This window comes from Aquila chrysaetos, chromosome 1 (assembly GCF_900496995.4).
Source record: "Aquila chrysaetos chrysaetos chromosome 1, bAquChr1.4, whole genome shotgun sequence".
NCBI classification, from domain to species: Eukaryota; Metazoa; Chordata; class Aves; order Accipitriformes; family Accipitridae; genus Aquila; species Aquila chrysaetos.
The window spans coordinates 57,118,506-57,221,170 of record NC_044004.1 but is presented as its reverse complement, the minus strand read 5'-3'; the positions used below and the strand labels follow the sequence as shown (position 1 = coordinate 57,221,170).

Below are 102,665 nucleotides of genomic sequence, written 5' to 3'. Positions count from 1 at the left end.
GAGACCAGAATCTGGCCTTGTACATGAAATAGCTCATAAATTACCCGAGGCTTTTTAGCATGGCATAGCGGCAATGCTGCCTGGTGTTAAGAGCTCTAAACAATGTTTTGTAGGGCGTTCACAAGGAAACCTGAAACTTGCCAGAACACCTTTTGGAGGAAAGCTTATATTTCCTCAGGAAAAAAAATAATCTGACCTGGTTCGGAAGTAAATCCCTTTTTCTTCCTAGAAGGTTATTACTGCTGTGTGTCTATGCTAGATTTTTTGCGGCACTTCCGTATGTTTTTGTGTTTGATTATACGGCTGTGTTTGATTTACTGCGTCACGCTCCATCCCACCGTCGTTACGATTTCGAGTCCCCGTCTGATAAACTTTTTCTTTCTGCGCATGAAGACGTTACACTTCGGAGACCTGCCGTGGGGCCCTGTGTATACAGGGAGGGCATGGAGGGAGTTGCCTTTGGAGGGACGTTCCTGGTGCGCAGGCGAGGTGTCTCCAGACAGCTCTGTGACCCAGAAAGCACCTTCGAGAGGCAGCTAAAACCTAAACAGGCCCCCAAGCCTGCAGGCGTTGCTCGCTTGCTTTTGCAGATCATTAAGCAGATCAAGAGAGGGCAGAGGTGACGCGGAACTACCGTAGTTTATCTCCGAGGTCTCCGTAGCCTGCTTGAAAGACGGTCTCTACGCAGGTTTGCCAGCTGGCCGCAGAACGCTTTGCGCTGGGGCAGAGCTGTGTAGGTGTGGGTGAGAGGTTTTGCAGGCCCAGCTATTGCTCCAGCGGGGACGTGTAGGCATGGCAGCTCGTATCTGCCCTCCTTTTTGGAGGGTACATACAGCTTGTAGCTGGAGTAGAGAATGTTGCTGCACAAGCTGTTTTAGCTTAGCAGTCACTGCTCCTTCTACCTTTTTTTTTTTTTTTTTTTTGTACTTTAATGTCCTAAATCATATTCTCTGTGTTGCTTAATACCACATCTGGCATTCTTCCCTTCCTTGCCAGTTTATGTACACATTAAATTAGAAAGCAGTCCTGTACCAGATCAAGCTTTGCTTCCTCCGCTTAATGTAATCCACTCTGAGGTCTAGATAATTAAACTTTCCCACTATCGCTGCCATGGTCTTTTACATGTTTTGTTTCATATATGCTATACTTCATATCTCCTTCCTGGCCAAGCTGCACACAACACATTCCTTTTAGTACATCTGCAGTGTAGATATAATCCATATCACTCTGCTACAACCTAGTTTATTCCAGGCTTCATTTTTCAAGATGGGCCAGATTCTCTTTTGGAAACATGACTAAGACTCTGCAGCTGTGTTCCTGCCTGCTTCTCTTAAGCAACCATTTAGATATGGGGCTTAACCTAGGGGAGAGCCTGGGTTGGATTTGGTAAAGATCAAGACAGTATGCAGAGAGTGGCTGATGGAGCTTGTCCTCTTACCCTCCTTTTCTTCCACTTCCCAGCTTCACTTCTGATCCCAAAAGAGCCTGCAGTTAGGATGTTTTAAAACGAGAGGCCTCAGTTTGAGCTCAACCTTACACTCAGACTGAAAGCCAGCCCTTTTTTTTTAAGTAAGCATTTGATTGTCAGGTAAAAGGCTCTGAAGTAAAGCAGTACTCCCTCGTTTGGCACGGGCTACCAAACCACAGTGGCGAGGCAAGCCAGTGAGGCTTGAGCAGAACCCTTCTGCAGCCATGCTCCTTAGTGCAGCTCTGCCTAGGACACCCCGTGCCACGCACCTGAGCAACATCAGCATCAAAGCAGAATGGAATAGATGGACAGAGAGTCGTCCATGCTCTTGCAAAACAGCTGTCTCTTTTAAATAGCATCCATAAAGAAAATTTTGAAAACTGCGGAGTCAGGCTCTAGACATTCACCTGTGTAGAGCTGTCCTTTCGTCTGTTTTGAGTCCTGCTAAATGGTAGTCTCATAGTATGTCCTAAAGACGTTTAGCACAATTTGTTAGGATGGGCACGCTCTATTAGAGGGCTCTAGAAGTGAAGAAGGAAGGAAGGGAAAACCAGAAATATATCGCTGATTCATTTTGCACAAAGCATGCTTAGCTCTAGCCAAGTCTGTCTCAATTTAAATTCAATATTGTTCCAATTTTATTTCAAAATAGAAATAAGGTGTTGTACTACTGTACACAGTTGTTTTCCCAGCTAAGCTTTTTCATTCAGCAAAAGCATAAATAATGTAAAATGTGATGTCACTTGAGGAAGAAAAAAAAGCTGATGCTCTTTGTCATGTTCTGCGGTGGAAATACCACTAAACAGCATTAGAGATTTAAATACATTGGTGTATCTCACGACATGACTTGCTTCCAACTTGTTCTGAAAAAGAAATACAGAAATTTTGATTTCAGTTGTTTTTAATTTTGCTGTCTGTGAATAAGTCTTTCTGTCACCCAGTGTTGGTGGTTTTTAGTGCCTACAGGGTACTAAATATTGGTATTTATGTTAAAGTGCAAGCATTACATGGTTGTACTTTCACGCAGCACTTGCTGTTTCTTTCCCACATGGGAAGACATGCTGCTTCGTTGGTAGTTTGGTTTTATGAAGGTGGCTAGGGGCCTGTGTAAGCAATAGCAGCATTTTGCCTCAAGAACTGATACTATTTAGAGGCCAAAATAACAAGTAAAATTCCCTGAGATTTGAGCGTATTGTGTTTGGTCAGGATTCCCGAGGAAGGATGTACTTTGAATGTTGTTTGTGTAGAAATTACATTGCAGGTCTTCTCTGTGCAGCTGACTCACACTGGAACCCTAGGTAGACAAGGTATCCACACCACTGCCTGCCCGTTCTCCTGCCCCAGCCTGCAACCACTGGAGCCAGAAAGACTCGTGAGGGTCCTGGTTGCCTTCTACCACTCAGCTCAACACTTGGTTAGAAAGTTGGGCTTTTTTTCCCGGCTAAAGGGCCTTCTCAAGGAGTCCCCTGTGTCCTTCTTCCCCAGCAGCAGCCAGCCCATCAAATTGTGGGCTGCGTCCTTCCACCCCTGTTTGGTTGCAGGAGGAAGCCAGCTGCCTCGATACCTTTTTCTCACCAAGCAGGTAAGTGACTGTTGCTGTTACACTTCCCAGCCCCCCTGGGAGGCTGACGAATGAAGCTGTGCTCCTGAGACCTGAACATATAATTTGCAACACGCAATTTGTGTCGCATCATACCTAGCTGAAGCTCTAGTTCCTGGAGTCCCCAAAATATATCTACAAATAGATCATGTCATGTCAAAAATGAAATGGAAGGTGATAGTAATTGTGGACTATATAATTAGAAAGCAAGAATCAGAATGTCTAACTAATGGCAACACCTGGAATACCTGCAGAAAAAGCTAACCAAAAGTCACCTTGAAATCCAGGGAAGCCTATGTTTCTGCCCCTTTAAAAAACTGCTCAGAATATTGCAAATTAGTCTTTGATCACACTTCTGCTGGTGTAAACCACACGGAAATCAAGCATAAGACAATAATCTGACTTTTCAAGAAGGTCACATCCACTTAAATGTACAAAGTTGCACACAGTAGGTTTTTCTAAATGTAGACACCTGCGTATAAAATCATGGTGAATCCAAGTCTAATAAAGTTTGCTTGATGTTACGGAGCCTAAAAGTCTGTCAGAAGTACAGGGGAGGAGGAGGAGGAGGGAGAAGCAGCTTTAGGGCCATGTAAAAACAAAGCCTTTCTTCTCTCCTTTTAAATATTTCTGCTGAGCCCTGATTGAACATAGGATGAAAAGCCACTGTCTTGAGATTTGAGGAAAACAAAGGATTTCTGTTTCCACTATTACATTGAAAAGTTCTTTACTGCATGAAAGGTCGTCTCTTCTAAACTTCCTCAGACTTGTGGCTTAGGTTTTGGGGGAACACAGCTGCTGGTACCACGGAATAGGATGTGGTATCTCTGAGTAATCCATGTGGTCAGGAACATTAGCTCTCCATTCTTTATATCAATTTTACCTTGTATCTTGGGTGAAATACTTAGAGAATGAGGTTTCAGCTTTTAAAGTTACCGTGATGGCATAGAAGGGTGGTATGTTTTGACCCAAACTCTCTGTTATTGCATGGTAAGAATGGCAGAGTAATGATCGGAGGTGGTATACTGCAGCTGGCAGTCACCGTGTCAATATGAGCAATGGGCTCTTCCAGAATTGGGCCCTAAGATTTGATGTTGCTTTTGTGCTGATGTTTCTCTCTATTATCTGGGCTGTTAAAAACACCCCTAGCATCCATTAGAGCTTGTCATGACAATTGTTTGAAAAAAAAACTTCTAGAAAACATTCTTCTGTCAAAATACAGCATTTTACAAAAATACAAAATGTTTCATGGAATTGTGTTGGTTTCAATGAAAATTTCTCAGGGAAAATTTCTCAGGGAAAATTTCTCAGGGCTAGGCTGGAGTTTTTAGGAAAAAAAGAGAAGTGAGAAGAAATGACTACCTGGGAAATAGTGTGACCACCTGGGGCACTGGTGACCCCATATACTGTCCAGCCTGGGTGCAGAGATGACTTAAACTGCACATCTGCCTATAAACCTGCCTCTCCACTTTCTCTCAGCCTTGTCAGAGGTATTTTGTTGCGTGAACAGTTCACCATTCTCCAGTCCAAAGAGTTACTCTGCAGGCCAGTGGTTAGACTCCTGGTATCCACTGCAGGGGACAGAGGCCAAAGTCCCAGTAGGGATAAAAGCAGGACAATGAATTTAAACTCAGCTTTTCCACTTGTAAGCAGGGAAGTTGGCCACCTGGCTATTAGCAGTCATGTGGTGGATATGTCCAAATGTCCCTCTTAACTTTTTCAGTTTGAAAAACACTTCCATTGGACACTGGAATGAAAGTCAGCTCTGAAACTGGGCTTTCCTTCCTGTCTCTGAAACAAAATCGTTATATTCCTGACATTACTTCTCAAGTACATTGTGCATCAGTTAAAACCAAAATGAAACAGGCTATAGTCCAGTAGGTGCTAGATCCCATCATGCACGGTTTATATGCAGACCTTATGGGCGGTTAGGGTGAAGGTTTTATGTGTTTGGGCGAGCAGAGGGGGAAATCATGCCTACCAAGGAGTATCTTCATTTGTGCCCATATACTCTTCTCCACAGTTTGACGATGGTGCAGGTTCTTCTATGAGGAGTACCTGCTGTTGTGATGTCTGTAGTAAAAGTCAAAAGTTAGTTTCATTTTGAAGACAGAAAAGAGAGGGTTGAAGTCAATGCCAGGTTCTGGCTGCTGCTGTGTTTGAGTTGCGCAGTATGCTAACGAAAATAATGTTATAATTAACAATGCATACTTGTGCTTTCACTGACGTTTTCAGGCCAGGAACACCCTCATGTACTCTCACTCCATTATGTAACAAAGTGGAGGAGAGCAGGACTGTGATCTACCTCCTCCTTGCCTCATTTCATACTCTTTGCTCTTTAAAACAGGTGGGAGAAGATGAGCAGGCTTTTGTTGGGCCCTGGGGTTGTAAGAGGCTGCTCCGTGGACAGTTCATACAGGAGCTGTGATCTCTGCTTTTTCCTCTCCTTCCGCCCTTAGGACCCTTCAGGGCCAACCACAGGCTATCCTGCAGGAAATATTTCCAAGAGAGTCAGGTATCACTGACACCTTCATGATAAACCCCTTAAACACAGAATCAAAGACTCACCTTTAGACGTTTCCATTGAAGTTGTTTTCAAGGAAAAATATGAAGAGGCAAACTCTGCTCTCCCTGACAATTGTATAAATCTGGTGCAACTCTACTGAAGTCAAGAGCTAAAACCAAATAAGGCCTGGAAATTTTATCTTCTGGCTCAGAAAACAAGAGTCAACAAAGGGCCTGATTCATCATCGAGGAAAGCCAAGTCAACACCAGAGGTACATATTAATTTGCTAATTTGATTTAGGACTTGACTAGTGAGGCAAGGTGACCTCCTAAAGCATTGACTTCAGTCAACTTGAGCTATTCTTAAGATGATGTAAAATATTATTGAAGCCAGTCATTGCTCTACCTGCAGAATGGAGCAGCTTTGGAATGTATTATTACTGTGGTGACTGGGCAGCCTAGTCCCAGACTGTGATATAAGTATGATGCATGCTGAAAAAGACAGAGAATTAGGACAAGTTTTGTCCCAGATACTTTTCCATGTGTGGGGGAGCCATATAATATTCAAGTATTAGTTCACAATTACAGTACTTGTAGAAGATCTTTATTCTGTGTCCAGATGTCCAAGCCTAGCAACGTGCAGACCTTCCAAGTGTCTAGGCTTGGAGAGCTCAACATCAAAGAAAGGCACGTTTCCAAATGTCTCACTGTGAATGACAGCCTGGCCCCAAAACCTGTTCACTCAACCCAGGCGCCGAAGTGGATGGAACGATTTGCACAGGCAAGTTGCTTGAATGGCTTTGGAATGGAAATGAAAAAATGCTCCCTTGTATGTTGGGTGGTTGAAACTATGCATGATCTAATATGCCAGATTTCCTGGTTTCCACATAGCTGATATGACCCAGTTTGGGGGGGATAATATAGGAGAGATTTTTTTTTTTTATTTACAAATTATTTTTTTGTAGCAGCTGTATGAATTTGAACACAATGATAAAACATTTTTATTTATTTGAAATAAGGAAAATAGGATCTATAGGATTAATGTGTTCCAACTAAAAATCTCCAATAATCTATTATTATATAATTAAAATATTTTAAACTAAATTGGTTATAATATTTTTATGAAAGTCTAGTTTGTGAAGGCAGTAGTTTCCTACCACATGCAATAAAAAACATTTCACATGCATGAAAAACTAGTGTACCGAATTTCAGGCTATAAATAAGGGAATTGTAAAATGTAAATGCTTAGAAACACTAGCAAAATTCAGCCAACAAAGCAGGGATCAGAAATTTATACCCTCGTTACTGGTAATTACAGTCACATTCTTTACTGAACTGTATTCCCAGCCAACACATAAAAGTGTCCTGATGCATTACCTGCTTAGAACTAAGTCACCCCTAACACACATGTGCTAGAAAGCGAATCTGCAGCTATGTGGCCATGTTAGCACATGGAGCTCTGCATGCGCTGCTGTAAATGTATCTGTCTACCTTTTAAGCAAAGTAGCTGAAAGCCCCTGAGGGTGTTCTTACGAAATGTAAATTCACTGACTTGGAGACCTCAGCAGAAAATCGCTGCTTTTAGTGGATGGCAGTTTAACACTCTCCTTTCCATAGGAAAGTGAGGAAAAAGAAATGCAGTCCATGGTTGCTTTTACATACATTCAGCATTTGTCTTTTTTCTTCTTTGACAAAATAAAAGCAGTTTAGGCATCTATAAAAGTAGCATTTTTTTTCCCCCACAGAAATAAGCAATAAATTCTTAATGCCCATGTGACAGATCAATCTCAACCTGTCAATAATTCATAGTTGATACTTCCTCTATTTTAAAGTTAAGAAGGGATTGTGAGGAAAGGTGAACCTTCTTTTGGGTTCAGATTGACACCTCCTGCCAAGACTGTTAATTTGCCTGAGAAAAAAAAAAGGCACACACATGGGAGCTTAAGTTCATTAGCGGTCTTCTTGCAAGTATTTTGACAATACTGCATGAATCACATGCTTTTTCTTTGAATGGTGCACACACACACTTGATTAGTGTGTCTTAAAATGTCCAACCAACTAGGTTCAGACACATAAAAATACCCATCCGGAGTCGCAAGCACTCACATATTTGACTTCAGTGGAACTGTTGCAGTTCCTTCATATCTGAAAAGCAGGCCCTTTTCAATGTAGAGTGGGGTGCCAAGTGCTATCTGGCCAGTTCAAAGGCCACTAGGCTGTAGCCATGAAGGAAGACCAAAACACAGGTGCCCTCAGGAAGAGAGCTTGTTGCCTGGAAGACTGCTGTGACTTGAGCACCTTCTTCAAGAGTCAGTCTTTCAAGTCTTAAATTATTTTTGTAGTAAGGTTTTGTTCTTAATGGGACAGCAAGCCCACAACATGTTACAGAAGACAGTTAGGAAGAAGATACTACCTACCCCAGAGCAGTCAGATGAGCTGAAGTCCTCACTACTGCTAGCCAAATTCTGGATGCTCTCAATTTGGAAAATAGGGTATCATAAGACAAATCACAGAAGTTGGGACCCAAAAGTTTTGCTCATGATCTTTCTAAGCACTTTAAGGCTTAAAAAGTAATCATTAAGAATATTTAGTGCATTTCAAGATCTCTGCATGCCTTTCTGGAGTGAATAGACCCACTGTCCTAGCAGTGTTTTTCAACTTTTGCCAGTTTGAACATACCTAAACATTCTCCAGTGGATGGGCAGGCACCCTGGGTAGCAGGTGTAAGTTTCCTTACAAAAGGCTCCATTTTCTCAGTTACTTTTTTCATCTTATTGGAAGTAGTTAATGGAAAACCACCAGTCTTAATGCATTTCAGTAAGCTGGTTCTCTCTGGGATCTTTAAAGGGCAATGCTAAAACAACCTTGAGTTTTAAAGCATAGTGACACTCTATGTGAAAATGTTCTCTGGGTTTCTTGTATATGTTGCTAGTGATGTAAACAGTCAGCTTTCTTCCATTTAGAAGTTAAAATGCTACTTTTCCTTGTCCAGTTCTCCAAATTTGGGTGAGCTCTGATGGTCACGTCTCTGCTCTTTTTATGTTTCATCACCATCTTTTTTTTTTTTTTTTTTTAAGATGAAGTAAACTATTTCATAGACTTGCCAATTAACATTGGTTGCCTCCTGTCCTAAGTGCTGTACAAACATAGTGGAAGAAACAGTCCATTCCCTGAAGGTCTTCCCTGATGATCTAAACCCAGAAGGAGCTGATGGAGATGTACTAAAACAGGTCTTGCAGGTCAGTGATGTTGTCAGTAGATTTTGGCTGGTCAGGCTAATTGAACAAGCTAGCAGAAAATTTCATTGATAAATCACAAATTGAAAAAGTTTATTCAGCGCCAGATCAGAGATGTGTACAGAAGCCGGGGAGACCTTCCTCATCATATGCTAATGGAACAGGTTGCATTCGTCTTGTTATCAGGGCTGTGTATGAACTGTTTCACAAAGCTTAAAGGGTATATCATAAGGCTAGAGAAAGGGTGCAGTCCTGCTTACCCCCCGGGGAATAAGAGGAAAGCCACCTGAGCCCTCCAGTTGCATCATGCATTCTTCCTGATGTGCAGTAAAGTCTCAGTTTCTAACGGCCAGTGTGGTTCTGCAGCTGTCTTCCCTGAATTAATCACAGCTGGTTTCTCAACCCAAGCAAACTCTTAAGGAAACTTGCTTCTCTCTCCTGTGAATGCATGCAAGAAAGAAAGTGCTATTTTTTATACATAGTCACATTTCAGATTAGAACTGGATGATATAAGCACAAGACACATCATTAACTAGGGGAATCTGTTAATACCCATAATCAATAAATGAGTACAGGACTGTTTCTTGTATTACAGTCACAAAACAATGCATAGTGTTTGCTAACTGCTGTTCACTTCTAAATACTGCATGTTACTCACTCATTAATTACTGCCACAGTTTGCAGGAATTATTCCATAATTAATTGGCCTCTAAAACACTCTGCTGTATCTCTTTCACATTTGGGAAGTGCTACTCAACATCCTATTTTTCATACAAGTTTTTCGTACAAGCTTTGCCAAAGCTCTTTGAACATGTCATCTTGGCAGATAAAAACATGACTTGGGAATGGCTACAAGAAATGAGATAGTGTGAAAAGTTTTAGAAGCAATGAAGTATCACTATTAAATGTAAAATTAATGTGGCGTTCCTGCATCATGAAATCCTTCCTACCAAACTATAAACCAGGCAGTACTGTAAAAAGTTGGAATGCAGATTACTTAATAATTTATGTAGTAATTCAGGAATTGGTTCAAGTCTTAGAAAGACTAATTTATTTGAATCCATTTGAACAATACGACTGACATAATGGCATAAATAATAACCTGTACAAACTCAGCATCCTTCACTAGCATAGATCCCAAAGTAAAGCATCAGTTGTGGAAATGGAGCCACCACTTCAGGCACCCGTGCCAGCTATATTATAGATCCAGTCTTCCCCACTGCCTCTGGTGAGCCATTTATGAACCGTAGGGATTCAGCATCACAGATGAGTGAGCCAGTCTCTGTTAGGAAAGAAGTATCTTCTTTACAGAGAGTTGCAGAGAGAGGGGCAGGCAGAGATGTAATTATTTATGTGGCACATAGCTCTTTATGATCTCTAATGACTGAAAATACTGGGAATGATTTTAAGTCTCATTTGAAAAAGCATCACAAACAGTAAAGAGCACAATCCCCACTTCACAGGGCTCAGTTTTCAAGAGCCAATCTCATAGTGCCAGTCCACACAGCACTCAACATGCAGGGGAAAATCTTGACATTTATTTAGGTGCTTACATGGGAGCAGAAATCTTCTGAAAATCTAGTCCCAGCTGCAGGGGGTGCAAGGCCTTTGGGAAATTCCAACCAGTAGCTGGATTGTAAAGCAAAGGATCACACAACAGCCTTGGAGTAAATCAGTATTATGCACTGATAATCCACACCCACTATCCAGCCAAAATAAATAAAATAAAAGCTCTTAGTGCATTACACTAATGCAAAGCCCAAGATAATACAGGGGAAGGTCTCCCATGAGCCAGAATGCCTGTTTGGCTGAGGTTGTGAGCGCTCATCATCAGGGCATGACCGAGCACACTGAGGAAGAACTGTCAGGGCTGGAAAGGGAGGCAGAATAGGAAAAGTTTCCTACAGGCCACAGGACGGTGTCACCCCATCTGTCAGAACCACACGTGCCACCAACTAATAACTGCTGCCTGCTCTGGGCTGGTAGTGACATCCATGATGCCCCGCCTATTGCCTGCTCTGGCAAATACCATCTCGCCCAATCAAAACAACTAAATGATGTTTCATTTTCCTGTGCCTTTCTCCCTAAAAATCCTCTGCCATGAAGCTTTTGAACTGCTCCTCTTTGGCTTTGGTTAGACCAAGTGGCAAATTAAGACCTTTGCTTTTCTACTAAACCCTTTTGGTTTTATCATCTCTGGTCCCTTATCGCAGTCTGTTTTGTCTATGCACTGAAGCTGTACTCGGAAGGCAAGCTCTTCAAGGAGGGCAAACTCTTCAAGGAGAAGAAAATCTTCCCAGGCACAAATCTCTACAGCGTATAGTGATGAGGGTTGCAAAGTGCTACCACGAAAATGAGCTCCTAAGTCATCCCTGCTATGTAATAGACACAGTCATGGCTTTTTATTAGAGAAAATGATTCTGATCTATAAATTAATTTAGAAAATAGATGGTGGTTGTGGAGATGGAGGAGATCAGTATTGTGGTGGCTCCATTTAGTAGTAACTGAAGATTGATACAATTTGATGTGGTTTGGGTCCCTTGATAAGAGTTGAAGATTAATAGATATGTACAAAATGAAATGAAATCGTGACCACAGCTAGCATGTCATCTGCTTTCTGGACTCAGGAGGACTAAATGGGTACTGGAACTGAAGGACAAACCTCTAAAGATGGCCTCCCAGAATAAAAAGTGATACACTTGACACCGTTAAATATGGTAGAAGATTGTATGGTTGCATGTTCAGCTCCTGTAAATACATTAATGTACTTTGATCTCCAGGGTTGCCAGGCCAGCTTCCACTTTTGTTAAATCAGATGCTTTTTTTGATGAATCTGCAGTGGATGTGGTGGATTGTTGAGCATTACACTGAGCTAAAACTACTGAGACAAGCAATTGTGGACCATCTAAGCTGAAGAGTATTAACAATTAAGCTTTGGTGGCAGTATTTGATAAAAGAAAGATACATTACCCTAACTTTGCTGAAAGGACGGCTAATGTTGTAGAGTATTGGACGTGACTCTGAGGAGAGTATGAATGTGAACTCGGATTAAATGAGTAAAATGTGAAGGAAGTTAGTATTGAATTAAATATGAAAGTGGTTGAACTGTAGGTTTAGCCTGGAAGTTAGAGATCTGAATTTTTTGCACAGTAACAGAAATTTTACCAGCTATTTGATGAATGTATCTTTGCATATGAACATGTTTGATTAGAAACCAGTGGCCAACAGTGACCCAGAGCACAAGAGGGAACATAGAAATGTACTGAGGAATGCAGAATCGACTGGCCCGTATTAATATTGTGACAGCAAATACAGCTAAGCTATCAAGATAGTAGAAAGGCTTTCTAGCTCTAATACAAATTCCCAAATTGTTTTGGCACTGAACTCGGAATTGCACAGGCAGACGCATAGGATGACTCTGAACATGATAGGAACGCAAATAGCTGCTTTTGCTGAAACACGGAAATGCTATCCTCAGTACTAAATGGAAAAAACATGATTTGGGGAGACATCAGTAAAACAGCCAAGTGTTGTCAGGTGAGAAAATGAGGTCAAAGTAAAAGAAATGTACTTTCTTCTAATGTTTAAGGAGGCAGAACCAAAGCTGAGTTTCAAACTGCCAGAAAAAATCGAGGGAGATAAAATGATGCAGGAATCTGACTGAGACTGCAGCTAAATCAAAGAGGTAGGAATTAATGATCTACCCTGAGGTATAATACACATGGCATAGTTTAGGTGGCCCAGCAGAAGCAGCAAATCAAGCTTAGTGAGAGGTTTGGAATCAGGAGAACTGAAAAGGAAGAAAAAAAAGGATCAATTTATTGCACAGGGAGAAAAGTTTATAATAAATGGGAAGAAAGGTATAATGCAAAGTGAATATGTGGGATTAGCTAGATGTATTGTTTTCTTCTTGAGCAATATGACTGAACACTAATATAGCTTGTATATATGGAAAAAGTAGCAGGGCTTTACAGTAAGAGCTTTAATGTCTTATCAAAATATGGTTCTCAACCTAGAACTTGAGGTAAAACACTGCAGTTGTCCCCCCCCCCCCCCCCCCCCCCATGAAAATGATACTGGGGAGACCAAGTTAGACCAGCTGATACACTGTAGTTTCCTACCAACACACACAAACATCTAAACCAAAAGCTTTACCTGTCTAATTATCTGCCATGGCTAGTCTAAATGGTACTCCGAACCATGCAATTGATGTTACTCGATCCTCTTTGTCCTTAGTCTGCCATACATGTATGGCACTTGAGGAAAAAAAAGAGTTTAGGTTGAATGGGGAGGTAATCCATTCTCTTCACTGATGTACGTTAACGCTGTTAGAACGTACACCATATTCTATTTCGTCTACCTGACTTCATCTCAAGTGTTTTAAAGGATGGTCATAGTCAGTCAGGAAAACATCAAACAAGAAGCTTTAACTGAGATGAGAATATGACTGAAGGGAAAATGCAGGTTAAAATTGTTGATGCTTTTTACAAATTATAGGAACCGAATCATCTATTCCCTTTCTTCCTACCGCCAAATCAAACAATGTACAACCAAGAGAACTGTCCTTTTGAGATAGAAACAGCATGTGATCATTAATATATAGCTTATGTTTTCTATGCTGTATCAAGCCATGTATCCACTTTTTCCTGGGTCATAACCAGCCGCAAGCAGGAGACAGATAGCTTCCTAATGAAATGGAAGCATTATGATATCTGACTTTTATCACTATTATTGAGCCAGCAGACTTCCCTGCTCACTAGGTCTATTTCAGAGCCTACGAGATAAATCCTTTTGGGTAAAAAGTACTGGAGGAATTAAGTGGTATTAGAGACATACGTGTATATGCAGATCCCCATGTATTCTAAGGCTCTTCCTAACAATTTAAAAAACCCTTTTAAAAGATATACCCAGTGTACAAAAATGGTCTCCAGAAATCCCTTGTTGGGCAGTCTTTAATAGTACCTCTTGCAGCAATTCCTCTTCCAAGACAGGGACTGCAAGAAGTGTTAGAAACTTTGTTGCCTTTGACTTAAATGTGTTAGACTTTCCAGCAATATAAGAGCTAACACTCTTTCCCTAGTACAACACACATACAGTACTAGGCACTTCTGTTCGGAGAGATCTGAATATATTATCCTTAACGAAGAGAGAAAAGGTGAGAGTTTCAGCCCTTTTGCTCCTTTACACCAGATAAAAAGGAAAGAATAAATTAAAGCCACCCTCAGTATCCTGTATCCGGCTGACAGAGATTGCTGGAAGCACGGCAGAGGCCAGCTGTGAGGGTCCTGTATTCCCTGTGGCAGGGTATTGGCAGGGACAGGGCTTGGAGTGGCAAGGAAAGGAAAAAGGCACAAGTCTGGGGAGGATAACCTTGGGATGTTTATGAAGACTGCAGGACTTTCTTAATTACATCGTTGAGTTCTCCAGCGCCCCAAATTGGTGTGACCTAAAGCTCTAGGACACCTTTTCACTCTGGAGTAACTTTGATTTTTGTCTTTTTAATTACACTATTGGCATAATGGATAATCAATTAGAATCACATAAAATAGGGAGGAAACATCCAGGAATTTAAGTTACTTAGAGGAAAGAGAGATTTCATAAATATAACAATAAATGTGAAATTTAAAATATAGTATTATTTTTTTAATTCAGTAAGTGGAAACATAGCAAGGAGAAACAAATGTTGGAAATGTAATCCTGAAAGCTCTTGACTTGTTGAATGATATGTTATTGAATTGTGAAAACTTAAAAACTACAGAGAAAATAAAAAGTGAACAGAGAAAATTCAATTGAACCAGAGGAAACTGTTAAAATAGGAAAAATAGTTCTTTGGGGTATTTTTCTGGGACCTGACTACTTTCTCTGACCAGCCTATGTTTCTGCCTGTTCCCTCTTTCATTCCCTTTCTCTCTCCTAAATGTTGTGAGGAACGCGTCAGGGTCAACGGAGAATGCACTGTGATTGTACATTAATGGGTTATGAAACTTACTGAAGAGCTGGTGTACAGGCTGGGCTAGAGTAATTGCAATCATTATACATTGCTATTAACATATTTATTCATCTTGGTGGCAGGATTTACTTTGAGGGAAATGTTATCAGGTGTTCGATGGAGGAAGAAAGACGAGCATACTAGAGATTCCTGGAGACAGGTAATATGGTCGATCGATCTTACAACTGGAGCAGACTCTTCCATAGTGACAGACAGAGTGATCTTACGTGTCCGCTAGACAGAAGGAAGACCAGTGAGTCAAATCATGTCCAGCTTTCCCTCCCATGGCAATACTAATTTTCTCTCCTTCCCTAAGGATCTCTAATCCATCCCAGCTGCCTCTGCCTTTTAAATCCCTCTTCAAAATCCACTTTTTACTGCAATGCTTGAAGAAAACACTCATCTCACCTGACTTTGCCTTTTAACATATAAATCTGATAAGAATCTCAGGCCTATCTGTGTGACCTGTACTCTAAAGCGGATTATGTTATTGACAGCTCAAATTTGGTCTCCCCCAGGACCACTGCACAAGCAAACAGCCATTATACGTACGTAAATGTACATATGTATACGCCTGTGTTCATTCTGAAGTCCACCCTGGGAAGCAAAAATCATTTGGAAACTTCCAGTGTTTTATTACGAAAAATGAACCGGTTTGTTGAGTGGAATCAAATGCAGAGAAAGGTCAGGTGAACTGATGGTGCTGAAGTGATTGCTGTGGGGTGCAGTGGCCGAGGAAGAATATTGGCCAAAGTGAACAGCAAACTCAATTCTGGAGGCTTAGCATGGATGTATTTAAGCATGGGGTGCATATACTATCTGTAGACTCATATATCACACTGGAATGAGCAGGATGCAGACAGATATTTGAAATACAGATTTGATAACTACAGTAATGAAAGATGAGTAACCCTAAAATCCCCAAATATAAAAGGACATTTATCATGGCTGCAGCAGGAAGTGAACCACAAGAATGCAGATAGAATTATGCACAGTGATGAATTTCATATGGTAGGAAAACGTGGGAGCTTAGTACCCCGTCAGTGTGTGAAAACATACATTCCTTAAAGGTCCATTTCTTCTATGTACTCTACAGGTCTGCTGCCACTCCATTGTTTTACAGTCACAGCATGGCACAAACGGGAAGCTCGCGTGTTCCTGTTTCATTGAACTTTCTCCTTTGTCCACAGTCTGCAGCAGATTTGGCAGTGGTGGGTTTTAGCAGCCAAGATTCTCCAGACAAGAGAAGGAATGACGGGGGGAGCAACAAAAAGCTAATTCTGGAGCTGACTTTAACAAAGAGAAAGGCTAAAAAGCTCCAATCATTAAAGTAAAAATATTTAGAAGCGTTTCCAAAGGATACATTTAATTTCTGATTCAGAACAAGACTAATGTGCCGTTTAACCTACAAGTTTATATGACACTTAAATGATACGCAGTAGGAACTCTCTCCAAGAGATACAAAGCTCTAAAACTTGCAGTGTGAATTGAATGGTACATGAAGACATGCATATTTTTGAGGTAAACATATTATTGGTGTTCTCAGTACCTTGCTTTTAAAGACGCAAAATCAATACCTATTTTAGGCAACTATTTAGTCACTCATACTAGTGCTTTTACAATAATGCAGATATTTAAAGAATCATAAGATAACACCTGCAATTTGTCTAGAAGTACTAAAAGAAAATAATGTATTGTTAAACAAAATGATCGGTGTCTGAGGTCTTTGACAACTGTAAAAACAGCACCCTTTCACAGGCAGCACTATTAAATAATTTTTAATTTGCAGTAATAGTGGGGTTCAGGTTCTCTAACGATCCTGTGAAAACTTCCACAAAAATATTGAGAGAACATTTATTTTGTGGCAATACTAATCCTAGGTGACAGACAGTGTTCTCAAGGCTTTTTTTGTTGACAAAGACAACAATAATACTTCCTCATAAATAGCTGTATAATGACTACAATCTGCAAAATCCAAAGTCATTAAAAAAATCTACATTCAGAGAACACAGTCCTCGCTCTTTCTGAAAGACAGTTTCCTTATTATGACTTTTTCCATTTTGATTGAGCCAGATGCCAACAAATTTCTTTTGGGGTCTGTTCTTTAAAAACTGAGAGCAAATTATTAGCAGAAGCCAGCAGCAATATAACAACAGAGTGCAGTTTGCTGTAACAAACTTGAGAAATAATTACCAGACCCCTTATGCATCTTTACTTTCTCCATGGTTTTGCTACTGAAGAGCAGGATCATCATTTCCATGCAGATGCCAGGGCACACAGCTCCTTACTCGTAACAGGACTTGGTTCAGCACAGCTGTGATGGGGAGCGTGGATTCACATCATCTTAATATGCCAACCGGCAATCCCTGGGACTGCAGAAGACTGGCACAGCCTCTGAATTAATCTCGAATAGCATCATTTTGCCCTCAGGACATCAAATACTGCTGACCTCTCATAAGTCTGACCCACGTCTTGTGATCAGGGCCAAGAAATAAACATCAGTCTCAAATTAGCATTCTTCAGTGTCACAACCCCATTAGAACTGGCGTAAACAAAAGCAAGAAGCAATACTTTCCCCTTCCCACCTCCTGGCTTCCTCCTAGGATGGCTGTGGCCATAAAACAAAGATCATTAAAGAGGACTTTTATATTAATGATTGAGTGTATGTTACAGTAATCAGATAATGGCTATATCAGCTTTCATTAGAAGTCTCAAGAAACCCATCTTTGCTATGCATGATAAACTAATTTCTTCTAAATACTTTGACAGCATTGTTGATTAAAGCCTTAATGTTCCCTTTATATAAGGGCAATTGTTTTTTGGTCAGTTTATTGCTTTGTGTAACAGCAAACTTGAATATTAAGTGGGCTTGAGAGGTGTTAAGGAAAACTCTGCATACTGCATGATGTCTATCCTAAAGTATTTGTATAGCTTTTTTTATATATATACTTACATACAGTCTAGGTATGAAAGAAACAACCCTGTTACTTGATCTCAATTATCACCTAAAATGTCTTGGGCCATGAAGTACCAAGAGTAATAAAATAATAACATTAATTAACAATGTGCATTTCTGTCATCCTGCTTAGGGTAACACTTTGCAACGTGGAATCAAGCGGATCCAGCAGAGCAGGGATAACAGACAGAATTTCAAGACCAAAGGTATATGGGTCCTTGTTCAATTGCTTGATAATATCTCCTGGTCTGCCTACAGCATGTTTTAACAAGATCTCTGTACTCAGGGCCTTGTTTCTTCCATTCTGCAGACGCAGTGTAAAGCAGGTGTGCGTCTGCTCAAGGGGGCTAAAGTTACACCCAGAAAGGGTTGAAGCACTAGCTGAAACATAACCGTCATTCAGAGCACATAGTAAGGTGTGCAGGGAGTTGGCTGGCACGCCAGCAAGTGAGTGAGAGGTGAGAGGGCTTTCTCTGGGGGCTCATCTAGGCTGTGCAGCACTGGCTGCCATAATAACAACTCTCTTGCTGGCATGAGAGAGCAGCTTAAAATATTTGTGTGATGGCACATTTGGATGGGGCTGCACACGCGTGAGAAAGGATAGCTGTCTTGTTGAAACAAGAAAGTTTGCTCATGTCCCTTGTGGTGCCTTCTGTGTTTTGTTCTGCCCTGATTTTCCTGTTAAATCCTCGCAATACAGTTTATCTGTATTTCTTCCACTGCTCTTACCAGGTTTTTTTTTTGTTTGCTTTCCAATGTGTTCATTATTGTCCTTCCCAAGTCCAGTAGCTCACATCTCGTTGCCGTTCTTGGGATGTAATGTATTTTTCTGACCACCCATTGGCATCTGGAGTATCATTTCCCTTTCCCAACATCCTCTTTCTTGAATGTCTGGGGCCACAGCTGTAAGTAGGTGAATACTGAAAAGCATTCAGGGAACTGGGGTGACTGTCATAAACTGATGGAAACTGGTATTGTCTAAACCTCAGCAGTTACCCTTTCTGTGAGACGATAGCTGCTGCTGAACGTCCCCCCTTACAAAGGAGGTGCGTAGTTGCAGTCATCTAGATGACGGACACTGTGCTGTCAGCATCCAGCTACTTGTAGCATCTTTTAAACCACCTGATGTGTGGAGCAGCCATCTGGCCTCCGCACCCCTATTCATCTGTGGATACCTCTGAAATCAGAGAAAGAAACAAGTTCTGGGGACATTGATAGAGGATCAACAGTACTTCTCTGGTATCATCCGTCAGTCCTACACTGCGCAGCATGTGGAGTCCCATTTCTGTGCCTTCTGACAGTAAAGCCGAGGGCTGATTAACATGACCTCAGGGGACAGTAAGGGAAATGACCATCCACTGCCAGCTGGTGCTTATTGCAAGTCAGAATGATGGCCTGTAGAAGGATACGAGTGCTCCTGGCACTGAGACCATCTTTGAGTCATGATTGATTGTCATTCTTCCCAATGAAGCCTTAACCATAAATAATAGTATTGTGTGAAATCAAGTATTTGAAAAACATAAGATTATTCCAGATGAGCCTGAATCTTGAACACCGAAAATGTGACAACAGATGAGGGGAGCAAAGCATTTACAAAACTGGATAGTAAAATACATATGTGCCTTTTGTCAGAGTGTGAGAACTGAGATGATAACAGAATCTCTGGCTATTTCAACGAGAAGGGGACCAAAGCTATGCAGCATCACAACTACAGAGAAGAGACTTTTCTCTAGAGAAAAATCTCACTCAAATTCCCTTCCTATAGAAATCACCTGAAGCAGATACTGGTTTTTCTTTTGTTGTTTTATGAGGTAGTAAAAAAGTTGGGTTTACTTACTACTTTGGTTTCAGATGCTTTTCCAGTCCAACAGAGCCTGGAATAGCTTGATGTGGCTATCCTGGGCATCCCAGGGCCAAAGTCAGGGCTCAGTCAATAGTGGCATGAGCTTGATTTTTCATTGGTATAAGTTACCAGAGGTGCTTGATCACAGTGCTATGCACATGATGTGAAATGAAAATCTGGCTCAAGGTGACTGTCATTCATCTGAAGCTGATGTTAAATTGACAAAACTCTGCTTTCTAATGAAATCCTTACTCTCCCTGATTCATTAAATGTGAAAATGGAACTCCCTCATCATAAACTTAAGTACAGAGGTAAAGCAAATCTGTCAGTGCCAAGACGAGTACCAAAACTCAGAAAGCAGCCAAGCCAAGGAGGTAGAAACCTCCAGAATCTTTGCAAAGGTCACAAACTGAGGTGCTCAAAAGCTAGGAGATGCCTGAGTTGAGTTTATCCATGCAAGCCTTACTTTACCAGCTTGATACATACACCTGATCAGGCTCTTAATTGCCTCATCGCATACTTGTCTTCCTGCAGGATTGTTTCCTCATTTAGTCTGTGGTGCCTTTTCAGCACCAGTCTTTTCTTCCTTCACAAAGTTGCCCCAACTCCACACATCTGTATTCCAGAATTTCTACAGGTTCTCTCTCTGGTACCTGTGTACTTCTCAAACGTCAACTAGTCTGTCTCCACACTCTGGAAGTGGGGTCATCCTTGTTTTGATAACTTGATAAAAGAGATCACTAAATTTGAATGCTCTGTGGCAGATGCTTACCTTTTGCTATTGTCAGATCACTTAGCATTTCCAGTTGCAGGGAATGTGTTTACAGAGGGAATCATTCTCAAAGGTCAGCCAAAAAGAGACACTTCAGAGAATTTTTCCCTGCTCCGCTTCTAACAATTCTCTTATGTATGAACTAAGATTTTTTTCTTATAGCTTAGAAATTTGTGCAATTTGGCCGAATGAGGTATGTTCATGATGACCAAATTTCAAACTTTTGCTTCTAAGTCCAAAGGCATTAGAGCTCCCTAGAAAAGTAGTTCTTAAATAGTTTTTCTTTTAGCACAGAAAATGTGTTTGTTACGAATGAAGTCTGGAAACCAGCTGAACAGTTTTAGAGATGGCATATATCTCAAACAGGGAACTTTTAGTCCAAAGAGGTGAAACTTGACAAATCAAGAAGTATCTGAAAATAGGGCCTGAAAGAAAAAAACCCAAACTGTCAGGCATCCTGAACTAGCAGCAGTGATACTAACCTTTCTTACAGTTTTTTGGGGCGACATGCAAGCCCCAAAAGAACAAATACACTTTCTGAGTAGGTGCCCCAGAGGAGTGTTTGTGCCGTGCTGTTTGACAAAAACAGAATACAACCCCCTTAGTACTGAGGAGCCCTAAAGCTGATTAGGTGAACAAGCCCACGCTTGCTGCGTACTGGCCAGGGAGTGCTTATTCTAAACCCCCTTGTTAGCTGCTGGCATGACATTTCTGGCATGTCATTTAGATTCAGACAGCATTCACATAGGGTAAAAGCCACTCCAGCCCCCCTCCAATAAAGGGCAGGTTTTTAAGAACCAGAAAGAAATGAAACTGTGGCAGCAACGCGTGGGCCATCATTCATGGAGGAGAGACATCTGGAGATACTGAGGTGGTCTAAAAAAACCCAGGTGTTTTTAGTAGCCAGCTCTTTGGACTCAGGTTTTGGAGCTCTCAGTCTGTGTGCCGTGAGAATCCCAACATCGAGGGTATGAGGATCGCTGTGGGTTTTCTTTTTCCTGGGCACTGCTGTTTCTCAACTGGCAGCGTCCCATCGAACGCAGCACTGCGTCATTGACTTGCATCAGTGACGGATCGAGCCCTCTGGGAGTCAGCATAATTGGAGATCAGCAACCTGGACTCCTGCCTAGGAAGCAGCAGGAAAGTGGCTGTACTTGAAGCAGAATCAAACCAGATTCAAAATAATGGGAATATTTAAGCTGTGACAACTTAAAAAAAAAATCACTCTGCTACATTATTTTAGTAAATATTTGTAGGTGTCTGTAATAGGGGGGTAATCACTGCATTTCCTTTCAAACAAGCAAGGAGAGCAGTTTTCAGTAATACTGGATGATAAGCAAGGCATTCTAATGGATGGTTTTAACCTTATTTTTGCTGGCAGATTATGCATTACAGCAGTTCTCAGGTGTCTTTTCTCACAGCACACAAAAACTAGTCATGCCTGGTCTTTTCCTGTACTGATGCAAGAACTCCACAGTAGCTGGCAAGCAGCGAGGCATCCCTCTTTGGCAGGGAGCTGGGAAGGGCTGCATGTGTGGAAAGCAGCGGGGGCAGGCATGAGGGAGGTGTTCAGGAGGTACCTGGCCACAGCCATCAAAAGGAGGAATGGTACATACGTGCCAGTGGCGAGGTGGGCATCTACAGAGGAAGGTAGAAGGAAGGTGCCTAGCACTGCTGGAAGTCGCAGATGAACCGCAGCTCAGAGGGGCTGGGCTCGGTATCAAGGCAGTGCGAACAGACAGCTTGGGGGTTAGATTGGAGCCCAGGTCCCAGAGAGTCCATGGAATAATTTGTAGCTCAGAGGATGTTAGAGAGTTATCAGGGATTCATGGCAACGGGGTGCAGGTGTGGCGTTATTGTTGTGGACGGTCTACAAGATACTTCCATACATTTCCACCTGTTTCTTGCACCAATGAAATAAAGCAGAAATTGGTTTGGGAACTTTGAGAAAGCTCGTGCATCTCTTCTTTACCTCCTGTTTACCTCCTGTCCCAGGAGGGGAGAACCGTACATTCAGAGTGCCTACAAGACTGGTGCTAGAAGAAAGGCTGTGGCAGACACATGTCTTGAGGGTGGAAAAACAGCTGAGCCACCATTTCCATTTTTGTCAAGGGGTGAGGCACAGAGCTGGGGGCAGGTAAAGGAATGCAGTCCTGAATGAAAACCCACCACTTCCAGCGCAAGGCGGAAGATGTCCCAATGAGAAAGCAAGGGGAGCAGAGGCAGGTGCTTTTCCAGCCCCCATCCGCAGCCTTTCTGTAGCAGAGCCTCATGCCCCAAGGTCAGCCTGCTCAGGACACGTGCCAGGAGCACCCAGGGGAGAGCCAGAGTCGCAGCACGTGCGGCCAGGGACATTTTAGACCCCCTGGCCTCAGTGGACGGGAACCCAAACACAGCAGCCGGGCGAGAGTCCAGCCCCGACGGTGGATCTGTGGGCTTTAGGAGCTCTAGGAAACCAGCACACAAAAGGAAAGAGTAAGAATACTAGAAAAAAAGACCCAGCTAGTAGTCTGTGATGAACTGCTGCATTCCCCAAGCGCTTGCCTCACCTTCTTTTTCTAATTCTAGTGCAATGCTTATAATACTGATGGATCAGGGTAGGTTGACAGCGGCCAGTTTGCAGATATGCACTACAGCCAGTCACAGCATGAACAAGAACAGAAAATGAATTTCAGTTTGTTTCCTTTATTTGCAACTTTGTTTCAGAACAACTCTAATATTTCAAAAGGCAGAGCAGCCCCCGTGTTCACAATGTTGCAACATACTGCTGTTGCTGCATTCCTGCTACAAATGAAATAAGAACGGTTTCTGGACGAAATACAGAGCCTGTGATTTTTAAACTTTCCTTCCCATCAAAGCACGGATTATAGTAAAAAGGACAATCTGGAATTGCTTTCTTAAGATGCATCATGAGAAAGTTGTAGCTGGAAGGTTGGCTACCTCACCGATAAACACCTGTATATTTTCCACTCTTCCAGTCCTTCTCGGCTCCCAGGCTCAGGGCAGGCTGCAGGGTAAATCTGAAGACAAAAAAACCTCTGCTGAGCAAAAGGTTTCAGAGAAAACCCATCTGAATTGGATTCCACACTTCTTCCCCAATACCAGAAAAGTGTACAAGTTTTCCAGGCTGGAGCAGAAAGGTTATATATAGCACTGCAATTTAATTCACAAGACAATTAAAAAATACATGAAACAGTCTTCCTTATGCATGAGAAAAGATTATCAGAGTTTTCCCCTTTTCCTCTTTTAGGTTATTAAAAATGTAACTCCTTCAAGAGTAATAAATTAACTCGGAAAGAATTGCTTAAGTGAGACCCGGGTTGTGATTAAAGGAAGTTTGGAGTTCACGAGAAGTCTGTGTTTGAAAAACGTCCTCAGTGTTTGGAGTATTGCGTATGGCTTTTGACAACTAATTTGGGAGAAAAGTGGTAGGGAATGAACCTCAACAGGAAAAGCGCTTGTTTTTTGTCACTTTGTGACATTAGCGAAACATTGTTTCTCCTCATTTGTATTTTTCCCCATAAGTTCATATTAAAATGTATCAAAACAGAAAAGACTTTGAAAAAGGCAGCAGAACTGTCATAAGGGATGATGCTAGCTAGTCGGGAGGTTATGCTTTATTATGTAAATACATGTTTGGGGGTATTTTAAAATGCACATCATGTGGTTAGAGGCGGATTATTAGTTTGATAAACTGTACTGGTACCGAATAAAGCGTACCCATCCATAACGTAAATGCCAGCGGTGTGACTTCTTGGACATCTGCAAGCTACCCGATCGACCATAAGTGTCCCTTTTCTGTACCAGTCCGTCTCACTTGTTGGAGTATTAACCACGAGGCTGCTGGTCCTCACCAAATCCCACTGCCGAAATCCACCTCTTCTTACTGCTCCTGGGAAAAAGTTCCTGCGGCACTTTCCCGCGGGTAATTCCCTAGCGTTGAGCACCCCAAGCTTGAATTCAGATCGGAGCGGAAGGAAATAAAACTTCAGTCTGTGGATAAAGCCTTCATTTACTTACATATAAAGCCAATGAAATGGTACGACTTTGCCTTCTTTTTCTGTAATTTACAAATGGCTAAAATGATTTCCCTGGCAGAGACATCCATTTCTTAACCGCTTAGTGCCCGTGCTGGCTGCACCAGGCTGCAGCCAGCGCTCGCTCTGGAGGTACCAAGAGGACCTGGATGAAAAACTTGCGACGCATAATTTATGCAGCGACTATAGGCCCTTTTTTGTGCTTGCAAGAACTCCGGGGAAGGCAGGTGGGTTTGGCTGGTTTTTTGTTTTGTTTTTTTTTTTAAACTTAGTTGTTGAAATTCTTTAAGGAACTGCTCTGTGTTTGCATGCAGTATCCGTATGTCAGTGGCTTGCGGAGATAGCAGTGGATTGCGAGTAGGAGGAGAGAGAGAGGCGTTCTGAGCGTTGGCAGCCCAGGTGCGGGGTGCGCGGGGCCTGCACGGACGGGTGCCACGCACCTCCCGCTCTCCGGCACAAGCGTCCTCGCAGGCGGAACGGCAAAGGTTGGGAAAGCGCTTCCAGCGATTGCCGAGACGCTTGCCTAACGTCCGCGATTCAGCTGGCCATTTCCCCTAAATGTGCCTGAAATCCGCAGCACCTCACGCGCCTGCAAAAATAATGGGGGTGTGGGGGGGTGCGTGTAGTCTTTGGGGACGCACAAACGCGCTCCAAACGCGAAATGTTGCGCGGCCGTGCGCTAACTTGCGCTCTGGCCTCCTGCTCCAGCCTGCCGCCGGGTAACGCCGCTGCCGGGCTGGGGCGAGGGGGGGGGCTCCCGCCAACTTCCCGGGGCACAAACTTTCCCGGCAGTTCCCCCCCTGCCCGCCCGCGGGGAGGGTGAAAGGGCGAAGCGGGCGGCGCGGCGGGGCGCGCCCTCGCCTCCTCTCCCCTCCCCTCTGCGGCGCGGCGCGGCCCCGCCCCCGCCGGCAGCCCCGCACCGGGCGGCCGCCGGCCGCAGCCCCGCCGGCGCGCGGGCAGAGCGCGGAAGGGGGGGGGAGGGGGAGGCGGGGGCGGCGGCGGCGGCGGCGGGGGGGCGGCGGCGGCGGCGGCCCCCAGCGTTGCGCTGCGCTGCGCCCCGGCGCGGCCCGTGCGCGCCTCTCGGCGGCGGAACCGGCGGCGGGTGTCCGCATCCCCGCGTACTCCCTCACCTCGGCGGCGATCGCCCCGCCGCCGCCGCCTCCCGCCGCCAGCCCCCGCCCTCCCCTCCCCCGCACCGCCACACACACACGCGCACACGCACACACACACACACACACACACACACACACACACAGAGACACACGCGCGCACTCCCGGCGCTGTGTGCGAGGGCGGGCGCCGGGAGACGGGCGGCGAGCAGCGCGGCGGCAGAGGAGACCACCGCGCACACGCACACGCGCGCACACACACACACACACACACACACTCCCTCTGTGCCTGCTCCTTCCTCGCCCCCCGCCGCCTCCCTGCTCTTCCCCCCCCTCCTCCTCCTCCTCCTCCTCCTCCTCCTTTCTCTGCAACGAGCGAGAGAGGGAGAGGGGGGAAAAAAGCCACTTACAGGTATTTGTTTAGTGGATCGGCGGCTTCATTTATCCCCCCCGCCCCCCCCACCCTCCCCACCGCCCCTCGCAGTTTGTTTACAAGTATCAAAGTTGTAATTGAGGAGCTGCCAAGGCACATCTGGATATTTTCCTTCTTCTTCTTCTTCTTCTTTGTGTTAGGGACTGATGTGCAACTAATTAAAGGCAGACAGGCTGGTAGCGTCTGCACGCTCAAGCCCCCCCAAATAAAGAGCCTGGTAAGTGACCGGTTTGCTTTTTTCCCCCTTCTCTTCCCCCCCCCCTTATCCGTCGTGGATTGTTGTTTGGGTTTGTTTGCGGTTTTTTTTGGGGGGGGGGGGTTCTTTTTTTTTAATTTTGTGGTTTTGTCGGGGCTTTTTTTTTTTTTTTTTTTTTTTGTTCTTGTCCTCTGGGATCGTAAAAGTAGATTAATGCTAGACGTGGGCAATAAAAGGCGCCGCTATATTAATTTATTAATTAATCTGCACCCGCCCCTCCTCCTGAATGTTAAATATGACCTTTGATCTCTCTGTCTTTGGCAGAGCAGACATGCAATATTGAACATGTACGGTCACATTCAGCTTAAGCAGGGACAGAATCGCGAAGCCCGGCCAGCAATTGCTCTTTATTTATTTCATTCGTGGAAATGAGGGCGATAGTTAAGGGGGGGTGGGGGGGCGGGTTGGGAGAAATCAATAACTGCGTCTCGGGTACCCTTTTCATGCTCCGGAGATGCATCGATTAAACAATAATGACCCGGTTGGTGGGCACCATCATTTTCTCGCTCCTGGTGGCAATAAACCCCGAGAGGGGGCTGCGGGGAGAGAAAAGGTAGCCAGCGAGGGAAGCTTTTGTGGAGAGAAGCCACTTCAACGCTGGGGGGAATAGGGCAAGAAAATGCGTATGTTACTTGACTTCTGGCATAAAAGGCTGAACGCTAACGTTTTATTCCTTACCAGATGCGTGGCTTTCCTACACATGGCTGGCAAAACTAGTTTTATTGAGTAGTTGTTATCGAGGACATGCGGCTAGGTTTTCCTTTCTGGAAACGGGAGAGGGTTTGGTGGTTTTGGTTGGGGGTTTTTTTTGGCTGTTTTTTTTCTTTTTTGCTATATGCGAATCCTTTGCATCCCTCCACAAGACGACGCTTAGCCTAGAGCTTTCCGGGGCAGCCTTTGTATTGCCACCAGACCTCTGAAGGCAGCGAGAGCCTGGGTTTTTCCCTGACGTGGAAACACAGAGGTGGCTCCTGCGGGCTGGGGGTCTTTTTTTTTCCGATGGAAAGACGCCCGCCGGTCCCTACTGCAGCCGAGGGAGAGGTTTCTTCTGTAGATTTACGCTCCCTTCATCCGGATTTGTTTACATAAAGCCCGTTTTTTAGTGCACGACGTCGGGAGAAGACGAAGTTTTTGCACTCGGTAGGTTGGGCTGCAAACGGTTCATTAATCTAATTATGATCGTAATTGCCGTAATTGATAACCATTTTGAACTAAACATACCGGAGTCTGGAAACTAGACGTAGCCCCACGAGTGTCTCCCAAGTGAACGTTTCTGATCGATAGCCCTACATCAGAAAAGATGCTGGAAATATCTAAACTATTCAGGTAGAGCATCTGGAAAACAAAGAGCCAGTGTTCATAAACTGAGGGCTTTTTAAGTTATGTTTATGTTTTGCTTTAGTTCGCGCAGGCTGCCATAACGTACCTTCCTCATTGCCATAAAGTAAAATACCCCCCTTCACCTCCCCGGGGGGGTGGAGGGGGGGAGCGGTGGGAAATAAAACGAGCCCCGCGTCCTTACCCCCCTCCTAAACTTTCCTAACCCTGAAGCAGAAAGCCATCTTTCCCCGCCGAGGGCTAGCTCAGCAGGTACAGCGACGTGCCCTCCCGGGCTGGCCCTCCCGCGAAGCCCCCCTGCCCCGCGGCGCCCCAGGAGGGGCTGTCCCCGTGCCGGGGGGTGTGTGTCCGTGTGTGTCCGTGTGCGTGTGCGTGTGTGTCCCCGTGTGTCGTCCCCCCCCCAGCCCTCCCTGCTCAGCCCCCGGCGGCGGTGGCGGGGAATCCTCCCGAGAGGTTGGGATAAATACTCCGTCTTTAGTACAGCTGCAGGCGCCGGGATCACAAGCTGTGAAATTGCCTGCCTTAACTATTTTTTTTTTTTTAAATTTTTTTCTTAACCTAGCCCCGTCTTCCCCCGTGGCCCGCAGGCAGCCCCCCCCTCCCCAACCCGCGGCGGGGAGGGCCGGGGGGGCCGGTGCCGCCGCCACCAGCGCCCGGCGGAGCCAGCTGTGCCGGCAGGCAGCTAATGACCGCCGGGCGCAGAAGGACACCGTGGCAGCTGGCGGCTCCCTCCCCCCGCCTCCTTATTTTTTTTTTTTATCCGCCCCCCCCCCCCTTTTTCCCCTGCCGCTTCATTTTCCCCGGTGGAGATGGTAGGTGGGCAGCTCCCGGTCCCCGTGCCGTGTCCCCTGTCCCTGTCGTCCCCCCGCCTCCCCTCCCGCGGCGCCGCCGGCTTGTCCCGGGACCGGGCTTGCTCCGCCCGGGCCGCCCCCTCAAAGCCCTCTGCCCGCGGGCACGGCGGCGTGTGCCCCCCACCCGTGTCGTGTGGTGTCGTCTCGTGTGTCCTGTGTCCGTCTCCGTGTCGTTCCCCCCCCCCGCCCCGGGGTGGCCGTTGGCGGCCGTTAGCGCCCCCCGCGCGCGCGCGCACCCCCTCCGAAACGACTTTCTGTGTTTCAGCTGCCGCAGCTCCCGTGAGGATGCAGGAGGAGCGGCTGCCCGGCCAGGCACCCACCGCGGGAATGCGCCCGGAGGAGGAGGAGGAGGAGGAGGATTAAACGACCCCCCCCCCCCCCCCGCCCCGTCCCTCTCCCTCTCCCCGTCCCTCCCCCCCGCCCCCCGCTCCCCTCGACCCGGCCACCATGAACACCAACGTGTGCGTGGAGAGCGGCCCCAACCCCGAGGCGCCGGGGCTGCCCAAGGACAGCCACCTGCCCGAGGGGGCCCTCAACAGCCTTGTGGATTACAACTCGGAGATGGAGAGGTACCGCTCCTTCGCCACCTTCTACAAGACCAACGGCGGCGCCTTCCCCCAGGCGGCCAAGATCGCCCGCATCACCACCCCCATCTTCCCCAGCGCCGCCGCCGCCGCCGCCGCCCGCATCGGCATGTCCCCCTGGAACTGCGACACCGCCACGGCCGCCGCCGCCACCGCCATGCTCTGGGGCAGCGGCGGCGGCGGCGGCGGCGGCGGCGCGGCGGGCGGCGCGAGGAAGCCCTCCTCCGCCGCCGCCGCCGCCGCCGCCTCCGCCTCCGCGGCCGCCGCCGCCGCCGCCTCCTCGCTGCACGCCGGCAGGGGCGGCATGCACCACCGGAGCGACTCGCAGCGGCTGGGCAAGCCCGGCTGCCCGCCGGCCGAGCAGCCCGCCCTGCCCATGGCGAACGGCAACTTCCTCTCCACCCTCTCCCCCGAGCACTGCCGGCCGCTGGCCGGCGAGTGCATGAACAAGCTCAAGTGCGGCGCCGCCGAAGCCGAGATCATGAACCTCCCCGAGCGCGTCGGCACCTTCTCGGCCATCCCGGCGCTGGGCGGCCTCTCCCTGCCCCCCGGGGTCATCGTCATGACGGCCCTGCACTCCCCCGCCGCGGCCTCGGCCGCCGTCACAGACAGCGCCTTCCAGATCGCCAACCTGGCGGACTGCCCGCAGAGCCACGCCTCGGCCTCGCCCGCCTCCGCCCTGGGCGCCGCCGCCGGCGCGGGGGGCGGCGGAGGCGGCGGCGGGCGGCGGCGGCGGAGGGGGGGCCGGCGGCGGCGGCGGCGGGGCCGGGGCCGGGGCGGGCAACCCCGCCAAGAAGAAGCGGAAACGCTGCGGGGTGTGCGTGCCCTGCAAGCGGCTCATCAACTGTGGAGTCTGCAGCAGTTGCAGGAACCGCAAAACGGGACACCAGATCTGCAAATTTAGGAAATGTGAAGAGCTTAAGAAAAAACCGGGCACTTCGCTAGAGGTCAGAGGAGATGATTTCTTTTTCCCCAGCCTCCCGCCGTCCCTCCTCAACCCCCTACCCCCCCCCCTCCAGTGCTTCTTGTCTAGCTTCAAGATGCAGCATCCCTTTTCCGAGGCCTCCTTCAGGCTCTGAGGGTGCCCCCCGCCGCGGGCGCGGCCCCCCGCGGCGCTGCCCCGCCGCCCGCCCCCTCTCCGCCCCGCCGGGAAGAGAAACGCCGCCCCCCGCGGCGCCCCGCCGAGCTGGGCGACGGCCGCGGCCGCCGGCCCCGCCAGCCGGCCCCGCCGGGGAGGGACGGAGAGCCGCCCCCGCGGGAGACCACCCCCCCCCCCCCCCCGCCGCGGGCCGCAGCGCCCAGCCTTCCAGAGCCGGAGGCCGGCCGGGGGGCGCCGGCCCCCTCCCCGCCAGCCCGTGGCCGTTACGAGACGCTGCTCGCCTGGTTTACCTGCCGTGCTATTTCTCTGTCAGACTGCTGGCTGTCCCTGGTTTCTTTTTCATCTTCTTTTTCTTTTTTTTCTTTTTTTTTAACGGCGGTCGTGACGATTCGGGGCGGTTTGTAGGGACGGGGAGGTGGGAAAGGGAAAGTTTTAGCTGAACGCCTAGCTCCCGCCGTCGGAAGTTCAGGGGAAAGTAATGGCGAGTTCATCTCCAGGTTGGCTGGTAGCAGTTTGTCCAGGACAGCCGACTGGCTGTAGAGCCCGCCGGTGGTCGGTGAAACGTGCCCAAGTAATCTCTTTGGCAATATCTTTTACGAAATAACCCGCTCGTGGTGTATAAAACACAATGGAAAAATAGCAGAGGTATGGCTGAACTGATTTCTGACCGAACTCTACAATCGGTTGTTCTTACGACGCGTCCTCGGAACTGACGACGTATTGCATTTCCCAAAGCTGTAACGACAGGTTTTCAGGTTTGCTAGACGTACGAGAGACAGGCGGATCAGATCCCGTGTGGCAGACACTTCGGTCAGTGTTATCGGGGACGACAGACAGACAGACGGTGGGAACCAAAACACACAACCGGGAGGAAAACGGCAAATTGGTCGATAGCGTTAAGCGAGGGAAACAAGCCAGAGGAAAGACTAGTGATCATACTTAATCCTCAGTCATTATTAAAATTACAGTGTTGCCAGTTAGGCGCACATATCGGATGCGTCTGAAGGTGTTGGGGACGATGGATTTAGTGCAGAGGAGTAGCGTATGCCGGGTGACATCAGGATTTGTAGTCACAGAAATTAGCAACTAAGTGAGAAATTGCAACTTCTCTCTTTCTGCGTGCGTGCGTGCCTGTGTGCGCGTGTGTGCAGAGCGGTTTATTCCCTTACTCGTTGCTTGCAGGAGTTCTCTCCCAGAAGAGGTGGGATGAGGGATTCCAGGGAAAAGGCTGCACCAAAAGCCCGTTCATTTGGTCTGCGTTAAATAAATGGAGATAATGGCATTGGTATTGATACTGCCATGGGACAAAAGCAACATTTCGGGGTTTAACTGACATCTGGCTGATACCATTAACTCTTTCCTGACCAGCCTCATCAAACCAACTAATTAATTCCTCCCTGCAAGAGTCAACTGTCCTTGCTGAAAGTTTGATTTGTAGCTCTGCATCCTCTTAGCTCTTTTTCGTGAATGTATGGTGACCCAGCATCACTAACGCAAAAACCAGGATGGACTTGCTAGGTGCCAGAAACTAGATTGGGTTTTCAACTCTTGTTTTGCTCAATAACATGCCTTTGTTCGTTTTGTTGCAAGTTCACAAAGAAGATACTTAATGCCCTGGTCTGTTAATGATGGATTATAATGCTGAGTACAGCCGAAAAGAGGCTTCTCTGAACCAGAGACGTGGAGAGTCCCCCCCCCGTGCCACCCAGCTCCAGGGGTGCCTTTGTGTGCCAGGTTCCCTCATTAGGCTTGCAAACCAGGATGCTGCTGGGATTTAATGTTTGTGATAAATGATAGGTTCTGATGGCTTATCGATTCATGCAGAAAGTGAGCTATCTCTGGAAGAAACGAATTTGTACGTTATCAGATCTTCCTATGGGTGTGTGTGCATCTCTGAGCACGTTTCCAGAACTTCCTTGCTCCTGACAGAGGTGTTCAACAGCCTTAAAAACTGCTCAGGCGTGTTATGAGAATGCCGCCCGTTAAAATTGTTTAACCACTGTGACTAGTAAAAACCGTGGTTTTATTAGCCACTTGTGTACTCTCATAACCACCTGCCTTCACTTCTTTTCTTCATTTTGTCTCTCCCCCAACTTGCTCGCTCTCTCCTGTTTGTGCTCTGTCAGATACATAAACACAAAAGCTCCTCTGCTGCTGTACCGTGACTCGAAGGAAACGGGTTTCTCTTCCCAGCTGTGGAGATGTCAGTGAGGCATCACTTCTCTGCAGGTCGTGGCCCATCACAAAGTTTTGTCACGGGATGTGGCTCATTTCTTTACAGAAATGTGGTTTGTCAGTAGGGGAGGAAGAGTGCCCAACCTGAGTAACCTTCTTACATGGTTGTTTTTCTTATGCCTTCTTCCTTTTCTTCTTCTTTTCTTTTCAATTTAAATTAACTAATAAAGAGTGACGGCAGGGCTGCCTAGAGCACATGTGCAGCAGCAGCGTGCTGGCTGTATGGCCACCAGCTGGAAGGGTGTTGGAGAGTGACAGGGCCTACATGAGGGCACTGCAGCGGCAGGAGCAGCGGTGGCTGCGGTGGCTGCAGGTGGGCGAGGGCAGCCTCCCTGCGGAGCGAGATTCTGGGGCTCGTTTGGGCTGCGCTCTCGGGGAAGCAACAGCTCTGCGTGGGTGATCCCCCGTCACCTCTGTAGGCATGGTCTCAAGGAAACGCGGCAAGGATGGAGGGGCTCTCATTCCACTACACGCTTGTAAGATTTGTGAAAATGGTGCTCGACAGTGGCTGCAAGTTGCGGAGATGATTCAAGGCAGGAGGCGGAACTGTGTTTAAAAACGGAATAAACGAAAAATGAGAATAATAACAATAAACAGTAAGCTGGCTGATCCCACGGAAACCATTTCTCTCTTTTGCCTTTAAATCTCTTCTTCTGCTGGTGCAATGAAGGCATAGGATATAACTCTCAAGGTTAGTACACGGAGTTGAAGACAGATTCACATGAATGCTTTCCAGTCCCTGACCCTTGCATTTTTAATGGAATGCTTCCCTCCCAGCATTTTTTTTTTAAAGGCTTGAATTATTTTTTTCCTATTTTTTCTTGTACTATTTCCACCTTAAAAGTGTCCCAATGCTCTAGTATTTTTCATAGAATGTTATTATTACTAGGAAATTTTATGTACGGTAATAATAAATCTATAAAAATAAGATTGACGTCACGTTGCACGCTGCCTACTTGTGTATGTATATTCTATGTTCATTCAGATTTACAGTCGGTTTAAAGAGACATAATCTTTATTTACCCATAGAGACTACTTATTTTCCTCTGATTGGTATATGCGTCTATAACTTCTGCTGCATGTTATGAAGATTAGGAGCCTCACGTTACTTTACATCCCCCTCTCTTTGAAGGAAACCATCCCGATTCAGCGTATGAATCTCAGTTGCCCCGCTCCTTGCTTTCATTAGTGTGGCAGCAAAGTCAGGCAGAGGGGCTGACTCGCATTGGCAGGGTCTGAAGGGTTCGGCCCAAATGTGAAATATCTGCTGTTTGGGCATGCTGTCATCATAGCCAGTGCCACTCGCTTCATTTGTAACAGCCGCGCTAATTGATACGTGTGCTATTAAAGTAAACGTTTGCATACCGACCTGAAATAGTAAATACCAGCATCCAAATCCGAGGCACCTCGCTGAGTCGCAATTCAAGCCAGCGGGAGTTTGAGATGGCCTTCGCCGGGGATAGGGTTGTGATGATTGATTTCAGCAGGAACGGCATCTGATCCTGAAAATCTTAACACCATATGGCATTGCCACGGGGGAGAGAGGCTGCGCTGGCAACCTCCGAACTTGCACTTCGTGTTGTGGTAGTGCGTGAGCACTGTTAAGGGAAGACTGCTGAGCTCTGTGGATAGGGGTCAATTAGTATGGGCCTCAGAGGAAGCAATTTCCCTGCCGTCTATCTAGCTTTAAATTACATGCATAAGTTAAGCGACGGCACGATGGAATTGAGTAGCGTGAGGGAGAACTGAAAAGCTTGATAAGGAGCAGGCAGCTAACACCATGCAAGTGGCTAACTGGAAGGTGGAAAGACCACCTTGTAGCCTGCGTTGCTGTTCTCCGCTGCAGTGTTGCTGTATGGCAGTGTTTCTCACCTCCCTGCTGCTGCCTCGTAGCCCTCCATCTGGCCGAGGTTCCCCACGTGTTAAACACTGTGCAAGCGGGCAAAAAAGCAGTTCCTGTCCCCGGGCGTTTACAGCTGGAGCAAGAACCGCAGCCTGTCCCAAGTGCAATTCATGTTGCCTATTGGCTGTAAAGCCCTGATCGGCCCTGAATGCCGGTTTTCTCCTCTCTCTTCCTCGTGCGTGCCCGTTGCGCTCTGCCAGGGTGCTCTTATTTTCCCCTTCACCCTGAGGGTGCCTGGTGCTGGAACTGCCTGCTGGCACCCCAAGAGAGCCCTTGCCGGGTGACTGCGGTGGTCTCGCTCGGGGCTCCCAACACGGCGCACGGTCCCTCCCGCGGTGATGGTATTGGCAGGGAGCGAGGGAGGCAAGAGGCAGGACGAGATTTGACCTTTGTTGACCATTTTGCAATGGGTCTTGTCACTTTCATCCGGATTGTAAGTGTCTGGGGTAAACATACATTCCGCGACAAGTTTTCCTTTTGACCTCTGGAGGTTCTTGGGGAAAACACAAGGCCTCCTGCTGCCACCTCCGGCAGAGACCAGAGCAGCCGCAGGCGTCTTTCCTCACCGGCGCACGATCTCTGCCGCTTGGGAGTCTCATTGAAGCTATTTGACCTTCTGTGTTAGGATCACGTCTTGCAAGGCGGGAATGCATTGCGGTTGGTGGCAGACATGGGCTTGAGGAGGGCCTTGAGAGCCCAGCGGAGTTGAGCTTTTGGTCTCCTTACAGTTCTGGCAAATTACTGAGCGCAAGGGATAGCCTCTGAAATTGAGTTGGATGTCATCTGTTTTACTGTTTCGTATGTTGTTTTTTCCTTTTCCTCATGTGATACTTACTTACAAAGCAAAGGAAGTGCCCAAACCCCATGATGTTAGCATTCAGTTTAGAATATATGTGATATAAACTGCTGTTTGATACAGCGTAATTTGTTAAAGGGGGGCAAAAGCGAAGTTTCTCCTGCCTAAGGAAACCTCTGAGTGGTGGGATTTGGTACTGAACTGAACAGAATTTCAAGGAATTCAGCAAACTTGTAGGCCAGTCAAGGGCTTAACAGCCTCTTTCATAGAAACACTGCTTTCTACTTGCATTGGAAGTTGCTTGCTTTAAATCGTTGAACTACGATTGTTTGCCAGTGAAATTGTCCGTATGGTAAAAGAGGTTAACTGGTTGTGGTGGTTCCGCATTTTGATTGCACTGAATAGTTCCTTGCACATTTTTCTAAGTACTAATACAGGTTATACAGTTGGGGTGTCAGGATTCTGCGCCAGGCTTTGGATTTTAGTGTCGTGACTGATCGGTTAGTCTAATTTTTTAAGCTGACATAATGAAATCTCTGCGTATTGTTTAGGCTGGACAAGTTGCATGTGTTGTGAGAAAGATGATGAATGAAGCCAGTTTTTTTTCCTAGAGTAGTAATTAGCATAATAAGTACTTTTTTCCTTTTTTTTTTTTTTTTCCCCCCAAATTGGCTAAGTCACTTTGGACTACGTATGTCAGTTGAAGGTGGACAGAACCATCATGACTTGGACTCCTATGCCAGCTACAGCACATTTGGAAAATCTTAGCAGTTCTCTGTTTGTACAAAATGTTGCGGGCTATACACATCATGCCTTATTCATATAGGGAGACATGTTCGAGCTGGTAGATATGTGAATATCACGTTATATACTGCCAGTTGGGGGTGGGTAACAGTAAGTAACAGTCTCAATTTTTGTCTGCCTGTTCATATTACTGGTTTTTTGGGCTACTTTCCATGCAATTCTGTTTGCCAGGTGGACACCTAACACCTTTACTGAAGTCAGGGAAGACCTTGCTCACTTGGAGGATGAATTAGCATGTCAGAAAGCAGTCCCTTTTGAAGAGCAACATCTTAATATTGCATTTTTGGTTTCAAAAGAAATGTGGTCTAAACAAAAGGTAGATATTAATTTCTGTATGCTGTGTCATGCATTTGATGCATAACAATGACTGAGAACAGGTCCTTTCCAAATATCCTAAAAATTTGGATCTATAAAAAGAAAACTAGTAGTCTTCTGACTCTTAACATGCATGGTTTTTAAGGGTTAGGCTTGGTGAAATATTTCTAAGCAGGCAAACCTAGAATGTACACCTTAAAGTCTCATCAAATACGGCATAATCCTTTCGATTGCTGGTTGCAATGGGAAGCGGCTGCTGATTGCGTAGGGAAAGGCTTTAAAGCCGAAAGCTTTTCAGATGTACCCAAGTGAGTTAGGAGCAATAAGAAAGTAACTCGTGTCAGTGTAACAAAGTCCCTGGGACTTGGCCTCGGTTGCTAACAATTCCTGAGTTACTGACTGTGTGCTTAAAAATTGCCAGCAGATACCATGTTTTCTGAGGAGTACCACCATCTGAAGAGAGCATTTCTCTGCTTCTGTAGCGTCTGTATTTTTTGATAGCTCATCTACTTTGAATGATCGTACTGAACCACAGTGTCTTGAAGCATGCGGTTTCGTTTGACGCTTTTTTGCTATTTGGGAGCCCAGCCTGCTGTGTCTGTCTTCTCTCTTCTTTTGGGTACCTTTATTGTTTTCCACAGTTGTATCTTGTTCAGTCACATGCAAACACCTGTCCTGAAATTGAATTACTCTGCGGCGTAATCTGAAGTCATCCCCCATTTCAGCATCCTGCGCTTTCTGTTGTGTGTTGAGTTATGTTGCACCATACTTTAGATGCGACAGCCATTTAATAATGTTGAAGCCTTAGCTCTGCAGGGGCTAAAAAGATCCCAGCAGGCTTGTTAACTTCTACTCTCAGACATTATGGGAAATATTTTCTCCTCCCTGGAACTCCTAGGCATCCTCTTAATTAACACTATAAAAATCAATAGCCAGGTATGCGTGAAGCCTGTTGAATTTTTTTGCCGTTTTCCAGAGTTTCTCTGTTCCTTCCTATTTAACCAGACACTCCAGTGCCAAGTGAGATATGAGAACGTAAAAGGGATAAAGGCAGCTTGGGTCATGCTAGATACTGCGTTCTTGGCGGGCAGCAAGCTCATCAAATGCCTTTCCCTTACTCACCATAGGGTGTTATTCTTTCCCCTGCTCTACTCCATATTTTCCTTTATCTCAGTCTCTGAAGTGTTGGACATTTTAAAACATTGCACCTTTCCTGTCTCAGGACAGCATTCCTTTCAGTTCCAGACTGCTGTGGCCATGGTCTCTGTTGTACCTCTCTATAGGATCCCCATTGGCTGGTATCAGACTTCATTTGAGTAGGAGTTATTTGTACAGAGATGAGAGAGATTATTCAGTGGTTTAGGAAGTGGAGAAGCAGTATTAAAATTTGAGGTGGAGGGAGGAACTCAACAAACACTGGAAAATGATGGGAAATCCTAGGGAGTTCAGGATGGATATCACTTAAGATGAGAACAGAGGAGGAGGAAAGAAGAACTGCAGAGTGCTCAAACAGAAAAGGACGCAAAGTGGTTGAGGGCTGGTTATCACGTGCAAAGCCTCGGTGGGGGGGGGTGCCTGCTCCTCCGTAGGAGTGACTCGGTTACCGTGGGGCAGACCGACCGAGCAGCGGGGCCGATCTGCTGACAGGAAGGGTATGATGGTAGTGCTGAAGATGACAGTGAGATCTCTCCTGGTGGGAAGAGCGTGGAATCTGTCTGCTGCTATGAGCAGGAGGTTTGCCATTAGTAATTCAGGTGAGGCAGTTGAAGAGCTCACTAGTAACCATCTTCCCAACACTTCTATGGGCAAAGGCCAAGGCTTCATACAGCAGAAGGGGACCTTGATGAGCGTAAGCAGGGCTTTCTGAGTGCTGTTGTTGACAGGGTAATCCAGTTTCTTTAATTCATTTTTTTAAATTGACTAGAATTTATGGAGAGAATTTGGGTATTGGGGTGAGCATGTGGTATGGGAGGAGTCGTATGAGCCGAACAAGTTGTTCAAGAGCTAAGGAAATGATAAAGGCATACATCCAGACAAGCTGACAAATGTGAAAGAGGGAGGGGATGCTTGCAAATGAAAGGCTGAAAATGATGATTTGTTGCACAAGGACTGCTTGGGCTCAGAGGTTTCTTTGGTGGTTTGTACTGCGTGTCCTAGGGAGGCTGGAGCATGCTGACAGCACGTCAGTCTGCACTACGTTAACACAACGAATTTGCTCCATCGTCGTGAAAGAAATCCCCCAAAACAACTGTGGTTCAGTAACATCCATCCTTCTGCACATCCTAACTGCTGGGTGGGGACGTGGAGGTGGTGCAGCAACCTTGGCAGTTACAGGCTGGGAAGAGAACTGAAGAGCTCTGGCCACCTGTGTAGAAGGTACGGGGAGGGCAGAGCGTGATTGTTGTGGTGCAGTTAAAGAGGTCAGAAATGGAAAAGGAGAGGGAAGGAGTATATGTTGTTAAATACGTGATCTCCAAAGTGTGTGGTATTGGTCAAGCAAAGGCTGTTGGTTTTAGAGCGAGCAAAAGAGGAGAAAATATATTTGGAAGAGTCATGGGTTTGAATAGCTAGCCACCAGGGAGTGGGTGAGAGAGGACTCGGTGACACAAGCTTAGTAACCTGTTCCCCCTAAATCACCAGTTCATCTGGGCTCTGTGAGGCAGAGATCACAGTTGGCTGGTTGCTTGGAAGCTGATGTAAAATAAATTGGAGGTCAAAGTCCAGTGGAGGTGACAGTGTCATGAAAATAATCACTGAGATGGGTCTTAATTGTCGTCCTTGAAAATTTCAGAAGACGTTCCCGGGAATGAATGGGGTTCAGAGCCATTTGCAATCTTTTAATGTTTTCCCCTCCAGTCGGGAATTGTGGTGACCTGCTGTATAAGAGTTTGTGTTGCTGCTCCTCTCCCTGCATCTAATCGGACAATATGTGTTGCTCACTGGCTGTGAGAGAGCCAAGCTGGTGCTTGTAATGAGTCTTAGGCATTGGCTGGAAATCCTCCCTCAGCCCAGGTAGCAGAGTACTACTGCATTTGAGTGAATTTCTTTTTTTTTTTTTTTTTTTTTTTGCAAGTGTTGCAGAAAAAGAAACAAGCAAGCAGAGGTCGAGCATTTAATGGATATATTTTTCACTGGCTCTTTTCTCAACAGCGTATGAAGAATCCCAAAGGACAGAAGCAGTTAGCTAACCAATGAGGCATCATAGCTGATTTTAGGTTCCATGCAGGAGAAAAAGATGCTGAAGCCCCAGCAGCTCTAGGGGAAAGAGATTTAAATGTAGGTTTGGTCCTGAGAAACGTGCCTCCCCTCTGCTTGGAGACCAGTCCGTAAGAGATTACTGTACCCCAGAGCAGCAGTTTGGAGGATGATAGAGATGTCAGCCTGTGAGTGCAAAGACTTGTACCACTGGATGACGAACCAGCAGGGATTTCTCATTAATGGAATGAATGTTAACAAGAATAATTCTGTTTTGTGAGCTTGTGTGTGTGTGGAGGATAAATGATAGGGACTGATGGATGGTCTTCACAGAGATTTGATTAGGGAGAAGGTGAATGGCAGTGTGTGTGTGAGACAGGGGGAGGTGTATGCACGTGGTGCATCCATTGCAGAAGGCAGGCACACTGCTAGTTGATAATGTCTGACAGAGGAGACTCAGCAGAAGTAGCCAGGCGAGTCCTAGGTGAAAGCAGAAGCTGAGCAGTGGTGTGGATATTTCATTTTTTGTTTTTTGCATTGTAGGGTCTTGGGTTTTATGTTGCATGGTGGTAACAAACCTGTATCCAAGAATTTCTCTATAAAACTTTTCTCAGCAACAGAGGTTTCTGCTTTATGCTAATAAAATGTTTGGCTATTTGATACTAATTCCCCCAGTCAGTATGGGAGCACTGAGTGACAGCTTTTCTGACCTGCTTAGCATCAGTCTTGGCTCTGAAGTAACACTGTGTTAGAGCTTGTACGAGCCCTTCCTGTCCCTGAAAAAGCAGGAGACAGGCCAGACCTACTGGTTGAGAGGCTGGGCAGGGAGAACCAACAGGAACAATCCCTCATCCTGCCTGAGGCCTTCAGATGCCGCTGGAATGCAAATAATAAATTAAAAAAAGCAAAATAGTCACATAAGCTGAATAGGCACTCTAGCAGGCTTAGCAGCTCCATCCTCAGGTGCAGGAATAGCTGAAAAACTGAAGGAACTGCAAGAACTGCTCAAGAGGGATGTAGAAACAGGGAAAGAAATGTGAATCCCTTTGGCAGTGAGATATGAGAGACCCCTAACCTGAAAACCCAAACCTCCGATGTCTTCCCTGCTGCCTGTGCCAGAAAGCCTTTAGGAGCTCCCGTCTGAGGCCGGAGCACGGCCAGCTGGAACGCGGCTGCAGGGTAGCAGACGGCAGAAGGAGTTCCCGACCCCAGCTTGCCCGGCGCTGCCAGCCCCGCACGTGGGGTGCCAGGCACGGGGAAGCCGGCGGCCAAGCCAGCTGCTCCCCTCGGGAGCGAGCGGGACGGCAAAGGTGGAGACTTGGCTCCGTCCCTCGGCTTGCTGGCCAAAAGAGCTGCGCTTGGCACAAGGGAGGGAGTGTGCTGGAAGGCGACCGCAGCCAATTACTCCCAGCCTGGGAGGGAAGGGGAGAGGAGATTTGTTCCTTTCCAGGGCTCTGCCTGCATCCTGGGGCGACGCTTGTGGCTGCCAGCCTCAGTGCGAGCAATGCTTAGCGGCTCGAGGTGGCTCCTCAGGGATTTCAAGGCCGATGGTGGAGCATGTGAGCGGCTCCGCTGAAAGCTAGCGTGGCTGCTCTTCGCTGTAGGTGCTCGCCGGCACGGAGAGGGGCTCCGTCACTACCATTTCCTGGGACTGAGCTGTTTTTCTTTGACAGCATTAGTCTGAATTCCTTATGATTTCTGATCTGTATTTGCCATCTGTTTTCCCCAATGGTGTTACGCATTTTTTCAGATCAAAAAAGTGAAATTGTTTACCCATTCCCCAAATTTAATCTCGTATAGAAAGTGAAAAAAATTAATATATAAAATAAACTATGGTGTGTACTGAATGTAAATGAGGGACACGTTTGCTCGTTCTTTCTCCTGTGGAGAAACATATTACTCCTCAGACTAATCCTATTGATTTAGTTGGGGAGCTACTGCCTGCTGCTGATGCAGAGTCCAAGTGGCAGGATCCGGCCCTACAGCGGCAGGTCTCCGTCACCATGGGCACAAATCCTTTATTCCCCAGCTAGCCCCACTGAAATCTCCTGAGGTTACCTCTGCATGAGCTATTCGAGAGGAGCTGGGTTTTCAAAACATGACCCTGACTTAGGAGTACATTTTTAAAATTTCTATTTGCAATGTCCCGTGGTGGAGGTTTACTTTTCACTTGGTGGAGCTGGCGGCAGAGAAAGTCAAATGAGTTTCCTAATCTGGTTTGTCTCAAATACGGCCTCAGAGATATGCAGCGCAAGTGGAAAAATAACTGCCAGCACGGAGATGCATGTCCTCTCGGAGCAAATAAAGCTGACTTTTAAAATAAATGTTAAATCTCATCCTTGGTACGAAGGGAGACAGGCCCGTGGCTCAGGTATGGGAGAGATATTTTAAGGTGGGCTGTGGAAGCAAACTCACCACCGAGCTTCTGACCTGGCGTACGTGTCCCTTTTTATTTGCTGAGTCCAATAATAAGCTCGTTATTAGAGGACATCTGTTACTGCCTGATAACACGAACAGCGAGCAGGAGCACAGCGTCGGTGGGCAGCCAGGGATTTTGGCAGCTGTGGGGAGCGGCAGTTCTGTGGACTGTTTCACACCTCGTCCAGAGCTGGTGCTTCCCTCCCACGGGCCTGCGGCCGGGTGGGAGGATGCCAGGGGTTTGGGGCGCAGGCTGTTCCCGCGCAGAGCTCTCCCATGCCCGCGGCGTGCACGTGTGCCAAAGCCGCGAGGCGTGCAGGAGCAGCGCCTCATCCCCCTCGCTGTCGGCACGGTGGGACTCTCGGCGCGCCTCCAAGGCTGGGAGCGGAGTGGCTGGGGGAAATGTGCCGCGTGCCAGGCTCTGCCTTTTCCTTCCTTCCGCATTTCCAGGAGATGCGATTCACACACCGGTTTCTTGCCCCCAAGCCTCCTCGCCTGAAGAAAAACACTGAAGGAGACTCTGTGTGAGCTGAATCTGAGCGTCGGGAGGTTTTCCCCAAAGTCATTGCTGTAGGTAATGTATATTTATGAGCGGAACAAAGTGGGCCATAGATACTTTCAAAGGCTGCTTTCCTCTCAGGGTGGCTCAGTATTTAGGCACGTAAGGAGAGGGAGATGCTCTCCCAGACCGCACTCACCGGTGGCAGAGCGGGCCGGCACAGGAGAGGTGGCTGGCATCCTTCGCCCGCCAGCCGGTGGGCTGCCTCTGCCGCCGGGGAGGTGCCTGCCTGCCGGTCAGGAGACGGTGTTGCTCAGTGGGTCGGGCGATCGCGTCGCTCTGCCGGGTGCTGGCGCATGTCAGCGAGATGCATGGCCCTGTTCCATGGGTCCGTACCGCCGCGCGTGCCCTGCAGCCCAGCGCTTGGCTGCGGAAGGGTCTTTCCGGAGAGGGAAACTGGGGATGGAAAGTCAGTTTTGGAGCACGTGGATTTGCACCAGAATCTGCACTGTTTATGTATGAGCAATGCTGTGTGTATATTTGACATCCTTTCCAGTGTGATCAAGCTGACACCTAGATTAGCTTGCGGCGCTGGAGATACAAGGCGTGACATGGAGGAAAGGCCAGTTTGCTTCCTCACTGGCAAGTTTTGTGGGACTGGCTAGGTGTGTCGCCCACATTCGCACAGGTGTAAGAAAAGCATACAGTCACTGAGTTATGGCCAGTGGTGGTCAGTGTTTGCTGGGCTGGGCTGCTGATTGATCCAAATTGCATTTTGAGCAGAGGCCGTGACTTCCCAGCTGAACTTTTTGGCCACCATGGAGCACCAGATTTCTCTGTCTCTGCTCATAAATCTATAGAGGTACATATATGTGTATATTGAGATATATATACACACATATATAACTTAGAGGGCCAAATTTCATCCGCTGGCCTAAGTGCCAAACTGCTCCTCTTGTGGAAGGCATTTCAAGAAGAGATTGTCCTCCAGGGTGAGAAGCTCACGTCGGGTTCTGTGCAGACCCTTGGTAAGGTCATTTTTCCCTATGTGGCCAGCACCAGTCCACTCTTTTGGGAAATCCCCTGGTTTCATTTGCCTTGCCATGTGAATTTGAGGTCCATTAAGGACAAAGTTCCTTCACCGCTGTCTGTTTCTGTGGTTGTGTAGGTCTTTCTAAGGACTGTCAAGTAGCCCAGATCTTGTTGAACATACCTCAGCTGCTATATACTTCCCAAAGGGCCTCTGTTGAGCTGGATCATTTCAGCCAGGACTCCTCAAGAGGAATGAGGAGTGCCACATCTGGCCAATAATTTGCTGTAGCCAACGTGTGAGTTTGCTTCAATGAAAGCAGGATTTTTGCTCATGGATCAAACATCAAAGGATTCTTACATAACGCAACATCTTTTAACATTGGTGAAGTATTAGGTCATAATCATGTAGCACTCTGATATATTTTATTATCCTATTTTATTTCTGAATGTGGTTCACCTCAACTCAAGTGATTCCCTAGCCTTGCAGAAAATAATAATACAGATGACTTACAGTGAGTCTTGGTTAGGCAGCTGTGAATTTGGGCTGCACCCCAAGCAAAAGCATCCCGAGCAGGAGCGGCCGACTTTCCTGATCTCTGTATCAAATCTTTCAGGCAGCTGCGAGACTCAGAGAGGCAAGGGGAGAGGTATCTCCAGCAGGTTTCGTAGGCATGAGCTCGCCAAGGGATGGGGCTGGGCTGGGCGAGCAGGCAGGCCTTGGGCAAGCAGAGCCTGCCGTCTGGCACCCCACGCCTTGCTCCATCAGTTGGTCGGTCTGGGGGGCTGTGGGAGGCATCATTCTTGAATGAATGCTTTTGCTGTGAAAATGCAGAGCTCAGCTGTCAAAACGGAGTCTCTGGTGAGGAACGTACAGCACCTGCCGGTGTGCTGTTTTCATATGTTGGCAGCACGTGCATGCACACACATGTAGCGAGGGTCTGCTTTTACGTTTCTGCGTGAGGCAACCAGGACAGATGCGTAGGTATCGTTTTTTCCGTTCCTGCTTAACTGAGGGGATTTTCACTCTTCTGTTGATTTCGGTTGCCTTTTTTACCTCCACCTCCAAAAATGTAGCGTGCTTGGTTCCCTCTGTGAAGCTGATTTTTCAAGACAACAATGAAAATTTCAAATTTGAAATGTTTGAGCTACTTCTTTTGCAGTGAAAGCTGGCAAGAAGGGAACAGAATAGAGAGTTTGAAAGCGTGGAGGTCATTTCATCCTGGGTTTGCGCAGGGATAAATTCTCTCGAGCGCTACGCTTTATGGCATTACCCGCTTGGAGAAGCCGGGGCTGCAGGTTTCTGAGCATCCTCCTGGGAGCGAGCCTACCATTTGTGAGCATTTGCACCGGCAGGAGCAATGAAGGCTTTTGCAGCAAAACCACGCTGATCAACTCTGGTTCTGCTCCTCACCACCCTTCCCCAGGCTTCCAGGGGGATCTGTCTTTCCTGTCACTCAGGATAACGATTCCCCACTGGCAGCACAGAGATCCAGAAATGCGCTGTAATCTTGCCCAGAGTTTGATTCCCCAGCTGGGACTCCCGGATTTATACAGCCAGGCGGTAGATCGTCATTGTGCTTAAGCTTGTACGTTGGTGTGCTGAACCACTAAATGAGTTGAAGGGTCTCTTTTTGTCTGGAAATAACCTTGACTCTTGGAGTGGTAAAATCTATGGATTTCATCACATAAATTGGTTTAGATTTAACTTGATCCACCTATTCAATTTTAAAAGCTTTCTTTTTTGCTTAAGCGTGGATTAATAATTCATTCCCAAATCAGGGGTTAGCACAATGGATATTTAATTGTAAATGTATATCGTTAATTAGAACTTGGTACGCGGATGCAAAATTCCTTATCTTGTAGTTTTTCAAAAGCACACGTATTAAACCACAGCTTTGCCCTTCAAAAATATTATTCTGTGTATTTAAAGGTCTGAATGACCTTTTAATCAGACATTGCACCTTTGCTTCCAGCTGATATGACAACGTCTGACAGTAACTCAACCTGATGCTGCAAGAAAATAAATAAAGGCCATCTCAGTCACTATGTCTTTAAATTTCTCTGTCTGGCTGTGGTTTTGTGTTTAGGCAGATGGGCCCACAGCGGTATATTACGTTTAGTTTTCAGGTGAAGGCAATCTATTGAGTTTAATACAGTTGCATGTTTGGCTGTTCTTTTGAGGTCAATTTAGTTGTGTGATTGTTTCCTGTCATTCCAAACTCCAGCCTCTTCTGCAGTCAACCTCTTTATAAATTATAAATCTGTATACCTCGCTCTCAGCAGCCATCTTACAGCCCACACAGACCGGTGCGGATGGTCTAGCAATTGCATTAGCTCTCCTCGGCGTACCTGGGGAGGAGGGCTGCTGTGCTTTGTCACTACTTGTGCTTATGCTAAACACATGTAACGGGGCAGAACAGGGACTGGTAAAGATGGATATGAACAATTCCTACTTTTAGACCACCGACACAAAGAAAACTCATACTGGTCAGGGCGATTGTATTCAACAAACCAGCTCATTGTCTTTGGAAGTTAATTTTCAGATGATTTATTAAAGCCTAGCATTCGTGGAGGGGGAGGGGGTATTGAATTGACTACAGGTCAGAATTCTGGTGACACAGCAGAAGTATTTTCATCTCTGGTATTTCCATGGGCACGAGCGATAAACATAACAATAACAGCTCCCCTTTCATACGGCTTTTACAAAAAGAGGAGCCGTGTACTGCTTGAGCCTGACTATCACAAAATGGGCTAATTATTCAACAAAAAATACTTGCCATACTAATAAGCAGTTCCCTGGAATTCAGAAAGAAGTATTCTGACATCAAGTACAATGCACGCTGTACACTGTAGGGTCCATGGTTTATTGGATTTTTACGGAAAAACTAGGAAAACATTTAAAAGGTCCTCCCTGAAACAAAAGTGAAAGAATTCTTTCCAAAAGAGACATGGTATTTATATATGACACCAGCAAAATCAGTGAGAACTCTTTCATTACTAGTATTTATTTGCAAATTTCCAGAGTTTTGCTTTGAGGGGAGTTTCACTGGACGTGATGCTACTATTTGTGGGCGGTTCTTAATGAAACAAGTACTTGTGAGCTGGGACTGACTGATAGAAAGCCATCTCAGGGCTTGTTCTCACCTCCCTGGTCAGTGCATCATCATTAGTTCTGGAGGAGAGACGTGTGGATCTAGATGCGTGGGTTCAAGGGCGCTCTCATCATCTTTTGACTTTGAAGGAAATGGAGGGCAAGAAGTACCTCACAGAAATGACACAGCCCTTGCAGGCTCAGCCCCTCAGTCTCTCATGTATGTTGTACTTTAAGGCTGTGAAGGGAATTTGCCTGTACTCAAACGTGTATGGAGGCACCTGCATGCAAGTGGCTATCATTTTGTGGAGGGACAACAAGTGGGGGAAGGAGGGAAGGGTAGCAACTCTGCAAGTAGACTATTTCTGTGTAAGCCAAGGTCCAGCATGCGTGCAAAAGAAAGTACACGGGCAGCACCCCCCTAAGTCAGTAGGATGTTTCCCTCACTGAAATGAAGTCAAGGATGTGCTTAAGTGCTTTCTGCATTGCAACTTAAAACGTGGAACGAGGTGGCCGGCCTGAGGTTTGAAAATGCCGACCTCTGCTCCCATGGCATCTGTAGACACAGCATGCTTTCTCAATGCCTTTGTTATTCCCCTATGAAAAGAAGTGTTCTTGCCAAAGCATGTGTCTAACCTGCAAACCCACCAAGCCGTAACCGCGCATCCAGTATGCCAAGGCACAGGCACAAACCATTGTACAACTGTGTGGTTATTCTAAAAGCACTGTCTGTTTTCCAGGAGGTTTTTTTTCTAGCAATATTTTCATTTCCATGACTACCTTGTTTAACTAACTAAGGAGAAGACAGCACGTTAGGTGTGTTATATACTGAGTACGATGTATCGCGTGTGATCCTAAAATGGTGTGTGTTTGGAGAAAGGATGTTTCTATTAATTGTCAGGCAATGTGAGGCATCGTGTTGTTCCTAGATAACTGAAAGTATGCCTAAAATGTAAAGGAAAAGAACAACTAGAAGAACTCAAGTATGCCAATGCTGCAAAAGAAAGCTTAACTTGTTTTCTTGCTTTTTTTTTAGAGAACACCTGTTCCCAGCGCTGAAGCATTCCGATGGTTCTTTTAAGCAGTAGTGTATCTTATTTTCAAGGCAGTCCGAAGTGAATGGCAAGCTAAAGTCTTGTTTTAAGAAACTGCTTAGTCCACCATTGAAGAATATACTCAGATACTATTTTCATTTATGTATAGGGGTTTCCTCAAAAGCAAAAGACAAAAATCTGGGAGCCTGGGGAATTGGCCAGCTTCTTCACATTCAGTACACTGATTCTTTCTTTGATGTAACTTAGCGATACTAGTGAAGTTGTTGTCTATTTTTAAAGTGGCTGTAAAAACAACAAAAAAAAAAAGTTTGGGTAAACCCCTGCTATAAAGTCATGTATCTTTGAAAAGTAACATATCTATACTTCATTTTCAAATATATGTGTTTCAGTACTGTAAACTGTACAGATAGCCGCTTGTATTTTGTGTGTTTAGACACAAGGAGACAATCATGTCTGAGCATCTATGGAGATTAACGGTTTGTACACAACGGTGTGGTTCTGCGAGTTAAATCCGGAGCAATAAATTCTAGCTTTAACTATTATTTTGCTAGTTGTTTAGCAACAGCAGCAACAGCAGCACTGTTTTACCATGCATCCTTCCATAGAGACTTGATGCCAAGTTTTCCAAGATAAAAAGATCGTGACGCATCTAGCAATTACCTTCCGTCGTGGTGGTGTGAGAGGGGAAGACATAACATTTAAGATTAATCTTTCAAGCACTATATTAGAGTAGTGGTTTGTGCACTTGCATTGCTTCCAAAGGAGCTTTACAGAGGGGTATCTCTCCAAAAATGCTGTCTGGTGTCTGACTTGCTTTTCACTGTGCTCTGAGGTGGAGTGCCCAGCATAGGCGGATGTGCAAAACCAGTCGTCTATATAAAGGTTGTTCTAGAATGCAAAACAAAGTGAGTACAAGACCTTAGAAAAAATGACGACTCAGCCTAATTACCCTTCACCTATGAGTTCTTATGTAACATTTTCAGTCAATGGAGTAAATATTTTATGAAGTGGAATGCCATATTTTTGGTCCAAGTGGAGCGCTTCACAGTTAAGTGAGTTTTGACAGTTGGACTGGTTTGGGTCTCACTTGCACTTGTGTTCATTTGAGAGCCTGGATATTTTTGTGGTATAAAAATGAACTTTTTCTTTAAAATGTTTAAAAAAAGGCCGCTTCTCCCCACACGTTTCTTGGTCCACCGATCTCGGCTTTGCTGAACGGCTGGTCCCTTAGGCCCCCAGAAGAATGCCCCGCCGTTCTTCTTCCTGCTCTAGCCGCGTGGAGGAAATGTCTGCTCCTCAAAAAGGCAGCGCACGGAGGGATATAACTCACATGTCATAAAAAAATATGGAGGATACTGAACTTAGGGATACTTATTATCAGTAGATCATCACTTTTTATTGCTTGGCTTCGTCATACCACTCATGAGTGAGAAGGCCATCCCATCAAAGTAAGCCAACGCTGTTGTGCCATGTATTTGATAGATTTATCATTTTGTACAAGATAGGACTACCAGTAGTTTCACAGACAAGGTGCTGGGCGTGGGAATAACCAGTTAAGGATGCACAGCACATTCAAATCTCCTATTGTTTCAGCACTTTCTCTGTTTTTTGCTAAGTACTTCAGCCTTTGGCCCCTGGTCACTCTCACTTGGTGAAGCACAGGGGATGGTTGGGAACACTGCGGTGTGAGACCTGTGCAGGCGGGGGAGATGCCGGCTTTGGCAGGGGAGGGAGCTCGCAGGACTGGTGGGTGTTGAGAATGGCCCAGAAAGCAAAGACTGAGGGATGGAGGAGGAGAAACCTCCTGAGGTCACACGTGTGTGTCAGCAGGGCTGGGCAGAGCGTGGGTGACCTGGGGTAACTGGAGGAGTGTGGCGGGCGGGCTGGGCTTACACCTGCGTCCTCAACTTAGGGTCAATGCACGTGTCTATGTCTTTGCGTCGTATGACGTCACATACATGGCTTCAGAGATGGAATGTCATACCTGAAATGCTTCTATCATGGTCCCCCTCTTGCAGTTTGTAAGAGATCCTCAGTTGAATATTCATCCAATACCCATTCAATGAGCTTTACGTCTGTTTGTATGGCAGCCGTGTATGGATTTTTTTTGTGTTGGAGACTTTTTGGTTAGGGCCTCTGTTACTGACCACTAGACCAATACGAGCTCTGTAAGGTCTTCTCTATCAAAACGCTGATTGATTTACAAACTGAAGCCTTATTTGCACATCTGGCTTGCCTTGCTTTTTAGAAAACTGTGATTGCTCTTACAGAAGCAGAGGCAAAATTAAGTTCAGGCTACATTAGGTGTACAAAGATATTCATAGCAATGTACTTCCTGTCTAATACCCTAATGTTGCATGTCTTAATGTGGTTTCTTTTTTTGTTTTGTCATTTTGTTTTAAAGAACTGATGGATCTGTATATTGTAATTGTGGTGTTTTACATGTCAATTCAAAATTGTTAAAACAAACAAACAAGCAAACCTGTTAATTATTGAAAATGAACAAGAGTTGATTTTTCTTCGATTTACCCGTATGGTTTTCATTTCAGATGTTGTTCCTTTGCACCATCAGATTTTTAGCTTTTGCTGAAACAGTATTTATATGATGTAGTGCGCATAGACCATTTTAATTAGTGATGTTTGAAGAAGGAAATCCCTTTTCTGGCCTGTCTCTCTCCACCACAGCCCTACACCCCACCCCCCCCCCCCCCCCCCGCTTTTATACACATTTGTCAATCGGATTATTGTCAAGTTCTAATAACCAAATTTGTGCTTTTCACAAGGTCCAATACCATTTTCCAGTGTGAAAAGTTGTATTCCTCTCTGTCTTTCATTCTCACGATGCAAAAAAAAAAGGGGGGGGGGTGGCAAAAAAAAAGCAGAACGTACTTTTGCCATCTTCTAAGTGTGAGCACTAAGCCTAATAGAAGCATTTTTGGCACACCCCAGATAAACTTATGAAAAAAGGTAAGGCTGAAAGGGAGGCACACATACTCATTCTGTCAATTAATAACAGACCCTCCCTATGAGGGAAAATACTCCCTTTTGTACAGAACCCCTGGTATGTAAGTCCTACAATTAATGTTAAAGAATATAAAGTCTTTAAATGGGCTATATCTGTAATCAAATAATGAAGAAAGAAAGTAGTTAAATGAACATACCATTCAGGGTCGAATGCATTCAGCAAAAAGCAGTAGTGGGCCTTTGATCATGGTTAGATGCATAGTGATATCAAACAGTGGGTTCTCATGTAACAGCTAAATGTTTCAGATTTTGTTTTTATTAAATTTGGCAGTTTCATGCTGAGCTCTACTGTATTCTTAGTGAATAAAAGACAGCTCCTATGTTAGAAAGTACTCCATTTTCACAATTGCAGGGAACTAGGAGGGTTTTTTCAGAAACACGGGCCACAGAAATGTACTCCTTTCACAGTGTTCTCCTATTTCTGAACTGTGCAGTTATCTATTAAATTTTCTAATAGATATTTGTGTAAGGTGTATGTATGCTTGTGCAATTATGGAAAAAAACAGTTTTGGAAAACAGTGTATTTATGAAAAAAATAATCACTTATGGGGCATGTACAAAACTGTATAAAAACATTCAATTTGCCCAGTAAAGTTGTTTTTGTGATATTTCTGTGTTGTTGAATAAAGGACTTTAGTATTCAAAATATCTCTCTTTTTCCATAAACAGGTTTTGTTTGTGGGATCTTAAACAAAGAAAACCTCTTTTAAAAAAGAATCCTCAAAATGAGCGAGAAGGTCCAAATGCTGACCTCAGTCTTGTGTATGGGAATGAATGCTTATGAAGTGGCAGTACAATAGCTACAAAACTGATTCCTTCTCAATTGGCAATCGATGGAAACCCCATAAGTTGTATGCCTGAAGGTAACATTGTACTCTGAATTTTTTAAAATAGCAGAAAAAAATACTGCCTTTTTAAAGACTAGGAATGTTACGTTGAGCTTTTGAGGCTACGAAAAGGTTAATGAAGTAGGAGCAAGACAGATTGCAGAAAAGCGTTCAACCCTTTAATGCAGACCTCTGTTGTATAAAAAGAGTGGACTAGCGAGGGTGATGTGATAAATTAGCAGTTAGCTTCGTGGGGAAAAGCATACAAAGGTGAAATCTCATCTGTAACTCTTGCAACAAACAATAGTCCTGAGATTCGATCATCCTGTTGCTGTTGGAGTATTTGGGTTTACGAATAGGATTTGTGAGAGAATGACAATAATGTCTTCCGTTTTGTTTTACTGCTGCTCAGTTCAAAGTTCTGCTCTTTACCTGCCTCATGAACTATACATAGCAAAGGAAACGGTTTCCTTTTGCTATTTTATTTCCCCATACTACTTGCCGACATTACAGCAACTTCGGATAGGTGGGAAAGTTCGTGACTGTGCTGGCAGCACATCACCTGATTTTGGTGAAATTTGGAACGTCATTTTTCTGCGAATATTCCTTTAATAAACAGAATGTCTGCTCTTAGGTGCCCAAACAGGATTTGAAAGGGTTTGAAACACGAGATAGGTCCTTTGGTCTGTGAGATTCCTTCAGTGCCAACTGATTTTCCAGGGGGAGCCTCAGTGTATCCTTCTGTTTTTTAAAGAAAGAAACAGAAGTGAAAGGAATAGAAGTGGATTTTCCACTGATCCTGTCTGCTCTTATCGAAATCCATAAGGATATATGTTCTTGGGAGATGTAGACCACTCATTAGACAATGCCAAGAGTGAATCTTGAGGTCTGTTTGAAGAGGAGGAAAAGGGCTGCCAGGTTGCTCAGGCATAGTCAGTGATCTCTCTGGATTAAATATAGAATTCACAGGGAGGAAATACACTCATTTCATGAGATGGTCGATTTGGAAGCGGGAAGAGGTCTCTGAGTTCCTATTCCTTTAATGCTTTCTCTTTCAACTTTTTTTCCCCTCGAGTATTGTTTTATACTAGTCTGAATGAAAAACGTCCCTCAGTTCCAGAGAAATACTCACCCCAGATATGAACCTTTCAGCTTAAAACTACCTCTAGCTTTTTCTAGCTTTTATTTTTTAATTAAAAAAAAAATCTAAAAAAAAACCCCAGACAACAAGCAGGTAATTCTTCAAAGCCAAAACTGACAAAGTCATTACTGAGCCTATTAAAAGGAAGGAAAATACCCTTTTGTGTGGAAGCTCAATTCTTCTAGGCTGTGTTGGACTCAATTTGGTTTTGCCGCTAGCCATTTCAGTGCTCTCTCATATTTTTCCAAGGAACAAGTCTGAAATTATGAACGGTCTAGTGATACGGGGCAACATGCCTTCTGGGAGGCTCAAGTCCTCCACAGATTCCCATGGGCTTTACTAGATAGCTCATGAAATTGGAAGATATTATATAGGTGACTTAGTTATAAGTTCTACCTTACTTCGCTGTAAGGACCTACTCGGTCATCAGTGCACAATGTGCATGGATAGATGGCCCCAAAATCTATAAAGGTAAGAAATACATTTCTCGGTAATAACTGGAGAACATACAATAAAGTTTGAGACCGCTGGAACTATCTGAGGAAAGAAAGGTGAACATCAGCAAAGATGTCAGGATTCCACCGTACCTTTGTTTCTGTTTGCCATTTGGTTTTTGGGATGGACACGCTCGGCTGGGTAGCTGGGTCTTTCAGCAAGGCAGTTTTGCCTAAGATAGGCAGAATGAAGGATAGCGCGTAGCAAATTGTAATCTTGCAAGACAAGGATCTAGACTGCCGAAAGTAGCTGCAATGTTCGGGAAGTATTTCCATTGGTCTTCTAATTTTTCAAATGGTATTTAAAGGATTGTCACGTTATTCTCAATTTAATAAGCAGGAATAGTTTGTTGTGCTACTGCCCGTTCCCTGAAAAAGGGGTTTTAGAAATTAGCCTTAATGGGTTAATTTCCCAATAAACTTTGAGAGTACTTCTTAGTCTAATACGCCTTCCCCATAAGAGAAAATGCTGTAATTGTGGGTTCATTGGCCTGTATAAGGCCCCTTTGACTTACAGAGTCAAGGATCTTTGCTAGAAAATAATTCAGCAGAATTCTTGTAGAAAGATTTGCAGGTGTCATGATGTCAGCCAGAGCCTGGATTAATTATTCAGTGCAGTTCTCCCCAGCTTGGTTTATGATGTGTATAAGCATCCTACATTTGAGAAGAAAACACCTTTCTTCCCTTACTGCCTTAAATCTGCTCTCTTTACAGAGTTAATAACACTAACCCTCTGCACTTCTTCAGGAAAACCCAAAACATTAGGAGAAATACATCTCCTTTTGGCTAGACATTTTCCTTTTGAAATTGAGAGAGAAGAGTTAGCCCAGGTCAGAAACCCCTGTTGCTTGCCCCAGTCTCCTAACACAGGTATTCTCTGCGTCGGATGTAGCTTGTGAGCAAAGTCCATAACGTCAGCTTGGCAATCAGACACAACCCTACGGGAGATCAACACCAAAGCAAACACGACCCAGCGGGGGACGTTCCCACCGCCGCCTCCCCGGTACCTGCGACACGCACAAGTTTGTGCCAGATTGTCCGACACCCCGTGCTCTCCCAGGGGATCAGGTTTGCTGTGCCCAGGAGAGAGGTGCCCCTCCCCAGATCTGATGAGCAGGTAGCATGCTGGAGAGTTTTTAAGAGGAGAGAAGGTTTGCACGTCCAGAGAGTGACTAGAATATCTCGACTCACGTGTGTCGCGTTAGCTTCTGATTTCTAGCCGTGAGTGTCTGAGGCCACCAGGCTTTAGGAGAAGTAGCTGGACTGTTGAGTATACCTAGTCTCTTATGTGCCTACATTTTAATATTCATACCTAGAGATCAATAGTGAATTTGACCAGCGGATGTGTTGACCGAGAATGTACTGTTTAATGCAAATTTATAACAACTGGCTTTCAGCCTGGTTTTGGAGAATTAGTGGGCAAATAACCTGATCTAAAGAAATCTGTCACCCACATTAGGAACTGTGAACTAATTATTGCTTTCTGATATTCTGCTCTTACTTGTTTTGCCTTTTTATCCTGATTGTTTGCATTCCTAGGACCGATTTGCCTTTTTGATGCAATGCCATGTGATCTGCTGATTAATTTTTGTGAGCAATCATAAACTCCAACCTATGGCTGACTCGGTATATTTTTATGCTACGCTCCATAAACATTCATTCATTTCTTATGATTACTGTGTGGAAACAGACTTTTACAGGCTAATAAACTTGGATTTGAACTGGATGAAGAGTTTCCTTGTGTCACTTCTTTTCTCTTTTTCAGAAAAAAAAAAACGGAGTCATGAAGGTGCAAACCTTGACTTGATTTAACCAGGTCTCTGTAGCTATCTCCACAGGTGCTATCAGTAGTAGACTTGGAAATTCCAATAGCAAAACCTTATTCTCGAGTTGATTTCATTGACAGTGAGAAACAAAGTTAAAATAAAACAAACTTTCAGGGTTTAGGGCTGCGAGAGAGGGGGAAGGGAAATCAGGGGTTTTCTCTAATTGGTTACTCTGGTGTCTTCTCTCCTGTAGACCTGCTTCCTTAAACACGCTGACATGCACAGAGCAGCTTCCAGCTGAGACCAATTAAGCAGAGCATTTGCCTCCAGTATGGCTCACTTGCTCTAGCCGGGCGATGCTGGTTGCAGTCAGTGTGTCGGTGCAGCGGACAGCCGGAGCACGCGCAGGCAGGCGACCTCTCAGCAGACAGAGGTCCGGGGCCAGCATCCTCCCACGCTCCTGGGGTCCGACGCTCCCCGACATGCGATGCACGGCAAAAGTCCAGTCAGAAATGACTCTGCCAGTGGTAGAGTCTCTTAGATGGCTGGTTAACTCAGACAGCTTGGAAGTGCTGTTAGTAAGTGTAGTAAGCAGAAGGAATATGAATTCTCATGTCGTAGCTGTTTAAGGCATCTCAATAGGTGAGTAAGCTGGCAGTAATTGGTAACCCTTTAAATGGTCTCTTCAAGGAGACCGTTGGGATGGAATAGCATTTCTACAGGGAGAGGCAGCAAGGCTAGGAGTATGTTGGCCTGATGCTGTGCAAAACTACATGTAGTCCTCTGATGTAAAGAAGTCAGCATCCTTTCCATATGTCAATCTGATGTGTGTCACAAACATCATGCATAAAAATTGAATTTTTCAGACCACTGGAGGCCCAGGGCACACATGTGACCTTAATCTTGCCAAAGAGCATACAGGAATTTGATAGCAGAAGGAGGGCTAATACTTTGTCAAATTTCAGGCTTTGGGTGCAAGCGGCGAGATCGAGTATCACTGAACTGTGCAGCTGGACTAGACAGGATCCAGCCTCCGTACCCACTGAACCTGCCAGAGGCGCAGCCGTCCTAGCCAGGGATCTTTGGGGGGCACCAGTCTGGCCCCTGCCTTTCACGATGAAGCATGAGCAGGATTATTAGCTGATCGTTTTTTTCCCTGTTGTGACCCAGCACATATTACTCCAGTACCATAAGCTAGCATTGCAGCAGCTGAAGGAAGAGAAGCCAGGGAAAACTGCAGCTCCCTCAAGCCAAGCAGAGGAAAAAGCTCATTTGCTCACTCTTTCTTTCCTTCTTATTTTTCTTTGCCCCTTCCCCTGTGTTTCCTTCCCTTAATTCCTCCCTTCCCTTGAGGAAGGCAGCTGCCGTGGCTCCTGCCGGCAGGTCCCCAGCTGCGTGGTTTGCGTCCCAGGAAGGCAGCGGGGCTGCGGCTGCGCGGAGGCCTGAGCTCCCGGAGGCTGGAGCTCCTGCAGAAGGTAGGTAGGGTGCTCGCAGTGCGGAGCGGCACCCCAGCGAGTGTCGAGGCGGGGAAGGTAGCGGTGCTCTGGGGCTGCTGCTTTTCTGCCTGCGCCAGCAATTTCCATGGGGAAACGGTGGGGGATGTTGGCCTGAAGCAGTCAATGCTGAACTTTTCACGTCCCCAGCGTGGCAGGGGCAGGAAGCCAATGCAGATTCCAATGGTAGCAGTGAATATGTGGGCTACTTCTGCCCCAAAATGCTGGTGCTGACCGAATGTAGGGGGACTTCTAAGGGGCAGAGAGTAAAAGACGTGTGATTGATCCATCACTGGTGTGTCCTAAACTTTCCCCTGCCAGACTTGAGGGTTCTGCAAAAGAGGTTAAAATAAGCTAGGCCCTAGCTAGTTTTTTCCCTAATTATTTTCTTGGAAACAGCTGAGTTGGTTGTGGTAGGACTTTGAAAGCACACCAGGCTCAAGGCAGACATCGAGCTTAAGGGAGACGCCTTGCCTGGAAGCTTTCAGCCTGCAGAATTAAAGGTCTGAACAAAGCTACAAACCGCCAAAGATGGGACCTTGTAATAGGCACTTTAGGCGATGAGAACTGCAGGTGTTGCCACCGGCTTTGTCGGGAGTAAAGGAGGGAGCAAGAAGCACATTAATTCTGCAGCACTGCACGGGGAGACCCAGGCCGGTTCTCCACCAGCAAGGCTGGAGGCAGCCGAGGTGGGTTAGCACTTTTTGGGTAGGCATCTCCTTAGCATAAAACACCGCTTGTATGAGGGAAAGCACGGCCGCTGGGTTCCTGGTGCAGCGGCAGCTCTGGGCAAACAGCTCCCCATGGTTGCTAAATCGCGCCCCAGGGAGCAGGCGGGCAAGATGCTCGCCCAGCACGTGCGCCACGTGGGCGTTTGCCACGGTTTCTGCCTCTGACTCCTCTGAAAAGAGCCGGCAGCCCAGCTCGTCACCTTTCTGCCCCGGAGTGCTACGCACAGAGGCTGGTTATGTCCAGGACGGTTGTTTAAAGAAACCTGCCGGGGGTGATGGCGTGCCACAGCCCCCTCCCCGCCGCTCGGGCACAAGCCACCACCGTGTTTTGATGTGACGCTCCACGCTGCTGTTCTGACACATCGCCGCTCCCACCGCAGTCGCTGCATTTTTCTTCTGCTTTATGTTAAAACAAGGAAGGTGTTTAAATATTTATTATCGCTAGAAACTCCAGGAGCCAAGTTTCATTTGTATAAGCGACTGGGATTTTATTTTTTTCCAATTGTCAGTAATAATTCATTAATTATTATTTTAAAGTTGTTGTTGTTGTTCTCCCTGCGATGTGTCACCTTCCCACCGACTTGGCAGCAATCTGCATGAGATGCGCGATGTACAGCACTGTGGTTCTTGCTCCTGTGGGTTGTCACCGCTACTTCAAATATCTTTCGCTTAAACAAAGTGGGCGTTGGAGTTCTCGGTGTCTGTTGTACCAAAGGGAGACGACTTTTATTTGCTCTTCCCCCAAGTTATTTTTTTGTGTCCAAGTGCCTTCTGCAGCCATTACCACACCTGCAGAATTGGAGTACGCTCCTGCCCCTCCACAGATGCGGGAGGCAAAACTCATGTGGCTTTTGGCACCCAGGGATGCTGCATTTGGCCGTTGCTGCTGGACGAGCGTTTCTGCTCACCCCAGTGGGTGCACCGAGCTGTGCCAAGCCTCGGTGGTCCTTAATGCAGGCTCTAAACATCATAGCGGCATAGCCTGGAATAGAGAACTGTGCAAAAGCAATCTTGGCGGCTGTGGCAGGTTGGCATTTTTCTTAGATTACTCTAAATGCAGAGCGTTGCTTGCTTTCCCTTGCTTCTGCCTGCAGACGAGGGAGGAGGCAGCTGGGGAGCGGCAGACTGCACCCGTGGAAAATGGGAATGGGAAACTTGCACTGGCAAATGCTTTTGCATTTTTAGCCCAGAGCATTAAGTTTGTCTCTTGAATTCCCTTTTGCCAGTGCCTTTCTCTCAAACACTGTCGTTACCCCTTGTGCTTTTGCCACTTTTGCTGGAGAGGACTGTCCCAGGGAGCAAAGCCGCTCCCCATCTGACCTTACCAGGGACATGCCTGTGCCTAACGCCACCATTGCCATATTCCCATAGATTGTGGCTGAGCTGGATACCAGAGTCACCAATGGTCGTGGAAACCTGGTGACACGCTTCTCAAGGCCGTGCCCTAACTGGGCTGTCCAAAACCTCTGCCGGGAGCCGGGGAGAAGCAGGGAAAGAGCCACCAGGGCTGGTGAACCTGCTCTCGCCTGCGGTAACTGCAGGAGCTGAGCATCTCCGGTGCAGCCCACAGGGCTGAGAGGAGAAACTGCTCCTCTGCCCTGAAGTGTGCCGATGGGGACTGCCTCATGGGGTCACCGAATGCGGCTGGGTCTACTCTCAGCTTACTTGGGAAGGGCAGCAGCTGCCAAGCTGGGAAGTACGGGACTGTCCTGGTCTGTACAGACAGGGCTTCTCCACTCCTGGAGCTTGGGGACAGGGACACTTCCAGGCGGAGGAGCAGGGGGAGAAAGAGATACCTGTGTGGGCACGTGCTGATGCACACGCTTACCGGTACACCTGCAGCCGCTTCTGTGCCTGCATCCCAGCCAGCCTGAGCGCACCAGGCACAGCCCAAAGACTCTCTCTGCTGTCGAACCCATCGATGCCACCACCATGTCACAGAGGATTCGAACTTGCTTGTCATGTGTGTGGACATGTGAGTGTTAACAGGCAGTGCTGGGCTGGAGATTAGGTTTGTTATTCTAACTCTACTTTTTACTTCTTAAAAGATACGCCATGCAATTTGGCTCTGTTCCCACTCCTTCCCTTCCTCTTCCTCTTCTTCTCTTCACCTCTGCCCTTGCCACTGAATGGCCCCATAACCCCCATTTCCTTATGGGGAGAAAAAGAGGGAAGACCAAGAAGAAGTTAGACCTTGATTAGAGCAGCCGAGCAATCCCATCAGGTCTGGCCTTGCTCTCCCTGGAAACCCATGCACCAATATTGATTGCAGCAAGGCAGGGAGCTCCCCCCTGGGGTATTTCTGCTGGCACCCCCAGCTTGCTGCTGGAGCAGCTGGGACTGCACTGGAGTAAATAGAAATGTAGCAGCATCTGTGCTCATAATTCTTTGAGGGAGGTGGGGAAATGTAAAATTTTGCCTCCCTCCCACGGGACGGAGCTTTGCCTTTGCTGCAGTAACAGCTCGTGGAAGATGCTTTCTGGGAGGCAGGGTGAGCTGCGGGAGCCGGGCTGAGCTGCCAGGGCTCTGCGGGATTCACCGCCTGGATAATACACGGCCAGGGTTCAGCCTGAATGGCCAGCTCGCGTTGTGTGGTCACAGGAGTGATTTGCCGAGAAGGCCTAAGATGAATTGCTTCGCCTCCAGAGAGGCCCAGGAGCGGGGGGAGCCCAGCCCCAGCCCAGCTGTGCCTGCGGTTTCTGCCACCCTGAGGGAGAGCTGCTCCCAGGAGGTTTTTAATGGGGAGCCCAGCTTTGGGTCAGGATCACGACCGGCGCTGGGGCATCCAGCGGAGCTGTGGTAGTGAAGGAGAGGTTTTGGTGAGGATGCTTTAGCCAGGGGAGGAGTGCTGAAACACTGCTTAAAACATGCACCACCACAAATAAAGGCACGGCAGCTTTGGGGGGTAACCAGGTACTAAAAAAGCCCTGAGCGCAGCCCTAATCAAATGCATGTCAGCATCACTTGCTGTGCTGGGAAGTGTGCTCTCAATCTGTCCCCCAATCCCTTCATCAGAGGATGCGAGGAGAGGAAATAGAAGAAAAAAGCCCGGCAAGCCCGGCCTGGGGGCGTATGGAGGAGGCGAGCATGGGGTGCTGGGTGCGTGGCCATGCCCCTGTGGGTCTCCCTGGGTTTCTGGCTGTGCCCACGGCCCCAGCTGGGCTCTCCTCCCTCGTCGCAGCCGCCCCAGCCGAGCACCTGCCTCTCCCTGGCCCCTCAAGAGGTGAAGTTGCTCCTTGTAGCCCTTCCCAGCGGCTGAGGAGCCCGGCGGGGTGTAAGGGATATGGCCACATCTCCAGGAAAAGCCCTGCAGGGACACCCTGCTCCAGCCGTGGGACTGGCATGGGAGAGCTGCGGCGTGACACAACGCCTGTGCTGACTCTGAGGCTTTGCGCTACGTGATGCTGCTCTGGGCTCTCTGTTTCGGGTTTTGGTGACATTTTTGCTTCGTTCCTGCTCTCATGGACACCTGCCACAACCAGCTCTCAAGCCCGCTTTTACTTTGACTCTTACTTGGCCCACAGAGATGTATGCAGCACCCAGGTAGGGCACCAGAGGAGGAATTCGGGGAGCTGCAGTGGTGTCCGTGTGGCATGGTGGGGACTCCTGAGGGCAGAGTGGAAAAGAGGATGTCAACCTCCACCAGGCAGCAGCAGCCTCTTTCCCCAGAGTGTGCAAGGAGAGGCCAAAGCTGTGCAGCAATAAACCGGGGCTGCTCCTGGGTGGTGGCTGCCTCCCACACCGGTGTCTCTGTTGCACCGTGGGCTTGACCTCCAGCTTCATTGCCCATATATCGATCCAAATATGTATTGCTGTCTTTGCACGGGCTGCTATTGCAGACCAGCACCCCTCTCCCGCTCTCTTCCCAAGTCCTTGGGGCACTGGCCACTGCCGTTGCCGGCAGGGCTGCGGGCAGCAGCGTGCCTGTGCCCACACGTGCCGGGGAGGGGGTGACCAACCGCTCCCGGTGTTGAACCATCAACCTGTGCCAAGCAGCACAGAGAGAGAGCACGAGTGGGCTGGTCCACACCAGCGTGCCTTCCCTTACAGCCACCAGCTGGTTTCTAGTGAGTCGATTGAACTGTGTTTCCCTTCACAACGTGGCTGTATAATGCCCACCTTTGAAAATGTCATGCTTACTGGAAAAGTGATTTTTCTATTTGGGTGCCGATGGTATCTACATTGCGTGTGAATATTGCAGGGTGGACCTGTAGTCTGGGCTTACTTCTGGTTCTGCCTTCATGCAGGATTGTCTCCAAGTCAAATGTATTTCAGATGCTGGCAGCAACTGGGGTAGGAGTAATTTGCTGAGCTGGGGTGCCGCTCAGCAATGAGCGGCGGGTGACAGCCGTGATCGAAAGGGACATTTATTTGCCTTTAGGATGGAAGGGACGTGACACCTCTTGTCAAATCCCATCTTTGCAAATTTGAGCTGTGAGGCAATAAGGCAGAGGTCATGGCAAAGGTCAGACAAAGCAGCGCTCTGCCTAGGTGGGCATTTGCCCGGGTGCTGCAACGGCACGAATGTGGCATGGGACAGTGGCAAGCGTGAGGAGTGGCTGGTTCACCTTCCGCAGGCTGCTCCCCTTAACAGCTCAAGTGGTTTTGCCAATAATGGCTTACACGCTGTTTTGACATGTGCACAGCTGATTTTACACCTCGGTGATATTTTACACCACAAGATTTACTCAGAAGACCAAGGGATGCTTCACGTGTCGCTCTCTGGTTTGATGGTGCCCCACGTGGGTTTTTGGTGCTTTGGAGGCCTCTTTGAGAACTGGAGGTGTGCAACCTTTCTGAAATATAGGTATGAGTATGGATTTTTAAAATGGATTTAAAAAATCTCTTTGTTTAAATACGGACTCAGGTCTGTAGTTGAGCTCTGGTAGTCAACACGGACTGAAGCAATGCGAACTAAAAGTAACCATCAGCTGTGGGCCATAAGAGACTCCCACGACCTGCACTGCTGCTGTAAACATAGAGTTAAACACAGGCGACTAAATGGATCAGGAAAACACAGGTGAAGGACTTCCACTCCCGGGGAGGTGAATCCTGCTGGGCTGCAGCCCAGTGCCTGTCCTGGGTCTCATTCCCACCTCTCCCGCTGCCAGTGACACCATGGCCACCCCGCGAGGCTGCGGCATGCGTGCAAGCCCTTCGCCTGCCCTTTCCTTCTCCGGCCCTGCCTGCGCTGCTAAAAGCTGCTCTTTTTCAGCATTCGTGGAAAAACCAAGCCTGCAGTTTACAAAGACCCACTCAGCTCCTCTTTTCCCATCAGTAAACGCATATAACCAGCACTTCGCACCATTACACCTCCTTAGAGATGCAGAAAACACATAGGTTGTTTGTTTTCACATATACCTACCTAATTGATGGGTTGAGAAAGGGGAGGCGGGAAGGGAACTTCAGCCCTATTAAACTGTTGGGAATTGCGTGCGTTAGATTAGAAGTGTTTGTATTATAAATACTGCGAGGAGCTGAGGAGGTGAGCGAGCTGGCTCTCGGCATCCGGGATAAAACCGCCGGCGATGGTGGAGCCCTTTATAAACATTTGCATTTTTCCAGATGCAGGGGATAGTTAATCCAAACTACACGCCTGGAATTTAGCTCCTGTGGCTGCTGGCGGCGTTGCCCCCATGCTGGGATGGGGCCTAAGGCAGCAGGGACGGGATGTGCACACATCCATCCCTGCCTTGCCTGCCCGGTCCTGTTTTCCAGAGGAGCTGCTGGCAAGCTGCTCCCTGGGTGTAAATACCCACAATATCTGCAGGTGGATTTTTCAATCTAGAACTGAGCTTTGCAGCTCTGATCTATTTATATACAGTGTGTGAGGCAGAAGTATATTCAGGTGAATTTTTTCAGGGACCAGAGAGATTTGTGGCTTATTTATAGATGAGCATAAGAAAAAAACCCTCCAAAAGCCACCCAGAGTTGGTGGTTTGTTTTTTTTTCCACTTCATGGCTGTGCACCACGCTACTGCTTAACTAGAAGGAGAGCGGCTGAAGCAGACCCAGACAAGTGTCTGAGAAGCCATGTTCATATTTCTCAGGCAACACTGACGGGTTTTTCTTTCTGGGAGCACGGCTGCATCCTGCGGGGTCATGGCACCTGCGGAGAAAAGCACAGTCATTATGGAAACCAGAACCAAACAGGTTCCACTCTGTCCTCTCCTCATTTCAGGTGGTTGTGGTGAAATTCAGATGGGCAAAACCTCCTTTTGGAGCCTTTTGCTTTTATGCTGACGGATGGGCCGACACCAGGCGAGAGCTCCGAGGTTAAGTCATTCCTCCCCGTGCTTCTCCCCAGACCCGTGTCCTTAATTGTGGGCTGCTGTTCCCCACCCCCTGCCTCCAGCTCAGGCCAGACAAGCAGTTGAGGGCATTTCGGAGAGTTGTCAGGTGGATTGGGCCGTGCTAAGCGAAGTGTGCAGGTAGGAGAGTGGGGGAAAGAAAAATACCAGGGCTGCATGCCAGTTCTTCAACCTCTGGTAGGGTGACAACCTCGCAAGGGCGGCGGAGCTAAACGTGGCTAAAACGGATCCTCTGGGGTGGTGACTCTCCACTTGTCATCTCCAGCACAGAGCTGAACTCAGCCTGGCCGCCTGTAAAGCCAGAGGAGCGTATGCATGTATTAGTGGTTACCTTTCCCCTAATAAAAAAGAAAAAAAAAAGGGAGAGCGAGAGGTCCTTTAGCAAGTTATTGCTTTTATACGCCGCACCTCTGTGCACTGAGCTGAGACAGCTTCCTCTGTGCATTCAACTGAAAACAAAGAGTGAGAAGGAGAATGAAAGAGCAGGATGCAGCCTTGCCCACAGCCGGCTCTCAAACCTGAGCCTCGCTCTGCTGCCTGCCTGCCTGCTTGGGGGGGACACGCTGCCCTGGGTGCGGGGGTCTGCAGGGGGGGACCCATCAACCTGCGCTCTCCTGCCCGCCTTCAGCACCTCCGAAAGAGGAAGGGGAAAGGACGACTGGGTGCAATTATGCAATAAATAAATAAAAAAAAAAGCCCCCCCCCCCAATAATAATAATTAAAAAAAAAAACCCTACTCAGGATCACTCAGGCAATGATTTCAATGTGCACAAACCAGTCTAAAATGGAGAGCATTGCAGAACCATGGTCTGGTGTCTCTTAGGTAAAATGGGTGCGTTATCTGCAGTAATATAGCGATCTCGCTCTTTCACCTCCACTGCTCTGCCGGCATGGAGGCGATTGCAGACAATGTGCCATCCCTCGCTCCCTCCACTTTTAATTCCTCCCCCCCTCCCCGTGAATCTATGCAATTTTCCGTTAATAAAAAAATAAGAAAGGAACTAAGCTCTTCCTCAGAAATCTAGACATTAGCATACTCGCCCTAATACTTTAATCCCCATCATTGTTTATAATCGGGCTACACACCAGGTAACGCGCAGCGCCAACTGATTTATGAATGTATATATATATTTTTGTTTTAATTGAAACGGCAACATTTAGGTTCCACCTTAACAGTGCACCTTAAAAGATTATCTCGGTTATTTCACAGGCACCGAGCCGGCACTAATAGTCCAAGGCAGATATTGAAAAGCAGCACAGGGCCAGGCAGATCTATTAGAAATTCCCATCCACGCGCCTCATACATATTGATTTCTGACACCAAGCAGCAGTGAAAGCCCCCGTGGGAATAATATATTTAGCAGGGTTCGCTGCGAGGAGGTCACAGAGTGCATACAGATTAGCTACAGAGGACCAAGGCACTAGTGTTGGAGCCAAATGCTAGATTTTATATCATTTTAATCTGAACTTTTATAATCCTTTTAGTTCTTCTTTCTCTGGATGGCAGAGGAAAGGCTCCTCCGCACGTATCATGCATCTTTTTTTTTTTCTTTATTCCTCCTATAAATGTGCAAATGCTGTTGTAATGGGGAGGAACGTACCCTTAGCATTAGCAGGAAGAGGCACAAACAGATTTGGGGTTTATATATAGGTACGTGTGCGTGTGTGTATATGCATTTTATATATATATATATATACATGTGCCTGCTTGTGGATAATAATGGTCATTTCAGCTGGAGACATCTTTATTTGAAGGTTTCCTTCCATAGGGGGTGGGAGGGGGCGTCTGTAAATCTCAGGCTCCAGTTTTAATGTGCAGAAATAAAGAACCGCCGTAAGACCTTCTTTTATTTTATTTTTATCCCAGAGCTTAATTGAGCAGAAGTTGCATTTATGCTGTTGAGCCTCGGAAAGCAACAACAACAACAACAAAAATACCTAAACAGTTTTAATTACCTTTCTGCATATGCTGATGGGGAGGAAATGCCTGCTCATTATGCGGCGAGGTGTTGTGGCTGGCTGAGCCCGCGGTGTCGGGAGGGGGCCGGGCGGGGGTTTGGGGGCTGGAGGGGTGCCAGCATTGCGGAGGGAAAGGTTAGAGTTGACACACTTTGACACGAGAGTGAAATGCGCTCCGACAACAAAGAAAACCAGGAGGTTGCAGCTAAACAGACACAAAAGCTTACGGGCGTCTTGCGGGCGACAGAAACACACTGAATCCCTTTTTTTTTTCTTTCTTTTTTTTTTTTTTTTTTCCCAGGAAAAGTTCTCCAATCTTCCCCATAATCGGTCAGTATTCCCATACTGCTCCAACCCGCCTAAGCGAGGGCCGGATTTTCACTCATCGCCTCACAGAATTAAACCCAAACCGCTACCACCTGCGCCGCACCGATACAAGCGGGTCCTCTGTGCGTGCCTCTAGCAGGAAAAGTCCCTCCTAAAAAAAACCCGTGCGAGACGCGGACCCACCTCTGCCACGCCAGGGTCCCCGCTCCCGGCGTGGGGTGACGAGGGCCACCCTCCCACCCACGACCCGCCGCTGCCGCCGCGCTCCCCCCGGCTCCCCCCCGGGGACGCAGCGGCTGCAGGATGAGCACGGGCCGGTTCCTGCCCGGGAGGCGAAAACTCATTTCAGGCTTGTTTTCTAATTTGCGAAATGAAAGGGAGGAGCAGCTTTCGCCGCTTCTGTCGTCCCTCAAGCCAGCAAGGTGCTGTACCTTGGGCTAGGAGAGGCTGCAAGCGCTGCCGGAGAGACACGAGTTGCCTTTTTTTTTTTTTTTTTTTTTTTTTTTTAAATTTTAGCTCTTTGGACGTTGGTTTCCCCGCCAGAGGTGCCCCCCTTTACCTCAAGTGGTGGAGCGGCCGTGGGGATGGGGTGTCATGCGGGAGGAAACCCATAAGCCTGCAAGACGTGCTGGGGGAAGCAAATGGATCAGAAAAGCCCTGGTGGGTGCTGTAATGCTCCCCAGAGCCTGGGGAAGGACCTCCCCCCCCCCCGCCTCGCCCCCCCAAATCTCACCCCTGCAGCGTGGGGCAAGCAGGAGACGGGCACGGTGGCCGGGTTTGGCTGGTCGTCAGAGGCGGGAAGGGACCCCCGGGGGGGGCGAGGCGGTGCTCCCTGGCCTGGGGCGGGGGGCAGCGCTGCGGGAAGGGGAGGGCTGAGGCGGATGCCCCCAGGACCCACTGTATAAAATAAAATAAAATAAAATAAAATAAAATAAAATAAAATAAAATAAAATGTGCCTGGACTCCCTTGCCCCAGCCGCGCCCTCGCCCCGACCGCCGATATCCCCTGTGCATTTAAGGAAGAAACGGGCTTTTCTTCTGCTGGATGAGACGTGCTAAGTTGGTAGCTTGGGGAAAACGAGGGTGGAAACCGGCCCATCATGCCTGGGGAGGGGGTCCCTGCTGGGGCCCCGGGTCTCCCCAGACTCCCAGTTGCCTGTGGGCTACCCTGGGGGCTGCCCGGCAGTGAGCTGGGTGGCGGTGGGTGGGCAGGGGTGCCTGGGTCCCAGACCTCCAGCCGTGTGACAGCAGGCGTGGGGGCTGCGACGGCCCAGCCGGGGTGTCCCCAGGACATCCCGGGTAAGGAGCGAGGTGTTTGGTGCTGTGCAGAGGACCCACACGTGGGTTCGGTGCGGGGTCGGGTACCGCCTTTCCAGTGCGTGGACTGTCCTCATGTACACTGACTGCTGCTGGTGTCATCATGCCTGACCAACTGGTCGTGGCTCCGGTGCAAATGGCCGGAGCTGGCTGGGGGTCCTCCCCAGCAGAAGCACAAAGAGCAGCTCAGTCCTTCCCATCCAAAACCTGAATTTATATCCACTTCTGTCCTTCGTGTGCATCTTGAAGCTGTTTGCGAGGCATTTCTGCTTTGAATAGCAAGCTGCAGTGAAGTCATACGTGCCTTCGCTGTTGGCTATTTGAACATAGGATTTATTTCCCAGAGTGGATTGTCTGCTCTATTCTTGATACTTAAAAAGTCCCAGACCAGAACAACACAGGATGGGTGATGTTAATCACCCCATTGCTGCCCACCTACACTCTCCATGGGCACCCAGTTGCCAGCTCTTTGCCAATGAGTGCTCCTAATCCCATGGGTGCTGCATGACAGCCACTGTGGGCTCCTTACAGACTTGCTTACTGTTGGTCTTGCCTTTGGATGCCTCCTGAGCACAAAGATAAATCTATTTCTTCCTGGGTTTCTGCAGTCAGGAGAAAGATTCATAAGCTATGAGGAAAGTGCAAACCAGCCATGCCGTGTCATTAGAAAGAGCAGAACTCTTCTTTCCTTGTGCTTCAAAAGTGCAATGGTTATGAGCACCTCAGCATCATGCTTTTGTCTTGTTCCCTGCTAAACCTTCCCAGGCATCCCCAGGGGGGATGGTCCCCGCTAAGGACTGGTGGGTAGCACCCATCTCTGTTAGCACAAGCACCCATTTCTGTGGGTGGCTGTGCTGAGGTTGGCTTTCATCAGTGGTCAGAAACTGCAGTGGCACACATCTTCCAGCTTGCACAGGTACACTGCCTTGAAAAACCCCTTTGCATCACATCTGCACTTTCCAGGGGCACCACAAATTCTGTGGCAATGGGTGCTCCCAGTCCCAAGGGTGCTGCGCTGAAGTCAATGCACCTACCTGTCCTAAAGGAGAGCTTTACCAAAATGGTGCCAATGGTCAGGTCCGTACAAGACCAAGAAGGTTGTCCTCTGAATCCTCAGGTCATAAACCTAGGGCTGCTTTCCCAAGGCTCTGAATAAATCTGTCACATCGGTCTTGTTCTGTGATCCCCAGACCAGGGCTTAAAAGCTGATGACAAAGTTTGTTAGGGGGTACAGGGCACATCTTCCCACCCAAGCACTGGTGGGAGCAGGCACAGTACTTCACAGGCTGCTGGTGGTGGCCGCTCGCAGTTGCCACTGGTACATCCACCACCTTCTTCTCGTGAGAGCTTTGAGGGCATTAACAATTGCTTTGCTGTGGCTCTAGTGCATGACAAGTGTAATCTGGATGCTCTGTCTGGCTTTGGGTTTGAGGAAAGGGATAAAACTTGGTGCTGACTGAGGAAGATCGATGGGAATTTCCACAAGAAATATGCTTCTTGTGGATTATGGAACCTTAGGTCTCCTTGTACAGGTCCAGCTGTCACTTGGGAGGATGGTGAGATGATTTATGATTTTATTGACCAGCTGCATTCAGCCACTTGTGTCTGGTTTTGAGCAGTCCCAGTCAGACCCATACCCTCTCTCCAGAGGGCAAATAAGCCTCTGGCAGGAAAAGACATATGTAAGCTTAACTGTGTTGGAATGGCTTTGGTTTCTTGCCTTCTGCTTTGTACTCTTGGCAGCATGAGCAGGTCTTCACCATGACGGGACAAACTCTTTCTATCTCTTGCTGCTGCTACTTAGTTTGTAATGCAAAAGGCTCTGGTATTTCCATTACAGATTTGATAAGTTAAAAGCCCAGAGTGCCACTGTTGCAGTGCACTAGCCACATGGCCTCTCGAGCCTGTAAGAAAAGGGCTAGCCAAGCTTTCAGGAGATAACCAAATAAACCAACCTTCCAGAAAAAAGCCAATGGCAAATGCCATAAGATTGGAGTTCTTTTTAAATCAGTGTGGCTTGTGATGTTGCTCTATGTACATGCTACATCTGTGCCATGGTATGAGGAGATATCTGTTCAGATAATCAGACAAAAAGAGGGTTCACTATCAGTTTGTTAATGATAATATTGTAGACGGCCCTGCTCCTGCCTCAAAAAAACCCACTTCTGAACAGTGTCGATGCATTTATTCATGCTTCAATGACTGCAACCACATCTGAGCTGCTAGGCCTGCCCTGGAAGACTTAAAATGTGGTCACCATCCAGTCTTCTACCTTCCAAACCTGATGTCTTCTCCATGGTATTATGAAGTGGAATGAAGCAGCCAACATGCTCTGTGCTTCTTAAAGGCTGAGCTATGATGGGAGCAACAGACCTGCTTGGTTTGAATCCCTTAGCCACCATCAGATCTTTCATGATGCTTTGCATTTTAAGTAAGAATAATCTCTTTAAATGGTGACACTAGCAAAGAGGTCTCTTCATCAGATTCAACGTCCCATACCATAAAACTCAGCATTTCTTGTGAGTTGTGCTTCATTGTGCCAAGTGCTGCTATTTTGCAGAAGAGTTTGGTGGGACCTGTCTGTGTCCAGCCCAGTCCTTTGACATTTGGAAAATACTAGGCCCACATTACATCTGCATTGCTGGAGCCAAGTCCCACCTGCAAAATTTGTTCTTTGTCTGAGCTGGAAGTCAGCGCTTGGGCACAATGCAGGTGTTGCCAAGGACCTCACTTGTCAAATAAAATATTTATAAACCCTTAATTATCTTTGTCAAGATAAAAGATTGGGATTTATCCTCTGTTGTTTACTATCGGATACTTTAAATTACAGCTGAAAACACCATATTCATTGACCTTAAAAAAACTAGTGGAAAGGGTGCCTGATGCAAAAGTGCTTAGGAATGGGGGCCTTTACAGCAACCGCAGCTTGTTCTGTATCAATAAGGATACCAAATGGAAAACCACATTTTAGGTTTATACACCCCCTCAAATACCTGGCTACACTTTTTGGTTTACTCAGGACTCCAGCCCAGCACCAGTCCATCCACCCACCACTTAAAACAAGATTGCTACTGAGAACTTGGGACCTGATCCGCCTCAGATTTTGATTTTTTTTTGTTTGTTCATATTTGAAGATCTCCATCTAAGTGGCAAACAGACCCAGAATACCGAGGTGAGGTCATTGCTGGCCCTTGGCCAGTCTCTTCTGCGGAAGAGCCCCGTTTCCTTCTGTGTCTGGAGGAAACAACTTTGCTCGTTCCTAAGTTGTGGTTGTCAAAATTCACCCTTCATCCCCTGGAGCACTCTTTGTCGCTCCTTAGCGAGAACCATGCAAATCCTTGAAGGCTGCAGCTGTTTAATCTGAAAACTTTCCGTCTCTCTTACAGCACAAGCCCTGTGCGTGACTTCCCCGGCGCCACTCTTGAACTCGAAGCACACCCGGGGAGGTGCCGCCGGAGAGTAAAGGCTGATGGCGGTGGGAACAGTCAGGAAGCTCCTGGTACTCTAGCGGGAAATGGGTCCTTGTCAGTAATGAGAAAAATCCGTATTTGGACCTGTTATCGGCTGCTGCGCAGGGACTGAAGCCTGTCGAGGCCAAGCGACTGCTGAGGTCCGAGTGAGGTGGGCAGGCTGAGGGCGTGCAGGGTGGTCTGGAGAGCAGAGGGGCAGCCTGGCTGGTGTTGGCGGTTGTGAGGTCCCTTTTGCCTGCGCAGCTGGTAGGCCGGTAGCAGGCACTGGCTTTGGTGTGTGCTTGTGAGGCCGCTTCTGCAGGAGGAGCTGAGAAGTCAGCAAAAGACCCAGACCCGGAGTATGTGGTTTTGAGGTCATTTCCGTCAGCAGCCTTCACACGACCGGGGCATGTGCTCGTGACATCACTTTTCCCTGAGAAGCTGATTGGCCAGCAGCAGACCCAGGACCAGGACACGTGGTTTTGAGGTACCTCCTGTCCGCACAGCTCACAGGACAGCTGATGGCAGGGGACTGAGGTATGAGGTCGCTCTTCACCAAGCAACTGATTGGCTGATGGCAGGCACATTCCTGGAGTATGTGGTCGCGATGTTACTCCCGACAGGCCAGCAGCAGGACGATGGCCCTGCCCGGGGTCCACACCAGCTGCCTGCGGTTGTTGAGGGCCATTTCTGGCGCTGGGGTGGCTCCTGACACCCGGGCCAGTTTGGGATGGGTTGCCGGCCATCCGCCCCTCTCACGGCTGCGGTGGCTGGTGCCTTGCTGTGAACCCAGACATCCTCACGACGAAGAGGTCTCTCCAAAATTCTCGTCTTCCATGTGCTTGGCGTGTATCTACATGCCGCAATGCACCTTTTTTCCCCTCTCTCGTTTCCCCCTCCTTCCCCCAAATTGTTAAAACCTAGAGGTTTGCGGGCTGCGCTGAGTGATGGATTACTTATGGGTGACACGCCAGGATGTACCTGGGCCCTGACGCTGTGACACAGTGACCAGATGTGGCATTGCCCCTTGGAGAGCAAGGCCAAGGAAAAATAGGGCATCCAAACTAACTTTACACTCTCGGAGGTCTCATCCCAGTGAGGCAGGAATTAATAAATTCTTCTTTGTCTTTTCTGACTTGGTGGGAGTTTGATGGCCGCTTCCTTAGACCAGTCCTTGGGTGACTGATTTTCACTCGGACAAAATTCCCTCAACACTTGTACCCAGGCAACATTTATTTCCTATACAGTACTGTAATGAGTCTCAGATACAAGTGGCCTGAGCTTTTCTGGCATATAGATATGATCTCTTAAGCACCACGTTCCTGAAAGATGCTTTTAATTGTCAGGGATAGTCAACATCATCTAACAAAACTGGTCTAGTCACAGCTCCCCACAAGTATATTGCAGTCTTTGAGGGGCTGCATGTTTTTTGTAGGAGTTTTGGTGGGTTTGGGGTTTTGTTTTTTTTTTTTTTAATTTTTATTTTTAATTTTTATAGTGCAGACCTGAATACTGTTTGCATCATTCCCAATTAAACAAAGATCTTTTATTTTTTTAAGAAGTAGTCTCCGCTCAGGATTTCTCCCTCTTGAAAAGGGAGTCCCCAGCAGATACCATCAAAATCTCCCAAACTGATTTTTGGGGGTCTTGGGATAATCTAGAGATGTTCCTCCTCGATCGAGACCATTGTCTTGGTCAACACGAATGCAATGGCCTAAGATTCTGTGTGGAGGAGGAAAGCAGGCAGTGGGGCAGACAGGCCTGCATAAGTCCCTGCTCCTCAGACCCTGGCTTTGAAAGGGCTACACCATGGCTGGATTCACATCTGGCTTACGCTTAAATGCATCTACACACACGCCAGCTTCCTACTGTTTATACAGCTGGGTTTTAACACACCAAGCTTGTTCTGGGCTTTTGTCTCATCATGTGGTAAAAAGCTGAGGCTTCGTGGTATTTCTTTTGGCACGCTATCTCGCAGGCAGGGATATCTGAAAATGAGCAGCGTTGGTACTGGAGGAATACCCTGTCCCCATGGGCATCCCACCCCTTCTGGTTTCAAAGTACCACCTTGTTTTATACCCATATATTAATATTTGTTATATATTTATGCATTTATATACATCCATACATTTATATACATCCATATATATATATCGTTTTATTGAGCAGTTCTAAGAGAGGCAAAGGAAACATCTTATTCTGATGCAGATATGCACATCATCTTGTCTGTATCAGCTACAACTCTACCCTATGTGTAGTTTCAGCTCAGATTAGGGCAAGTAATGGAAAATGGTGAAAGTTAACAGCTAAAGTGTGTCCCTCTGCTTCTGTCAGAAAGGGAACGCAGTACGATGCAACCTGTCCAAGGTGGCCTTGGGCGTGCTGGAAAGAGGTGTTTGAGACAGCAAGTAAGGAAGACAAGCAGACTGTATCAACAGGAAGTACTTTGTTTAAAATGTGAAGCTAGAAGTTGGGTTAGGAGAGTCAAAGCATAAAATTATATTGTTCGTAACTCATAGAAAGGAAAAGAACAGTGATGGACATCAATAAACTGAAAGATTTGGTAGATGAAGCCCTATGAGAAGTAGGGCTGTAGTCAGTAAGTAGAAAAGAAATACCATGGCGCTGTGGGGGCAAAATGAGGAAGTCCAAGGCATAAAATGAGATACAACCTGCAAATGACATTAAAAAAAAAAGTTCCATGTGTAATTCAGTTACTTCTCATGATGATCAGGAAAGGGTGGCCCACTGTTAAATGAGGTGGGAAAGCCAGCATTAGGTGATGTCAAGAAGACAAAAGTGCTCTGCAGCTTTTTTTTTTTTTCTCCAGCTTTACCCATGTCATCACCAATGAACATTTTTTAGGTTGACAGTGTTCATCTCAGCAACCAGGAGGTCGAATTTAGGGTGGAAGAAGAAGAGAGCAGGATATTTTCCACTAGACTGGATCTGAGGGAGCTCACAGAAACAGTTGTTGAGCTGTTGGCAATTTTTTTTTTTTTCAAGAACTGGTGGTGACTAGGTGAGGTTCCTGAAGCCTGGGAGAGCATAACCAGAGTGCCCATCTTTGAAAAAAGGCAAACCAAGGGGGCCAAGGAGCTGTAGACCAGTCAGTCTACTTAGAGCATGAAAAAATGCTGGAACAAATAATCAAGCAAATTATTTATGAGCCTCTGGAATATAGCACGGAGATAAGTAACAGCCAACAGGGATTTGTCAAGAACAAATCATGTCAAACTCACCTTATTTCCTCCTATGACAGGGCAATAAGCCTTGTGGAGAGGCAATGAATATCATATATCTTCACTCAGTGAGGCTTCTGACACCATCTCACGCCACACTCTCCTGAAGATGCCACGGGGACGCGGACCAGGAAAGGGAGAAAGCCACTCAAGATGAGCCATTACCTGTGTGCCCCACAGCGTTTTCGTGAATCCCTTTGGGATAGGCAAGGGAGGGCAGAGGCGTTGAGGGAGGAGAGGCAGGGAGCCCACGGGAAGGCAGGTGTTCTACACACTTGCGGGAGGCAGTGGGGAGAGCTGGAGAAAATGTGATGTGGTTCAGTAAGGACAAGCGCAAAGGACTGGTTTTAGGTAGGAATAAACGGCGCACATCCTGGGTTAGGAACTGTTAGTGAAATAGCGGATCAACAGGAAAAAAGGATCTGCTGGGGTTGGAGACCATCCCAAGCTGAACACGAAGCACGGCTGTGGAAAAAGCAAACACCTCACCAGGTGACGTGAAGGGGGGAATCGCGGGCGAGTGAGGCTTTCTGCACCACTCAGTGCTAGCAAGGGCTCAGCTGGCATTGTCTGCCCTGGTTTGAGCACTGCTGTTCATGAAAAATATGGATTAATTGGCAAGAGTTCAGCTGAGAGCACTGAGGGTGATGTGCAGTCCAGGGAGCATGGCCTGCACAGGAGGGTGGAAAGAACAGGGTTTGTTTAGGCTGAGGGTCCCCAAATGGTGGGTGCAGAAAGGCGGGGGGTGAGGTGATGCTCTCCCTGCTAAGGACAGGACCAGGAGCCGTGGCTGTGTGGCAGGAAGGGACCAGGAGGTTGGAACTGGGGGAGATGGGCAGTAAAGGTGCAAAGTGCTGGAAGAAAGTGTGTGACCTGAGGGGGTGGTGGGCTGGCCACTGCGAGGAAGAGTTTAGGCACAGCTGATCCCACTGGGTGAGCAGACAGGGTGGTCCCTGGGGCTCCTTCCAGCCCTCACTTCAGGGGGGCAATTAGGGAGGGGAGCGTTTTTGTTGTCCTAAAGTTTTCCCTTCAGCCTGGGCTTTGTGCTGCGTGAAGATGCTCTCCTGAAATCAGAGCAGGCTGCTGCTGCCTTGTCAGCGTTTGGGATACTCTTCTGTCGACATGCTGAAACGAGACCTGCGTTAATCAGCACAACGGGGAGATAATTAATTATTCTCAGCACCTTCTCAATGGAAATGTTAGAAAGGAGGGCTAAACCGTCCCCGCTGCCCCCCTGTAATCCTATGCCACGGCTGGCTTTATTGGCTCTAAGGGGAAAAGAGGCACATTTGCTTTCCCGCTGATACAGCGTTAAGCATGCTCACTTCACAGGCGCGTGCAGATGAAAGTGTAATTGCATGGAAGGTGAATTGATTGCAATTAACCTCGGGACTTGGCCTCGGGCTGGGGTGTCCCACCTTCCTCCCTGGGAAAGTGCCATCAGGGGCATAACGCTGATGAATACGTATATCATGGCATGAAACACATACGTTACGGGAGAAAGTACATAAATCATCTAGGAAAACACATATTATACCAAAATGATCAAATTATAAATGAAGCACATAAATCATGAGATTACACCATTGGATTGTATCAGGGACCATAAATTATACAGTGAAGCCCGAGGTTCACTGAGAGGTTCATGGAATAATGAAATGGGACTCGTATAACTTAAGGAAAATGCCGTTATCTCCATGAAATGCAAGCGCAAATATCGAGCCCGACCCGCATGTATTTTTGCAACATCTTCTGTCAGAAAGGCTCACAACAATAGGGCCAGTTAAGCACAATAAGCCCCAAGGAAGCCTCCCCTGCTGAAGCAAACAACGATTACACATTAAAAAGCATGTTCGAAAGATAAGTTTGTAAGGAAGATAAAAAGTCTCCAGCAGGGCTGATAGTTGGACGGCGAAGCTGCTCTGAAGGTTGGTGACACGCGAGCATGCTGAAAAAGCCTCGCTGCTAAGTGCGAAAAGTAGGAAGAGTTATTCTGTGAGCAGCCGCTTGATTTCCTATTGATGGAGAGCGCGGGGTGCTGGGGCTGGTGGGGCGCTCGGGATGGTAGCTGGAAATGGGCTCAGCAAGGCGCTGCCTTGCAGCTGCAGCTAGGCAATTAAAAGTTAACATGAAAAAAATTCAAATCGATACGCTCTACAATTGGAAGCCAGTGGAGTTCAGGGGCAAAAGAAAAAGGAAAGGGATATTGAGTGCAGTCATTTCGTACCTGATCTTCTGCCGCTTTTTGCTTTTGTTGGTCTATTTTCCCTTCCTTGCTCACTCCCAAGAGTAATTTGCTTTTTAACCCCCTCCCCTAGGTTGGTTGTTCAAACAGATACAATTCAGCAGAAGAAAGGACAGTCCAATAAAATACAGGCTCCTCATTTATTTTTTCAAAATAGAGCTTTGTCGTTAATCAAACAAGCAGTCGTGAAAGAGCCCGGCTATCCTTCAGCTGCTGCCAGGATCCCATGTAACTGGACGAGTCAGGGTGTTGGTTTTTTTCCCAGTTGGTCAGTGTGTGAATGATGTTGGTGCTATAACATAACTCCGGGATTTACGCCCGTTCCCAGCATAGCTGAGCTGGGGTTACGGTTGGCACGTGTGTACTAAGGGATTCCTTAGCCGTAAACAAAGTGTTTGACCCGTTTCATTCCTCAGGGCAAGCATGAGCTGGAGCCAGCTGAATTTATGTACTGGGAACAGCTGGTTTATGGCTGACCCTGGAGGGGCACTGACTCAACCTATTTCTGGCTGAAGATGCTAATAAGGATGCAGAAGATGTCTCAGGTGGGCAGCAAAACTAACATTTAAGGGAGAGTGCCTAAAATGTTTCGTAGTACATAGACATCATTTTTAATTAGCAAGCATACCAGATGCAGCACCTCCTAATACGCAGTAACAAAATCCATCTTCAATAGCAAAACCGGCTTCAACTTGGATGCTCAGCTCCTGTAAGAGAGGGCTCCCTGCTAATTTATTCTTGGTGAGCTTGGGATGGGAACCTGGGTTTGTATCATGGGAAAATAAATACACTTTCGAAGAAAGAATGTGTTTTGGACTGCTAATCCCTGGGAGGGGGAGGGCCGTGCTTAGCCTCCTAACCGAAATAAGTTGGTTAAAAATAAATAAATGGTTGAGCCTGCTAGGTATGAGCATAATCATTTTACTATATGATCTATGCGTTTCATTAGTTGAGGTACACATTTCGCTATAATAAATGTGCTTCAGCAAATGATCTATGCATTTCTTTCTGGAATGTATGTGTTTCACTGGAAAAGGTATGTGTTCATCAGCTATGAGTAATGCTCCTAACGGCACCGCATTATATTGCTCGGCTGGTATCAGCGCAGCATTACACATCCATTCCCTCATGGCCGCGGAGACGCCAATTCGGCAAGACAGCACATATCAGGCCCTGTCACTCCCGTACGGCGATGCTGCGTGGGCCGGAGGGCTCCGGTGCCAAGGGAGATGGCGTGAAGGAGGGGAAGCGGGAGGGCTCGTGCGCGATGCCTGCCTGCCGGGCACGCATTAGAGGTGCAAAAAGCAGAGGAGGTGGTTGTGGCAGGCGGGCCGGGCTTTGGCAGCACACACAAGGGGGGAGCCCGCTGGGGACGCAGCAGGGGATGGAGCCGGAGGTTCGCCCACACGCTCTGTCCTCGACTGCTCAGTGAGCCTTTCTGGTTGCCCGGCAAAGAGTAGGGTGATTTCTTTTGCTCCCCAAGCTCACCCAATGCAGTAGCATCCCCCTGCAGCTCCAGTGGGCCAGACCCTGCCGGAGTCCTTGCAGAGGCGTCCCCATCACCGCTCCAAACTTTGAATTTCCGCCTCGTGTTCCTCAGCATCGCCGCTGCCTTTTGGAAATGGCCTCTGCCAGCACCCGAGGTGACTAAAACTACGTGAATAATTGAGAAAAGGTTTCCTAACTGCTTGATAATCAATCCCCTCCCCCAGCAAGGCTCCTCGGCCATTACAGCATTGTTATTCACTTGTAATGACATCGCTTATTACAGCAGAATACTTATTAGTCTTGGCCATAGGACTAATGATTTGTATCTGAGCCTTCATTTTAAAATCACTTTTCATCAATACATTCATTTTTATACATACAGCTTTATATAATTCATTACACATATTTCCCTTTACTGACCTATTTTGCTGTACCCTGCATCTATCACTGTAGATGCTATTCTGCTCTTCCGAAAAAATCCTGCCTTTTCTACTTTTCTGTTCATTAATATGCTCAGAAGCTGTGGTTACATGTATTTTTGTATTATCTTATAGTTTGCTCCCCTCCATCTGAAAAGAAATGTTGGTTCTGGAGAGGATTGTAAAATCTGAATGAATCTGAATTAATTAGGAGCTCTATTGATGTTACGTAATGCCCGTTTCGGTTTACCCAGTATATGTTTTCTGATTAGTTCCACTCGCTTTCTCTCTCTCTCTTTCTCAAAAAAAATTTAAACATTTCATAGTGTGTCATTTGGTAGCAGCAGTTTTAAAGGAAACCATTTCTGATGGAACTAGTTCAGCACTGAAATAGGGCTGAGTGTAGCGCACGCTCCAAACTGGGTCAGCTGGGAACATGGGAGACCATTAGGAGACCTGGAGTGTCTGTTTTCCACGAGGGAATAAATATTTTGGGTCAGGTCCTCAGCAAGTATAAGTTAGAACAGGTCACCGATTTATAAGCAGCTCCGGATATATATTGTTATATGCACCTCTTGGAAATGCGCCAGTCACCGAGCAACAGGATCATCATTAAGGGCCTCGTTAAGAGTGGATAATGATAGTCCCTTTTGCCTGCAAGTTTGGGAAGCGGCAGTGTTATGGATGAGCCCGGTACTCTGGATGCTTTCATCACCCCTTGGTGTCTGTGTTTGTGTGGTACCTGTGGGCTCAAGGGAGGGAGAGACTCCCCTGTGCTGGGCTCTGCATGCGGTCCTGGCCCAAAGGACCCAAACCAGCGAGGAGAAGGGGGCTAGGAACGCACCCCGGGGCCGGAGTGATGAGCTCAGGGTCGCAGCGGGGGTAGCATGGGGTCTCCCATCACTTTTTGCCACCACCTGGTGCTGATGCAGCTGCCCCGGGCGGGAGCTGCTCCGTGCTCTGCAGCTCCATGCCAGTCTCCCCAGTGGAGGGGGACCCAGCTGGAGGAGAGCGGGCTCCTTGAAGCCGAACCTCAGATCCCACCCTTGTATGGGTGGGTACAGCGTGGTCATGCCTAAGGGTGTCTTCAGGCCCCGCACAACAGCTTTGGGTTGAGGGGTGTGAGGGGAGAGCGGGGCTGAAGGTGCTGTCGCTGGTGAACATCTCAGCTGCTGTCATGGATGGATATACCATGGATCCGCCACTGGTCTGCAGCGCCCTCCTTCTCTCTCAAAAAGATGATGGGAGATGCTCTTGCTTCTTTCGCAAACAACACAGCTCCCGGCTTATCTCCTCCTTCAGCTTTTTTCCCCATCCTATTTCATTCTGTGCTTGCGGGGCACATCAGGATACCTGCCAAATATTTGCTGAATCAGGACTATAATTTGTGTACTGCCTTCTCCGTACTCATTTGCTGACTATAAATTTTTGCGTAGACTCTGGGACATGCTTTTTTAATTTGCTGCGAATTGCTGTATCCTTTTCAGATGTTTTTGCTACCATAGCATTATGGTTATGAAATGAAGTTCAAAGAACACTGGTGGGAAGAAGATAGACTGAAGCATTACTTTGGTTAGTAAAATGTCTATAAGTTTTGAAAATAAAAAAATAAGGGGGGGGGGGGGATCAGATTATACAGATGACCACAAATCCTAAATTACTCTGGTGTTTTGGTCATCGTCTGCAACTCCAGTGGGGAGATAAATCTATTTGCAGCAGCTGCAGACAGCTGAGTCAGGGCCAGAACAGCTTGACTGGAGAGGCACGGTAAAAGTTAGGCGGCCGCTATCACAGGAGGTTTCCTGAAGGTGCAGAGGTTTGGGGGAAGGACAAGGAGGAAATGAATCCATAAAACAATATTCCAAGTTAGCCTGCCATTTTCATGAATTCAAACGTATATGCGGTGCCTGACATTTGCCAACTTGATGTGCTCCCGCCTGTTTCCAATCTCTGAAAGTAATGCAAAGTGAAGGAGGTTGTAGTTGTCCGAATCTGCTTTGTTTGTTGCAGTCAGCTGCTTCTTATTAGAACGTGATTTAATGTGCATGGCAGCAGTAAAACTACTAGTTTTATGTTCTTTTAATCTCAAATGGAAGCTAAACTTGGTTTTCTAAAATGCTAAAAACAGCTGTGATCTAATACAAGATTCTTGAAGGCTGCAATGCTGGGCTTTTGTCAGGGTAGAAAATCATTAGTAATAGTGTCCCCGATTGTCGAGATAAAGTATTTACAGAGAGAAAAATTTTTTTTAAAACCATGGAAAGAATATTTTGTAAACTATAGTTGGTCTGTCTCTTGCTGCAGTTTCCTTTACTTTTTTACCTTATGTGCAGTTAATTTTCGAATTATCTTCAGAGATTCTCAAAATAGCTTGAATTATTAGTGTGTTGCTCTTATCCTTTTTGCTTTGAATCTACAAGGAACAGCCTCAATTAGTTAATGATTGTCTAATATTTGTCACAGGCCATCTTTTCTGCAAATCCATTTTCCATGTGTGATAATCACACCCAGTTGTAGACCTACGGCTGCAAAAGGGTTGAACAACATACTCGACGCATCCATGTAATGGGTGGCATCCTCATGCCAAATGATTTCAGAGTACTATCAGTGCCAAATATATTCCTGGCTTTAAATGCTGTTTTTCCCCTCATTGTGCATATAAGCTCTGCTTTCCTTGCCATAACTCAGTGTTTGGAGTAGCTAATGATGGTGTCTGATGATGCATTTTAATACGTCTAGCGGGCCAATACATGCATAAGATGCTACCTGCCTCCTATTCTTCCCCCCACGTCAAACAGCGGGCAGACAAAGGCAGAGGTAGATTTTTATTTTTTGTCTCAGGATTGGTGACGCAATACCAAATGTTGGTGGGGTTAAGGCAGAAACCCATCAGGAGGTATCGGTTCTTGTGGAAATGTCTGCAGAAGTCCTGTCCTGGCACCTACTCCAGGCACTCCCAGTGGGTTGAGATCTCCTGGCAGAATTTTAGATTTTGAAGCCCTTAAAGCGTAAACCAAGAGAAAAGCTTGGAAACAACATCAGCTGTATGTCAATTTCCAAGTGGTGTTTTTGAAACATAAGTACAGGCTGACCTTTGTACCCTTCAGGCATATGGGGGTGAGTGGATGGAGAAAGAGAGAGCAAGAGAGCATGGCATGATCACCAGTCAAATCAACCATTTCCCTGCCGATACCACTGGTTTCTCTAATTTCTTTGACACTTAACGTTATGGAAAGGATGAAGTGTTTCAGACCTCCTTTGTGAACTACTCTAATACATCATTTATAAGGACTGCTTAGTAAAACCTTATTGATTGCACCTCAGATGTTGATAGACTAATATCACAGCTGCAAACTGTGACTTATGAAAATTTTTGAGTAGTAAGTAATACTAATAGGGCATGGATTTTGTGGGACTAGCCCACAGAAGAATGAAAAAAACCAGGGTTTTTCCCTATCTGAACCAAGACTATGTGGGGAAAACATATCACTGAGATCTTTGTCACTAGAAAAGATTTGACAGAGCACAAGTATACTGTCTAGGACTGGTATGGGGTGGTATGGGGTTCTCCAGCACTATAGAAAAAGCCTCTGTGTTCAAAGCTCTCCTTTTGCTGCCTGAGGAAGACGATGCATGACCATGGAAGCACCTGTAAGGGGGAACCGCACCGCTTCAAACCCCAGAGAGGGCACCTGTTGGGAAACCAGTCTGTGCCCTCTCCTGGTAGGTTGCTGGTTGTCTTCCCAAAGGAAAAACTGACAGTCACACATGTTTGGGGGTGAGTGTCTGAAAACAGGTTATCCTGACGAAGAGATTTCCAGAAATTCAGGATCTCTCAAGGGTGGAGGTTATTCCAGCGGGGCAAAGTGGGGGAACTGAAGAGCTTCAGGGAGCAGCAGCTACGTCTTCACGGCTAGAAGTTTCACCATGATCCTAATTACCATCAGTGATGGATTACTCAAGCTAAACATTATTATTATTATTATTATTATTATTATTATTATTATTATTATTATCATCATCATCATCATCGTCATCATCATCATTAATTTTGAGGCAGGACCTGTAGAGGTTACATGTATGTACCCCACAATCAAAATTCTAACAAGATTTGAGCCCTGAACAAGAGGACAAAGCAGATTTCATTGGGCTGCTCATCTATAAAACCATTGGGGCCTCATATCAAAAGCTCTCTCGCATGTGATAACCAAGAATAGGGCTTCAATTCCATGGACCATTCTAAGGGTGGAAAAAAAAACCCCAACAGTCCTTGGGGTCTGGTCATAAGCTTTGGGCTGCATGTTCATGGCAAGACTGGAGAGCTCTTATAAAACACCACTTGGTGTCTGAAAGACCATTTGGAGCATGAAGCTGCTCCAAAAACATACGGATACATCACAGTAATCAAGTACAATCAAATCCAAGCTTCCACCTGCAATTTGCAATTGCATTTGGATGGGGTTTTTGTATAAGCAACTGTGTCATACCAGTAATGCAGGTTGATTAATTCAGGGGATAACATGATGCTATGTTAGCCTTACAGCACAGTTGCTGCCTGGGTTTGCTCCAAGAGGAACCCCACATAATTAACATGACTCTCACCCTTTCACTTTTAACATGCTTCCTAATTAAGCTCTCCAGGATCTGAACTTCACTTTCTGGCTGCAGTGGCTGCAAAATGATTTATCCCCTGATGATGGTCACTAGCGCCAACCTCGCTGTCAGGGAAGCACACTGATGCATTTAACTCTTCGAATTATTTTATCCCTTCTCCTCTCCTGTTTAAGGATAGAGGTCTGGCGCAAAAACTTACATTTCGAATCTAGAAGGTAAATGTGCAAATGTATCTATAGGCCATCTCTTACCCATTTGTGTATAATGGCCATATAGATAAGAAGCGATAAGGATGCATATAAAAAGCCTTTGACCTGTAATTAGCCTATCTTGCTTTTTTTTTTAAATCTTTATGTCACTGCATTTGCAGATTAATTAAACCTAATAGATGTAATGAAACGCAAAGAGAGCTGATCGCTTTGTAGAGATTTAGTATTGATTTGTATGCTAAACTGGCGTTAGTGGATTTTAAACAATTATTGTCAATAGATAAATTTCTGCAATAACTGTTTTATGTATAAACAGGTCATATTGAGGTACAAAGTCTACCTATGTATACAGCGGATAATTGAAGACCCCCACCTTATTTGTATTTACACAGCACCTCCAGATCTTTGGCCGAAAGCTGCTGTTTACACAATATCATTTTAATTTCACATGACAAATGTGCTACCACGAAGCTAAACATTCATCATTACCCGGGCGCGCTTTCTCCTTCTGTGGGGAGAAGCGCCGTCAACTACTGACACGGGCTCTCCGCAGATAACGCCGCCTGGGGAATAGCAGTTGCGTAGCGGAGAAATCCCATTTCCAAAAAAAGCTCGCCGCAGATGTGCCCAGAGGCCAGAGGGGCTCCAGGTACGGTGGCCCCCGAATCGGGCTGGGCTGCCGCCTTCCAAAGCCGCGATTCCCTGGCCGGTTTGAATCGTGGCTGAGCGGGCTGCGAGGGCAGGCAGCCCCGCCTGCCTGCATCCATCGCGGCTGCCGAAATGGGAAGGACGTGGAGCCGGCGATGATGAGGAGGGTTCACATGAATCCCCCGAGCCAGCAAGTAGGGTTTCCTAATTGTCAGCTGCGCTGCGCTGGGCTTGTTTAAAATAATTAGAGTGCGGCGGCTTAAACAGACCGGGGCGGGGGGGGGGGGGGGGTTGGGGTAGGCTTTTTTTTTTTTTTAATCCCTCCGTATGGGTTTTTATCGGTTGCTATCAGCTCCCTGCTCATTTCTGACACCATCACTCTGCCAGGTGGGGGGATGGGAAGGGGGGAGGGGGAGCAGGAAGAAAGGTATTATATTTTAAGTACACGAACGCAGTCAGAAAGAAGCAGGATGAACCAGCCCCCATGTACGCGATGGATGGAAACAATACACCCAATACATCCAAACTATATTATTTTAAAAAAAGGGGGGAGGAGGAAGAGAAAAATCTGCTTTCTCCTCTTCCTCCTCTTTTTCCTCCAAGAGGGCTAGCTGAAATCTTTCTTAATTACCGCTTATTTCAATGACAGAATTGTAATTTATCATTTAGTTGTAATTTGACATATGTTCACACCTTTGCCATTTCCAATTTCCTCCTTCACTCTAATTGTCTGCCTGGCTCGCCTGTCACGCGCACCTCCTGGGATTAATTCGAGCTGTCTGTCTGCAGCGGGCTGTCGGCGCGCTCGGGGCTGCCGGGAGCATGACAGTGTCAATGCGCACACCGTTTAGCCAAGGCATTACCCGGCCGTCATGCTCCTGCCCCTCCTCGGCCCGCAGTGTTTATTGTTTAGCCCGTTTTTGCATTTGTGACTTTTCAGGGTTTTATTAGACTCTAATTACGCTTCCCGGCTGTCAGCTGAAAGGAGAGGAATCCTTGCCGTAATTAGTGGGAGGGGGCCCTGGCAGTGGGGATGCATGGACCGGTAGATGTCTCTCGCTCTGCCTTGAAAATACACACCGGCTTTAAATGCGTTGCCTTCATTTTCCTCCACGGCTGTTTATGCTCCTGTCTCCTGCTGACGTGGCCTCGATAGAGCTATTGCACCCTCCTTCCCCGCCTTTTGGTCCCGCTAGCCCCGCTTTCCCTCTTTAACATGCTGCATCCTGCTTCAGCGTCCTCTTAAAACAACCTGTCCGTGGCCACGTCCTGCTCCACCCCGGTGCAACTCCATTCACCGGGGCTGAATTTGGCCCAGGGTATGTTTGCTTGCTGAGGATGCTAATATAGCAGGGAAGGGCACCATATGCCCAGCATGTGAGTATACACCGTGGCTAAAAATTAACCTGCCAGAAGCTGCTTTTGTTGCCAAGGAGGTGCGCGGGCAGTTTCCCCGTGGCCGGTCCCGCTGTGCTCATGCTGAGCTGATCTCCTCATCCGTGTAAATCTGCAACACGTGAGGCTGCTGCTGCCGGTCCGGAGACACTGCTTGTTTTCATCAAGGGAAATGGTATTTCACCAAAGTGTTGCAAAGTAACACCAAAAATTAGGTTCTCAGCCACGCTTTTCATGGGCAACAGCTGAATTCACACTGTGACTCATTACCGGGCCCCCTTTCCTCCGTCCCACCCAGATTTCTCCCAGAGGCTCCCCTGTGGGCTTCTGAAGCACATATGGATGCTCTACACCTCGCTCTGGCAGGGCGTCCGGAGCAGCGGCAGCACCCCACTTCGCCCATGGGGGACCACCCTCAGAGCTCCTCTTATGGATAAAGAAGACTGGAGAAAGCTGTTCGGTGTGGCTGCTGCTATGTTTTTTTGATTTATCTTTCAATCTTTGCCTGAAAGGACAGAAAACATCCATTCTTTTCCTAGTTTTCCTGGGGGATTTTTTCCGCAAGCGTAGGCGCGTGGGCCAGGGCTGTTTGCAGATGTTTCACAAGAGCAGGCCCAGCCCCAGCCACAAAAAAGGAACTTTTTTCCCTCGAGAGAAACCGGGCTCAACCAACCAGCTGAGCACATACTTTGGACTGTTTGAAGGCAGAAAGCAGGCATCGCCCTCTAGCTTGATTATCAGCATCTTCTATTGTGTGGCCCCCCAAAATCCCCACACCTTCCATTGTTTCCTCTACATTTCTTTTGATACCCAAGTAAAGAGATGTAAAGCAAGCAAAAGTGATAAACTACCTATTCTAGCCGTTAAGTGAAGCCTGAAAATGCTGAACAAAAAGGTTTTTAAAAAAAAGTCAAATATTTATTAATTTTCCAGTGATTTTCAATGTCCCGTCCATCAGTACCTGCAGGCACAAAAGAGAAACTCGCAGAAGCCAGAGTAAATTGGCCAGCATTGCCCCCCACGCTGGGGATGTGGGTGCTGGGGAAGGTGAATTTCGGAGCAGGCTCATTTGCATACTGCATGCCCAGTCCACGCACATGACTTCTATGAACCGCGAGCTCTGACTGTCACCTTCACTTTTATCTGCTCTTCTCAATTGGCGTTGCTTTAGGTAAAGTGCTTTAAGCCCAGCCTTGATGGCTCAGCGTGCCTTAATAGATGCCTTAAGTATATAAAATTAAGATAATACCCTGAAAACACAAACCCATCCAATTGACACAATTCCACCCTCCCTAAAATTAGCCCAAACCCCTCGCTCTGGGCCATCCTGAGCCTTTCGTGCCAACACCTTGGCAGCACACCATGAAAACAGCCCGACCGGAGAGTGCAAGCTAGAGGTCAGCGCATCTTGGTGCTTTCAAATCCCAAAGGAATTCATTTCAGAGCCAAGGGACACCGGGGGAAAAAAGCAACCTAAACCACCACCCCAGTTTAGCTGGGGACAAAAAAGGAATAGTTGGCGGCACCATGAGAGGTTGGCAAGATGCTGCCTTTTGGAAATCCCTGGCTTGGGGCTGTTTGTTGTCCCATAGCGGCTGCCGTGCGAGCAGGCAGAAACGCTCCTTAGAGCCCAGGTACGCAGAGCAGCTAACGCAGCACTGCTGGAAAATATTTAATGTCTTGTAGGAGGCCAGACTGAATGGATTTACACTTATTTAGATTTTTTTCTCCTTTTCAGTGTCTGCTTCCTACACTACTGACCTTTTACAATTATTTCAGTACTTACTGACTTTGTTTTCTGCGTGTTGCTGTTGAGCAGGATTTTTATCTTCCAGCTTCTTGCCTTTGCCATCTAGGATGGCCAGCCTTCTCAGGCAGTTTTGTCTGAACACCAGGATTTTTCTGAAATGTCTGCAAACTTTTAGGAGCCAGCATTTCTGGCCACCTTAGCTGCCAAATTATGAGCAACTTGTGAAAATGCAAAGTGCCTCAAGCTGACTCCTAAAGAAGAAGGTTCTCCAAATACTTAGTCACATGCTCCAGCCTTGGTTTAAGGACTGGGGTATGAGGTGCTCATGATTTAGTATTAGATCTTCACTATATTTATGGCCTATTTCATATACTGGGCTATTTCACTGGAAACAGTGTTGGAAATCAATGTGCTCATTAGAAGTCGATGTTAAGTACTTTTGAAAATTCACTTTCTTTTTCATTTCTTCTAGCTATCAATTTTGTTTTTGTTTTAAACCTGACTTCCTGAGGCCTTATTCATTAATAGATAAGCAGTAATAAGTAGGTTATGAGCATACAGTAGGCTCATCTTCCATGCCAGCCTACCCCGTGCACTTCCTACCTAGAAATAAATCTGATTTTTCAAGGATGGGGAACTCATTCAGCTCACAGAGGGTCTCTGAAAATCACACGCTTTTGCTGTATCTGTGATGAGAATGACAAACTCCAAAAGGGAAGGAAGGAATCAGTCCGGACTGCAGTTGGAAAACAACCTTACTGGTAGTTGTCCTCTACAGTACCACCTGCAGTGCTCTGCACTGTCAATGGGGAGAGTAAAGGGGATAAAATAGATGGGCTGAAACCTGAAATTCTGGGGAAGCGGAAGGAGGAGCTGACTTTTGTAGAGGTTTTTTTTTCTTTTTTTAATTATTACCCTACTTTGGGGGCATTTATTGTCTCAGCAGTGCTATTCATTCACTTGTGTCACAGAATACATAGATGTTTCAGTACTGTCTCATCCTAAATGGTCTGTAACATACATTTAGGAGGAAAAACCCTCTCACAAGTAACTCAAACCCCAAACATCGCTAGTCATTCACAGCTCCTGTATGGCTGAATGGTCAGCATGGTTACACCCGCTGTATCCCACAAACATGCTCAGATCTGCCCGAGCAGTCCACCCTGAGCATATGGAACAGGCACGGCATCCCCCAGTCTCATGGGGAGAAGTTCAGGTGTGGATTGCTTGGCTTTCCCCAAGCCGTGCAAGAAGATAGTGGTGGAGTGCTACTGAAGCAGTCATGGGTGGCTTTTCTTTGGTGTTCCATTGATTGTCTCTTTAGATTTCAACAAAAACCTCTGTTAATCCTGTTGCTGCTAATGAAACAAAAGAAAGGGGAGGAGACCCCAATAATGCTTGACTGAGAGGCCTTACAAGCCCTTTGCTGTATGCTTTCCAAGCTCGTAGTAGTTTAGTGTTGCTCTAGCTCCTACTTGAACGTGGTATAGTGCTCTTAGAGATGCTGGCTTAAGAACAGATGAAGAAAACTCCTGGGCTTATACTCAGTATGCAAGTTTAATTTATTGCATCCCTATAAATCAAGCCTGCTTTTGTTTCAAAATAAAAAGAAAAAAACAACCCAACCAAACACAGTAGCTCTCTGTAAGAATATGAAACCCTTCTTATAAATAATGGAGGAAAAAGCCTCTTTCATTCATGTATGGAAAAAAAGATCTCAAATAATTTTGCTTTGAAGAAAGCACTCTCCTCTGTCCCTTAACCGTCACTTAGAGAACAAGCACCAACCTCTTAATCCCTAAACATAATGTTCTGGGAAACTATGAGAAGGCAAAATCAAGGCAGCGTCCTCATGGAAATCGTTTTTGTGCACTAAAATATAGTGGTCGCCACTGGTGCCCGCTATAAAATTTTTATATGTAGAAAGTGGCAGGCTATCACACTTTTTATATATGCATATATAAAAGTGACAGGCAGAGGAATAGGATGCCTGAAGCTGTAGGATATGAGTGTTGTAGGCCACAGTCCTTTTATTTATTTATTTATTTATTTATTTATTTTTCATCTCAATGGGAGAAGTTTTCTGTCATTAGCTTATTAGCTCAAAAATGCAATACAAATGTTTCCTTCTTTCGAGGACTGAACACACCAAGAGACCTTCCTTGCTTTCATCCAGGCGTTTAGCACTGCTGCTCTCTGCTTGTTAGCATTTCAGGGTGAATTATGATGTGTTGTGGGGCTGATTCTGGCAGCTGGGGCCACGGGTACCTGCTGTACGGCTCAAGCACCCTGGGCATGGCCAGGGCGAGCATGGGTGGGAGGGTGGCCACCAGAACCTGCCAGGTAAGGCCTCACAATATTTGAGAGCTGGCTGAAATGCTGTTTCTAGCCTTGTGGTTTCTGTCCCTAGGTGTCTTAAAAAACTTAGACCGGGAATACAGAAATAGAGGAGGTAAAGGAAGGGATATACCAAGGGATGTGGAAGCACCACCAGCTGTCCATCTAGCCCAGAGCATCGTCTCTGGCAGCAGTGGCACTGGAGGCTTCAGGAGAATAAATGGGAATCCCTTGTGTAGAGAAACCTGCTGTATGAGATCACCACCCATCTTCAAAGACAGATATATTCCCAGCCACCTTAAATCCAGCATATGCCCGTGGCTAGTGGAATTGTTGAAATCCCTGCAGTAGTCCTGGTATCCAGAAGGTCCTTGTTCCTTTTTGCCCCAGAGCATGTGAGTGGCTGTGACTGCTGCAACACATTATGCTGATGTGGCAGTGATGGTGCATGTTGGACTGCGATGTACCGTCATGGTTTCACATCATGGTAAGAAGTCATTTGCAGGATGTAAAGCTCCCCAGTTTTGTTAGACATGCCTTGTCTTTTGGACCTGGAAATTTTATTTGTATGGAGGTACCTCAGAGTACTCTGCCCCCTGAGCTGGAAGGCAAGGATGAAGAGCAGAATATATCCCCCTTAATCCAGGAGGAAATAGTTAGTGACCTACTACGCCGTCTGGACACTCACAGATCTATGGGACCAGATGGGATCCATCCAAGAGTACTGAGGGAACTGTCGGAGGAGCTTGCCAAGCCACTCTATCATCTATCAGCAATCCTGGTCAACGGGGGAGGTCCCAGAGGACTGGAGGCTTGCCAATATGAAGCCCATTTACAAGAAGGGTCGGAGGGAGGATCCGGGGAACTACAGGCCTGTCAGCTTGACCTCGGTACCGGGAAAGATTATGGAACAGTTTGTCTTGAGAGCACTTACGTGGCAAGTCCAGGACAAGCAGGGGATGAGGCCCAGTCAGCATGGGTTTACGAAAGGTAGGTCCTGCTTGACCAACCTGATCTCCTATGACCAGGTGACCTGCCTAGTGGATGAGGGAAAGGCTGTGGCTGTTATCTACCTTGACTTCAGCAAGGCCTTTGACACTGTCTCTCATGGGATACTCCTTGAGAAGCTGGCATCTCACGGCTTAGACAAGTGTACTCTTCGCTGGGTGAAAAACTGGCTGGATGGATGAGCCCAAAGGGTTGTGGTGAATGGAGTTAAATCCAGTTGGTGGCAGGTCACAAGTGGTGTTCCCCAGGGCTCAGTATTGGGCTAGTTCTCTTTAATGTCTTTATCAATGATCTGGATGAGGAGATCGAGTGCACCCTCAGCAAGTTTGCAGATGACACCAAGTTGGGAGGCAGGGTCGATCTCCTTGAGGGTAGGAAGGCTCTACAGAGAGATCTGAACAGGCTGGATCAATGGGCCGAGGCCAACTGCATGAAGTTCAACAAGGCCAAGTGCCGGGTCCTGCACTTCGGTCACAGCAACCCCATGCAGCGCTACAGGCTTGAGGAAGAGCGGCTGGAAAGCTGCCTGGCAGAGAAAGACCTGGGGATGCTGGTTGACAGCCGGCTGAATATGAGCCAGCAGTGTGCCCAGGTGGCCAAGAAGGCCAATGGCATCCTGGCTTGTATCAGAAATAGTGTGGCCAGCAGGAGCAGGGAGGTGGTTGTTCCCCTGTACTCGGCACTGGTGAGGCCGCACCTCGAGTACTGTGTTCAGTTTTGGGCCCCTCACTACAGGAAAGACACTGAGTTGCTGGAGCGTGTCCAGAGAAGGGCAACCAAGTTGGTGAGGGGCCTGGAGCACAAGTCTTATGAGGAGCAGCTGAGGGAACTGGGGCTGTTTAGTCTGGAGAAAAGGAGACTGAGAGGAGACCTTATCACTCTCTACAGCTACCTGAAAGGAGGTTGTAGTGAGGTGGGTGCTGGTCTCTTCTGTCAGGTGGCTGGAGACAGGATGAGAGGAAATGGCCACATGTTGCAGCAAGGGAGGTTTAGGTTGGATATTAGGAAAAATTTCTTTACTGAAAGGGTTGTCAGGCATTGGAACAGGCTGCCCAGGGAAGTGGTAGAGTCACTATCCCTGGAGGTATTAAAAAAGCACATAGACAAGGCACTTCAGGACATGGTTTAGTGGGCATGGCTGATGGTTGGACTCGATGATCTTGAAGGTCTTTTCCAACCTAAATGATTCTATGATTCTGAGTTGAGTAATTCAGGCAGTGATGTCAGATGGAGAGCGGTTTGGGTTGGGGGACATGTGGAAATCCCAAAGGACAGCACAGGTGCAAACGTTTTGCTGATGGTTTTGGGACTTGCTGGACTTGCCTTTGTGTGCTGTACATACATTTCCTTGTCTCGGATATCCCAGATGGAAGTATGTGAGGTCTACATGTGTGTCTGTGTCCATGAGCACATAGACACAGGAATATATATACTTTTGTCTGCATACTCAAATTGAAATTGTTTCCAGCCACCTGCAAATACTCCGAGCTGCATCTCTGCTTCTTACCTTAGACAGCAGATCACGACTTGCATTAGTGTGTCCCGCACCCGACAGGACCATGCCCTCAAGTCCAGCGTGGGACAACCTCTGTTGGGAAGCAAATGTCTGCCAGGCGTGGGGACAAGCAGGGAAAGAAACTCTGGAGTATCTGCAAGGAGCATTCAGTTCTTCTGACATCTGTCACTGTAAGTGCTGGATTTACAGTTTGCAATTTGAGGAAAAAAGTCGGGGAGCAATAAAATAATAAGCTGAGCAGAAAAAGAATTGTTATCAGAAAATTATTTGTAATGTAGCCTTTAAAATAAATATCCTAGCTATTCCTGTGCTTTACAGTGTCATTTCTAACTCTAAAAAGTCAGTGTATAAATCTAATGGAGTAGCTATTCATAAAAGTTCAGCTTGAGTAATAAAAGTAACAATTTTCTGTAATGATATTTTATAGATTTGAATAAGACATATAAAATATTTTTGCTTTTATAGCATATGTAAAGGGAGTAAGTATACTATGCCTATAAAACAGGGATTACTTTTAAATTCTTAAAATATTTCTAGAACAAAGTAAATAATACTCATAATTTTTTTCTGAAAGACCAATTGAAAGCCATGTAGCAAACTTTTCAAATATTTTATATGAAAACAATTCTCCTGCAGCTTCAGAGAAGACAAAACACACTTCCCTCTCATCTTTTAATAAAGGAAATTCACAGACTCTCTTTCCCCTTCCTATTGCGCATCCCTCCTTCTGAGCCCTTCAGCCCAGTTCTTTGCTAGTGTGAGCGTGTTACACGCGAGAAGTTGGGCTTTTATCCCTTGTGATGTAATTTTCACAAATGCCAACTGAACATTGCAAAGAAAAGATTTCTTCATCAAGTGCGGAGGAGGAGGGAAAACAAAAATCTGAAAGGTAGGAGGCCTGGACTTCTGATTTATTTTGTACTGAGTCTGGGGGAAAAAATACCAAGTTTTAATGAGATACTGTGGATTGTGCATGAAGGTAAGCCAGATCAGAGCCTAGCTCTCAGACCCGACCCTCTGGCAGAGCAGTGCCTCGCTCTGTGCCACCCTCCGAGTCAGAGGGACAGTAGTGGGTGATGCCACTGCTGCACCCTCCGGGCTCTGGCACAGGCACCTGGGGACCACACCGACCAGCCCCTGCAGCAGTGTCCCCTGACAGTGCTGTTAACGTTCAATTAGGGGGTCATGGAGCACCATCACGCTCCGTGTCTGGTCGGTCGAGCCACGCATCCAGCAGTGGCACGGGGATGCTGGGAAGATTGGGTTTGCACAGCTAGGATGCCCACACGAGGGGAATGGGTGGGCAGCTGGGCACACCAGTGCTTTACAGGCACAGGGGAGCCAGCCCTCTGCACACAGCTGAGGGTGTAACCTGTAATCCTGTAGAAATGCAAAGCCTAGTTAATGTAAATAGCTCTAATTTGAAAAGTCTTATGAAAGAAACCAGAAAAAGTGTGGCATGCATGTGATTATTTCTAAACCTATTTCTATAGCGTTTCTCTAAAGCACTGATGAACATTAAATTTTTCCTTTATCAGTAAAATATGTTTCAAAATTGCTTTGTCCAAGTGTGATTTGAGCTCCCTTCAGTGAAAATCAGAGGAGTGCAATTTGATTAAGTGGTTAAAATAAGCCATAAAATAGATGATAGGAAGGCTGGCCATGTGTGGGGCTGCAGCCTCCTGGCCTGGGTTTAGGCTGACACCCAGATGCTGCCCGGCATGCCGGTGTATGGCCAGCCACATCCCCTGCGGTTCAAACCTTTCCGCAGCGAACCATGTCCTGTTTGTTTTCAATCACAGCCGGGCAGGGTAAATTAGGAGCTAGGCAAGCCCATGCAACCCTTAGGCTTGGCCTCACCACCCACCAGCATCTACCCCAACGGCCTCTCTGCTGGCAATTATTTGCCTGTTCCCTGCCCACTTGCTGCCTGCCTGCCTGTGGCTCGCCTGCATAGCAGCAACCAGGGCCGTGCACTGCTCAGCGTTTGTACCCAGGTGCATGCATGCACGCACATGCCTGCTGTAACATATATAATGTGTAATTGTATATTGTCTGCCACCCTGCTTGACATCCCTGTATGCACACTGGTATGTGTGCAAGTGGGAATACACAAACACACCAGTGGGTTTATACACACACACACTCACATACATATTTACTCTCTACGATTGCTTGTAGGGCATGTTAAAAAACAGAGCCTAAAGCAAAAATAAAACGTGTATATTTTCATTCATGTACTTACATATATATGTATATATACACCCACTAGAGATGCTGTGCAGCTATCTCAATTTGCACATCCACTTGATAATAAATCTTTGGGTATGCAGCATATGGTACAGCAGTAAATACATATATCTATAGGAAAATGAAAACCAATATGGCTCAACACAGAGAGTTTACACATATTTCTCTTGACTTGTCTATGTATTTACATCTACAGCTTGGCTCCTGTACCTCGCCCAGAAGGTATCGCCATCACTTTGCCTTCATGGAAGCACAAAGTACAGAATCCTTCATGATGGATATCTCTGTACATATGGCCAGGTCATTATACAACCAAAGTTATCATTTTATAAGGCTTTTCAGATAGGAAAACTTATAAAAACCTTACACACGACACATTCAAGGGCTGCTGGCAGTGGATCAGCAGCCAGCTGGCGACAGACTAACAATTATAAGGAAACCATGTCTTGGGTCAAGCACCAGGTCACATTTTGGGGGTAAATCTTAAACAAAAAACATTGGGCGAGTTGCTGTGCTGTAAGAGAGGCTGCAGTTCAGAGTTGGTGCTATTGAGGACTTCAGAGTTTAAATATTGGCTAGGTCTTATTTTTTATTTTATTTTTTATTTGACAGTTGGCATATTTCTAAAAAGTCAGTGCACATTTCTGAAATTTCATTGCACATCCATGCATCATTACCTGTTTTCTTAGAGCTCGAGGGAGACGATATTGTTGGGGGTTTTCTCTCATGTAAGGAGGTGAGGCAACGAGGCATAACAGAAGTGAAGGATGGCCTTTGGGAGAGCAGCATAGCTTTTCTGAAGCACAAGTCTTTGGTCCAACTGAAAGTCCAAAACAAAGGAGAATCTCTGTCTTTCTCCCTCTCTCTAGCTGTACCTTGGTAATGAAAAGGAAACAGCAAGGGAAGGAAAAAAAAAGAAGAAGAAAAGAAAAAAGTAGAAGCTTACTATTTTTAAAACCTGGTCCAAAGTTGAAGAGGCTGGTGAGCAGAACCAATACTCTTCAGAAATGCCTGACTGCAGTGCCAGGGTGAAATATTCCAGGAAAACAAGATAGAGGAATATTTTTACCAGTAAATATTGGAGTTGAACGAGACTGGCTCATCTCAAAGAAAATGATGGACAAATGCTGCAGGGCATGCTGAAGAAAATAAAATGCTTACCCTTTATCCCAAACCCATTCAGCTAGGGACCATTTTAGGAGTTGAATGAAGTTCTCTGAGTTTTTTCCTTTGCCCTTGTTCTTTTTCTTTTCAATAGCAAGCCAAAAACATACTAGTGTCTCTGTTGTTGGCGCTTTCTTGGACTGAGAACTCCTGGTCTGGAAGAGAGCAGCTTTTCTCCTGAAGGCTGAGCTTTGTTATTTAGTCAAGGAGTGGAGATGTTACTGAGCCCAGGGGTTACTCTGGAGCCAGATGAACAGTGGTGGGACTTAAAGGTGGAGAAGACAGGGGAAACCCCTCCATTTCAGTAAGCTGGGACCTGCAGGCAGCTCCCCCAGCTCCCTCTCCCAGGGCAGCTATTCCCCAAAACTTGTTCTAATTTATTCGGTATTTTGGCAATAGTCTTTTTCTTTAGGCATGACTGAGTTAGGTGTGGGAGGTCTGGGTGCAGTTTCAGTCTCTAAACTTGGATGGATTTTTTTTGGGGGGGGTCACATTCTCCAGCTTTTCTCCAAGCTAGTTTCTTGTTCTGTGGTCTGGCCCCACAACCCCTACTCCTGACCAGGACCAAAGGCACTGTGGTGGGAGAGAAAAGCCATCCTGCAGTATTTCGCAACTGGGAAATACTTTTGCCGCATTCTTCTGAGTTCTCCAGATTTCAGGAAAGCTTAGGATAGGGTTTTTTTTGTTGGTTTTTTTTTTATCTGGGCTGAACAGACACCATTAACCCTTTCAGATCTCCCCTTGCTGCCAGCCAAGGGGAAAACGAATGACTCCTTCCCACCTGCCAGACCCCTCCCTGCTCCCGGGTCCGGGCCTTTCCGCTTGTGCGTCGCAGGCAGAAAGCCGAGTGAGATGTCAGACGGCGCGTGGGGTGGTGCCCACCTTCTCGCAGCTTCCCCGAGGACGCGGCAGGCAGGCGGCAGATGCACGGCAGCTTGGGAGGCTGCTGCTGTTGGCCCGACAAGGGAGGCTCGCCAAACGAAGGCTCCACGTGCCCCTGCCTGCGCAAAGGTCAACGCAAACCTGCGAGGTGCCCAATCGCATCTGGCCCTTGTGTATGTGCATCTGTCTTCCCACCCTCCCATCTCCCTGCCCGTGCCGGGAGCAGCCGCCCCGCAGCCCCCGCGCTCCCCCCCGGGCCGCGGAGGTGCTGCAGGAGTTATGTTACACACATGCCGAAAGCCATTAATTAAATTAGAGATCTCCGACAGGGGCTGCAGAAGCAGCTGTGTCATCAATCATCGCGCCGCAGGCTGACATGCAGGCCGCATCACACGGAGGGAATTTTTTTTTCTTTCTGAAGCCAGCTGAGGGCCGTGACCAGGGGTCCTGTGCGGGAGGGTGGGGGCTGAGGCACCTGCCAGCCCAGAGACCCCCCCTCCGCGCTTGGCGGCGAGGAGCGGGTCTGTGGCCGAGGCGCCCGTGTGTCGCCGCGGTGCAAATTAATTGGCACCATCACACGTCGGTCCCATGGCTGCTCACGTCCCCCCGCATTAACGTGCTGAGGGGCGACGGAGCTGCCGCCCCCGGGGCCGAGCCTGCGTTTGGCAGCGGGGGAGCGTGCGGGGCCGCCGCCGGCCCACATGCCGAGCCCTGGCCTGCACGGACGGGGAGCCCGCGGCCCCCCGGGGCTCGGCACGGGACCCCTTTGGGCCCTCGCCAGCATGCTTGGTAGTGTGGCATGAAGCGGAGGGCATCAGTGGATCCCAACCATGCAGAGAAAATGCGATTTTCTGTTATTTACAGGCTCTGGGCTGCTTGATAAGGAACTTTCCACCCGCTGCCAAAGAACTATGGCTTTTAGACAGTTAATCAAATAAGAAAGGCTAAGGGTAGTCACTACGCCCTTTGCAAATAGCAATCCAGACACAAGAGCAAATAATTTGTGTCAGCATGACAAGAGAAAATGGAATGTAAACTTGCTAAACAGCCAACAGATACTAGCTTTTATATATATGGTTTTCTCTCTCAGCCCAAGGAAAGAACCCAGGCAGGTTCAAATTTGGGATCCATTTATGACGTCAAGTGCTCTCCCCACCTTGCCCCATATTGGTGGGGAGCCAGGGAGAAACAGTCTTGCACATCTTAATGTTCCCTGGGCCAGCTTCTCCAGGTCCACCTCTCAGTATGCTACCTACGGAAGAAAGACAAAGCTTCAGCAATTTTATTCAGGCCTGTTTTGCAGTGTAGGTCATCTCAGCAGAGTGTGGAAACAATAGCATGTGCCAATCTCTCCGCACAAATACTGACCCACAAATAATGAATGCTCCTAGCAACCATCGAGAGAAATCGCAAAACTTTTAACACATTTTTGTGAACAAAAAAAAAAGAAATTAAAAAAAAATAGTTTTGCACTGGTGAAAAGTGGCCTGCGTGTAGACAATCTGCAAAGAGAGAATTGTCAGATAAATTATTTGTATTGAGTAATTTGATCGGCTCTCCTTGCAAGCCTAATGAATAGGTTATTTTCTGCAACAGCTGCTGTTCAAACTCTCAGGCATGAGTCCACGTGGTCAGGCTGTTCAAAGGGAATTACTGTGCTGGCTTTTTTAAAGTAACTTTTAAAAAAGTAAAACTGGGCACACTCTATTTGTCGACAGGGAGGAAAGATGGAGCGGAGAAGATCTAAGCAGGTGGTAAAATTATCATGAAGCCTTAAAAATTAGCAGTAAAAAGGGTAATTGTGTGAAGGCACAAATAACTCTCCTGTCACTGGGACTGTAGGAGACCAGGCCATTGTGGCTGGCTGTAATGTAATTCAGACATGTCATCTGCATTTCACGTATGCTGCTATGGAGAGGAAATGCCTCCCAGGTGGACTACAAGTCTGTATAGCCCCAGAGACTCTGCTGTTGGGGAGGCTATAACCATGCAGGCACCTTGGTCTGGAGCTACTCCTCTCTGGTTGTCTACTTTGTTTATATAAGGCCAAATACCATCCATATGCATGTGTCAGTGGAGGCGTCTAGGAAAAACGAAAGATCTTGTAATGGCTTTCGGGGGGTGGGTGGAAGGGGTTAAATGCATTCTGCACTCCTGCAACAATTTGCCACTTATGATATTTAGTCCATCGTCTGCATTTGTCCAGGGGGAGCCAGATTTCCTTCCGCATTTGTTAGCGCATACTTGCCTGCGGTAGGCAAAAGCTGACTTGAACCTCGTTTATGGATGGTATTTGCCTGCGTTTTTCTCTGACTAGGTCTAAATAGGGTAAAGTGTGATCTGCCAACCATAAAAACCTGAAGTCTTCCACCAGCAGTGTGATGTAAAGGCACAGCTCTGCGTGCCTGCCTTGCTCCCTCGCCCTGCCTGTGTGTTGCTTGCGTCTGCCCTGCGGACACTTCCTTCCTTCAGGTGCTTTGCTCAGGTCATTTTGCAGTTCAGCACTCAACTTCCACACAACGGACCTTTTTGCGCCTAGAAAGTTTGATTTGGGGGGGTTTATTTCATTGTTCTCTGCATAATCTATTCAGAAACTTAGTGTTTTACTTCTCTTGCTCTTTTTCTTCCTCTGCTTGTCAAGGTAATCAAGAGGAGACTTGCTGTATGAACAATGTTAAGTATGGAGTACATACTGAGGTGAAGTGAAAGGTACCTCAGGTAGGAATTGGCCGTGAGCTGTCTTTGCCTTGTGTTTGTGCAGGAGTAGATTTAAGCTACTCCAACAGAAGGCACTGAGGGTGGATGCATGCAGGCATGCATGTGTAAGGGAAAGAAAACCACCCTGAAAAACCAGAGGTAGCAGCCAAATACACATTTTATAATGAAGGATTTGGTGGTTAGCTCTTTGAGGGGTGCTTACCGCTGTGAGGACCAGGATGCTTCGGCACTGAGTCCAAGGTGGATACTGCCTTTTTGTGAGGCCATCTCAATTTCTGCAGGTGATTAAAGGAGCTGGGTGGCATGAGGAGTGCAGCAAGGGAGCCTGGAGGAATGATGCAGCCCTCCCTCTTGTCCCAGGACCGTAATCCTAGACGGCAGTGTCACCTTTCTTTTGGGATGGAGGCCAGGTCCCCTGCACCATGCAAACCGAGGTGAACACACTGGCTTTGTGCCTGCTGCCGGTGAGCATCAGCTGTGGCCTCTCGTGGTTTGGTTTGCTTGGATATTGCTGTTCTGCAGGACACATTGTGCCCATCCCTCTTCTCATTTGGCTTGTGGGGAGCTGAGAAACCCCCAGCCACGCTGGGGGCTGGCTAATGGAGGGGACTATTTGCACCCATTTTGCTTTTGTGGCATCTTGTGGTGTTTGGGTTGAGCTATGGAGAAAGCCGTGCTAACCCTACTAATCGACTGCTGTCGTCGTTTAACCCCAGCCAGCAACTAAGCACCACGCAGCCGCTCATTCACTGCCTGCCCCCCCCCCTCCCCGAGGGATGGGGGAGAAAATCGGGAAAAGAAGTAAAACTCGTGGGTTGAGATAAGAATGGTTTAATAGAACAGAAAAGAGGAAACTAATAATGATAATGATAACATTAATAAAATGACAACAGCAATAATAAAAGGATTGGAATGTACAAATGATGCACAGTGCAATTGCTCACCACCCTCCGATTGACACCCAGCTAGTCCCTGAGTGGCGAGCCCCGGCCCCCACTCCCCCCAGTTCCTATACTAGATGGGACGTCACACATTATGGAATACCCCTTTGGCCAGTTTGGGTCAGCTGCCCTGGCTGTGTCCTGTGCCAACTTCTTGTGCCCCTCCAGCTTTCTTGCTGGCTGGGCATAAGAAGCTGAAAAATCCTTGACTTTAGACTAAACACTACTTAGCAACAACTGAAAACATCAGTGTGTTATCAGCATTCTTCACATACTGAACTCAAAACATAGCACCGTACCAGCTACTAGGAAGACAATTAACTCTATCCCAGCTGAAACCAGGACAACTGCAAACTGAAACACCACACTCCTGTCATTTTGGGGGCAGAAGCTACTTTGTTTTTCATGAAGGTCATTTGGCATATTGCAAGAGCGTACTGAATAGTTCACATTTCATCTGAATTAGTAAAGTGTGCCTATTGATTTCATGTATATTGCTACTGAAAGTTTTCTTAATTATGGAAAAACTATAGCTTTTTGGTTTTAAAAACCATTAATTTTAAGTTTGTTCTTGTGATTAATTTTGAGTGTCTTAATCTCAACAAAAATATAGTCTTTGATGTTGTTTGTGAAAATTGTCTTCCTGCCAGTTTCAGCGACTGCATTTTGGTCTCAGTGCAGCCTGCCATCAGCAGCCGAGGCTCTCCACAGTCAGCGAGGAGCATAAGTCCTGCTGTACCTGCTCACTCCTCTCTTCTTGCTCACAAAATCACCTTTGATGAAATCATCTTGTAGGAAAAACGACCTCCCAACCCATCTTTTTTGTGCTCCTCCTGTTAAGTTACTGCATAAAGATACCAAGGAAGGGCTTCATGACTAGCGAACCCCTTGGGTCACCCCACCACTGGTACTGCAGAGACTAACCATGAGCAACACCACCGAAAATGCTGCAGCACTGGCTTGGGTTTTTAACAAGAGGCTAGCACAAGCTCAGAAACCATCCTTAAAGACGCTCGGTGCTCAGATGGCTCTGCTGAGACATGCTGCCAACCCAGAGATAGGTAAACGTTAAGGCTGAAGAAGTGGGTGCCAACAATTTGGAGCAGAGCAGCACTGTGGCACTTGAGGGCAGATATTGCCACAGGCAGAGTCATCTTTGTCACCACCACCAGCTGATGTGTCCAGCTATGAAAAATTGAGCTTCTGGGGGGGGTAAGTTTAAAGACAGGCAGCTGTAACAAATGCCAGGACTTTGAACCAGAGAGGGATGCAGGGGACGCTCACACAGACAGTGGGTTACAGATATTTAGACTTGTATTCATAAATAGGCTTCAATGTGGATTTTGGAGTTACCATCCCCATTTGGTACCCACTAATACCTGCCTTCCTACTGTCTGCAAGTGCAACACGCTGAGTTTGACACTCACCTGACTGAGTCACCAGTTTGCAAACATTAGCCGTTGTGGGTTGAAACCATATGCAGATCCAGGGGTCATCCCCCCAAAATGAGGACCCAGATATTAAAGCAGCATTTGCATGTTATAATTATCAGTGTTGGTACATATGTGTGACATATAATAGCAAAAGCAGGTTGTAACAGCAGGTGGCAGCTGGCATTCTCAGTCACATCCGTCATGTTTTGGTTTTTCTGTGCATTTGGATTGATTTATAGATTTTCTAGATAACCGGGATACTCTTTTTCAGTGAGGAAGCAATTTTTGCAATACCTTTCCTAGCCTGGTCTGTGTACAGTGCCATTTTTTATCTGGGCTGATTAAGATTCATGTTTCTTTCCTCCAAAAGTGCTCTCTAAGGTTCCTATTTACACATGATACAAGATCAATGGGCTAATAATTAAGGCAGTAGTGTGATGCTATTTCAGGTCTGTTGCCTGTTTATTTGAAACAGCTGTCTACAAATGTGGGCTGCATGATACAGAGGTTGCCATGGTTAAAACCCATGTTTACTGGGTGCTTGGTAAATAGTTGCACAACTTTCTGTGTAAATGCCAGATAGCACATTATAGCTCCTCTTGGGCGGTTTCACTTAGGCACAAGCCTTCTCCCCGGTTTCTGTAACCGTATTGATCTTGTTTGCTTGCACATACCTGTATGGAGTGAGGCGAGAAGGAAATGTGCCACCAAGAAAGGACAGAATTTGTGTTTAGCCCGGAGAGGTGAGGACTGAGAGGAGGTGTGAAGCCAGTGCTCGCAGAGATGAAAGGCCACCGCAAGGGAGCTGGGAATAATCTCCTCCATCTCTGGTGGCTAGGAGAGGAGCAGGGGTCTTCAATCGCCACCAGGAAGAATCGAGTTAGGCGTCAAGGAGAGACTTTGTAATGGTAATGATGGTGAGGCAGCAGCCTGCAGGAGGCTGTAAAATCTTCATTGCTGAGGATCTTGAAGAGCAGATTAGATCTAGCTTTGGCAGGAATGATATACTGTAACTAATCCAGCCTTAAATCAAGGAAACAGGCTGGATGACCTCTTGAAGTACTTCGTAGTCCATAAGTCTATTTATGCCGTTAATATTTGGAGGCAGAGTCTGATTAAACTGTGGTGTACACCAAGCGCTGGAGCAGCTGCTGTTTCTTCCATCCATAACTTGGTGAGAGAGGACTTAGCAGAGCTCCGTGGGAAGCAGGTAGCTCCGAAGGAGGACAGTACCAATGCGCCCATGCTATGCAGGTCTCAGCTCGGCTCTTCAGAGATGGACATAAAGTCAGTGGGGGCTGCTGGGCTTTCCCAAAGCGGTTCCCAGTGCCCACCGGAAAATCCCTCTCCGTTCACCTGCAGCAGGTCCAAACCCTTTTGCGGGGCACTGCGTACCTGGCCGGTGCCAGCAGCAGTGTGCTCATGCTCTCGCCGCCCCAGGGGGATGCAGGTGCCCTGCATCCCGCTTTGTGCTCCCCCGTCCTGCGCACCTCATCAAGGGGCAGGGAGATGCTGGCCCTTAGCATGGCCATTCTTTGTTTCCTGTGCTCCAACTGAAGAATTTACTTAAAAAAAAACAGAATAGGAGCAATAACAAATGTAACAAAAGGTGTCTTTTTTTTTCTCCCAAATGGCACGTGCTTTCATTTCCAGGCGTGTCTTATTTATGTTTGGTTCTCCAGATGTAAAACAGACCCATGGGGTCAGGCGGTACAGGTTTTCTATTTTTCACATCACTGCACCCGCAGAAGGACAGAATTCGGTATCGCTCACATTATATGGGGGACAAGCCTTCCTATTCACGCCATTTTTGAGAATGTAGACTTTTCCTATGGTAATACTAAGAAAAAAACTCCTTTTCTGCTGCAAAGGGCTGCTGTAGGCCCAGGTAACACTGTAGGCTGTGAACGAACACGCTTCCCCCTAACACGTTCTTCTCTGTAAAACAGGGGAAACCTGTCAAAGGCAAAAGCAACCAGTAAAGATTGCATGCTGTAAAATGGATTAGCAGATAGATGACTTCTTGAAATGGAAAGGGCTTGCTTCTCACAGGGCCCTGGATTTGCTTATCTGCCATGCAAGTACTTGCATAATAATAGGTAACCTGCATACGATAAATTAATAAAATAGATTTAAGTGTTGAGGAGG

At 46.9% G+C, this 102,665-nt stretch overlaps 1 protein-coding gene, 1 long non-coding RNA gene and 1 other non-coding gene across 3 annotated transcripts; all 3 read left to right on the top strand.

The window, feature by feature from the left end:
- The first annotated feature begins 2,734 nt into the window (after positions 1–2,734).
- Positions 2,735–17,587, top strand: LOC115346983. The gene is made up of 4 exons (XR_003925340.1): positions 2,735–3,050; positions 5,528–5,845; positions 8,651–8,812; positions 14,882–17,587. It is a non-coding gene; the product is annotated as an uncharacterized LOC115346983 (long non-coding RNA).
- An 8,284-nt stretch (positions 17,588–25,871) lies between these two features.
- On the top strand, positions 25,872–54,631 carry LOC115341578. Its single transcript, XR_005932471.1, has 3 exons — positions 25,872–25,927; positions 26,089–26,165; positions 47,401–54,631. It is a non-coding gene; the product is annotated as an uncharacterized LOC115341578 (transcript).
- Positions 28,767–54,631, top strand: CXXC4 (CXXC finger protein 4). The gene is given in 3 exon segments (XM_041123744.1): positions 28,767–29,697; positions 29,699–30,721; positions 31,259–54,631. Coding segments are annotated over 2 exon segments (1,215 nt in total). The 5' UTR covers positions 28,767–28,840; the 3' UTR covers positions 30,057–30,721; positions 31,259–54,631.
- Positions 54,632–102,665: the final 48,034 nt, after the last annotated feature.